This window comes from Thalassophryne amazonica, chromosome 5 (assembly GCF_902500255.1).
Source record: "Thalassophryne amazonica chromosome 5, fThaAma1.1, whole genome shotgun sequence".
NCBI lineage: Eukaryota > Metazoa > Chordata > Actinopteri > Batrachoidiformes > Batrachoididae > Thalassophryne > Thalassophryne amazonica.
In genome coordinates, this window is record NC_047107.1 from 107217499 (window position 1) to 107339394 (window position 121896).

The 121896-nt window shown below is 41.8% G+C and overlaps 3 protein-coding genes across 4 annotated transcripts; all 3 read left to right on the plus strand.

The window, feature by feature from the left end:
- The first annotated feature begins 41085 nt into the window (after positions 1–41085).
- On the plus strand, positions 41086–73808 carry ncaph (non-SMC condensin I complex, subunit H). 2 transcript variants are annotated; one of them, XM_034171055.1, is made up of 18 exons: positions 41086–41229; positions 42435–42654; positions 43846–43936; positions 44390–44482; positions 47618–47735; positions 47953–48104; positions 49332–49521; positions 50248–50330; positions 50772–50965; positions 54104–54249; positions 56810–56916; positions 59101–59220; positions 59640–59747; positions 61196–61339; positions 66493–66603; positions 66796–66872; positions 68197–68272; positions 73716–73808. In XM_034171055.1, exons 2-18 carry the CDS (start codon positions 42440–42442, stop codon positions 73773–73775), a joined length of 2085 nt encoding a protein of 694 aa, XP_034026946.1. In that variant the 5' UTR covers positions 41086–41229; positions 42435–42439; the 3' UTR covers positions 73776–73808. The 2 variants fall into 2 exon arrangements, with proteins under 2 accessions (XP_034026946.1, XP_034026947.1); XM_034171056.1 differs by having other exon boundaries at positions 47968–48104.
- Positions 73809–77204: 3396 nt separating this feature from the next.
- Positions 77205–99380, plus strand: vamp8 (vesicle-associated membrane protein 8 (endobrevin)). Its single transcript, XM_034171057.1, has 3 exons — positions 77205–77413; positions 92480–92644; positions 95942–99380. Exons 1-3 carry the CDS (start codon positions 77399–77401, stop codon positions 96125–96127), a joined length of 366 nt encoding a protein of 121 aa, XP_034026948.1. The 5' UTR covers positions 77205–77398; the 3' UTR covers positions 96128–99380.
- A 16536-nt stretch (positions 99381–115916) lies between these two features.
- LOC117509994 (vesicle-associated membrane protein 8-like) lies at positions 115917–121623 on the plus strand. Its single transcript, XM_034169602.1, has 3 exons — positions 115917–115946; positions 116296–116451; positions 121441–121623. The coding sequence occupies exons 1-3, from the start codon at positions 115917–115919 to the stop codon at positions 121621–121623; spliced, it is 369 nt and encodes a 122-aa protein (XP_034025493.1).
- Positions 121624–121896: the final 273 nt, after the last annotated feature.

Sequence of the window (121896 nt, forward strand, 5' to 3'; positions counted from 1 at the left end):
TGGCCGGTACTATTTGTTCACACTGTATGCCTGCTGCTGGCAGGGTGTGACAGACGGTAATGTTCCATGCTGTTTTGGCCGGTTTGTATTCTTGCTGCTTTTGCATACACTGTATGTGGTGTTTTGGCTGGGTCGTCCCTACCTGCCAATCGGTTATGAATTGTGCTACTAAGCCTTTAGCTATACAGAATGGGTGTATCATCCCTTTCTCTATTTTAATCATAGGTGGAACGGTTCCTTCTGTACTTAGGGGCACTGGACAAAGTTTACTGTCGGCAGCATATTTTTCATCACCTACTGCCATTTTCATAACACATTGTGTATAGCATTCTGCTTGGTCTGAGTTATGTTGGGGGCTCCTATAACAGTTGTTGATATCAGGTAGGGGTTTAGCCTGAGGTATCACACCTTTCCGGTGACAGGCTATGCAAGGCTTTTCACTGACCTGCCTAGCCGAAAATTTCAACCATTGGTAAAATAAATTGGTCTTCAACCCTTGTGTGCGGGCTAGGTCTGTACTGGGATCCCATCTCCCTAAGTGACTGCTTGTTTCTAGGCTTCTAATTGTCCTCTTTTTCCTTGGTTTGATTTTTACCCATTTTGTGGCTTCATGTACTGTAACAGTTACGTCTTGCTTGGTTTCCCTGCATCCTCTTTTATCACAAATTACCTCTATGTTGAGTGTTCCCTCCTCTTCACATTTGATGCTAATGGCTTCGCCTAATATGTAATCCCCCAGCTTTCCCTGTATTCCTATGTTCTTGTAGGCTTTTGATTTAATGTATACCAAATTATATGTTTTTCCTGTGTTTAGAATGCCTTGTTTAGCTGCTATTGCGGCCATGGCCACGGCACAGTCCGTTGTATGTTTTGGATGTCTATTTTCTCCCATACTGACCACCAGTAGTATTGTCAATCCCTTGAATAATTCCTTAATCATTGCTCTGATGACTGTTGAGATGTGCTACTAGATGTGCTACTAAGTGAGCCGTCACTAGATGAGCTGTCACTAGGGATGTGTGGTATATCTGTGCTTTGTCTGGGTTGTACTTCCTGCGGTTCTTCTGTCGGTAAATCTACTGAGTTGCTGTCCGAGTCTGATGTCTCCTGTGGCCTGTCTATCTGTCGGTCTGTATTTCTGTCTGTCTGTTGGCCTGCATCTCCAGTTGTCTCTGAGTCTGCATCTGAGTCTGTCGCTGCTCTATCTGGCAGGGATCCACTACTCTCTGAAGCTGTGCGTCGTCTTTGTCCAATCAGTCTCTGTGAGCGCCTTGGCCAGTGTTCGCCTGGCTGCAGGGAGGCGTGGCCTTCCCTCTGTGCTTCTTCTGGCTGCAGGGAGGCGTGGCCGTCCCTCGGTGCTGCTGTAGGGTCTCTGGCTTCTCCTGCTTCCCCCCTTGGCCCGGCGGCCCTGCCAAGACGAGCTTGCCGAGGCCGCAGGGGCGCTGGGCCACCAACCCTACAGCAGTGGTTTAAATGAAACCAAGTGTCCTTACCGTCTACTTTGACTGCTGTACGTGAGGCAAGAATAACTTTAAAAGGACCTTCTCGGCGGGGCCTGTCCCACTTCTTTTTGAACACCTTGACGTAAACCAGATCACCAGGCTGGATGCTCTGATTTTCAAGTGGAATCTCTGCTTCTCTGTCTTCTGTAGCACCTTTGACCTGCAAAAAGATAGTTTTGTGTATTTGGGTTAACTGTCTCAGATAAGTATGCCATTCGTCTTGTAGCTGCTCCAGCGATGGTCCTTCGTAGGGTCCTCTCAGGTATGGAATAGGCATCGGCCGACCTGTAAGAGCTTCAAATGGTGTCAAATGGGTTAGTCGGTTAGTTTGTGAGCGCATTGACAATAAAGCAAGCGGCAACGCATCCAGCCAGGTTAGTTTGCCATTGCTGTCTGCTATGATTTTTGCTAGTTTGTTCTTTAAAATGCCATTAGCCCGTTCCACTGCCCCATTTGATTGAGGGTGATAAACACACCCAAACTTCTGTTTGATACCCAATTGTTTGAATGTTTCTTGTGTAACCTTGGCTACAAAAGCCCTACCGTTGTCAGATGAGATAGTATCTGGAATGCCAAATCTTGGAAAGACGTCTCGGCACAAGAATTTGGCTACCGTTTTATGGTCTTGATTTGCAGAGGCTACTGCCTCAATCCATCGGCTGAATCTGCATATCACTACCAAAACATATCTCATTCGTTTAACTCGGTTTTCAGCTCCCATGTCTATGAAATCCATCATAAGATGTCTGAATGGCCCATCAGGGACCGGAATGTGGGCTAAAGGGGCTGTGAATGATTTCCGGACATTGTACTGTGCACATACCTCACACTCATTCAACAAACGGTCCACTGTTGCTGCCATATATGGTGACCACCAGACAGCTTTTAGTTTGTTCATAATTTGGACTCGCGAACAATGATCGGGTCCGTGGGCCCAAATGATTGCATGTCGTAATAAATTGGTGGGTAACACAAAATGTCCATGACTACTGCGCCACAGCTTGTCCGCTGGCCCCTGACTGCGTGTCTCAATAGCGCCTCGTTTAACCCACATTCGTTTTTCTTCTCCACTGGCCCTACTTTGAGCCACTATCAGTGCGTCAAGTGAAACCAGTGGGGCACAATCTTGGATGGTTAGCAGGGGAAACATATTTTCTCCTTGTGCTCCTTTGCGAGCTGCGTCATCTGCTAGGTTGTTACCTTGAGCTATGATGTTATTATTCTTTTGATGACCTGCACATTTAATGATGGCTACCTCAGACGGTAATTGGAGAGCTTGTAACAGTTGGGAAATCGCTTCTCCATGAGTGACAGGGGTGCCATCTGCTCTCAGGAATCCCCTTTGTTTCCAAATGTTTGCATGTACATGACATACGCCATAAGCGTAGGCTGAGTCTGTGTAGATATTAACACGTTGATCTTTAGCTATCTGGCAAGCCATAGTTAAGGCTTTGATTTCTGCCAGTTGGGCTGAACAAGGCTGATCAATTCCTTGGGACTCCAGTAATTCAAAGGTCTCGCCATCCGTGTTTAGTTTAACAATCCCCATACCCGCATGCAATCCCGCGGCATCCCGAAAGCATGAGCCGTCCACGAACAGGGTTAGATCTGCATCTATGGCGTGATTATACAAATGTTCTCTGGCTCTCAAAAATTTCTCTGTCTCTGCCACACAGTTATGTGGAGTACCATCTAACGGTGTGGTCAATTTGGTGGCGGGATTCACCGTGTGACAACGTTGTATTGTTATTTCTGGGGCGGACAACACAACTTCATATCCAGTGCGTCTAGCTTGTGTTAAGACAAAACGTTGACTGGTTAGCAGGGCATGTAACTGATGCGACGTGTACAACGTTACTGCATGTCCCATGATTATGGATGATGCTTTTTGAAATGCAAAGGCAGCTGCTGCTAGACCCTGATAGCATGGTGGCAATCCTGTTTCAATGTTGTCAAGCTTTGTACTATAATAGGCCAATGGTTGTTTTCCTTCATTTATTTCCTGCATTAGTACAGCACAAGCATAACCAGCTTTTTCAGTAACATACAAATGGAAAGGTTTCCCATAATCTGGGTTACCTAACACGGGAGCAGATTGCATGTCTGTTTTTAGGGCCTCAAAAGCTCCCGTTGCCTGATCTGTCCAGACGAGGAGAGCTGCATTGCTTGTTTGCCCCACTGCTCTAATCATGGCACGCAAAGGTGCAGTTTTTATAGCATAATCACAAATCCACGGCCGACTGTACCCTGCCATCCCAAGGAATGAAAGCATCTGTCCCACTGTTTGGGGTTTGGGAGCCTTGATTATAGCCTCCACTTGGCTTGGGGCTATACATCGCGTGGTCCCACACAACTGTCTTCCCAAGTATTCTACTTGTTGTTTGCAGAACTGCAATTTGTCCTTACTTACTTTATGACCTCCATCTGCCAATGCATGCAATACAATTAATGAATCTTTTTCACACTGTTCTTGAGTCTCTGATGCAATAAGGAGATCATCCATATATTGCACCAATGTACTGGGTATGTCAAGGTGTTGTAAATCTTCAGCCAGGACTTTGTTAAAGATGGCTGGGGACAGGTTCAGTCCCTGAGGTAGCCGTGTATACGTTAGCTGTTGTCCCAGAAATGTGAATGCAAACAAATGTTGTGAGTCTGGGTGCACAGGCACACTGAAATAGGCTGAACACAGATCTATTACTGTGTACCATTTTGCTCCAGCAGGGATGCTTGATAGTATAGTATGCGGATCAGGTACTATAGGTGCATCCATTTCTATTATTGCATTGATAGGACGCAGATCATGTACCAGCCGATACTCTTTGGTATTGTTTTTAGGGATAGGATAGATAGGAGTATTGCATGGGCTTGCAGTTTTTATTAAAACTCCAGCTGCCATTAGTCCCTTAATTACTGGTTTTATGCCTTCAATAGCCTGAGGTTTTAATGGATACTGCCTTTGGTGAGGCAGTTTTGCTCCCGGTTTTACTTTTATTTTTACTGGTAAGGCTGTTTTTACTAGTCCTACATCTGTTTTGCTTTTGGACCACACCACTGGTGGTATTTGCTCTAACAATTTCTCTTGTTGGGTCGATAACATCATCTGTCCCTCTGATCTAGGATTGAGCTCCACTTTTGAGCTATAGCCTCATCATTTACTTTTAAATTAATTCGTACAAACTGCTGGTCTTTTGACAGATGTACTTGTGGACTTTCCATGTTTTGCCATTCTTCAACTTCTGAGGCTGTCTTTACCATTGGACCTAGGTCATGGGATTCGTACTTTTCTGAGACTAAAAGGGTCACATGAGGCATGGCATTCGGCACTTGATACCATTGTTGTTCAGCTGAAGTTAGCTTGACAGAAGCTGCGGCCCCTTGGGGGCCTAAATAAATTTCTGTGGTGGTTATGTGAAACAGCCGTTGATTCATCAATGCATCCCAGCAGCATGCATAGTCAGTTTGTTCTTGTTTGGCGTCGAACATCAGGGTGACATGTAAAGGTAAACTAGGTGTACATACTGCTTCATAGTGTTGTTCTGCCCAGGGCTTCCATTTTTCCCATTCCAGTTGGAGATTTGAATTTTCTGGTTGTAACTTCAGCCAGTATACCATGGGTTGCACAGGTCGGCCCTTGTTTTCCATATCCATAAGCACCATAATGTTGGCGAGTGCTTCGTCAGGAAAGTGTATTTGCAGTCCTTGATGGGTACACACTATCTGGGTTTGTAGCTTACATAAAATGTCTCTTCCCAGCAAATTCACAGGTGTATTTTGTGAGTATAACAGGGGTGCTTCAATTGTTTTTTCCTGCAATCGTTACAGGAAGTGGGCGTGTAAACGGTATTATTTGAGTTTTCCCAGAGAAGCCGATGGTCTTAATTACAGACCCAGAGAGGGGGAGATGAGCGCCCATTTTCCCTATGCAAGAGTATGTTGCCCCTGTATCCACCATGAAAGGGAAATCTCTGTTTTGTATATTAACAGTGACGGTTGGCTCTTCCTTAGGTATCATCGAAATAGCCAATGCCACTGTTTCCCCCTCTGTCTTCTCTAGGCCTCCCTATTGCCAATAGGCAGAGGGTCCAACCCAAGGTCGGGCCGGACAATTTCTCATTCGATGTCCAGGTTGTCCACAGCTCCAACACTCATTAGAGGGTTGATCCCCTATTGGGGGTGTTGGTCCCATAGGCGGTCCCGCTTGACTGTTCCTGGGAGCTGAGTTTTGGAATCTGCTTCCAAATGAAGGTTGGCGAGATCCTCTTCGCCACCCTCCTCTTTGACCTTGAAAGTTCCGTGACTCTCCTCTCCACCCATGACTGTAGGTGGGTCCATTTCCGGGTGTGCCAGTGCTATGGTAGTGATAGTGATGCTCCACTGGTGCTGAGACTTCTCCTGTAGGAGTGCTTCCTGCTGCTCCTCGGGGGCTCTGTGTGGCTGTTACCACAGGTGCCTGTATGGTGGCAGCAGTGTTTGCCGTAGGGCCTAGGCTTGCCGACTCAGAAGGAACAGGGGTCATCATTGGTGCCTGGGTCTTTGTTTTTTCTTTCTTGACTTTGGTTAGCTCTCCCAACTGCATCTGCACCAATTTTTTCGTCAGGGATTTTGCTGCATCTTCTTCTTTTTGTTTTTCTTTCTTGTAGATTTCAAGATGGTGACAAATATGCTCAGAGTATAAAGCCCAATTCATTTCGATAGTCCCACGACTCCATCTAGGGCTTTCTGAACCTCATCTGGTAGAGCCTTTTTTACAGTTATTTTAAACAGGATTTCAGTTGCTGGAGAATGGTTCCATGCATTTCCTGTTTCCTCCGCCCATCTCTTCTGGAATCGGTGCAGGAACTTCTTTGGGCACTCTTCAGGTGTCCACTCCTCATCATCCAATTTAGAGGGATCCAAGACCTCAGGGTACTTTCTTCTCAGTCCTTCCCACATGGAGTTTCTATAGCGATTAAAGGGGACTTCATCATGTTGATTTGTGCCCATCATCTGTGTTAGTCCAACCTTTCCTGCTAATTCTTCAGTGTCATGTTTTCCCATGACATGTATTAGCAAGGCTTTTATGTCACCTAAAGACAAGGTTACCCCTGCAGTGCCCTCTTCTAAGGCAGTTATCCATCTCCCAGCTCCTTGGGTGATGTCTGGCAGCCTGTTGGCCAGCCCCACCATGTCTGTCCAGCTCCATGGGGTATACACATGATGACCATTTGTAACCACCAATGGGCATATGAGGTCTTCGTCCTCCTCTTCTTCTGTGGGGGCTCCATACTGTCTTCCAGATCGAGTGCGACTGACTGGTTCCAGGCAGTCCATCCAGTCGGTTATATTCTGTTCTAAAGCCGCTATGTCTTTGGCTACACATTGTTGTCTTTGCCTGAGTCGGGCCTCTTTTGCAGTCTCAATGATGATCTCACCAGAAATTTTTCGGGTGGGTGGCTCTATAATGTGATTCCCTTGATTGGGCGTCGATTGTTGTAATATTCTTCTTTCCTCGGCGTCCCTATGTCTTTGTATTCTTTCCTTCGCTAGCCGAAGTTGCTCAGCTAGTTCTTCATTATCTCTTCTGGCCAGATCCAGTGTGTCACAGAAGCTCTTGTGCCACTCTTCGGAGCCTCTATAGCCTGTGAAGGTCCAGTCGGCTGACTTATGGTGGGAGGGGACGGTTTTCAGTGGACCTCGATGTGCAGGCGGAGCCTTCAGGTCTCTCTCTTTATCCTCGTCTGCCTCCGTGTCACTGTTATTTGTGGCCCCCCTGCTGGTCGTGGTGAGCGACCACTTACTTTCGGACTTGGAGACCTTGTATGATCCATTTGACAGACTGAGGACCTGTCTCCTTGTGGCTCTCGAGCTTTTAGTGTCAGTGTGAATTTGCCCTCCACATCCATGCCTTGGTCCTCTTCACGAGTTCCTAATACAAATTGTCCAGCTGTCTTTCCCATATCATGACGTTTATATGGGGGTGGCTCTGCTTCCCAGCTCGGTGCACTGGCTTTAGTCTCTTTGGATCTTTCCTCTGTCATTTTTTCTCTTTTCTGCTGTAGCCTCTGTGCTTCCTGCTTGAACAAGGCCAAAACTTCTTTTTCTTCAGTGCGTTTTTTGTTGTTTTTTACGTTCTTCTGCTGATCTTTAATTTCTTCTTTCTGTATTTCTACCACAACTGCTTCACACATCACCGGATCAAATGATCCCACCAAAGGCCATTGCCTGCCCCCATGTGACCTTTTGTGCCACTTTCTCATACATTGGTTGGCCTTAGTGCGTTTTCCTGGATATTTTCTTAGTACTAAGTCTAGCGGGGTACTTTCCCGACCTTGACCTTGAGAGTTACCCATGTAACCCTGACAAACGCTATGTGAGGTGTTTCTATGGTGTTCTGGTAGTCCCTCAGGGGCTGTCCTGATCCAGACCAATAACTTGCTGGCTGTAACACCTGTTTTGTATTTTAAACCCTTAAAAGGATTAAATTTCCAACTGTTATGCCCGTCTTCTTTTTCTTTAACTAAATACGAAAATTTACCTGTTTCCCACCGAACCTTCCTTGGGACCACAGTCAAAGTCAACCTAGGAAACAGTTCTTCACCTGGATCGGTTGGCAGTGTTATTAAATGATTTAATGGTATGCTAATTTCTTTATTAGGATCAGCACAAAGCAGCTCCAACCACGGGGTTAAACCCTGATGCCACAGACGTCTTATCAGCAGCTCCCAATTAATTAGAGGGAATTGTTCTTTCTTTTGCTTCAGATTGATTACCTTAGTAATCTGCCATAATTTCTGATTGATCTCTTGTTCGTCCTGCCAATGTTCTGCTCCTACCCTGTCAAAATAGGTCCTTTCCAGCCAAAAATGTGTCCTGATTCCCTGGGTTTCGATGTCTCCGTCAGTCAAGTAATGTTCTGGGAGTATTATTTCATCATCACTTAAGTCTCCCATCAATGACTGTCCCAAGCATTGATCAGTCTGTCAGCTTTTTCACTATAATCTAAGCTTTATCTCTTTTGATTTATAACCAATTTTATTTATTTAATCCTCTTACAACCCTAACACTTCCTAATGTCTTTGCTCCCGACTTTCTGTTTTCCTTCTAATTTTTTTTAACTTTCTGCTTCTAGTCTTTTTCTGCTATATTTGTTTATTAGTTTTCTCTCTTTGAAATAATATCTACCTTCTCTGTATTCACATAGCACTCTTCTCCTGTCTTTTTCTTCACTGTCTCTGTTTCACACTTTCCTCTCTGCCTGTCATGCACCTCCCAAGTCCTCCTGTTGGGTCTAAATACCTCCCCCTCGTACTCTTTCACATTAATCTTGTATGTCAGCCAGCTTGCAAGCCCTCACAGCTTTGCTTGCACCTCCCCGCTTACTCTCCACTCTCCCACACACAATTTTCAACAGCTTTATACACAAAAATTATTAAAAACAACTTTCTATATATCCCTAGACTTCTGCCACTTTTCACTCCGCGGCTTTAAACAACCTTTTTATTCACTTAACACCAATGTGTTCTGTTTAAGCATGTATCTCTTCTTCACGTTAGACAGCTTCTCCGGCGCTGTCAGCAACTTCATATATTACTTTTTTACAAGCCCTCTTTGAGCGTACAATATTTCATTTACTTCTACGCCTTACCGCGCCTCGCGTGCGTATCCTGTGCTTAATATATTATTTTCACCAGCTCCTTTCTGAGCATACAATATTTCATTTATTTCTACGCCTTACCGCGCCTCGCGTGCGTATCCTGTGCTTACTATATTATTTTCACAAGCTCCTTTCTGAGCATACAATATTTCATTTATTTCTACGCCTTACCGCGCCTCGCGTGCGTATCCTGTGCCTTTCTGCACTTTCTTCTACCTTTTTTTCTTCACTTACTGAGCTCCTCGTGAGCTTAATGTGCCTTTGCACTGAAAATATTCTCTTTTTCTTTTCTTATAAAAAACTCATATTACTGTGTACTTAATTACTTATTCTTCTCCCACGCCCCACAAGCGTGTATCTGGTGCCTTACTGCACTATTTTCTGCTTCATTAATTCTCATGTATTCTGCACTAACTCTTCATTCATTTTATCTTTTTTTATAGTTTTTCTCTTTTCTTAAAAAATGACGTCCTTTATTGAGCTCTTTTACTTACTGTCAACTGTGCCACTTTGCACTTTTAAATCTCTTTATCACGTACGGTATTTCTACTGCGCCCCCTCAGGCGCTTATCTTGTGCTTCCTCTGCACGTATTCTCTGTTAAACTCTTTTTTCTCACTTATTTCACTTCAGTCTCTGTTAAATTCTTTAAATAACCTTGTATTACCTTGTATCTATTTGTCAGTATACTCCCCTAAATTAACCCCTACAGCGCATGCTATCAGCCGGCACGTTAGTAACGAATTTCAACACCAATTATTCCCCAAACATCCAGGTTAGTTCTCCACGCACTCTTTCCGCACCAGAGTTCATGAACATTCCTGACCTTTCACTCACATAGACATTCTTTTTCCCGGGAACACACACACCTTCTGAGCATTTTATCTACAAGGCCTGATAATTTTCAATCTTATCTTTTTTAGTCTCTTATCAATTTTCTTAGTCCAGGTTCTTTTGGGTAAGAGGCAATTAAAAAATATCACCTGTCAACTTGGGCGGAAATCCCGACTCACTCCTCCAGATCGTGCAGAAGTTATAAAAGGTTTCTGCTTACCTTTTAGTCGTGATCACTGTTATTTACGGTCTGGAGGGATGAGCTGGACTGCCCCAGGCTGCCGGAATGCCCCTGGACCCTCCTGAAGCTGGCTCGCCAAGTTCTGTCGCGGCTCGTCTTTAGTCTTCTCAGGATGTCGTCTTTTAGATAACACAAACTAATTGCAAGTGATATGCTAGAAAATGACACAACACTTTAGAATAATTCAGCCTTAAGCAAGATAAAATGCACAGAGTTTTTAAGTTTATTTAAGCCTTCGACACAAAGCTTAGACAAACTGAGTCCTCTAGAGAGACTGAATATGACAACCCGCGCTCGTCTATTTATTGGAGACCCGCGGGCATCGCTCCTCCTTCGACTTTTTTATTTATTTCATTCCCAAGACATGGTTTTCTATTGGAAGCGTCCTCTAGTGAACCCTAAGCAGGTGTTAGGCCATTATTTCAATGTGACAAACGCTCCCATTAAAACGTGAAGGATTTACAACTGATTTTTTTAAAAGACCTTCAGCCACAGGTGCAGCTGGCCTGAGGCCCCCTCCGCACGTGGCCTCAGCCACACGTGCAGCTGGCCTGAGGCCCCTGCACGTGGCCTGCGGGAAAGCACCTAAAAGGCCTTGGAAAGCCCCTGACAGACTGAATGACTAATAAAGCCCTTTTTTTGGGTTGAACACCTGCTAGTTCAACCAGAGGACATACAGTTCGGATCAGGACACTTGATAGTTCATCATAGTTCAAATAAGGACCTAAAAATTCTTCTACACAAGCCTCACACACCTCTCACCATCAATGGCAGTGCTGTGGAATCAGTGAAAAACACCAAGTTCCTGGGGGTGCACATCACTGATGACCTGACATGGACAACCAACACCACCTCCCTTGTCAAGAAAGCTCAGCAACGCCTCCACTTCCTACACAGGATGATCACAAGATCAGCCCAACCATCCATACAGGAACTGTACCCACCCCGCTGCCACAGAAGAGCCATCAACATCATCAAAGACCCTAACCACCCCTCAAACAGTTTACCCTCCTACCATTTGGCAAGCGCTACAACAGTATGCGCTGCAGGACCACCAGACTCAGCAACAGCTATTTCCCACAGGCCATCAGACTGCTAAACTCACTCCCAAAAGCAAGAGCATAACCACCCCACCCCAACACACACACACGCACACACACACACACTACAGACCAAACTACTTTTATGCACATTCCTTGCACAAAAAACAAAAACTTTACAAACTTATTCACCTTCATGCTGCTACTCTGCACGTTGCACTTTTGCCACATTGCACCTATATTGTTGTAGTCAGTACTATTGCACTCCAGTAACATACCTCAACCGACTACAATTCTGAAACACTATGACAGCCCTGGAAATGTATGCTCACTGTTGTCTATATGTCGTGCTGATTGTTGTTCTGTTACTGATATTATTTGCTTTTTATGTCCTAGTGATGTCTCATGTCCAGTCTATATTTAGTTGTATGTCTAATTTAGCCTCTGTTACTGCACATTTGGAGTCTGGGGAAATGCAATTTCAGTCTTCTGTGTAATGTATTGTTGCATGGCTAGATTGACAATAAAGTTCACTTTGACTTTGACTTTGATGTTGTGCATTTGTGGCTGTTATGGGCCCCGATAAAATAATCACATTGGACACAGAACTTTTCAGTGCCCTTCTCGCCTTCACTGGTCAGACATGGATGACACAAAGGTAGAAGTTCTGTACTCATGCATTTTTCTTTGATTTGATTTTGTTTTTTTGTTTTTTTTGAAAAACATCAAAACAACCCAGACAAGTAGAGCGCACGGTATGAGTTATGTCCTTCATTTTGTGCAAGAAAGCCAAAAACAAAATGAAAAAAAAAATAACCTTTTCTGCTCGGCCTGTCCAGGGACATAGTGTGTCTCATATCTTCCTTAAAAGCATGAGATCACATTCACTTGGACCTTAAAAGCCAATGAGACAATCTAGCATTGACCTTCTTTGCACTGTTTTCTTTGAGTGTACTGAAATGTACTCATCCCGTTGACCCTGAACTAACCACAGTGTAGATTTAAAGTGCTGTGGCTTTAGCAGAGCAATGGAAGGGGAGAAAAAGGATAATAATCCATGAAATAAATGATTAGATATGGAGATTTAAAAAAAAAAAAAAAAAATTAGAAAAAAGTGGAGGTGTTTCATAATCATCATCATCTCCCATCTGGGATCAGGTAGAGAAAACCAATCACATCTTATTAATTGGATGAAAACATTCCAACTGTGTGTGGGCCGGTCTTTACATGAATGCATATTTTGTGCACGGAGAAAAATCACAATGAATGGCTCCATTATGTTTTAATGCCACAACCATCTATCAGACTTTCACTAAATGCATTGCAGAAATTTTACAACTCTCTTGTGAGTCGCACCAGTGATGTAGTCACGTCCAAAGACATGAACGCATCCAAGAACCAACACCAGGAAATGTGAAGCTGTAAAAAATCGACTACACACACATATAAATGTCTGGATTTCTTCATTTTATGTGAAGTCACACTCAGTCAACAATGCTGGGTGATAAATTCTAAAAAGGTTTTAGAGTATCCCATAATCCTTTGCACTCTGGGGAGGGAGGCTTGATAATGGCTCAGCTTAATGCTAACTTTAACATTGAAAATGTCACAGACATGCTAAAGCGTTAGCATCGGTCCCGTTTTTAAGTTATAAAATACATCTATCAACTGTTTCAGAAGACCATAACAGGTCGGTTTAACATAAAAAAGGTAAATATTATGTAATAGGTTGAAAATGCTACAGACAGAGTTTTTATTATGAAGCAAATCCCCCTCTTATTTTTTTGGAGATAATACTGTAAAGAACTACTCTAGCAGAGTGACTTGAACGCGTCACAGATTCGTGGATTCTACTCCACCAAATCAGTAGACGGCGCTTGTTTGCTCCTGTGGATCAGACAGAGCTATTTCTTCTCAGGCCTTACCTGGCACGAATCAGAAATAAATGGCGCTGGCTTGACAAGGACATTAATTTGCTGTCTCTCCTCATTGATCTACAGGTACTGTAAAAACACCCTCTAAACTCATTAGTTTATATTCACGCAAACGTGAATGTCTAAGAAACCACTTTCCTGTGTGTTAGGATGACTGTGACAGATATATAGCGTTTAGTTGTGTAGTTAATGAAGTGTATCTGCCGAGAGCTATTATTAGCCGACATGCTAGTTTGCATGTCTCATGCAGTAGAACAAGGTTATAAATGAAATCCTTTGATCTCATATTGATGATTTGAGACAGGTAGATGTATGTACAGGTTAGTAAAAATAAGTTATTGTTTCCAGTGTGCAGAGGTGAGTTCACCGTGGACTTTCTCTTGGAGAGTAGCATTGGCACTGTTTATATTGTTAAGCTGCTGTCACGATGTTGCACATATTGCCAGTGGAAAATACTGTGAATGTTTAAGCTGAATTAGAAGCATTAGCACAAGAGTTGTGATGCAGCTATGTCCAAAAAGTTTCTTTTTATTACAAATTTGTTATTTTGGTTATCACTAACCTGTTTCAGTAATTCAATTTAATTTATTTTTCTAATTCTCCATCTTTTATTTACGCAGCTTTTGCAGTTTATATTTTGTTTGCACAGGATTCACTTTTTTATGAACATTGATGCATCTTTCTCATGCATATAATACAGTTTATCGACCCGCATTGAAAATGAGATCCTGTTTTTCTGTTATGTGAGTTATGTTGAGAGTTTGGATAAAAGGAAATATTTTTGTTAAGAATCAGAAATAAATGGCGCTGGCTTGACAAGGACATTAATTTGCTGTCTCTCCTCATTGATCCACAGTGATCCATTGTGTGCGTAGAGCCAGGGCACCACAGATCCACAGTGCTCCTTAGCCTGTGTATCACATGTTGCCTGCCCAGATACCCCTAGGTCTGACGCTGGTTACAATTACTCACAGACATATGCTCTTTAGGGTTTTAGCAGGGAAAAATTAAGATAAAGCAAAATAAAACAAAGAACCAACGAAGCAGCCGATCGAAGCACTGCACACACAATAAGCACACTGCAGTGTTTGTTTTTGTGAGAGATGTACAATATTATAAGAGCTGGAGCTTTCTGACCTACACTGTCCTGTGAACCTGTAGATCGTCCAGCTGCTGCACTTGTGCTGGCCAGTACACCAGGAGCTCTTCCCACTGCAGCACTTGCCCCTTGGGCACTCAGCTGAACTGAACTGGATGATGCTGTCCCAGGCTTCTCTGGTGACTGAGCGAACAAAACTGGGTTTACATTAACAGTACATTTCCCTTAAGCCTTGTCTGCATCCAAATAATTATGTACTCACATGGTTAGACACTGACAAATCAAACCTTTTTCCAGTGTGTTTGCATCACAGATTAAATGTTTAAGCAATATATCATGGGTGAGAGTGTGGTTCGTAATGGATATAGCCTACCACCAATTGTTGTATATATCACCTACCTTATGATATCCGCACTTGCAAGGGATAATGTCAAAAATGTCAAATTTGCGGGGAATTTGACCGAACACAGGGGTCAGGGGACAAGCACTAATTCACTCTATTACTGCCCTCCATCTCTTCCCTCCCGGTCTCTGACCTGTTGAAAATTTATGTTTCCCCTGCGGGCATACAGGGTCATCATACCTTTCCAGTATGAGTCTGGTTTCCCAGTCTTCCTCATTCCTACAGAAAACGACAAAAATAAATAAATAAATAAATAAATAAATAAGCATTGGTTGCATTGGTTGCTGAGGCACAAGAAATGGATTTCCGCCATCTTGGATCGGTCATCGTAGTGATTCCATCACAGGGCACAGTGAAGGTTTTGTTGGGAAGGTGTCGTAGCACGGACCCACAACAGGGGCGCAAATGAACGGACAATGAGTAAGCCAAAAGGTAACAATTTACTGTTGTGACAATACACAACTAAACGTACAGAAATTACAAAGTCAATGAACACCAGGTGACGTGTGGGCAGGCTCGAAGATAGAAGACCCCGACGAGAGAGAGACCGCGTCCCACACGGCCTCCACCACCAACGGTCTGAAGAACACCGGAGCCGCCAAGTCCCGAATCCCCAGGTGACCTCTGTCTTCGGCTGTCGACCCTGGTACTGCTGGCAGAAAGCAGAGAAAAGATGAATGAGTGTAAATCCTTACACTCAGCGGTCTATAGTCTGTACACAGTTAGGAGGAGAACCTCCACCTCCGAATCACACACTCGTGCAGCTCCTAGTGTGACCACTTATCTGTAGCGCGGTTGTCGTCGTCACGCTCCACGCCACTTCCCAGATAAGGGTGAACACCACAGGATACCAGCTGCAACAGAAGTTCTGAATCCCACACAACGTGTTAATCAGCAGAGAGATTACCTCACGGTAGTCGATTTCTCGGCGAGGAGGTGGAGTCACGATCCGGCTTTTAAGATGGTGATGATGATGATGAACGAGTGACAGCTGGTGCAGGGGATGAATGACAGCTGTCACTTCTTCAGGGTCCGGCGCCCTCTCGTGCTTGGAGCCCGCACTCCAAGCAGGGCGCCCTCTGGTGGTGGTGGGCCAGCAGTACCTCCTCTTCAGCGGCCCACATAACAGGACCCCCCCCCTCAACGGGCGCCTCCTGGCGCCCGACCGGGCTTGTCCGGGTGTCGGCTGTAGAACTCGGCCAGGAGGGCCGGGTCCAGGATGAAGCTCCTCTTCACCCAGGAGCGTTCCTCAGGTCCATACCCCTCCCAGTCCACCAGATATTGGAACCCCCGGCCCTTACGACGGACGTCCAGGAGCCTGCGGACCGTCCAAGCAGGTTCCCCATCGATGAGCCGGGCAGGAGGCGGCGTAGGTCCAGGTGCACAGAGGGGCGAGGTGTGGTGAGGCTTTATACGGGACACGTGGAATACCAGGTGGATCCGCAGTGAAGCTGGGAGTTGGAGCTTCACTGCGGCCGGGTTGACAATCTTGAGGATTGGGAAGGGTCCGATGTATCTGTCTTTCAGTTTGGGGGAGTCCACACAGAGGGGAATGTCCTTGGTCGAGAGCCACACCTCCTGCCCGGGCTGGAACGTGGGGGCCGGGGACCGTCGGCGGTCTCCATGGGACTTGGCCCTCGTCCGGGCCCTTAACAGGGCAGAGCGGGCGGTCCGCCACACCCGGCGACATCTCCGAAGGTGGGCCTGGACCGAGGGCACACCGACCTCTCCCTCCACCAGCGGGAATAATGGGGGCTGGTACCCCAAACACACCTCAAAAGGGGAGAGGCCGGTAGCAGACGAAACTTGGCTGTTGTGGGCATACTCGATCCAGGCCAGATGGTGACTCCAGGCCGCCGGATGTGCGGAGGTGACACACCGAAGGGCCTGCTCCAACTCCTGGTTGGCCCGCTCTGCCTGGCCGTTGGTCTGGAGGTGGTACCCGGACGAGAGACTCACGGTGGCCCCCAGCTCCTTGCAGAAACTCTTCCACACCTGTGAAGAGAACTGGGGACCACGATCCGAGACGATGTCCGACGGTATCCCATGCAGCCGCATGACGTGGTGGACCAGGAGGTCTGCCGTCTCCTGGGCCGTCGGGAGCTTCGGGAGGGCCACGAAGTGAGCCGCCTTGGAGAACCGGTCCACTATCGTGAGGATTACGTTGTTGCCCTGGGACGGCGGGAGGCCCGTGATGAAATCCAGGCCGATGTGAGACCAGGGGCGATGAGGCACCGGCAGGGGTTGGAGGAGGCCCGTTGTCCTCCGATGGTCTGCCTTGCCCCTGGCGCAGATGGTACAGGCCTGGATGTAGTCCCAGACGTCGGTTTCCAGGGACGCCCACCAGAAGTGCTGCTGGACTACTGCCACGGTCCTACGCACCCCGGGATGACAGGAGAGCTTGGACCCGTGACAGAAGTCCAATACGGCAGCTCTTGCCTCTGGTGGGACGTACAGTCTGTCCTTGGGGCCAGTCCCCGGGTCCGGGCTCCTGGTCAGGGCCTCCCGGACGGTCTTCTCCACGTCCCAGGTAAGGGCGGCCACGACAGTGGACTCGGGGATGATGGTCTCGGTGGGGTTCGACAGCCCCGCTTTGGCTTCTTCTTCGTGCACCCGGGACAAGGCGTCTGATTTTTGGTTCTTGGTCCCGGGGCGGTATGTAATCCGGAAGTCAAAGCGCCCGAAGAACAGAGACCAGCGGGCTTGCCTGGGGTTCAGCCGCTTGGCGGTCCGGATGTACTCCAGGTTCCGATGGTCAGTGAAAACCGTGAAGGGCAACGAAGCCCCCTCCAGCAGGTGTCTCCACTCTTCAAGAGCCTCCTTCACCGCAAGAAGTTCCCGATTGCCAACGTCATAGTTCCGTTCAGCTGGGGTCAACCTGCGGGAATAAAAGGCACAAGGATGGAGAACTTTATCAGCCTCCACGCTCTGGGACAGCACGGCTCCTATCCCTGAGTCAGAGGCGTCCACTTCTACTACGTACTGGCGATCAGGATCAGGCTGCACCAGAACTGGCGCAGTCGAGAACCGGCGTTTCAACTCCTGGAACGCGGCTTCGCACCGATCCGACCAGGCAAAGGGGACCTTGGTGGAGGTCAGGGCAGTCAGGGGGCTAACGACCTGACTGTAACCTTTGATGAACCTCCTGTAAAAATTTGCAAAACCGAGGAACTGCTGTAGTTTCCTGCGGCTTGTTGGTTGGGGCCAATCTCTCACCGCCGCAACCTTAGCCGGATCAGGGGCGACGGAGTTGGAGGAGATGATGAACCCCAGGAAGGACAAAGAAGTGCGGTGGAACTCGCACTTCTCGCCCTTCACAAACAGCCGGTTCTCCAACAACCGCTGTAGGACCTGACGTACATGCTGGACATGGGTCTCAGGGTCCGGAGAAAAGATGAGTATGTCGTCCAGATATACGAAGACGAACCGATGCAGGAAGTCCCGCAAGACGTCGTTTACCAAAGCTTGGAACGTCGCGGGGGCGTTAGTGAGGCCGAACGGCATGACCAGGTACTCGAAGTGACCTAACGGGGTGTTGAATGCCGTCTTCCATTCGTCTCCCTTCCGGATCCGAACCAGGTGGTACGCATTTCTAAGATCCAATTTCGTAAAGATTTGGGCTCCATGCAGGGGCGTGAACACTGAATCCAACAGAGGTAACGGGTATCGGTTGCGAACCGTGATCTCGTTCAGCCCTCTGTAATCAATGCATGGACGGAGTCCGCCGTCTTTCTTGCCCACAAAAAAGAAACCAGCACCCATCGGGGAGGTGGAGTTCCGGATCAGCCCGGCAGCTAAGGAGTCCCGGATGTAGGTCTCCATTGATTCGCGTTCCGGACGTGAGAGGTTGTACAACCTACTGGACGGGTACTCAACGCCCGGGACTAAATCGATGGCACAATCGTACGGCTGGTGCGGAGGAAGAGTGAGCGCCAGATCTTTGCTGAAAACGTCAGCGAGATCATGGTACTCCTCTGGCACCGCCGATAGATTGGGGGGAACTTTGACCTCCTCATTAGCTGTAGTGCCGGGGGGAACCGAGGATCCTAAACACTCCCGGTGGCAGGCTTCGCTCCACTGCGTCACAACCCCGGACGGCCAATCAACCCGGGGATTGTGCTTCACCATCCATGGAAAGCCCAAAATCACTCGGGAGGTAGATGGTGTTACATGGAACACTATCTCCTCCCTGTGATTCCCAGACACAACCAATGTCACTGGTTGTGTCTGATGTGTGATTAATGGAAGCAGGGTGCCATCTAGTGCTCGCACCTGCAATGGTGCCGGCAGAGCCACCAGAGGGAGCCCTACTTCCCTTGCCCATCTGCTGTCCAGCAGATTCCCCTCTGACCCCGTGTCTATCAGTGCTGGGGCGTGAAGGGTTAACTCCTCACAAAGGATTGTTACTGGGATTCGTGCCGATCTGCGGGGTCTTTCCGCGTGTGTGTTATGGCCCACCCTTAGCCCAGATTCTAAGGACGGGCGTTGTAGTTTGACCGTTCAGGGCAGTCCCTCTGCATGTGCTCACAAGAGCCGCAGACAAAACACTCCCCGCGGGCCAGTCTCCTTTGTCTGTCACTTAATTTAACTTTGGCCCTGCTTGTGTCCATAGCCTCCTCAGCAGGGGGAGCTGTAGCCCCACGGGGCCCTCTGGCAGTGAAGCGTGGGGACAACGTCTTATCGGACCCGGAAGGGGGAGGGACGGCTCGTACCCGGTCACGCCCCCCGGCCTGCTCCCGACGATGCTCAGTCAAACGGTTGTCTAGGCGTATAACCAAATCGACAAGCCCGTCAAAATCCCGCGGTTCCTCCTTCGCCAGTAGGTGCTCCTTGAGGACCGGTGACAGTCCATTTACGAAGGCGGCGCGGAGCGCAACGTTATTCCAGCCGGACCTCGCTGCCGCGATGCGGAAGTCGACTGCATACTCGGCTGCGCTACGGCGCCCCTGTCTTATCGACAGCAGCACGTTCGAAGCAGTCTCGCCTCTGTTAGGATGATCAAACACTTGTTTGAACTCCCGTACAAACCCAGCATAAGACGTTAGGAGCCGTGAGTTCTGCTCCCAAAGCGCCGTAGCCCATGCGCGTGCCTCTCCTCGAAGCAGATTGATAACATAAGCTACCCGGCTAGCATCTGATGCGTACATGACAGGGCGCTGTGAAAAGACGAGCGAACACTGCATGAGGAAGTCCGCGCACGTCTCGACACAGCCCCCGTACGGCTCCGGAGGGCTTATGTAAGCTTCAGGGGATGGTGGGGGGGTTTGTTGAACGACCAGTGGTACGTCTGATTCAGGCCCAGGACCAGCCAGAGGAGGAGCTGCAGCAGCGCCCTGATCGTGCGCTTCCACCCTGGCGGCGAGAGCCTCCACTCTCCGATTAAGGAGGACATTCTGCTCGGTCACTAAATCCAACCGAGCCGTGAAGGCGGTTAAGATCTGCTGCAGCTCACCCAACACGCCTCCTGCTGACGCCTGCGCTCCTGGCTCTGCCATTGGCCGTTCACGCTCGAGCTGACGCCCCTCGGAATCCATGACGATTGGCCGAGAAATCCTGTTGGGAAGGTGTCGTAGCACGGACCCACAACAGGGGGCGCAAATGAACGGACAATGAGTAAGCCAAAAGGTAACAATTTACTGTTGTGACAATACACAACTAAACGTACAGAAATTACAAAGTCAATGAACACCAGGTGACGTGTGGGCAGGCTCGAAGATAGAAGACCCCGACGAGAGAGAGACCGCGTCCCACACGGCCTCCACCACCAACGGTCTGAAGAACACCGGAGCCGCCAAGTCCCGAATCCCCAGGTGACCTCTGTCTTCGGCTGTCGACCCTGGTACTGCTGGCAGAAAGCAGAGAAAAGATGAATGAGTGTAAATCCTTACACTCAGCGGTCTATAGTCTGTACACAGTTAGGAGGAGAACCTCCACCTCCGAATCACACACTCGTGCAGCTCCTAGTGTGACCACTTATCTGTAGCGCGGTTGTCGTCGTCACGCTCCACGCCACTTCCCAGATAAGGGTGAACACCACAGGATACCGGCTGCAACAGAAGTTCTGAATCCCACACAACGTGTTAATCAGCAGAGAGATTACCTCACGGTAGTCGATTTCTCGGCGAGGAGGTGGAGTCACGATCCGGCTTTTAAGATGGTGATGATGATGATGAACGAGTGACAGCTGGTGCAGGGGATGAATGACAGCTGTCACTTCTTCAGGGTCCGGCGCCCTCTCGTGCTTGGAGCCCGCACTCCAAGCAGGGCGCCCTCTGGTGGTGGTGGGCCAGCAGTACCTCCTCTTCAGCGGCCCACATAACAGGTTTGATTTTATATTCTTGTTTATTTTTATATTTTTCTATAATAAAGTTGCTTTGTTTTTTGCTATTTCCTGTGTTCAGTGAAGTGTCTTTTAGCACTGTGTAAAGTGCTATATAAATAACCTTTAGCCATATAAATGATTAGAAATAGTCGTTGTTATTATTAGTAGTATTATAATAATTGCTGAGAGCTGCAGAGAGCTCTGCGTACAGTCCTCTTTCAGGGCTTAGAGCTGCAAAATTTTCACAAGCAAGTTTGTACATGTGTAAATATGGCTTGGGGGGGGCGTCATGTTCTTGTGTTAATTTGACAGTTTTCATTTACATTACATTTTATTCTCTCTGCTTTGTACAGCCTTGGAACTCTGTCTTTCTCTCTGATCTGATATGAAGTATATTAATACTCTATGTGATTTATACATATTACATATTTTCTGATATATAACATTTTATATATATGTATGAATAATGTTGATAATCTATATATGATTTATATATCTATTATATATTATATTATTATAGATAGATAGATAGATAGATAGATATTTATACTCTGATTATAGATATTTTCATTTTATATAACATATCTATTGTTATGTTTTATATAGAAATGTAATGTATTCATTAGTCATTATGTATGTAAATATTTATATATAATCATATATTATCTCTTCAAATTACTAAAATAGTTGACTTTACTGCCACTATCTGATTCTCTATCATATATGTGTCTGTATATACAGTATGTATAATGTGTATTTACAGTGTTTGCAAAATACCTGTCTACAGTCTAGGCTATATCAGTTTACTGTTAATCCCACTATGAATGCTAAAATATGCCGAACCATTTGTCCTGTATCATAGCTACATGTATGATGTTTGCAGGGGAAAAAAAAAAACGCTTGAAAATCAATTTAGTATTCAGAGAGTTACCATGGATTAAATGCGCTGCGCCTGCCAAACAGCACTGAGTGGAGCAGGTCGGATGACCGGTCCAAGATGGCTGCCTCATCGTCAGCGCCAATGCGGCGTCTACTCTTTATGATGCCTATGGGTTTGACAACTTGGTGTCTGACCCAGCCCTCCCCCAGCTCCTCTCAGTGCGCCCCCTCCCCTGTGCACTCACTGCACACCCCAGTTATTACCACCAACGTCCCTCCACCACTCCCTCATCCTCCCCAACACCTCCCATCAGCATGACTGCAGAGGAGGTGAGAAGAGAATTTAGTCACCTGTGTCCAAGAAAGGCTGCAGGTCCTGACTACCTCAGCCCCAAAGTGCTGAAGGGGTGTGCTATCCAGCTATGTAGGATTTTCCAGCACATCTTCAACTTGAACCTGAGCCAAATGGTTGTTCCTAAGCGGTGGAAAACCTCATGTCTGGTTCCTGTGCCCAAGAAGAACCCCAACACACTTAATGACTACAGACCTGTGGCCCTAACAACACATGTAATGAAGTCACTTGAGAGGCTCATCTTGAGGCACCTCTGCATAGTCCTGGAACCATCGCTGGACCCCCTGCAGTTTGCATACCAGCCCAACAGGGGAGGGGGATGATGCCATCATCTTCATGCTGCACAGAGCTTGTGCTCACCTGGAGGCAGGCAGCACTGTGAGAGTCATGTTCTTCGACTTTTCCAGTGCATTCATCACCATCTGGCCTGACTTGCTCAGTGATGAGATACAGGTGGAGGCTCCACTAATGGCCTGCTTTACCAACTGGATTACCAACAGGAGGTACTTCCTACCAGTGGCAATCAGACTGAATAACTCCTCCCCCTTCTGCAGGATGAATACATAACGATCAAAGTCTTTCAGTTACTCAGAGCTATGTGCAGTACTGTCAACATCTTGTTCAAGTGTCTTCAGCCACTTTGCATGAATATGTTGTACTCATTGTTCTCACTGAAATAAAAAAAAAAGGAATGTTACTGTTTTGGCACTCTGGCAAAACAATTTCTTTCAGGATTAATAAAATTCTTATTATTCTTATTCTAAGTCACGTAAATCCAACAGAATTTGTTCAGTGTATAAATGAAGTCTAAGACATATTGAGTGACTTGAAAATATTCAAGTGTCCATCCCCTGACATATCTTAACAAAACTGTCTGTAAAAGTGATGATTTACTATAAGTTATCAAAGAATCCCAATCATTTTTATGTCTATATTTTTTTTTATTTCACGACTTCAAAGCATTTAGTTTTGTTGCGTCCAGTAAACTTTGATATTTTCTTAAATATTCTGCTTATACAAAACTGGATCATTTGCTCTCATATTTTAAATTTATTTTCTATACCTGCTTATTCAGTTAAGAGTAACTGGGACTGGAGCCTATCCCAGCAGTCATGTGATTAGAGCAGTTTGTTGCAGGGTCACATATAAACAGGGGTGGACGAAGTACTCAACTTCAGTACTTAAGTGAAAGTACAGATACTATTGGTCAAATGTTACTCCGATACAAGTGAAAGTTGTATGTTTAAATTTATACTTGAGTGAAAGTACTGAAGTACTTGCTTTCAAAAATACTTAAGTATTAAAGTACAATTTGCATTTCATATACTATTTCTAAGAACACGAATACCTCTGGCTTGTAAAGGCTGCAGAATAAGGACATGTTACAGAATGAAGCTACCCAACTTAAGGAAAATGTTTTGTTTTTTTTCCCCCATCAATACTGAAATCAATCATTATACAGAAAAACTCTTGCTCCCCCCGTTCCTCCTTAGTGTGAAAAGTTGTCAAATCTGACTCATGCAATATCACACTGAATTACTACAATTAGCATTAACTAACTCGACAAATCTGTGTGCGCCGCGACAGGAAAAACACCTCCGTGTTGAAAACCATTTGTAAAATCCAGGCGGCTTTTGATGGCTTTCAACAAGTGAGTAACTGAGAAATTGTTTAACAGCTTGGGCATGTTCCAACTTGCCCATTAAGGTTTCCAATGGAGGTGTTTTTCCTGTTGCGACCCCCCACGGTCGGGTCCAGCCCGACATGCGACTCTGCCTGCACGTTCTTTCATTACAAAATGTCCGTTAACAATGGAATGTCCGAATAAACTCCTCATGCCGACTTCTTTTGAAAGTTCTCTGTTCTCTGACGACTTCCTGGGTCAACAGAGCCTGAAATGTGGAAGTTTTCAACTTGAAACGGCGAGACGCTGCCGCCTCGAAGCGCAGATCGCCGTCAGGCACCGTCGGCCGTCCTTAAAGCAACACTACCAGACCAAAATCTCTCATCAGCCGTTAAAATTTTTACAGAAAACCAGCTGAATTTATCGAATGGTGTCCACTCAGTTGTGCCTTACAGTTTTGAAAAACATTTGATCAAACAAAGCAGCAGTCTCTGAGCCATTCCTAAACAATGAAAAAATTGACGAGAGGGTGGGCCACTCATCACTCAAAGACTGCCCACAGGCGAATGACGTAACTGACAGGTGTGAAAAAACTCTTGCATGCCCACGAGGGTTCAAGCATGTCTGATGTAATCACACGTGATTCAAATCCATATGGTTTTTGAAAAAAATAATAAGGTCGGATACTTTTCTAATAGACCTCGTATTAACCAAAACGAGTATGATGGGTTACATACCTGAATATGCTTCCGCAGATTGGACAGCAAATTTTTGTACAAAGTTATGAAATTTTCTTTAGGTAGACAAAGTATGCATTTAAAACGAAATGAATCATTAACACGTTGGGAAAACTGAAACATTTGTTTGAGGTATGGCCATGGGTGCGACAAGTGCTCGACGTGGGACCCTGACGTTGCTCCTTCCTCTCTGTCTTCGTCCATCTTTGCTGCTGATTTAAAAAAACAACAAATTATGTTAGTTTACTTGGTTTTCAGCCTCCAGCGCACAAATGTGACGCAACCCTGAATCTCATTAAGCTGCACCTGCAAACCGCGGTAACATCATGGGGAGGGGAGGGGAGAGGGGACAGACTTTCAATATTGGCATCGGATATTGAAAGTAACGAGTAAAGAGCGCCTTAACAGAAATGTAGTGAAGTGAAAAGTATACTTGCCATTCAGATGTAGTGAAGTACAAATGCGCCAGAATTGTACTTAAGTACACTACTCAAGTAAATGTACTTCATTTCTGTCCTCCCCTGCATATAGACAGACAAACACATTCACACTCTCACTCACGGTTAATTTAGAGTCACCAGTTCACCTAACCTGCATGTCTTTGGGAGTGGGAGGAATCTGGGAATCCATATGAACACGGAGGACCATGCAAACTGCATACAGAAAGATGAGAAACAATCCCGGGACCTTCTTGCTGTGAGGCAACAGTGCTAACCACTAAGGTGCCCATATTTCAAATTCTGTGCAATAATTCTGATGAGAAATACAGAAAAAGAAGTGATCAGACAGATGAGTGGATGACTGCTTTGTTTCCCAATATGTAGACCTGGGTTCAAATCCTGTTGGGCACTGTCTACCCAGTTGTAAGAAATGACTACTTTGGCCAAGGAAGAATGTTGCAACCTCACTGAAAATAGTTTTGGAGCATCTACCAGATGTAAACCCACTATAGGGATGCAGTTCTTTTTCTTGGAATTCAAGAGTTTTTGATGCTATCGGCCAAGCAATTTTAGCCACAAACATTGATTCATTTTCTGAACCCACTTCTTCCAGTTAAGGATCAAGGGGAGACTGGAGCCTATCCCAGCAGTCATTGGGCAAGAGACGATGTATACGACAGGCACAATTCTATCACAAAGACTGTGTGAAAACTGGAGTTCAGTGTACAAAATACATCCCAAACACAGGGTTTTCATCAGTAACATCAATACCTCATTGTTTTATCCCGTACATGCCCCCCCACCCCCAACTTAAAAAGGGAAAACTGATCTGGAGAGTCTGACTTTGAGACAGCTGGAGGTCCACAGTGGGTAATCGAGCGGCACCACTCCAATCTTAATGGAGGGCAGCCTGGGTGCACAGCTCTGTTGTCAGTGATCAGAGCTTGTTTCTGCAGGCTGTAATCATTAATCACGTTGTTAGCACGATGCTCAGTGTGATGACTTGGAGAGTACACGTCTAGAGGATTAAGAAACTAGCTTGCATTTTCCTTCTGAACCAACCCCAAGCACACTTTATAATGATGCTTTAAGTTCATACACACCTCTTGCTGCCACACAAGGTGCTCAGCTGCACATCAGTTGCAGCTTGGGGATTAAAGACCTTGCTCAAGGAACCTCCAGTGATTTTTTTTTTTTTTTTTTTTTTCCCTGTCTCCCAGGAGATCAAAGTGAGGATCCTCTGCTCACAGGCTTATCTCTCTAACCTCTAGATGATGACCTCCTTGAGATCTAAACCCAAGCAATTTTTTCAGTTACATCATAGGATTACCCAGCATTGATTATTGATTATCTTCTTTGAAGATAACGACCAAATTAAATGATGTACTTTTTGCTCAAGCAAAAGCTGTTTTACAACTTGGATCCTACTGACCGGTCCTTTCAAAAATGTAACAGTTTGTTTCGACATTCTTTTTTGTTTTCTGAGAGCACATGCAACAGAGATGTACTTAAAATCCTAAAGGGGGATCTTTTCCTGTTGCTCACCCATCGCTGCTTAGTTATATTTTACTGCCCTCTAGTGAGTGCATGTTTGTTTGGGTTTCTGTCAGTGTCTTCACATGTAATGATAATATCTTCATACTACTTGTCTGTGATGAGGTAAACTATTAACTTGTTTTGCATCCTTGACAATATATTGACTGTTAAAGTAAGCATCCACAAGAAAGACCCAAGGTCAAAGGGTGTTCAAGTAGGTCATAGATATTAGTTTACACATATAAAAACAGCAAACCATAAAAAAAACACAAATGACTTATAATGTGCCAGACAAACATTATCAAGTTCTTATATATGCCCAGCAACAAAAAGTACACAGTAATTACCACAACACACAAAGCCCTTGACCCTGAAGGATTTTTACTTTTTTTTTTTTTTTTTTTTTTTTTTTTTACATCCAGTTAAAGTAAATCAATCAATCAATCAATCAACTTTTTTCTTGTATAGCGCCAAATCACAACAAACAGTTGCCCCAAGCCGCTCCACATTGCAAGGCAAGGCCATACAATAATTATGAAACACAGTCTACGTCTAAAGCAACATAACCAAGGGATGGTCCAGGGTCACCCGATCCAGCCCTAACTATAAGCCTTAGCGAAAAGGAAAGTTTTAAGCCTAATCTTAAAAGTAGAGAGGGTATCTGTCTCCCTGATCTGAATTGGGAGCTGGTTCCACAGGAGAGGAGCCTGAAAGCTGAAGGCTCTGCCTCCCATTCTACTCTTACAAACCCTAGGAACTACAAGTAAGCCCGCAGTCTGAGAGCGAAGCGCTCTAATGGGGTAATATGGTACTATGAGGTCCCTAAGATAAGATGGGACCTGATTATTCAAAACCTTATAAGTAAGAAGAAGAATTTTAAATTCTATTCTAGCATTAACAGGAAGCCAATGAAGGGAGGCCAACACGGGTGAGATATGCTCTCTCCTGCTAGTCCCCGTCAGTACTCTAGCTGCAGCATTCTGAACCAACTGAAGGCTTTTTAGGGAACTTTTAGGACAACCTGATAATAATGAATTACAATAGTCCAGCCTAGAGGAAACAAATGCATGAATTAGTTTTTCAGCATCACTCTGAGACAAGACCTTTCTGATTTTAGAGATATTGCGTAAATGCAAAAAGGCAGTCCTACATATTTGTTTAATATGCGCTTTGAATGACATATCCTGATCAAAAATAACTCCAAGATTTCTCACAGTATTACTAGAGATCAGGGAAATGCCATCCAGAATAACGATCTGGTTAGACACCATGCTTCTAAGATTTGTGGGGCCAAGTACAATAACTTCAGTTTTATCTGAGTTTAAAAGCAGGAAATTAGAGGTCATCCATGTCTTTATGTCTGTAAGACAATCCTGCAGTTTAGCTAATTGGTGCGTATCCTCTGGCTTCATGGATAGATAAAGCTGGGTATCATCTGCGTAACAATGAAAATTTAAGCAATACCGTCTAATAATACTGCCCAAGGGAAGCATGTATAAAGTGAATAAAATTGGTCCTAGCACAGAACCTTGTGGAACTCCATAATTAACTTTAGTCTGTGAAGAAGATTCCCCATTTACATGAACAAACTGTAATCTATTAGACAAATATGATTCAAACCACCGCAGCGCAATGCCTTTAATACCTATGACATGCTCTAATCTCTGTAATAAAATTTTATGGTCAACAGTATCAAAAGCAGCACTGAGGTCCAACAGAACAAGCACAGAGATAAGTCCACTGTCCGAAGCCATAAGAAGATCATTTGTAACCTTCACTAATGCTGTTTCTGTACTATGATGAATTCTAAAACCTGACTGAAACTCTTCAAATAGACCATTCCTCTGCAGGTGATCAGTTAGCTGTTTTACAACTACCCTCTCAAGAATCTTTGAGAGAAAAGGAAGGTTGGAGATTGGCCTATAATTAGCTAAGATAGCTGGGTCAAGTGATGGCTTTTTAAGTAATGGTTTAATTACTGCCACCTTAAAGGCCTGTGGTACATAACCAACTAACAAAGATAGATTGATCATATTTAAGATTGAAGCATTAAATAATGGTAGGACTTCCTTGAGCAGCCTGGCAGGAATGGGGTCTAATAAGCATGTTGATGGTTTGGATGAAGTAACTAATGAAAATAACTCAGACAGAACAATCGGAGAGAAAGAGTCTAACCAAATACCGGCATCACTGAAAGCAGCCAAAGATAACGATACATCTTTGGGATGGTTATGAGTAATTTTTTCTCTAATAGTCAAAATTTTGTTAGCAAAGAAAGTCATGAAGTCATTACTAGTTAAAGTTAATGGAATACTCAGCTCAATAGAGCTCTGACTCTTTGTCAGCCTGGCTACAGTGCTGAAAAGAAACCTGGGGTTGTTCTTATTTTCTTCAATTAGTGATGAGTAGAAAGATGTCCTAGCTTCACGAAGGGCTTTCTTATAGAGCAACAAACTCTTTTTCCAGGCTAAGTGAAGATCTTCTAAATTAGTGAGACGCCATTTCCTCTCCAACTTACGGGTTATCTGCTTTAAGCTACGAGTTTGTGAGTTATACCACGGAGTCAGACACTTCTGATTTAAAGCTCTCTTTTTCAGAGGAGCTACAGCATCCAAAGTTGTCTTCAATGAGGATGTAAAACTATTGACAAGATACTCTAACTCCCTTACAGAGTTTAGGTAGCTACTCTGCTCTGTGTTGGTATATGACATTAGAGAACATAAAGAAGGAATCATATCCTTAAACCTAGTTACAGCGCTTTCTGAAAGACTTCTAGTGTAATGAAACTTATTCCCCACTGCAGGGTAGTCCATCAGGGTAAATGTAAATGTTATTAAAAAATGATCAGACAAAAGGGAGTTTTCAGGGAATACTGTTAAGTCTTCTATTTCCATACCATAAGTCAGAACAAGATCTAAAATATGATTAAAGTGGTGGGTGGACTCATTTACTTTTTGAGCAAAGCCGATAGAGTCTAATAATAGATTAAATGCAGTGTTGAGGCTGTCATTCTCAGCATCTGTGTGGATGTTAAAATCGCCCACTATAATTATCTTATCTGAGCTAAGCACTAAGTCAGACAAAAGGTCTGAAAATTCACAGAGAAACTCACAGTAACGACCAGGTGGACGATAGATAATAACAAATAAAACTGGTTTTTGGGACTTCCAATTTGGATGGACAAGACTAAGAGACAAGCTTTCAAATGAATTAAAGCTCTGTCTAGGTTTTTGATTAATTAATAAGCTGGAATGGAAGATTGCTGCTAATCCTCCGCCCCGGCCCGTGCTACGAGCATTCTGACAGTTAGTGTGACTCGGGGGTGTTGACTCATTTAAACTAACATATTCATCCTGCTGTAACCAAGTTTCTGTTAGGCAGAATAAATCAATACGTTGATCAATTATTATATCATTTACCAACAGGGACTTAGAAGAAAGAGACCTAATGTTTAATAGACCACATTTAACTGTTTTAGTCTGTGGTGCAATTGAAGGTGCTATATTATTTTTTCTTTTTGAATTTTTATGCTTAAATAGATTTTTGCTAGTTATTGGTGGTCTGGGAGCAGGCACCGTCTCTACGGGGATGGGGTAATAGGGGGATGGCAGGGGGAGAGAAGCTGCAGAGAGGTGTATAAGACCACAGCTCTGCCTCCTGGTCCCAACGCTAGACAGTCACAGTTTGGAGGATCCCAAAAAATTGGCCAGATTTCTAGAAATGAGAGCTGCTCCCTCTAAAGTGGGATGGATGCCGTCTCTCCTAACAAGACCAGGTTTTCCCCAGAAGCTTTGCCAATTATCAATGAAGCCCACCTCATTTTTTGGACACCACTCAGACAGCCAGCAATTCAAGGAGAACATGCGGCTAAACATGTCACTCCCGGTCTGATTGGGGAGGGGCCCAGAGAAAACAACAGAGTCCGACATTGTTTTTGCAAAGTTACACACCGATTCAATGTTAATTTTAGTGACCTCCGATTGGCGTAACCGAGTGTCATTACTGCCGACGTGAATTACAATCTTACCAAATTTACGCTTAGCCTTAGCCAGCAATTTCAAATGTCCTTCGATGTCGCCTGCTCTGGCCCCCGGAAGACAATTGACAATGGTTGCTGGTGTCGCTAACTTCACATTTCTCAAAACAGAGTCGCCAATAACCAGAGTTTGATCCTCGGCGAGTGTATCGTCGAGTGGGGAAAAACGGTTAGAGATGTGAACGGGTTGACGGTGTACACGGGGCTTCTGTTTAGGGCTACGCTTCCTCCTCACAGTCACCCAGTCAGCCTGCCTTCCCGACTGCACGGGGTCTGCCAGGGGGGAACTAACGGCGGCTAAGCTACCTTGGTCCGCACCGACTACAGGGGCCTGGCTAGCTGTAGAATTTTCCACGGTGCGGAGCCGAGCCTCCAATTCGCCCAGCCTGGCCTCCAAAGCTACGAATAAGCTGCACTTATTACATGTACCGTTACTGCTAAAAGAGGCCGAGGAATAACTAAACATTTCACACCCAGAGCAGAAAAGTACGGGAGAGACAGGAGAAGCCGCCATGCTAAAACGGCTAAGAGCTAGTAGCTACGCTAAGCTAGCGGATTCCCAAACAGGGAATCCGACACTAGACAGGCTGTGGAGCAGCACAGGTAACGCACGACAACAGTGCTAAAATAAAATAAAAATCCACTAGACAGGCTGTGGAGCAGCACAGGTAACGCACAACAACAGTGCTAAAAAATAAAATAAAATAAAAATAAAAATCCACTGGACAGGCTGTGGAGCAGCACAGGCAACGCACGACAACAGTGCTAAAACAAAATAAAAATCCACTAGACAGGCTGTGGAGCAGCACAGGTAACGCACAACAACAGTGCTAAAAATAAAATAAAAATAAAAATCCACTGGACAGGCTGTGGAGCAGCACAGGCAACGCACGACAACAGTGCTAAAACAAAATAAAAATCCACTAGACAGGCTGTGGAGCAGCACAGGTAACGCACGACAACAGTGCTAAAATAAAATAAAAATCCACTAGACAGGCTGTGGAGCAGCACAGGTAACGCACAACAACAGTGCTAAAAAATAAAATAAAATAAAAATAAAATCCACTGGACAGGCTGTGGAGCAGCACAGGCAACGCACGACAACAGTGCTAAAACAAAATAAAAATCCACTAGACAGGCTGTGGAGCAGCACAGGTAACGCACAACAACAGTGCTAAAACAAAATAGAAATCCACTAGACAGGCTGTGGAGCAGCACAGGTAACGCACAACAACAGTGCTAAAACAAAATAAAAATCCACTAGACAGGCTGTGGAGCAGCACAGGTAACGCACAACAACAGTGCTAAAACAAAATAAAAATCCACTAGACAGGCTGTGGAGCAGCACAGGTAACGCACAACAACAGTGCTAAAAAATAAAATAAAATAAAAATAAAAATCCACTGGACAGGCTGTGGAGCAGCACAGGCAACGCACGACAACAGTGCTAAAACAAAATAAAAATCCACTAGACAGGCTGTGGAGCAGCACAGGTAACGCACAACAACAGTGCTAAAACAAAATAGAAATCCACTAGACAGGCTGTGGAGCAGCACAGGTAACGCACGACAACAGTGCTAAAACAAAATAAAAATCCACTAGACAGGCTGTGGAGCAGCACAGGTAACGCACGACAACAGTGCTAAAACAAAATAAAAATCCACTAGACAGGCTGTGGAGCAGCACAGGTAACGCACGACAACAGTGCTAAAACAAAATAAAAATCCACTAGACAGGCTGTGGAGCAGCACAGGTAACGCACGACAACAGTGCTAAAACAAAATAAAAATCCACTAGACAGGCTGTGGAGCAGCACAGGTAACGCACGACAACAGTGCTAAAACAAAATAAAAATCCACTAGACAGGCTGTGGAGCAGCACAGGTAACGCACGACAACAGTGCTAAAACAAAATAGAAATCCACTAGACAGGCTGTGGAGCAGCACAGGTAACGCACGACAACAGTGCTAAAACAAAATAAAAATCCACTAGACAGGCTGTGGAGCAGCACAGGTAACGCACGACAACAGTGCTAAAAATAAAATAAAAATCCACTGAACAGGCTGTGGAGCAGCACAGGTAACACACGACAACAGTGGTAAAAAATAAAATAAAAATCCACTGGACAGGCTGTGGAGCAGCACAGGCAACGCACGACAACAGCGCCAAAAAATAAAATAAAAATCCACTGAACAGGCTGTGGAGCAGCACAGGTAACACACGACAACAGTGCTAAAAATAAAATAAAAATCCACTGGACAGGCTGTGGAGCAGCACAGGTAACACACGACAACAGTGCTAAAAAATAAAATAAAAATCCACTGGACAGGCTGTGGAGCAGCACAGGTAACGCACGACAACAGTGCTAAAACAAAATAAAAATCCACTAGACAGGCTGTGGAGCAGCACAGGTAACGCACGACAACGGTGCTAAAAAATAAAATAAAAACGAAAGCGTTAGCAAGCTAGTTAGCTTGCCAACGCTGATGAAGGTTAGCTGATAAAAGAGCTCCGTCGCGATGCTTTGACCGTTAGAGGTCTTCTTTAGGCGTTGGAGCACGGTGAAAAAGTAAAAAAAAGTAAAAAAGTCTTGAAAAAGACTGTTAATTCAAAGAACTCAAACAGCTCAGTTCAAACAGCTAACAGATACAGCAGAACACCGCTGTGCTCCGGAACCAGAAAAAAGTCCACCCTCCACCACAATCACAATCTAAATATAAATAGATTCAATAAAGTGACTTGTGGACCATATTTGGATTTGAAATAGTTGCACAAAAAGACATTTAAGAACTATATATACACATTGCCATGTAATGTGGAGTTTTATGTGGCAGAAACGTTTTGCCAAATCAAGATACAGTCAGATCTATATTGTTTATGCTGTGACATCCCAAATGGGGAAGTCAAAAGATCTTCTACTTGAATTTTATTCTCTTCTTCAGAATATTCCATCAGTGCTTTCAGCATTTAATTAATACTGGGTTCAAATTAAGGACTGTCTAAAACAAATGTTATTAGTGAGGTCTATACAATAGACTAGAAGCTATAGTGCCGCAGTCAAGGGGGAGATAAAAAAAAATACAGAAATGGGCAACATTACAACTGCTAGGTTAAAGTGTTTAATGATAGTACCTCGACATTATCTGATGAACTGTTGGGAAAGTGCAATGACACGGACCCACAACAGGGGGCGTAAATGAACGGACAATAGATGAGCCAAAATACAACACTTTACTGTTATGAAATGTGCACAACGAGAATACAGACAAACACAGAATTTGGGTTACAATCAAAATGTACAAAGTGACGTGTGGGCAGGCTCGAGGGTAGGAGACGTCCGTCCCGAGAAGAACCGGATCCCACATGATTTGCACTGCCACCAAACCCGAAGGATACTGGAGCCGCCAAGTACTGAGTCCCCAAGTCCTGAGTCCCCAGGTGGTCACCGTCTCCGACTGTCGGATCTGGTACTGCTGGCAGGAAGCAGAGAAACAGATATAACTAGGACTGCAAGCAGTCATATACGGGCCCTCGTTCCGCGCAACCGCCTACCCAGGCCAGTGGGTGCCCTTGTGACCACATGTGGGCATGTGCATGCAGGGGCAACCACTCTTCACACAGTTAAAATTTTAAACAAATCACACAATGCATCAAGGAGTTATGACATGTTGATTGTTCATCCACTAGGGGGCGCTCAGTGTACAAACAGAGGGGCTGGGTGTGTTCAGGGGCCAACCGTCATCATACATGTGAAGTTTCAAGTCAATCAGGCAAAGCATGAAGGAGTTATCATGACCTGATGTTCCATGGCAAAGGGTCAAAATGGCGGCACCATAGTGGCCACACCCTTCAACATAGAGAAAAGCTTTCGATAACTTTTGGTCAGTATCATCTTTGGATGCTGTCAAAGAAATTTGAAGTGCATTGGACAAAATCCCTAGGAGGAGTTCGTTCAAATACAACATGTTTAAATCATTTCAAAATGAGAAGAAAATGCAAAATGGCCAACTTCCTGTTTGGAGTAGACCCATGGTGCAAGAGACTTTTTTGTACGTCTATGCAAGTCACACGTGTACCAATTTTCATCTCCCTACTCCAAAAAAACCCCTATGGGGAGGGGTTTTGGAAAGTTTCAAGAGGGCACTATTGAGGCATTTTGCCCCGCCCACGGGCGATGCCCCTATGAATTGTAAGAGGTTGTCGTGCTTGACCTGTGTTTCAATTTTCATGATGATATGACAAAATTAAAGCCGTCAAAAGGAAGAACGTAATTTCATGGCGAATGGGCAATATTCGGCACGCCGCCACACGGATGCCGTTACTCGTAAATTCACAGCGATCATCGCCTACCTTCACCAAGTTGATCTGCATGTTTTAGAAGCGGAAGGAAGTTGATGGGGTTAAATATGTGACTTCAGTACCTGTTTAAGTATAATGTTCATATGGCGAAGGGTCAAAATGGTGGCACCATAGCGGCCACACCCTTCGACATACAGAAAAGCTTTCGATAACTTTTGGTCAGTATCATCTCTGGGTGATCTGGAAGAAATTTGAAGTGCATTGGACAAAATCCCTAGGAGGAGTTCGGTCAAATACAACATGTGGAAATCACGCCAAAATGAGAAGAAAATTCAAAATGGCCGACTTCCTGTTTGGAGTAGACCCATGGTGCAAGAGACTTTTTTGTACGTCTATGCAAGTCACACGTGTACCAATTTTCATCTCCCTACTCCAAAAAACCCCCTATGGGGAGGGGTTTTGGAAAGTTTCAAGGGGGCGCTATTGAGGCATTTTGCCCCGCCCATGGGTGACGCCCCTATGAATTGTAAGAGGTTGTCGTGCTCGACCTGTGTATCAATTTTCATGATGATGTGCCAAAATTAAAGCCGTCAAAAGGAAGAACATAATTTCATGGCGAATGGGCAATATTCGGTACGCCGCCACACGGACGTCGTTACTCGTAACTTCACAGCGTTTATCACCTATGTTCACCAATTTGTTCTGCATGTTTTAAAAGTGGAATGAAGTTGATTGGGTTAAGTATGTGACATCAGGACCTCTTAAAGTAAAAATAGGACATTTCCCACCACTACCGGGGGGCGCTATGGCGCAGGTGGGAACTTAAGACATGTAGACGTTCAGAGCGGAGCCCTCATCATGTCCAGCAAGTTTGAAGGATCTACAATGAAGTATGTGGGCGTGACAGCCGTTCGAAGTGAAATGGCGCGCTCCGAAAAGCTCGCCAAAGTTTGACGAACCCTAGCAGCCACGCCTTTTGACTTAATTAGAATCTTTTGATAACTTTTGATCATCATTGTGTTGTGATGATTTTGACCAAATTTGAAGTCGATCGGATGAAATCCCTAGGACGAGTTCGTTCAAATGTAAGTAGTGGAAATGGCCAAAAATGGCAAAAATTTGCTCAAAATCAAAACTTAAAATCAAATGGCCGACTTCCTGTCGATATTTCACCATGACAGTAAGAGACTTTTTCGTGCGTCCTGGCATGGTAAATATGTGTACCGAATTTTGTGAGGCTACGACGAAAAAAGCCCAATGCGGAGGGGTTTTTGAAAATTTCTAGGGGGCGCTATTTTGCGATTTTTCTGCGACCATGTGCGAGGCCCCCAAAATATCGAATTTCGGATCAGGCCGGACGACTTTGGAAAGTTTGGTGAGTTTTTGAGCATGGGAAGAGGCCGAAATTTCCATTTCAAGAGTGAGAATAATAATAATAATAATAAACAGCGCAATTACAATAGGGTCCTCGTAGGACGTTGCCTACTCAGGCCCTAATAATAATAAACAGCGCAATTACAATAGGGTCCTCGTAGGACGTTGCCTACTCGGGCCCTAATAATAATAAACAGCGCAATTACAATAGGGTCCTCGTAGGACGTTGCCTACTCGGGCCCTAATAATAATAATAATAATAATCATAATAATAAACAGCGCAATTACAATAGGGTCCTCGTAGGACGTTGCCTACTCGGGCCCTAATAATAATAATAATAATAATCATAATAATAAACAGCGCAATTACAATAGGGTCCTCGTAGGACGTTGCCTACTCGGGCCCTAATAATAAAAATAATAATAATAATAATAATAAACAGCGCAATTACAATAGGGTCCTCGTAGGACGTTGCCTACTCGGGCCCTAATAATAATAATAATAATAATAAACAGCGCAATTACAATAGGGTCCTCGTAGGACGTTGCCTACTCGGGCCCTAATGAGTGTGTGGAAACACACCCAGTAAACAGTCAGCTGGAACAATAGTTTCTGTTACGGTGGGAAAGACACCTCCACCTCAAGTACACAGTTTATGCAGAGTCTGTATTCCTACTTATTGAAGTTCGGAGTGAGGAGTGAAGTGCGTCACTCCTCCACCATCCGCGAACCCAGCCTCCAGCTGAAAGTAGCGAGCAAGACACCTGCATTCAGTTCAACAAACACGAAAACAAGTAACGTGCGTCAGCACAACAACGTCTGAGAATTTACCTTGTAGGTAGTGATGTTAAGCTCGAGTCAGTCTGCTTGACACTGCATCGAGCTTTTTGAACCAGAAGTGTCAGTGAGCAGCGTTTCGAGCACGCCCCCATCACGTGACCACTGCGAGCGAGGCCTCGTTACGTCACACCACGTGTTGAGCTTCGCGGAAAATTCGAATAATCTGGGAGTGTCAATACGACCCACCAAGTATTTAAATGAGATCTGAATCGCAGCTCAAACCGTGGGTTTTTGAGAGGAGGAGATTGCTAGCGACACTGTTATTGCCAATTACCACGTGAATCGGAGCCAAGGAAAGCATTAGTTTATATTTAGGTCTAGTTTAGAGTTCATTTACTATAGTTAGCTACATACACATAGGATCTAACATAGACAGACACACACCACACACAACAGGCATCCATTCATATACAACATTTATTCACACAGTACATCAACATAGGTTATAGGTTAGACTATATATTATAGGTAGATCAGAGACTGAGCTGAACGACTGAAGAGCTGTAATTTTGTTGAAGTGAAAGGTGTGTGTGTGTGTGTGTGTGTGTGTGTGTGTGTGTGTGTGTGTGAGAGAGAGAGAGAGAGAGAGAGAGAGAGAGAGAGAGAGTGAGTAGTGGTGAGGAAGGGACATACACTAGTTAGTTACATACAGTAACAATACGTCTTCAATGTGGTGACACCTGAGGTCCAAACATCCCGAGACATCAGTGGCTGCTGCTCCTGCTGCTCCTGGAGCAGGAATCAGGCCATGTAAGCTGTATTTTATTCTTTATCTAAGATTAAAACATACTCATAAACAAAAATAGCTCAGCATGTCAGACTGTATTTCCATTAAAGGTAGACAAGCTGATTTGGATGAGGCATTGGTGAACTATGTTGTGGAAGATGCACAACCGTTCAAAATAATGGAGAGCAAAGCCTTCAGGGCTTTACTACAAAGGTTTGACCCAACATATGCCTACCTCCAGAGGAGAAGACCGGCTCAAATACTGGGCAACACAAGTCGCAGTCTATCCCAATTTACAGAGAATGGCAAAAAACTATGTGAGCAGGTCTTCTCCAAAGCTGGAGAGGTGGTGAGGCAGAAGAGGAGCTGATTAAAGTCCAGCACCATTGAAATGATTCTTTTTTTGAATCAAAATTGTTGAAAGTTGCACAATCACCATCTCCTGTCCCCTCTATTCTACTAATTACAGTAACATGAGCACCAGTTGCAGAAGCACATCTTTCTCACTTTTCCCGTCACATTTTATCCAAATATAGTTTGAGGAATGATAACACAAATCTACGAGGTCTGTGATAAAAGTATCCGACCTTATTATTTTTTTCAAAAACCATATGGATTTGAATCACGTGTGATTACATCAGACATGCTTGAACCCTCGTGGGCATGCAAGAGTTTTTTCACGCCTGTCGGTTACGTCATTCGTCTGTGGGCAGTCTTTGAGTGAGGAGTCGCCCACACTCTCGTCGTTTTTTCATTGTTTAGGAATGGCTCAGAGACTGCTGCTTTGTTTGATGAAAATTTTTTCAAAACTGTAAGGCACAACTGAGTGGACACCATTCGATAAATTCAGCTGGTTTTCGGTAAAAATTTTAACGGCTGATGAGAGATTTTGGTCTGGTAGTGTCGCTGTAAGGACGGCCCACGGTGCCTGACGGCGATCTGCGCTTCAAGGTGGCAGCATCTCGCCGTTTCAAGTTGAAAACTTCCACATTTCAGGCTCTGTTGACCCAGGAAGTCGTCAGAGAACAGAGAACTTTCAGAAGAAGTCGGCATGAGGAGTTTATTCGGACATTCCATTGTTAACGGACAATTTGTAATGAAAGAACGTGCAGGCAGAGTCGCATGTCGGGCCGGACCCGACCGCGGGGGGTCGCGACAGGAAAACCACCTCCGTTGGAAACCTTAACGGGCAAGTTGGAACATGCCCAAGCTGTTAAACAATTTCTCAGTTACTCACTTGTTGAAAGCCATCAAAAGCCGCCTGAATTTTACAAATGGTTTTCAACACGGAGGTGTTTTTCCTGTCGCGGCGCACACAGATTTGTCGAGTCGTCACGGAAACGACTCGGCGAATTTGCGCGCACGTCTTTCATTAAAAAATGTCCTTAAACAGTGGAATGTCCGAATAAAGTCCTCATGCTGGCCTCTTCTGAATCTTCTCTGTTCTCTCACGACATCCTGGGTGAATTAAGCCTTAAATTAGGATGTTTTCAGGTCGAAACAGGCCGACGACGGCGCCTGGAAACACTGCGCGACGTCCCGCTCCATGGGAAGTCCTTACAGTGACAGAAACACCCAATAATCTCTCATCAGCCGTTAAACTTTTCACCGAAAACCAGCTGAATTTCTCGAATAGTGTCCACTCGGATATTCCTCACAGGTCCAGAAAAAATGTTGATAACGCAACGAGCGCCGTCCGCAGCGGCTATTCAGACAAAGAGATTCCGACGGGCGGGGTGGAGCACTCCTCACTCAAGGCCTGCCCACAGGCGAATGACGTCACCGACACGCGTGAAAAAACTCACGCATGTGCATGAGGGTTCAAGCATGTCTGACGTAAAAACATATGAATCAAATCCATTTATTTTTTGAAAAAAATAAAAAGGACCGCTTTTTTCATCACAGACCTCATACATATTCTACAATAAAGGCTTTCATATCCATTATGTGTGCATCTGTAGGGACTATTTATTAAATTAAAAAGACACAATAATACATATGACATTTTATTATTATTATTTTTCAAGAACAAACCACATCAGTCATGAATTAATGCAAACATTTTTCAGGGCACTCGCTCAAGGTAATTCTCAAAGCAATCCAGCAGATGTCACCCTTCAAACTGTATCAAATGCGTCAAAGCAGTGTGTCGATTTTCAGCCAGTTGTGTTGCAGTGGCTCATTGGTTCACGAGGCTTCGAAATTGCCATCACTACTCGTAGGTAGACGATATCTCGGCGATGAGGTGGAGATGTCGTCCGGCATTTGTAGGGTGGTTGATGACCTGGTGATTGGTGACAGCTGTCATAGTTGATGAGTGACAACTGTCACCCGGCTGTTCTTGTGAGGCGGCAGCGCCCTCTCGTGCCTGAAGCCTGCACTTCAGGCAAGGCGCCCTCTGGTGGTGGGCCAGCAGTACCTCCTCTTCAGCGGCCCACACAACATGAACAGATTATTGGTCACATTCAAGTTTAACTCAGCTACACTCTAACTAGAAAAGTCAGAATGGAGAGCTATTGTAGAAACTGGGCCATGGTAATTAGTCTAATCTATTTGCCAAAGGTGTTTGTTCAGTCAGACTAAGAAATACATACCTTTTTGTCTATTTATGCATATAATATAAATCATTGGAGGAGGACAATCGGGGAGTGGATAGCACCCTTTCCTGGCAACAAGAAGGTCTAGGGTCAAATCAGTGTATACCTGGAGTTGCATCAGGAAAGGCGTCAGTCACATGACTTTTGATAAATTAGTGTGTGGATATATCAGCTGTGGCAACCTGGTGCAAAATGGGGAGAACCTGGATTCTTTAGGAGAGTCTCCTTCTGAATAGGACTCCAGTCCAACACAGGTTGCTTCCTCACTATTGGAAAGCTGCAGTTGAAGCATTTTTACCAAGGACTCAAATGAGTAACAGTTCAGAATCCATTGTAAGTGTACATATTGATTGTTCAGCTCTAACAACTGGGCTCCCAATAATTAAAAGTTTAATTTCCAGTCATGATGTGATGTACTGTGAACAATACCAGACCCTTGGTATTAAACATAGACTGTCTATAGGTATTAAAATATCTGCACCGTTTCCAGCCACTGATGTAATTAATTTCAGCTGTGGGTTTCCTTCTGTACATGAATGGAAGTTAGGCCCTTGTAACTCCTGTGACGTCCCTGTTTGATGCCCGTGAACCACAGATTGGAGGCTGTGTTATTTGCTGGTGGGCGTGATCACGTCGTGACGTCAAACATCGTTACGTAAACCGTTCGGCGCAAAAATTCGAAAGCTCAACAGGAAGACGTCTGGCTGGTGTTGTTGTACTTAGAAAACAGGACAAACTAAATACGTAAAACTGGGTTTGGCTTGAAGACATTTTGAGGTACGTTTTGTCGAAGGAATAAGTTAATAATAGTTGTCGCCTTGTACTGAAACTACAATGTTATTGAGACTTTCATGTTCTCCGATGCTAGCTGTGGTTAGCATTGATATGCTAAGTGCAGTGCGCAGCTAACAGTGTGTCTTTTTCTTCAAGAGTTTTCGTGTATTAGTCACATTTAACATTTTACCTGCTAATACTGTCACATATTTGCTGAACACGTTTTCTGATTTAATTAAACGGCTATTGTTCTTTATATAAGAAGCTGTAATTTGTTTCGTCCTAAATCCTTTTAGTGAGAATAAACATCATGCATTGTTTACACCCTAATTAAATTGGCTAAGTAGGCCTACAGTAAAATTAATGCCATCTACAAGCATAAGTGTGTGTGTGTGTGTGTGTGTGTATGTATGTATGTGTGTGTGTATATATATATATATATATATATATATATATATATATACACACACACAAGAACACATCCCATCATTTTTATATAGTCCTTCTGTTTGCAGGTGACATAAGTAGCCCGACAAACTAAATATGTGTTATTCTTGATAGAGTGGCTTCGCATTTTGAAATATCCTGAACTCTCGTGTACAGTTTTGTCCAAGATCCACAAGGGACAATGTCCGGTTTTCTGGGAGAAAGTGGAAGTAGACTGACTTATCACTTTACCTACTTTTTAAACCTGTTTTTCTGTGCTGCTTTTGTGTCCATGTGTCCTGAGAGGTGCCTTTTTTTCCCCAAAGCTATAATCTTTATGGTTCATTGTGTGGGAGTCTGTCATATGATCTCTTGATCCCAAGCATTTATCCTTCTCAGATGAGTTGCTGCACAATGGAGCATCACAAAAACTACCTGTATGAATCACTCAAAAAAACTAGCACCTTCTGTGCCCACCATTGCTCTCATGTTTACTGGAAATTGTCACTTGCCAATTTTTGCAGCAAAAATCATTGTGCATTGTGGGAAAATTGTGGTGTAATTATGGAAAAGCAAAGCCACAGATATACAAGTCATCTCTTTTGCAGCCAAGTGTCTTTAGACATGTGGATAATGCACTATTTTTGTGAAACATCTTAAATTAAAACTGAAAGTCTGCAATACAAGCACATCTCAGCTGTTCTAATTCAACTCCACTCTGGTGGTGTACAGAGCCAAACTTAAAAAATTAGACCCTACTATCACATTCACACTGTCTCCAGGTAAGATGAGTGCAGCTTCCACACCAGTCTCCCAGGTACGATCAGCATGGACAACGTCGTCCTTGAAGAACAAAGGCATGTCCCCTGCTGCCTGCAGCACTCCTTTGCTTGCTGCCTTCCCGGGCAATGATGATGAGCAGGAGAGGCGTCAGCGACGTAGATCCAGGGTCATTGACCTCCAAGCTGCTGCTGACTCTTTCAGTGAGTCGGCATCTCACAGGTATGCTGTTATTCAGAATTTCTATAAACAAGATTTGTGTAAATTAATTCATAAATAGTACATTTGAATGTAGTTTTATGAATCAAAACAAACTAATGTCCAAGTCTTTAGGGCCCTGATGATGACTGTCTTGCTGTATGGTTGTGAAACTTGGATGCTAACCAGTGACCCAAGGTGATGACTGTATGTCTTTGGTACTAGGTGTCTCTGAAGCATCCTTGGGTATCACTGGAATTACTTTGTATCAAATGAATGGTTACCAAGTGAGACTAGGATCAGGAGTATCACTTGCATTGTGAGGGAGTGTCAGCTATGATGTTTTGGTGATGTGGCCCATTTCTCTGTGCATGATCCAGTGCCCAGGTTGAGGAATGTTGAGGACCCCAGTAGCTGGAGAAGACCAAGGGGTCAGCCACATTTCACCTGGCTACGGCAGAGAGATGGTTATTTTAGAGATGTAAGAATGGACTTATTGTCTGCCAGGAACCAAGGCAGTTCTGTGGTGTTGTGAACGTGGCAAAGGGCAGCACCAGCTCATGCTCCCAGACTTGACTTGAGTTATGTATTTTCACTGTGAACTGATACAGTTGGCATATTAAAGTTGACATGGCACTTTGGCAGGGCAGCGTTTCCGTTAATTAGAAGATGCAGACAGCATTTTTGTTGACGTTAATCTGAAAACTGCGAAGCTGTGTGTTTTATACATCTTGTTTGTTTAAAGAAAGAACCTTTTTGTGAGTTTACATTATTGTTTCTCTGTGACATCACAAAAGTCATTCATGATTTTCTGGTACAAAACTGGTGCCTCAACAAGAGGAATGTGTCTCTTGTTGACCACTCTGGATAATGTTTCAAACATTGCAGTGCAACCTTGCAGATGGAACACTTATTTTTAAAATGTACATACCTTTCCTATCACTTTGCACTTTTATCTCCTACTGCTAAAGGTGACATAGTTTTACCTCACTGTCATCAAATAGAGTAAAACATCCATGTTTCTGTTTGATAACATGACAAGTTTTGTGTTTTTAGACACATGTAAACATCATGCCAAACACGTTTTACAAATGTGTTCACAACGGGTTGATCTTGGGCATTGAACCTGACATTCTATTGCTGCATGTGTGTTTAAATAAACAAGTTTTTGTATTGTGTATCATTCGATATTAACAACAATCTCTTTGTATGCAGTGCCTCAGGGACGCCTGCTGCTGTGCCCAAGTTGTCAAATGCTCAGATCTCAGAGCATTACTCCACCTGCATCAAACTCTCCACTGAGAACGTAAGTTTGCTGTGTAAGTAGTTTGGGCAGTGCTAATTGTTCTTTATTACTCTATTTGTTGTCTTTGTGATTAATTAATATTTGTGAAGATTAGACATTAGAAAATGGAATATGTTCTTCACAACTTTCCAGAGCTCAAACAAAATAACATGAAAGCCACCCAAATGGCACATACAACACACAAACCTGTTGAGAATTTTCATCCATGGGATTTTAATTTATGGTTCCGTTTTTGCTTGACAAATTACTTTGTAATGAGAATCATTGTTTTCATTGAAATTTGAGCGTGTGTGCATGCACAATTCTGTTTAGTAAAGGTTAGTCTTGAATGACGAATCTGCCAATTACTCTCTGCTGCAAGGGCTTTTTTTTTTTAAATCTAAGATCATCATTAAAGTGCCACTGTACAGCAATGCTCCAAGATAAATGCATTTCATTTTCTTTTAATAACAGAAAATAACCACCAAAAACGCCTTTGGTCTGCATCTGATTGACTATATGGCTGACATTCTGAAACAGAAGGATTCTGAGCTCACAAACTTCAAGGTATGACTATTTTTTTTACTTCTGCTGACGAAGTTGTAGGAGGTTATGCTTTTGCCCCTGTTTGTTTCTATGTTTGTTTGCTTGTGAACAGCTTGTAACCCACAATTTCTTTTTTCAGACATTGTTATGATTTTTTTTTTTAACTGAAGATTCATATCCAGATGAGCAAAAAATGATTCAATTTCAAGACCAAAGTCAGGACAAATCTTGGAAAATTGGAAAAATCCTTATCTTTTACATTCGACGAATATTCAAAATTTTATACCTCTGCCAGATCAAATTTATCTCATATTTGATAGCATTATGTAGGATGGTATCCTTTATTGACTGACAAAGTTTAATCCAGATCTGATCTAGATGACACATTTTCTGGCCATTTAAATTTAACATTGAAAACCCCACTTTATGTATATTTTACATTATATCTTAAACAAACGTGCCCCAGTCACTCTCATATTTGAAAGTGAGGTGCAGACTGGCACTCACTATCTCCTGACAAAGTTTGATCCAGATCTGATCCGCATCGTCTATCTTCCAGTCATCAGTCAGAGACCAAGTGCCAAAAAGCCATGACAAATTCTGCATAGCAAAGATAACCAATGTTCTGTTTAAACTATCTGAAAAAGAATTCAGAAACTAAGAAAGTTGGGGGGGGGGCTGACATCACAAAAAACTTTGATTCAAGTGCATGAAGTAAATACATACTCCTGACATTTAATCGCATCTATTTTAGCTTATGAAAAGCCACTTGTAACAGGACTTTGACCTTGAAAGTTTTTTTTCCATGGTAAAATTTAGTGGAATTTTAAACTAGTGTTGGCTAACTTTTGTGGTCTACGAGCGTGGTGCTCTCGTTCATTCTCTGTTTGAATGTTTGCTGATTCATTCATGTCATATATTTAAACTAGTGTTGGCTAACTTTTGTGGTCTACGAGCGTGGTGCTCTAGTTCATTCTCTGTTTGAATGTTTGCTGATTCATTCATGTCATATATTTAAACTAGTGTTGGCTAACGTTTGTGGTCTACGAGCGTGGTGCTCTAGTTCATTCTCTGTTTGAATGTTTGCCGATTCATTCATGTCATATATTTAATCAACCATTTCTTTGTTCTATGTTAGTCTTGGGAAGCTGATACATGTATAGGGATAATTTATCAAATGAAAAGAAATGTTTATGTATACACTCATTCATTTTTCCGTGGTCTTATAAATGCTGATTATCATGTTAAGACAATAAGTTCTTTTGGTTTCTCCCTTTTTCACTTGGGGTCGCGGTCTGCATGTTGATTTGGCACACATCTTATGCTATGGATTATGACACATATCAGCGTGCTTCAACGTGCTTTTAACTTATACAGCACTTACCCATAACTTATTAGACGTATGCCAGCGTATTTTTAATATGTCTGCATATGCAGGCTAATAATAATTATTATTGTTATTATTATTTGACAACTAAAATGTTTAAATCTGTATTACTCTGGGCCTACGTTTTACTATAGTTCTGGACTATGTTTAATTGATGAGCCATGTACAAATAAGTTAATTTAACTTTTTTGCATAACTAAAGTGGGACATGAACCTGGGCATTACTGGGTCTGTTTGGAGTTCTAGCTTTAGCACTGGGTTAGTTAGGATGAGAGAAGCCAAAAATATGAAAATGACTATGGCCCTTGAGGTTAGTAATCTTATCAAACAAATGTGCAGGCTGTGATATCAGTTTTGATTAAAGGCAAAGAAAAGGTGAAAATGTACAAAAGAAAATGCAAATGCAACGCACATTAAGCAGACACGCAACTAAATCAGGGAGATCAGAGTGAGAAAATAATCATCAAAAAACCCTCCAGAATGCATCACTGGGCATCAAAAAACCCTGATGACAAAGGTCCACTTTCACCAAAAAAACAAACCCTCCCATTTCACATCCTGGCTAAGATGTTAATTGGTATTGAATGAAGTAAAAACTCTAAAACTGTCCCCTTAAATTCTGTTTATCCTGAAGTATTTGAATAATGTGTAGGTTATAATATGCTGCTGCATTAGAAAAGAGCAGCAATGGTTAGTAAGCGAAACAATGTTGTTCAGCAGGAGAACAATTTGCTGTTTTCTTCACATTCTACGTTGTTTTACCTTAAACTCTAGAATGCGATTGCGAAAGGGTTTCTATAAAGAGGTAGACGGTGAACGGCTTATGATTTGGCTGTGAAAAAAATTTTCAGTCAAAAGATTTGATTTAATCCCTACAGTGAAAACAAGGAACTTTTGCCCATGGTGGTCCTGAATGAAAACATTGTGTCCAGTATTGAAATAATATTTTTAAATGCCATACTTTTGTTATATTAAATTGTCATACATACATTGAGCAAATAAAAAAAATAGCCTTGAAGGTCATTAAAAAGTATTTAAAAGAAATGCAACAAAATAGGCCTGACTTTGTAACTTCATATTCTTTTTCAAAAAGATGAAGTCTACATTGTGTGGTGGGAGGGTCGTAAAATAATAACTTTATTTAGTACTTTCAGATGCTCCCGTTCAGACACCACTCCACCTCACCATCCACTCCTGGAGCTCCACTGATGCTCAAGAGACAGCAAGCAAAGATCTAGTACTTTTGACAGCAAGGAGAAAACAGCCAAATGCCGGGCAGATACTCACATGGCTTATTATTTTCATGCTTAAAACCTGGCATGTCTCAATCTGAGCATAAAACTGCAGCATGTACATACTGTCTGTGGGCAGCAGAGCCTGTTTGTGTTTAATAGGCTCCGTTCACATTCATGCACAGCTGATTTCCTCCACTCACACCTTTCAGCAGAACTACGCAGTTATTAGTTTAAAAACAATTAACAGTGACAATCAGTCTGTATTTCACATTGTTACATAAACTTTATAATTAATCCATGGTCCATATGCATGTCTTCCAGTGGGGGGGGTCATCTATGAACTGTCACACCACTAAAACTCACATCTTGTGAAGTAGCCATGGTGATGGCCGACTGTAGCGGTTGAAAACCCTGCTTACCTTTATTGTGCCAGTTTTAGTTAGTTCATTATCCAGCAGTTTATTGAATATTTTTCTCCACATCATACAGCCCTGCAGTTGTAAACTTTCCTTTCTGCCTTGTATGTTTTTGAAGGTAGCAGCTGGCACTTTGGATGCCAGCACAAAGATTTATGCAGTCAGGGTGGATGCTGTTCATGCTGATGCCTACAGGGTGCTCGGTGGTCTGGGAACTGAAACCAAACCTGGAGAAGGTGAAACAAAATGGCATTTTTTTTAATTTGCTGTTTTGTGACTGATTCCTTGATTTTAATGTGCAGTAATGTGCTGAGAAACAGTGGAGTTAGGGAATGCTTTACAAAATGTAAGATTTTTGTCATCCAGATTTCTTTTTGCAGTTTAGAGATGAATCTTATAAAGGACTTATCCAATAAATTATTTTCATTTTATTTTTTGTATGTAAATGTATAGAACATGGGTCAAAAGACCAAAAAGAGGGAGATGAGGTGGGTGCAGGAGGAGAAGCAACTTCTAAGCAACCAAAGAAGAAGAGGCCGCCTAAGAGGACGGTGGAGCAGAATCTGAGCAACATCAACAGCTCTGAGTCTGAAAGAAAGTGTGAGGTACAGTTTGAAATTCACTGCTGATTCTGGGAGCTGACGGCAGTGGTGATGTGCACATTCGGGCTCCTGGGCCATTTCATCAAGCTAGATGATGCAGTCTGAAGATATACATCTTTCGTTCCCAGTTCCGACTGACTGCACGTGAACTCTCGTCTCTTGGCAATTTTTGTCAAAACGTATTGTGATAAAGGTCCACATCAAGGCTTGGTTCACATGCATGTGTACATCATCTACTCTACAAAATGATCTGCAGCTACTGCATGAGCTGGACTGCTACAAGAGGACAAATTAAGCTATTGCTAAAGCGGCAGTAAAGTCATTCTCTGGACAGTGCATTGTAACATTTTTAGTCTTTTTTTTGTGTGTGTGTGTTAATCTGTTTTTGTTCAAAAACCACTTATTAAATTCTGAATTAACTGCTAGCAGCTGCTGGTCTTTATTTTTAAATATTTCTACAATATTCTTATGTTTGTTAAAACAACTGTGATTTATCATATCCAAATTTTTCCAAAAATTACAAAACTTTGATGCTGTTGAGCTACCTGTAAATATTATTATAATACATGCAAATTTTGTCAGGGTTTTTTTTTTTTCCGTTTCACGTTATGAACAAATCTGGGGGTGGGCCAATAAAAATTAGAAACTTTATTTTTGAGTGGCACCCTGCCCTGGATGTAGATTTTCTCTGCATCCATCATCCTATCCAGGAATACAATCTGCCACAATGAGACTTTTTTTTTTTTTTTTTTCCACTATTTGTTGACTGGCCCCATAGTTGATGTCTAACTTGTCAGAGTTTTTTTGCGTTCCTTAAAGTGTTTTCTGGAGCCTTATGTACACAGCAGAGGTCCGTTGTCTAATCTGTCACCTGACAGAGCTCGACACCTGACACAGCATTCTTGCATCTTATATTAATTATACATAATCGCTTTAACTGATGACTGATAAGAGAATATTTGTTGATTGAGATCAGTTTTAGATATGGGTCACTAAACTCATAAATTGGAGATATTCCTGATATCTCTAATTTTGAGTTTGCCGTAATATGAAAAAAAATCTGAACTTGGGCTAATTTGTTGTCATCTTATCAGACCCAAATTTGCCCTTTTCAGTTAATGGAACAACAACATAAACGACATTTTCCTCTAACCCTGCTTCTGTATCTTGTGCAAAGTTATTGACCAGAGATCTTCTCATTGAACCTGATGACCTTTCTGTCCTACACAGGTGGACCCCATGTTTCAGCGGCTGGCCTCGTCCTTTGATGAGAGCAGCACTGCTGGTGTCTTCCTGTCCGTTCTGTTCAGTGAAAACAGTCGATGCGAGTTGCTTTTTCCCTCCTATTTGACCCTGCTGCAGTCCAGACCGTCCTATTCCCCACCACCTCCGCAGAGGGTCCCCACGTCTCCATTCATTGGTAAGAGAAGCTCCCATTTAACAAGTTAACTTGCTGTTTGTCTTTGGTGTTTTGCTTAGTAGGATTGGGCAGTGAGTTACTGCACTTTTGATTAGCATGTGATTATCAGTGAAAATGAATAATAGGGATGTGCTGACTGATGTTTTTTTTTTTATTGATTGATCTCATAAATTAAACCAGTCAACAAATTGATAACACTTTAACATTACATTTAACATTTTATTCACACAGATCATTAACAGTGCATGTCATTCTTGCTCTGTTAATATAATGTGGTGCCAGTGCAGCGATAACAGCCTGAGCAATCGCGGTGCATGCTTTAAAAACATATCCATTTTCCTTTGCTTCCACTCTGTTTCTGATCGATGTCATATGTGATATAACCTTCGTATCAAGCAATCAGATAGTGCTTTCCACATGACAAGAGTTGTCTTTCTTGTCACGTTTGTTTTTCCCCAACTCGTAGAGACTGTACAGGTGCCTAGCCAGAGGGCTGAGATTTTGGACACACACACACTTAGAGTAAAGGTCTGTTTTTGAAGACATTTTTTGCACATGACGCTAAAGAATTTATTTTTAACAACTAAAATGTTGTTCATTCAGTTTTACTACAGCAATTCTGCTCGAATTGGAATTGATGAGCCATATGCGTGTCTGTATTTCTCTGTACCTTTAGTGTTGTGATGTTTCTCAGTAAAAATTGACTTTTTCTTGTGTTTCTGCCAGCTGGTCTGCAGCGTTCTCAGGAAAAATGCTCTATCTGTCCTTCACTGCAGGACTTCTCCTTCACTAGCTGGAACCCTGATCAGGTTAGAAAGTCCACATATCTCTGTGTTGAGAGAGACACACACACACTTTGCTTTGTAGTAGAAAACATCTAGCGTGACCTGCATCTCTCTTCTGTAACACTGTATCTATTTAGGAGTTTCCATTGTACGCTGCACCACACTGAAATATTAATCACTGCTTCTTGTTTTCCATTGTTTTCTTGGACAGAGAGAAAGCCACAGTTCAGGATTGTGACACAGCTTGTATACTGTTGCATCTGATGGAATAAGTTTCTGTTTTGCAAGAACAAAATTAATCTTTTTAGAAATTAGGCTTAATTGCACTGTTGGTGAGACTTATGCATACATATATTTATATTAAATATTTAATATATATTATGCTATATTAAAAAGGAGCTCATACCCAGTGTTTGTATTTGCCAAATATTGGGCTATAACCAGCATGTTGGTATTTTCCTGCAGACCATAAACCAACTGCTGGAGAAGATGAAGCAGGGCAATCATGTGTTTGATGTGAACGCTGAACCTGAAGACGATGACTGCCAAGACTTTGGTCAGGACTTTGATGGGGACTGTGAGGAAGAGCAGGATAACTGTGGGGACAAAGTCATGGAATACAAGGAAGGCTGTGAGGCATCTGACTCAGCCAAAGGAAGGTGATATCGCAGAAAATAAGTTTGAGTTGTTTATGCATGATTATTTTCTTTTACTGTCAGATATCAGAGATGTTCATTTGGGGCAGTGTAGTTGGTGTTGCAATGTTACAAGATGTAGTGTTAAGTGATTATTTTTATTTATTTATTTATTTATTTTTAACGGGAGGGGTAGACTCAGTTTTCTATTTATTCATTGCATTTTGCTGGGTTGATGCCTAGGAATTCTAATATTTAGTCAAATTTGTCTGTCGATGAAGGATCTCAGTCCTCCAGGCAGGAGATAAGTTTATGCTACAACAATTGGACTTCTTGTTTGTTTTCAAAGAGATCTTGGTCTTGAAGACCAGTTCCAAGACCAGTTGGTTTGGAGTAAACCACTAGATGTTTCTGTGTAGGCTCTCAGTTGTCCAGGTGGTTTCCATAGTAGAGAAGCTTGAATCTTCCACTGGACTGGGTTGCTTGACGCAAGGACGTTTCGCTTCAAATCGCAGAAGCTTCCTCAGCTAAAATTCTTGCTCTGGTGGTCTGACTTCTGTCTTGACTCTTGTAGAGAAGACAGACCCTCTTCTGATGGCTCCCTTGACGACTCTGCTGATGACGTGAATGAGACTACTGTGCAGAGTCGTCAAGGGAGCCATCAGAAGAGGGTCCGTCCCATCATTAGGAGGGACAGCTGCCCGGTCATTAGGAGGGTGCTAACTAGAGCACAGTAGGTGCTAATTAGACCTATTGTTTAGTCACTAGCCTATAGCAGTCTGCCTCTCGGTAGGAGGGGTCTGGTTAGGTTAAAACTCCAGCTTTTGTGACTTCTTGATTATTCTTCTCTACAAGAGTCAAGACAGAAGTCAGACCACCAGAGCAAGAATTTTAGCTGAGGAAGCTTCTGCGATTTGAAGCGAAACGTCCTCGCGTCAAGCAACCCAGTCCAGTCGAAGATTCAAGTTTCTCTACTATAAACCACTAGATATTGATCCCAACACTGTCCCCTGGAACCCCAAATTGGCAGTCCATGTCTCTCTCGTCTATACATTCCTGGTCAGGTAATAATTAGAAGGTTGCACTCACATGTTCACTTCTCCCAGTATTTGATCAACTGAACATGTGTTGGTCAGTCTGGTGTAGGGATGGGTATCGAATACTGGGTCCTTGTAAGGATCATTAAGAAATTATTCAATCCACTGAGATCAGTAGCCTTTTTGCTTAATGATTCTCATATCAGTCCTTCAGTTCACATTACACCAGAGTGGCCTATGTTTTTGAGGGTGTTTATCGTGAAAATGATCATTTCTCCATGTTGATTGCAGACACACTGTTTCTGCAGCGGCTCTGCTTGAAGCAACAAAGCAGCGCTGTGACCCACTGCTTTGCTGGTTCTCTGCTTCACTGCTTTTCAGATGCGGCAGGTCCGCAATTTTTTCATTAAGCCCTCTAAAAGCCATTTAAATATCAGTTGTAAGTCGCCTTTGTGCGGATTAAAGTCACTAACTGGGACTCTTGTCTTGTTGCGGGCAAGAAACGAGAATTGTCCTCCGTTTTACGCGATGCTTCTCTAGTATGAGCTGGACCCGCTTCACTGGTGGGTAAACTGAAGTTGTCCATCAGGTAAAAGAAATATTTTTTTTTTTTTTTTTTTGTGGGACTAAGTGCACAGCTCCAAAGGCTGCAGAATCGGTAATGGCATCGATATCGAAAAAATCTTGGCGGTACCCATCCCTAGTCTGATGTGGGTTGAGAGAGAGAGAGAGATGGGAAACCGTCATTTAAAAAGTTGCAATCATACTCTCATGTACCAATGTGATTTATGGGCTTGGAAACATTTGTCCATCACTACAGTTCCTGTCAGTTTTTAGTATTTGAAATAAAAACAAAATGTGCCCCTCTCCTGAAAAAATCCTACATACACAACACATTAAGGGCCACAGTCTGGTAACAGTGTGATTGTGTTGGCCTGGAGCACAAACGGCTACCTAATTTATTCCCACCTGCATTCAGTTTAATGCAACCATTAACTGTCTTTGTTAGCTGCAGCAAGACTGCATTAAAATTTGGTTCATTAAATGGACTGCATTTATATAGCGCTTCAGTTTGCATTAGACGCTCAAAGCGCTTTACATATCAATGCTTCACATTTTTTATTTTACCAGGTAAGCCAATTAAGAACCAATTCTCATTTGCAATGGCGACCTGGCCAAGAGGCAGCGTAAGCAAACAGCACAAAAACATAACACAAACATTCATATAAAAAAAACACAATGCAAAATAAACAGAATCACTAGTTTACATCAAATCAAACGGGTTAAAAACAGGTACACTGATCATGGACCAGAGAATGCAATGAATTTTTAAAGGTACTGATTGAAACAAACGAGCTGAGTTTAAGTGATAACTGTAACTGAATCCAGTCATTTGCGACGGAAAACTGGAACGAGAAGCGACCAAAGGAAGTACGGGCTTTAGGGACAGCTAAATTAATTAAACTGCTAGAGCACAATGTACGGGCAGAATTATGGATCAGAAGAAGAGAACGAAGATATAGTGGAGTTTTACCAATTAAAGTTTTGTGGATGAGAAGGTACCAGTGGACCAGTCTGCGGGAGTGAAGGGAGGGCCAGTTGACTAATGAATACAGGTTACAATGATGAGTGTGAAATGGAGAACCAGTAACAAAACTGATAGCAGAATGGTAAATAACATCTAATTTGTGAAGAAGGAACGAACATTGACCCCGGTGTCAGGCTGGTTCCATGCAAGGTGCCCACTACACACCAGGAGCAACTAGGGGATTAAGGATCTTGTCCAAGGGCCCTTAGTGATTTTCTGGTCAGGCTGGGATTTGAACCGAGGATCCTCTATTCTCAAGCCCAATGTTTAACCACTAGAGCATCACCTCCCCATCGTTAATAGTCTTCCTTCACTTTCTTTCTTGTTTCAGTGATTAATTTCCAGGGCTTCAACCTGTCTTTACATTAGACAGAAGTCTCTGGTGTCTTGCCGCTGTTTCTGTTATTGCATCTCTTCTCTGTTTGTACTGCTTTAATGCTATTGGAAATGTGTTCTACTTAAACTGTTCATTATGATTCTGGTGCCCCCCCCCCCCGGCAAATTTGATAATTTTCTTGTTATGTGTTGTTTCTTTAGAGACGTGATTCCCATTGGAGCGGGAGACATTGCCACAATGTGTCTGCAGCTGTCCTCTCAGCCCAGGGAGTACTCATATTTCAGTCCCAGAACAATGGCCACATGGGCTGGACCTGGCTACTGGCAGTTTAAGCCAAAGCACAAGTGTGAGTAGAAGTAGTTTAGCCTTTAAAATGAGTCAAGAATGCAAATCAGTTGTGCAGCACACATGCCCTCCTGTTCAGGTTTGGAAATGGTCTCGTTCGGACTGCACACACTTCTCCCAGTGGGTCTGCCATTGTTGGAAGTATTTCTGGAAGGCCTCTTTTGAAATGGTGTCCTGCTGTGCCGTCGCATTCTGCATGATGTCTTCTCGTGACTCAAGCCGAGTCCCTTTTAGTGTTGTTTTTGGTCTTTGGGAACAACCAAAAATCAGAGGGAGCCATGTCAGGAGAGTAGGGAGCCTGATGAATCACAGGAGTGTTGTGTTTGGTCAGAAAAGCCTGAATCAGCTGAGCACAATGTGTGGGCGTATTGTCATGATGAAGCTGCCAACAGGTGCGGTCATTTACGGTGCACAGCATCACAAAGACGACATATGACCTTCCATTAATATTTTGGCCTTCTGGTACTCATTATGTATGACCCCATGGGAGTCAAGGAAAATGATCAAAATTGCTGTGCACGTGTTGTGCTTTCTTTGGCCTCAATGATATTGGATACTTCCATTGTGATCAGGGTTCTGGCTAGAACCATTTCAGTGCTGGGTAAATTGTGCGATCACGGCTCATGGCCGGGGGTGCAGTGGCACCCAGCGGGTGTCATGGGGGCAGAGCCCCCTAAAGCTGTAGGGTTTATACCTCTAAATTGTTATTAGCAAGCCCTATTTTAACCAATTTTGATTGGTTTTAGATGCATTGAAAGCAAGAATATTCAACAAAAAATGACATTTGTAAAACCAAAATTCCTTTTATTTTTCTCAGAATTTTTAATCTGTGTGTGCCTTTTGTGAAGCACCTTGTGACTCCCCTTGTCTGTGAAAGGTGCAGTATAAATAAACTTTACTTACTTGCTTACTTTTAAATTTTTTCTGTCAGTTTAAGTTAATAAAATAAATGTTGAAAAGGTTAAAATCACATTATTTGATGGGCATATAGCATTTGCTCAGTGAAGCAGGCAGAGTTTTTCTGTCATGACAGTTCCCCCCCCCCCAACATGTTTTAGTGGGATTGCATTACTTAAAAAAAAAAAAAAAATACAAAAACAATATAACCACTAATTGTCTTGTTTGAGCAAGAGCTGAACCTAGACTGATTTGATTGTCAGTTTCTCACTTTCCTGTTTCACTGAGGCTCCTCTCTTACCACCCCACCCCCCCACTTGCTCTCACTGTTGATGTGGATTTCAGCGTTATGTGGCAGAATGCTGAAAGCAACTGACTGCTGATCTCTCTGCTGTTTGCGGCTTAGATATGAAGAAAATGAGAAATATATTTTTTATTCCTTTAATTATTTGGTTGAAATTGCAAGATAAAACAAAAGTACAACACTATAAGGTTGAAATGTGATCAAATTGGTACATTTTTCACCAACATTTCAGTTCTTTTTTTCTTTTGGAAAAGCCGTGCTGGGCGGGACAGTCGATTTGAACCTGACAGCCAGGAGGAAACTTGCAGTACTGGGCGGTACTGCCCACCATAGCTAGAACCCTGATTGTGATGACTGAAATTTGGTTTCCGGGTCCTACTCATAAACCCATGTCTCATCACCAGTGATGTCGGGGGTCAGGAAGTCGGGGTTGCTGTTTCCAGCACGTCCTGTGAGACGTCCAGATGCCGTGCTTCTCCTCTACCCTTAGCAGCTTTGGCATGAATTTCACTGACATTCAAAATGGAATGCACTGAACCTATGCTTATCTCCACCTTGTCTGCAAGTTCTTGTATGATGACATAAGTCATCCATGATCAAAGTCTGTATTCTGTCAATCACTTGGTCATTTCAGCTTGTGGATGGCCTACTGGAATGTGCTTTCCGGCCCACTGATGTGCACCCATTTTGGAATCAGCATTACATCCATGGCATCATTACCAAAAGCCTGCTGAATCTTGCAAAGTTTCCGCTTGGGTATCACCAAGCTTTTGGCAAAATTTCTTCCAATACCTTTGCTCAAGTTGTTCTGTCATGTTATAGCAAATGAGAATTCGACGGGTGCTTTGTGCATGTGTTTACTCTAAGGCTGACTGCTAGCGATTGATGTGCTCTGCAGGCGGGAAAAAAATTCATGCTTGCGCAAGAAGTTTCTCACCAACTCCTTACCAAACAGCAACTGGCACACTTGATTTGTTTCCATGGGATAAAATAAGGTCTGGTACTTTCTGAATACTTCATAAAAATGCAGTCGTGATACGAGGAGGCTAAATCCATTACGCCATAAACCGGTTAGCAGATTTACATAGTGTTTATGGGGATACTTAATGGCCGTAGATGAAGAATTGGACAAGTTCCTATTGCAGTTTGTCAGTGGACTGAGGAAAGCAGTTGTGTGCTTCCACATACTCTGCATCAGTCCCCAGTGGCTCTCTCTCTGCTCAGTGGTGTGTCAGCGGCTCGCTTGCCAGGTGGAGTCATCTGTGTGGACACAGAGCTGTCTCTGCCTTGCTACTTTTGGCTTCCTTGTTCTGAGTTGCCATAATGTGTCAGATTATTTTTGTCTTTTATCTCCATTTAGTGGATCATTTGCCTGACAAGGAGACACGTAAACGAAAGCCCAAGAAGGCCTTTGAAATAGACTTCAATGAAGATGTAAACTTTGAAAAGCATTTCCGTACCACAAGGGTAAGTACCAACACTTCATTATATGGCTTAAATATATGCAATTACATGCATGTCCATCCAGTCATTTAGTTTTGCAACATTTAGAATTAGCTGGAATTTGCTGTGTTTGTTAATGTTGTTAGTCTTGAGTGAGTTTAAAAAAAGTTTTAGCAGTGTTTCCGTTTCTGTGTACCTTATAGAGCAACTGACAGCTCTGCCCGCTAATGCACTTAACTCATATTGTCCTGAATGTAAACTAAGCTTTTTCGGGTTTTCCTTTTTTCTTTTGGGGTCACCACAGCAGATCTGATTTAGACAATGGATGACATGGAGAATGGGCACGGGTGGCCTTGAACCGGGAACCTTGTGCTTTGGAAGCAAGCGCACAAACCGCTTCACCACCATGCCGCTCTTCATATTCTTCTGAACGTCCTTCACAATAAAAACATTTTACCTGCAGGCCAGTGGCAGCTCAGAACACAGTGATAAGCTTTATTTGGAAATGTTGTGTTTAACGGCAGACAAATAGGAGTAAGCTAGCATTTAAGTTGACAACTGGACTAAGATAAAGTGATTAAAAACACAAAAAATGTCAATTGGGAAATGCTGTAATTCCTTCAGAACAGACAAAGCAGGATGCAGAGGTGATGCTGCACAAGGGTTTTGTATGAACACAAACACTTTATTTATTCTAACCGTGTATTTGAAATCAGCTGTGATGATTGTTCAGAGAAGCAGCCCAGCAGGCGGTGTGCAGAACAGCGCAGCTTCACACAGCTTTTCATTTTGACTTCTAAACTCCATTTCACAAATTAAAGTGACTTCAGAGAATTCACAAGCACAAATATAGATTTTACATTTAGGAATGCTGTCTGATACTGTAATCATGGAGCTAATGGATTAACAAGGTCCAATTAAAAGTAAAGCTAAATGTAGAAATCCCAAAGCACTACAAAACTTATTTCATCGCTACAGTCACACGGGCTGAACATCATATTGGTTGGAATTTAACAGCATGCATTACATAATGATCGCAACACCAAGCAGAAGTACTCAAACCCATCAGCTACGGATTTGTGTTGGTGTATTGATGTTGTTTTGTGGAATTTGTGAATAAAAGCTTTAATGGGCACTTTTTCTGTCAAATAATGAAGAGTGTGTTATCTGATAGAAGACTGTTCTTATGTTAATTTATGTACGCACTTGATTATTCTGTTGCAGCACCAAACCCGTGAAATATTAATTGTGATAGGACCAAACTGGATTGACAGCCAAAAATAAACTGAACTCCTTTTGCGCTGTCATTAATGCCCAGACCTCTGATTATAGCACATTAATAAGTGCGTGAGCAGGAGTCCTACTGTGGGGGGAAAAGTGTCTGTGTTAAATTTGCCATCAATTAATTTGCATTATTCATTCCACTTTACCAGCTTTATCTTTTGCAGTCCAGTACTGATTACCAGATTATAGTTGTTTGATATCATACAATGGAGCCACGGGTGGCTCTTTTGCAACATTTGTCATTTATTTAAAATTTAATAAGCGTTAAAGCCTCGGGGTGGTCATTTTTAGTGTGGTAGCCATAGCAACACATCATTGAGCGCAGCAAGATTTTTTTTTTTTTTTTTTTTTTTTTTTTTTTTTTTATCCTCTGTAAGACACAGGCACCAGCTCCATGTCTTTAAGCTACAGAATGTCACACAGGAAGTCTGGTTTTAATCGGTAAGACCATCCATTTAGTTTTTTAGTAACCAAAAAATAAATAGACATTCACAGAGGTGGACAACAGCATTCCAAAATTTATATGTGCATGGTTGTGCTTTTAAAAATTTTGTGTGTGCATTGGGTGCCCATAGTACACCATGAATATAATGGCATATGCGCCATAGTAACCAGCTTAAAAAAAAAAAAAGGTGAAAGTTACATGACTTTCCTCGAGCAATGCAGCTTTTCTGTCACACTCAGTACTGCCACTGTACACTGGTGAAACAACCACAGGAATGTTTAGTGTAGACGGCTATGGCTGATTTTTTTTTTTTTTTTTTCTGCATCTTATGAGAAATGTTCAGACAGATTCTGTTACCTCACCACTGTAAATGTATTACTATCAACAACTAGTGTACTGACAAAATCTCTCTGCCCAGTAGATAAGTCAGTCTTGTATTCTTCTCCTCCTTATCTGGCATCGTATTTTTGTCTTCATAGGCAGCCACCACGACAAGCAAGTCTGCCCTGAGTGCCAGCAATAAGAAAACTACACTAGCAGCAGACTTTCAGTTCCCCCCAGAGACGCTGTCACAACTCAACTTGAAGCCCTCGAGTTCGGTGAGGCTTGACTTGTCAACAAACACAGCAGGTGGAGCCATTTAAAAGTAGATAGGCTAAGTTTACAGGCAACCCTGCTTGATCTGTCAAACTGGATACAAAGTCAGTGTACAACAGTGTCTCAACTATTTAGAATTTGCAGCTTGGAATTATTGCGAGTAAATAAAGCTCTAAACAGTTACCCTTCATTAAGTCAGTTATTGGATGACAGTGTTGACAGTGTTCCTTCTTCGGAAATCAGTCAAGAAAGGCACCACAATTGTACTCGCATGGCAGTCTAGTTATTATCATCATATGTTGTGCTAAAATAGTATTTGAGGTCTTGTGTTCAATGTATGATCAACCTACATGAGCTTTTGTCAAACAGAAGTCCAGACTTTACTCTTCATGAGTGCATATTTATTTTTGTTCTGTTTTAGTTGAGTCAAGAATGCCAGAAGAGATTATCTGGAGAACGTGGAGAAGGCATCGGAGACTATGACTACAATAATGCCAACGACACAACCAATTTCTGTCCCGGTCTTCAGGTCAGGAATATTTAAATTTTTGTTTGTTTTGTTTTTTATTATTATTACTTTTGACCTGAATTTTGAACCACCGCAGGCACTGCGCTGCGATGGTTTGAATCATATTTTCTAATAGATTACAATTTGTTCATGTAAATGGGGAATCTTCTTCACAGACTAAGGTTGATTATGGAGTTCCACAAGGTTCTGTGCTAGGACCAATTTTATTCACTTTATACATGCTTCCCTTAGGCAGTATTATTAGACAGCATTGCTTAAGCATTGCTTTTCATTGTTACGCAGATGATACCCAGCTTTATCTATCCATGAAGCCAGAGGACACACACCAATTAGCTAAACTGCAGGATTGTCTTACAGACAAAAAGACATGGATGACCTCTAATTTCCTGCTTTTAAACTCAGATAAAACTGTACTGTTATTGTACTTGGCCCCACAAATCTTAGAAACATGGTGTCTAACCAGATCCTTACTCTGGATGGCATTACCCTGACCTCTAGTAATACTGTGAGAAATCTTGGAGTCATTTTTGATCAGGATATGTCATTCAATGCGCATATTAAACAAATATGTAGGACTGCTTTTTTGCATTTGTGCAATATCTCTAAAATTAGAAAGGTCTTGTCTCAGAGTGATGCTGAAAAACTAATTCATGCATTTATTTCCTCTAGGCTGGACTATTGTAATTTATTATTACCAGGTTGTCCTAAAAGTTCCCTGAAAAGCCTTCAGTTAATTCAAAATGCTGCAGCTAGAGTACTGACAGGGACTAGGAGAGAGCATATCTCACCCTGAACCACCCTGAACCTTAGTTATGCTGCTATAGACTTAGACTGCTGGGGGGTTCCCATGATGCACTGAGTGTTTCTTTCTCTTTTTGCTCTGTATGCACCACTCTGCATTTAATCATTAGTGATTGATCTCTGCTCCCCTCCACAGCATGTCTTTTTCCTGGTTCTCTCCCTCAGCCCCAACCAGTCCCAGCAGAAGACTGCCCCTCCCTGAGCCTGGTTCTGGTGGAGGTTTCTTCCTGTTAAAAGGGAGTTTTTCCTTCCCACTGTCGCCAAGTGCTTGCTCACAGGTGGTCGTTTTGACCGTTGGGGTTTTTCCGTAATTATTGTATGGCTTTGCCTTACAATATAAAGCGCCTTGGGGCAACTGTTTGTTGTGATTTGGGCGCTATATAAATAAAATTGATTTGATTTGAATGTACTCATAAGACAGACCCATGACCACAATCAGTGATACTGACTGCAGTGACCTGACCAATGATCTTCCAGCTCATGTTCCTCACACCATAAACATATGCCCTAACTATACTGTATGCATTTGAAATATCATGATTACTACAAATGTGAGTATCATCTAGGCCTGAAAAGCTTTTAACTTCTGTTGTGAACATTACAACCTTGATGAAATTTTGCTTGTCTTTGGCAATGTTCCTTTTCAGGGTGGTGATAGTGATGACGATGTTGAAGGGTTTGCTGGTTCTGATGACACACAGCCTTCAGGTGAAGGCATCCCCGTGACTTCACACAATCCAGAGGGCATCTCCACCTATGGGGAGGATGATTTGGTACCAGAACCACACAGGGTCAGTGACAGATCACACAATATATGGTTAGATTTTCAGATGTAGCATGTTTTTCAGCAGCAGTTTTAACTTTTCTTCTTCTTTGTCTTTCGGCTGTTCCCGTTAGGGGTCGCCACAGCAGATCAATCGTTTCCATCTCACCCTGTCCTCTGTATCTTCCTCTGTCACACCAACCACCTGCATGTCCTCTCTCAGCACATCCATGAACCTCCTCTTTGGTCTCCCTCTTCTCCTGCCTGGTGGCTCCATCCTCAGCATCCTTCTCCCTATATACCCTGGGTCCCTCCTCTGCACATGTCCAAACCATCTCAATCTCGCCTCTCTGACTTTGTCTCCAAACTGTCCCACCTGAGCTGTCCCTCTGATATGTTCATTCCTAATCTTGTCCATTCTTGTCACTCCCAAAGAGAATCTCAACATCTTCAGCTCTGCCACCTGTCTTTTTGTTAGTGCCACTGTCTCTAAACCATACAACATAGCTGGTCTCACTACTGTTTTGTAAACTTTCCCCTTCACTCTTGCTGATATTCTTCGGTCACAAATCACTCCTGCCACCTTTCTCCACCCACTCCACCCTGCCTGCACTCTCTTCTTCACCTCTCTACCACACTGTCCATTACTTTGACATTTGACCCCAAATATTTAAACTCATCTACTTTCACGACTTCTACTCCTTGTAACTGCACTATTTTCTCTTGCTCATTTTCTTTATTCATCAACTCTTCAAAAATATTCCCTCCACCTTCTCAGCACACACTCCTCACTTGTCAGCACATTACCATGTGCATCTTTTACCACCCTAACCTGCTGCACATCCTTTCCAGCTCTGTCCCTTTGTCTGGCCAATCGGTACAAGTCCTTTCCACCTTCCTTACTATTCAACTTCTTGTACAGCTCGCAATATGCCTTTTCCTTTGTTTTTGCCACTTCTCTTCTCGCCTTATGCCGCATCTCCTTGTACTCCTGTCTACTTTCTTCATCTCTCCGACTATCCCAAAACTTTTTCGTCAACCTCTTTCTCCTTATGCTTTCCTGGACCTCTTCATTCCACCACCAAGTCTCCTTGTCTTCCTTCCACTGTCCAGATGTCATACCCAGTAATGCCCTAGCTGTCTCCCTCACTACATCTGCAGTACTTTTCCAGTTGTCCAAAATTGCTTCCCCTCCAACTAGTGCTTCTCTCACCTGCTCGCTAAATTTCACACAACAGTCTTCCTCCTTCAGCTTCCACCATCTGATCCTTTGTTGAGCTCTCACTCTCTTCTTCTTCTTTACCTCTAAAGTCATCCTACAAACAACCATCCTATGCTGTCTAGTGACACTCTCTCCTGCTACCACCTTACAGTCTTTGATTTCTTTTAGCTTGCATCTCCTATAAAGAATGTAGTCCACCTGTGTGCACCTTCCTCCACTCTTATATGTTACCCTGTGCTCCTCCCTTTTCTCAAAGTAGGTATTCACCACAGCCATTTCCATCCTTTTTGCAAAATCAACTACCATCTGTCCTTCTCCATTCCTATCCTTGATACCATATCTACCCATTACTTCCTCATCACCTCTGTTCCCTTCACCAACATGCCCATTGAAGTCTGCTCCTATCACCACTCTTTCATGCTTGGGCACACTCTCCACCACCTCATCTAACACACTCCAGAAATCTTCTTTCTCCTTCGTCTCACAACCTACCTGTGGGGCATATGCACTGATGATATTCATCATCACCCCTTCAATTTCCAACTTCACACTCATCACCCTGTCAGACACTCGCTTAACCTCCAACACACTTTTAACATACTCTTCCTTTAAAATGACCCTAACACCATTTCTCTTCCTGTTCTCACCATGGTACAACAACTTGTACCCACAGCCGATGCTCCTGCTCTTACTTCCCTTCCACTTGGTCTCTTGCACACACAATATGTCTACCTTTCTCCTCTCCATCATATCAGCCAGCTCTCTCCCTTTACCAGTCATACTACCAACATTCAAAGTCCCCACTCTCATTTCCACCCTTCTAGTTTTCTTCTTCTCCCGCTGTTCGTGGCAACGTTTTCCTCCTCTTCTTCGTCGTCTTCACCCAGCAGTAGCCCAATTTCCAACGGTAGCGGACGTTGTTAACCCGGGCCGCGACTGATCCGGTATGGGAATTCGATTCTGAGTCTGCATAGTTGGGTTGGCTTGTTTTACGCCGGATGCCCTTCCTGACGCAACCCTCATTTATCCGGGTTTGGGACCGGCATTCAGAATGTACTGGCTGCACACCCCATGTGGCTGAGTTAGCAGTTTTAACTTTTACAAGGCAAAAAAAACAAACAAGAATTTGTACACATTACTGGGTTTTTTTTTTTTTTGCCTTGTAAAAGTTAAAACTGCTTTTTTTTTAAAAAAAAGTTAAAAAAAAAAATAGTACAATCCCAGTTAAGTCACTTCAGCTTTTGTATGTTTGAACACCAGATTAACTGGAACCTTTTGAAGCATTTGTTTCAAATCAGTTGATGGTTTGAGGCCCCATTGAACACAGCTCCTTCCTTTCGATACAGACTCGAGAACAGTTTTCAAAATAAATTATAAAATATTCCAGAGCAGTCTTTCAAGTTAGCCGTCACAGCGTCGGATGTTTTGACACCATCCTTAGTCACATGTTCTGTTGTTTTATACTGGCTTTACTTGCTGTTGTATATTTCCTCTACTGTTTACCCACCTCCTGGAAATCACATTTCTCTCTGTGGTTGATAACTTGTTACCTGGGTGTACTTGAGCAACAAACAAACATGTTCAGGACGCAGACAAACTACAACTTCAGCCACACCTGTTCTTATTTTTGATCATTCCTCCATCACCCATAAGTTGTTAACTGATGCTCATGTGAAGGTGGGTTCTTCCACTAATCACTGAGCACATGGCAAACATGTTTATGGGTGTTACATAGACAAAAGGAAGTTGCTCTTTCCGTCAGTCTGTTCCATCAAAGTTCACCTTGTTGCAGAAGGATTTGTCCTCATATCTTCTTTTAGTCTGGTGAGTTACAAGATGATATCATTTGTTGTTGTTTTTTTAGTTGTCTACACACACTGGTTGTGATTGAACAATTATTTACTCACCCACTCATCTACATTTTTTTGCAATTAGTAGTACAGGAAATTACACAGTTTCAGACAGAACTTGAAAGACAGAATTGTTATTAGGGGTCGAATGATCTTGATTTTTAAGGACCGATACCAAAGACTGAGAAAGTTTGGAGGCTGATATCAATATTTGAGGCTGATATTTGCCTGCAGTAAAAAATATCAAAAACATGTCAAAATTTTGTATAAAACACACTCATTACAAAACTTTTGTTATTATGTTTAATTCACAGAAACTAGGGCTGGGTGATATGGCCTAAAAATAATATCTAAGATTTTTTCAGAAGAAAAAAAAATTGACTTTTATTAATTAGTACAAATGACAGAGATAACTGAAAACAAGTTATGCTTTTATTTGATCAAAAACTTAACAAAAGTAATCCCTACTTACCTCCTGCAATTGAAGTTCCAGCTGTCCTTTAAAAAAGAAAGGAACAAGACTTGGTAAGTGATTCCACCACAGTAAGTTGCTTTTGGTGGGAGTTTATTTGTTGTACCGCTCTTGTTCCCCTCATAAAGAGTGGCATTTCCCCCACACCCGGCTGCATGCCTCTGTTTTAGATGCTGGAATACGTTTCTTCAGCTGCAGGCTTTTATTGCAATGGGCTTTAGACAAACTTTGCAGCATACAGTCACTTGTTCCAAGTCTGTCGCAGCAATTCCAAATCACTGACCAAACTCGCACTTCGTTAGCAGTAGCCATGTTGTTGTTGTGTGAAGGAAACACGATGGGGTGAAGCTATGGACGCTCCTGGGGACAAAAGGTGCCCCCTAGCAAGAGGAGGGGGGGAAATTAAACTTTTTGGGTTTTTTTTTTAAATCATCCGCAACAAAAAAAACAAATTAATCGATTAAAATCAATATATTACCCAGGCCTAACAGAACCTTTCAACATGAGCTTCACATAAAAAGTGCAATGAGCTACAAATAACATTGTGAAGTAGAACAAATGAACAATTCAATAAATTCAGTTGACACAGCTCCAGTCTGTATACTGTTGTCTTCTATACCAGTCTGTGGGACAGCAGGCTTCAGCACTGATAGGCTGAACTTGTGGACAGGAATTTGGTGTGATATGATGGTCTAGTGGCTAAGCTTTGGGCTTCAGACAGAGGATCCTCCATTCAAAACCCAGCCAGACCGGAAAAAAGCCTTTGGGCAATCTCCACCTGTCTGCACCCTGATATCGGTGTGAAAACAAGGCATAATCGTAAAGGGCTTTGAGCGTCTCACGCAGATGGAAAAGCACTATATAAATGCAGTCCATTTACCATTTGTTACAAACCAGAAACCAGCGATTCATATTTTAAAAGAGTGGTATGGCTTAACAGCCAATCAGTGCTTGAAGTCAGGGGCCATTGGCTCCATATAATAGGCCCTTCACACACAATTAAATTAATTTATTCTGCCCACTCTTACAGTAGATTACAAAACATGACAATTTAAAAAAATCATACATTGTGATTTCTGGATTTTTTTTTTTTTTTTTTTAGATTATGTCTCTCACAGTGGACATGCACCTAAGATGAAAATTTCAGACCCCTCCATGATTTCTAAGTGGGAGAACTTGCAAAATCGCAGGGTCTTCAAATACTTATTTTCCTCACTGTATGTATATATCAGCAGTGTTTGCTCGACAGGAGACTGTGTATAAAAGGTTTTTGACAGTGAGCTTCTGCATTGAATCATTTTTAAGTTTAATTTCTATACTGTATGAAATTGTAAACAGCTTATTTTTGGCATTATTATTTGTTAGAGTGGTGTAGATCCAGAAACAGAAGTAGCCAGCAGTATATTCCTTTTTAGTTTTTACTGTCCACAGCCAAGTGCAACACTGACTCCACGTCTCTTTGTGGCTGGAGGACACTGCACTTTGATTTGTTTTATTTCTTTTGAGTTGGCTAGAAGGCTGCTCAAAGGCACCTGTACTCATAAAATCATAAACGGAACATAAGAAAGCTGAAGGCTCCAGGAATGGAGTTTGTACTTATTTTGTAATTAATTTTTCAGTTGTGTTCCTTGTTATAGGTCAACAAGATTGAGATCAACTACGCTAAAACGGCCAAAAAAATGGACATGAAACGACTCAAGAACAGCATGTGGACTCTTCTGACTAAAAGCTTAGAAAAATCTACAAAGGTACTTTTCACAAGATCCATGACTTTAATTGAGTTCACCATTCAGATTTGCTAGTTTTCTGCTGACAATGAATGGAGTTCAGTGTCCACAGCTGGATGGACAAATGAGCCAATCAGAGGATTAGCTTTGTGTATGTGTGTCTCAGTGCAGAACTGTTTTATCAGTCTTCTTTGTCCTGTATGCTCCCTGCAGGACGCTGAGCCTGCAGAGACACCAGAGGTGTGTGGGGAGAAAGTCTTCAGTCACACCACAAAGGCACTGCTTCAGAGGTACCACCTGGCCTCCCATCGTGCATGTTGTGGCATTTCTCTCATTGTAAACCAATAGGGGAGAAATGATAATGACTCAAACAGCATCATGTAGAGATACAGGCGGACCAATGGATAAAACATATGGAAACTGTTTCCATACAGTCACACATGCTCCCTTTAAAGAACCTAAACTTTAAGAGGAATTTGGGGATTTTTCAACCTTAGCCCTGTTTTTAGTAGCGCTGCAACACTTAATGGGTTATGAAATTAGTCACCGACTATTTTGACAATTGCTCTGAGTTGAAATTCTCTGATTTCAGCTTTTAAATATGAGTATTTACTGGGTTCATTTACTAGTTTATTTACTCCTTTCTGACTGTAAAATGACTAAAATGTGGGTTGTGACCACAATAAGACATTTGAAGATGTCCTCTTGAGCTTTCGGAAACACAGACTTTTCACCATTTTGTCACAGTTTATGGACCAAATGAGTAATTCAGTATTAATAAATATGAAAATATCATTAGTTGCAGCCCTATAAATTATCACAATTTTATTTTCTGTCTTTTTGTATCTCAGAAAGACAAAGCTGTGTAAGAATTTTTCTTCATCAATTAGTGGGTCAGTAGAGAAAGTCATGTTAAGTTCTGGTAACTGAAACTTTTATATTTAGTCTCTTAATTTTCAGGACATGGGAAGTGCATCTTGACTTTTATTTTAACTCCTCTGTGGTGGTGTGCAAAGGCAAAATTACAAAAATCGTGTTTCTGTATAAATACCTATGAACCTAACGATAACATACGACTGTGCATTTATTACATCCCAATTGCAGTATTGCTTGCAATAACAGTAATATGATATATTTCATAAAGTCATGCTCTTTAATTTATTAGGTGATTATCTCTTTAGGTTCTGCTTTTATGGGTACTTTACCTCCTTGAAGGTAAAGATATAATGAAGAGTCATGATTTCCTTCAGCATTGCATAAAATTAAGAATGGTATTATTAGACTTTTTTTTTTTTAGTTTTACATTTAGAGGTTTCAGAGACTTATTTTCTCTTTATGCTCTTGTGAAGCATAAACTCCACTTGAATTGTTATTTACTTGGTTTTATCACCAGCAACAAGTGGATTAGCTACTGATTTATATTGCTGCAGAAAAACTGAGTTTTAGTGGGGAAGATCTTGTTTTCAGATGTGTAGTAAACCTGTGGTTTATGATCAGTGAAACTTTTATTCGAAGTTTGCTAATGGAAACAAATGGTTTCCTTCCAGGCTGAAGGATGATGGGACACTCTGAAGACTGGTGTCTCATACATTTTTGTTTCTGTTTTCTCTTCAGTCTGCCAAGTACGATGGCTCAGAACCTTTCTGTGCCTCTTGCATTTGTCGCTCTTCTTCATCTTGCCAATGAAAAGGTGAGTGACGTTAATATAACAATGCAGACCTGCCAACTTGTACACATTTCAAACAATTTATCACTCAAAAGTAACACCCCCCCACCCCAAAAAAGGGGGAAAAAAAGCTCAATTAAATTATTGACCAGTTGTGCTGCACTCAAGTCTATGCCTGCTGAAGAGGAAGGGTTTGACCGGTCACATTATTCTGTGCCCACTGCTAGTATGCGGGTGAGCCGTGTCTACCAGAGACTGCTAGCAGTGGCTGTTGTGGACTGACCGTTTCTGTACTTTCTGACCCCTGGAGGTGTCAGGGTCAGCCTCTGTAGAGTTTTTTTTTGGGGGGGGGGGCTCTGCATCAGTATGTAATGACTGTCTTGGCATCGCCCAGCCTTGAAGAATATGGTGAGGTCTGTTTGTGACTGCTTGTTCTTACCTATTTTCGCACTGTTTACTTCCCAGTACTGCTATTTTGTTACGTCACGTTAACTTTAGGCATTCAATGGTCTGTGCATACTGCTTGCATTCTTTTCTAGTCGCCACACTACTACACGCTAACATATACACGTGCTATGCTGTGCTACATCTACAGATACTAATGTGTAAAAATCTTCCAAAACAGCCTTGTCACTACTCATGCATTATTATTCTCCTTTGCCCAGGTAACATATTAATATCTGTGATCCCAACACATTAAAGTATGCTAAGGTTTATATACGGCTGTGTCAGACTCACTTGGCTCTGGCTTGAAATTATGCACAAGTCTATAAGAATGGGCCGCAGCACCTATGACAGACTTTGTATAATACTCTGCCTTGGCCTCAGTGACCCAGGACTCTGACTCAGCCTTGGCCTTGGGGAGGTGTACTCGACTATAACACTACTTTCTGAACATTTTATTACAAATATTTGAGATAATATTGCATGATCTGTGGTTAATTGTCCTAAAAGACTCTGTAAAAAGTCTGTGCTCCAGTGTTTCCCTTGAGTGAATTTTCCTTATACAGTAAAACTCGCACATAATGTATTCAGGTAGGACCAGCAAATTTTGCAATCCGTTATATGGATGTAACAGACAAAATCCGTTATATGGATGTAACTGATTAGTTACAGTCAGAAGGCGCCGAAGGATCTACATGGAATCCTGAATCGGGACCTGCCTCATTTAATGACCAGATCAAAACTTGGTCTGAAAAAAATTTACGTCTGACTTAAATAAGCGCCAGACATTATGTGCATTAAAAAGTCAGTTGTGTCTAAGTCAGTTGTGGAGTGGTACCTTTAAAATCCTAAAGCCTGATTTATGCCTCTGTAGCTCTGTAACCCCATGGCCATACAATATGTCAACATATGCATTAATCTGTTAAAGTTCTCTGTCATGCCTTTATGCAATTTGCAGAAGGAACCTTAGCTTTTTCTGGATTAATTTGTCCCTCAATGAGCTTCTTTGTACAATCATTAACCTCCAAACCAAAGGTAGGGTGTACAATTTCCTTCATGAATTATGGGTCATTTGAGTGTCTTTTTATGACTGTGTTGTGAAGTTGGTCATATTTGCAGACTTTTCTGCCAAATGTATTTGCTGTATGATTGAAATGAAATCAGTGTGCACACTGCAAAAACTTCTAAAATATGACGGGAGAAGGAGTGAAACCAGAAAAGTGACAAATCACAGTCTTTTGCAGTGTCGATTTACCAGGTGCGTCGGGCTCCAGAGAGCCAAACAGAGGGCTCTGGCCTAAAGCCCTTTGGTTCGTCACACCCAGGGATATGTGTGAAACTTAACACCATATTACAGTGCAGGCAACAAGCAGGGTTTGGAAAAAAATTAATGACCGGTCTTTTAATCACGGAAATATGGTACCCACTATCCTCGACTCGGTGAGTGGCCGTGTGTAACTTCATTTTGTATCTCTGTTACTGGACATGTCCAGACTGCTCTGTCCGGTACATACAAGGGGTTTTTAATGGAAATGCATTGCGATCAGACGTGACGTTTTCTCCAATGTGAGCAAAAATCCATTCCACAAAATCCAGTATACTCGTATATATGTTTATTATATGGAAAACCATACAAAAGCACTGGGACTCTTGCATTTGTCCAGTGAGTGTGAATATCCGGTTTATATGATGATGGTTTAGACAAATTTTACTGTATATGATCAGGAATCTGTAGCTTGGTAACAATGGAGCTACAATGTTAATCTACAGTTGCTGAGGCAATAAGCATGTCATTTTTAACACTGGCACCTGCCATGAAAAGCACCTCCCAGTCAGCAAAAAATATTGCGTTGATAAAACACCTGAACCAAGGGGAGCCTATTAGCAGCTTGTTTTGAACAGGTGTGCCAATTTCCTGTAGATATTTGTCTCAGCACGAAACATTTTTTGAGATCAGTGTAAAATACTTGGGGGGGGGGGGTTGATCTCAAGGCAGCTCCACACCATGAGTAGAGCAGAGTGCAGAGTTTTACAAACATATTTTTAAACTTTTCTTTCAAAGTCTGCTCTGAGTGTCCTTGATGTAGTTAAATTAAAAACAGCTGCAGAACCTGCAATGCATTAACAGCAAACACTTTTTTTCTTTTCTCTTTCTGAGGATGACATAATGCCTGATTCGCACGGCAAGATAATTATGCCAATTTCTGACCCGATCTTCCCTTTCCAGCAATCTTAAGGAAGCCCCGACTTTTGTGAAGAGAGTTGGGTATCGAGAACCGGTTCTTTTCGAGAATCATTAAGAATTGATTCGATCCACTGACATCATTAGCCTTTTTGCTTAACTATTCCCTTATCGGCCGTTCAGAGCAGTCATTTTGAGGGTGTTTGTCAGGAAAATTATCATTTCTCTATGTCAGGGATGGCCAAGTTCGGTCCTCGAGAGCCACATTCCTGACACTCTTAGTTGTCTCTCTGCTCCAACACACCTGAATCCAATGAAAGACTCGTTAGCAGACTTTTAATGAGCCTTTCATTGGATTCAGGTGGTAAAGTGCAGCATGATCAGACCGTCTCAATGCAATTCTCAATGTTACTGAGATCTCGCAACGCGGCGACCTCTCCGAGGTTTTGCGGGATTTGAAACGTCAATAGGGTGAATGTGTCAAGACAATATTGAGTGCACATTTTACAATATAATAAAACGTGTGCACAATATAATAAAATGTGTGCATAATAAATAATAATAAAATGAGCGCACATTCTCTCCACGTGCAAAACATTTTACGATGTCACTTTCAGGGCTCCGTAAAAATGCCTGTTTTTACAAATAAAAAAAATGGAATATTTTACAATACCACATTTAAATCTGTAAACACCAACAGACAACACACATCACATTAACGTGTTGGTTTACATAATGAATGACTGAACCAATCTGTGTTTAGCAGAGGCACATTTTACCCAGAATCCTTTGCGATCTGTCTGTGTTTGTTACAAAACCTCAGAGTTAGTGCATTATTCAACATTAAAAGATATGTTATATTTTAACTTTGTACAAATGACAGAATTGACATTAATGGAGTTATTCTATCAGTATTGTTATTTATAAATCAAAACCATAAGTCAGCACTGCTTTATTTTCCCAGACCTCCGCCTGACCGGAGCGTGGTGCTTGGGTAGAGAGTTGTGCTTTGTGGCTGCTCTCAGCGTGCTTCTGTGCTGGAAGCCATGTAGTAAACAAGAGCTTCCAGCAGGGGGCAAGATGTTCAAAGACAGACATGTAGGCTCATTGTTTGGGTCTGTTGTTGTTTTTGATGCTTCCAAAAGCAATCGTGGTGTTAAAACTCAAATTCAGTTTATTAGTAGTTGATAATACCAGAGACAATACTGGAATTTATCGGTTATGAATTACATTGATGCTTACTTGCAGCGCAGCCGGCTGAGGCAGGCTTAGAGTCTATGGAGTTACATTTGTGCCATTAATGTCTGAAAGGAAATGCTTTTGACAAAAACTACAGATGTTGTTTATTTCTATTTCTGTCCAGAGATCAAGGATCCACCATGTAGAGTTTATCTATGTGCAGAAATCAAGGTTCCAGTGACCAATTTCACATGTATTTAGTTTAAGACTCAATAAGCCTACTTTTAGTACACAGAAAATTTACAAGAGGTATTGATAAGGGAATCGATAAGGAATCGGCTCGATAAGCTGAATCTACAGTGGTATTGATAGATAAAATCTTATCGATGCCCATCCCTAATCGTGATGGCTCTAAAGACATTATCAGATATTACTGCTGTGTGTGTGGTGTGTTAAGAGTCTGTCCCACAAGGATGTTGGGAGTCGGGCCGCTGAGACCTCATATCATGAATATTCAACATGTTGGATTGTCTTGGCCCGATATTCCAGCATGTGGGGTGTACCATGAGCACAAACGAGCACGCAGCCTGTTGATGTGTAGCCGGCCAACAAGCGCTTACTCCGAAGTTACATTTGATCTCGAGAGGTTTTGCTTGGAAATGTTCTTGTGTGGTGTGTTGTCTTTACCATGTGGCTGCACACCACACACTGTACGACCAAATCTGTTATATCTATGATTTTTTGTGTGTGTGGGGGGGGGGGGGGGGTGTGTCTGTCAGGTATTGAAAACCTACGAGCAATTTTAAAATTTTACCATGTGAACCAAGCATAACGTTCCTGCTCAGAGACTGAAATCTAGGGGAGAATCCAGACTGAAGGGGGATGTTGTGGGGGGGGGTGCCCTCCACAACACCCTTGATTAAAGGTCCACTTTTGAAGACATTTTTCATACTACTACTTCTTATATTCTATGTATTAAAAGCCAATTGTGTAACTTTGATCATGGAGAAACTGGGGAGGTCTGGCATTTGTCATTTGGTATGTTTACGTATTTTGGGTCAAGGATGAACACTGTGAAAATGGGAAGTTGATACGACTAATATTTTTTGAGAAATTAGGGATATTGGGTAAAAAAAAAAAAAAACAGTGAACAATGGACATTGATATCACCATTAATCAGTCCTTGGTAACTAGACAAACTCTGAACAAAGGAAGTATCTCAACCTTGCCAGTTGTAAAATATGACATCAACTAAATGTGCCAGATAATAAATATAATTACTGACAGAACATTCTCATTTTAATTTCCTGTACTTTCAATTAAAATCGTAGCTTTACATAATGTATTACCACACTTGAAAAATGTCAGTTACCTATTGTACGTATAAACACTACCCAAACTACAGCCCATGGATCGTGTTTGGAGATTAAATCTAACATCCCCAAAACATTCTCTTTACGTATGGTCAGACATTTTACTGATTTACAGAACACAACTAAACTGATCAAAAAAAAAAACCAAACTCTGCATCAAAAATTCAAATGAAAAGGGGACGATGGACTCCTTTAAACAGAAAATGTATAGGTCCTACACATTTTAACAGTTGTAATTTACATTAAAAAATGAAAATATGATCTTTTATGACTTTTCTCTTGGTAACAGAATTTGGAGCTGGTGAAAGTTGATGACATGTCCGATATCATCATACGACAAGGCCGCTGAGGACAGAAGCCTAATGAGCTCTCTTACAATTTTTTTATATACTTATTCAGCTCTTTATATTTCATCAAGTGTTTTGACCTGTAAGTGCTACGTTTCTTTTCCATTAAAATTTAATTTGTGAGTTTTCAACATATTTGTACTGCTGATGTTTCATCTTTGTGTAGATAATTTAACTGTTCAACCACTGCAGAGAAAATGTATATTGTCAAAAGAAATAAATTGTTTTCCACAGTTAGTAAAATGTGTGCTTATTGTATGAATGTAGAGTTGTTTTGGTTCACTCAATAACTGACTGATCTGGGTCATGGCAGATAACAGAAGAGTAAGAGTTCATTTAAAAAAATACTTCAAATTAAAATAGCAGAATGACTGAAGATTATTTAATAAATAAAAGTAAAATATAATAACAGGATATTTAAAACCATTAAGGAATACCACGTGATTTTTTTAAGTATTTTAAATTGATTTTAAGCTATATGTAGCCTTGGTATGTGCTCTTTAAGTGCCTTCTCATTATTGTGTTCTGTACAGAGAAGTGTAGGCAGATAGATATTAAGAAAATTATTTATAATATATATTTTAAAAAAAACTGTTGGCTCCAAGAACCCACAATATCTACATCCTGAAGCACTTCAAATTAACAAAAGGACTGCTGGCATGTATAATGGAAAACAGCTGATGCGATGAAGGGTCAGCAGTCTCTTTTCATTCTTTTGGCAAATGCAGTAGATTGTTTTTAACACATGAGCAAATGTCTGAGGCAAAGCATTTTCCAATATGCAGATAGGTGTGTGGGTTACCTGAAGCTCCACCAGTCTGCAGCAATTACCTGATTTCTCAGAGCAGCAGGCTTTGAAAAACATAAGGTCCGTCGCCACCCTCCTGGATCATCTGTGGAACCTGTTGTTCAGAGCTGGTGTGCTGACTGGCTCCTCCTTGCTGTGATGTCAGCTGACTGTAGGAGCTATAGAACAGGAAGCAGACACACCTGAAAGGCACTCTGATTTCAAAGGTGCTACATGCTGCTGTAGTCATGAGTGGGATCCTGACTCTACTAGTTAATAACGTTTTGATAACAGGTGTTCAACTAATTTAAACTAATTTTTCTAATTTAATTCCAGTTTTGTCTGGATGCTGGTGCCACATGTTAACACTTTGCTACAATTTGTGGATCTCAACTGCAGTTTTGCGCTGAGAATGTCTCAATATTGCGTAACTGAGCAAAGTGATGAATGTGTGTGTTCGGTGAGCCACCAATGCTGAATCAGCCTTCACAAACAGAATTTTCAGTTTTGCAAATAAACATTTATTTGTAAAAACTCAAACAGAAGTTACAAATCAGAAGCTTGTGAATCACAAAGCGTGTACAAATCAAAGGATATTTGTAAATCACCCTCTGTGCATTTGCAAGTATTAATGAGACAAATTTAACTCTATACTCCAAAAATTTAGGTTTCCTACATATTTATTACGGCCACTCTTAAAACTTCACTTATTTTGTATTTGTACCTATGAGCAAGTTTACTGAACTTTCAATCATTCTAAGTGATGTGTGTGTGCATTGATACCACATTTTAGAGGAGCACAAGTGAAATAAAACACACACCTTGGTATTTATAAAGCAATTTACTATATATTGTTCATGTCGAGAACATTTTGTGGAGCCCCTCCAACAAAAATTTCCTGGCTCTGCCACTGCTTTTCAGGTTGCTGAGGTCCTCAGTACTGATGATCAAGCTGACGTTTTCCTGCCATGTGAGCAGTACACTTCATCGTAGTCTCCTTAAATTAATTTGGTACCCAAGGATTCTCAAGAGACAAAATACTAATGACATCCACTTGCTACGTTAGATGACCGATTACACTCAAAGTCTCAGAACCATCTCCATTTAGATGGGTTCAGGGTTTACATATTTAGGCATCTGCATTACCCCCCTTTTACTTGGTCTGTATAAGGCCAATTTTCCTCTTATTTGCCATATTAAACACGATCTTCCTCCTTGGTCTAGTCTTGTCATTTCTGGGCAGGGTATACTTATGTGAAATGAATATTCTACTACATTTACTATACCCCTTCCAAAACGTCCCTATATTACTGACACATCAGAGTTAAAATGACACACTCACATCCTTTCTGTGGTGCAATAGGGGATCAACACTAAAACTCCCAGTGGAGGGGGGTGGTCTAGCTGTTCCTGACATTAAATTGTACAGATATGCCTTACCTGTGACCTGACCCACTTGCTTAATGCGTGTTCCTGGGGTGTCCACTCTATCATCTGTAAGATGTCTTGTAAATCACTTCAGTGATGTTATCTGATTTCCAAAGCAGCATTTCTTTTAGATTTAGAAAGTGTTTATTTCGCCTTAACTTTTACAAAATATATGAGAAACGTCGATACAGAAATAAGCTGTTTTAGAGCATTTTATTTGTTTTGATTTTTGTTCGAGTGAGCAGCCAACTGATGTCACGCTACCTTTCTTTACTCTGATTGGCAGGCGCCTTGCCCTTCCCAGCATCCCTCTTACAGACTGGGCGAAGGCACAATGTTATCTATGATGTCGCTACCAAATGTAGGTCATGGCATTTGATCGATTAAATTTCTCCCTTTCAGGGGTCAAAATTTTCAATAGTTTCCAGCTAGCGTGAATTTTGATTATATTGGCAATATAATTTTATGAATTCCTTATTTAAATGCAAAGGAATAAAATTATGGTAGTACCAAAGAAAATTCTTTTTATGACTTTTTTTTTAAAGCCAAATGCCATGCAGCTTTAATTTTAGTTCTTGGTCCATGACAGATCATTACAGATGATCACGTAAATAAAATTAATTGCAAGATAATTTTCTTATCATTTTTCATCCGGATGAATGCTGTTTTATAACCTCAACCAAACATTTTTATGAAGGTGATTTTATTTATTTACATATAAATGTAAGGTATTTACTAAATTTGTCTATATAAAGTTTTTAAACCAATTGTACAGTACTGTAACTAATAACTATCAAGCAAACATCCTATTTGTTTGTTAAAAGATGACACCTGGCTCAGGCGTCAGTTTAGAAGAGTACAGTAAGGTGACATTTCTGATTAAGTACCTCACGCTTTGCATCAACAGGTACACACAGTACATCCAACAGGTGGAAACACCTTGGAATGACGTCATCCCGAGATTGACAAAGGGGAAGGACACGAAAAAGTAATGACGTTCCCTTCGAAATAAAAGTAATGGTTGCGGTGCAACGCGAATGTAGTCCAACACCACTAATAAAACGTGGTCATTCCCCGTAGACGCTTCTATTAATGGTTGTTATACCTGCACTTTTGTGTTAGCTAAACACTTAACAATGCTGTAAAGTTTTTAAGCCCTTTACTTTGAAGATCCAGCCGGAAAGCCATTGTTGCACTGTAGTGCAATTGATGCTCGCAGCGAAGGAATTCACTTGGAGGGGAAAAAAGAAAAAGAAAAGCAACCAGGAAGTTGAGGAGCAGTCATTCGGTTCAGAAAAAAAAGCATCAAATCCTCGTTATCGAGGTGTTTAGAAAGTTTTAAATAACGGTGTCCACTTAAAGGAAAACTGACTGATTTGTGTGGTCTCGAGGTGAATCGTTTCCAGAAAGATGGACACTGATCCGGTAGGTGGAAAAACTTGATCATTTGTGTTTTCGTCACAGTGTTCAGACGAGCAAGCGCAAGCGAATAAAAGTTAAATTACACTTAAAATGGTCCGCTAGGTCAGAGCATTATTGTATTTATGCGTTATATAAAAGTTAGTCATATATTTAAATTTTGTCGGGAAGACTAGAACCAAGAAAATGGCCTGTTTATGACCATTGTTTTCAGGCGTGTTTAGGTTAAAAATAAGTATACAAAAAACTCAGTGTTCGAACAATCAGTTGATAATGGGGAAACTATGATGATAACATATTAACTGTTCAACATGTTTAGCAAGGAAAAATCCCAAACTTTGGTTATTCCAGTTTGTCTAATATGACAGGACATTCCTGTAAACTTTGTAACTTCAATATTTTTAGTTTCTGATTGCTGATTGGACAAAACATAAGTCTCAAAATTAAAACAAGTTTTTTTTTTATGATGTTTTAGAGAACTACTGAGTTTAGTCATTGGCAGTGGCTACAGGAGAGACAAAATGCCTCTGATTGGCTGATCGTTGTCACGTGACAACTCCCGTGCTGTCCGATTGGTTAACATTAAACCCGATTCACTGGACTTGATCCCTGACTTCACCCCCACCCCCAATATATAAACGTTTGTTGTCGTTCTATACTTCTGGTACTGTACATGTAGAATTTAGGTTTTGGGATATGTCCCCTGTATCCGTAGCCACTTTCTAATCAGAAATGATAATAATCACTGTGGTCCTGGACCATATCTGGATTGTGCTAAGATGTAAGACTCCTGGGAGTGTGTACATTCATGGTCCAGAACAGAAATATTATTCAAATTTCCACTCTCACCCACCTACCTTCAACTGCTTACAATTAAGGGTGAAGGCGGGGGTGGAGCCTATCCCAGCAGTCATCGTGCATGAGGCAGGGTGCAGCCTGGACAGGATGCCAGTCTGTTACAGTGTTAGAAGAATTATCACCGTCAATTAGCTCCTTCAATTCGTCGTCCGTCAGCAAAACAAACTCACCATGTTTAGCTAAATGCCTCCCCCACTAGTGTGTGCGTGCGTGGCTGACGCAGCGTGCAGTGATACAAAATGTATGCAACCAAATTTGCACGGTAAATGCAACACATCACAAATGGGACGAATAATCCATGTCACGTGACATACAAAACACCCATCAAATGCCACGGATCCACTCAGCCATTATGCAAAGAAGAATATGACTTACCCTTCCAAGAATACCGTCCTGAAATATGAGTGATGTCATTATCCAACCAGATATATAAGTTACAAGGACTTTGCAATTTTGTAATGGATTTGGGTGGCCCTGAAAAGGGCTGTTTGGGGGGGTTGGAATCGGCTTCAACACAACAATTGGATCAACATTACATTGAACATTGTCACATTGATTTTTGGCCCTTCCCCATGAACCTTGGAATTTGTAGGTCCAAAATGCCACTCCTCCAGTTTATATCTCCAAGTTCCAAAAGCTCCAGTTCATCGTCTTCCAGGTCATCTGGTTTGAAACCCGGGAAATCATCATCGGAATCTTCTGTCATAATGAATTCCCTGAATACTTTCCTATTCTCCGTTTCTACATTCTCAGACATGCTGTCTTTATTGACAGCAGTATTTGCAGTCGCCGCCATGATTGAATCGCTTTCTCTGTTGTCATGCAGGCAGTTGGACAACCCCCTATATTGGCGGGATAGACTTGTCTAACCAATGCAAAACAAGCTTTAGACCTGGAAGTATGTCTGACATACACATGAGGATTGGATTTGAGATAATCCTTGCCATTATAATGCCGGCTCTGAGGGTACCCTCCCAACACTAAATGTAGCTGACCGGCAGCCAATGCAAGTTTCTTCGGGAAGCGATATTTAGAGGACTGGCAGAGAGCCTAATGCATAGCAGTCCGCTATATATCGACTACCGGCAGCACGAGAGTTGAGGTTCTGACACACGAGGAAGACTCACATCAACGAGCAGAGACTCAGAGCAGCCCTGATTTTTGTGGCCATTCAACTCCACTTCCTGAAAAATTTGCATTGGAAAGACCACAGCAGGCAGCTACCTGGCTTCTAGCCTGTACGGTCTGTGTACATATACTCTCCGTGCCATTAGGTGGCAATCGTCTGTGTAAGTCATTCAGAAAGTGAAACTGGAAGCTGTGGCGATATAAATTGTAAACAAAGGAACATCTGCTCACTATGTCTTCCACAATTTCACTCCTCACGGATGGCATTGGCAAATCTGTCACCAATTTCTTAGTGCACTAAGTACACTACTTTACCTACTTTACACCCTCCGTAAATCTTGCGTGATGTTGCAAGATAGGGTGGCTGTCTTAGAGAGCCGTGTCCGTAAGTTAGAGCAGCTTCTTAGCTCAGTGGAGTTAGATGTTATGGGCACTCCATATGAGGTTAGTGTTGGGCCAGCTAGCGAGCCCATTAGCATCAGCCTAGAAACGGCAGCTATGGAGGACGGCTTTTGGACTGTGGCTAGGCGTAGGAAGCCCCATAGGGGTGGGTGCCCGGTTGTGGTACCCTGTTCACACTCGCCACTGGTAACTGTGAATCGGTTCTCCCCTTGGATTGAGCCCACAAGTGACTTTCACTCCTGTCTCCAGGCCAAAATGCCGGACTTTAGTGATAGGGGATTCTATCACCCGCAAAGTCAGGTTACAGACGCCGGCTGACGTTAAATGTATTCCTGGGGCCAGAGCTCCTGACATTGCATCCCATCTTAGGGTGCTGACGCTGCTGAAGGGGAGACAGACTAAGGAACATGACATGAGATATAGTCACATAGTTATTCACGTCGGCACCAATGATGTCAGGATGAAGCACTCAGAGGTCACAAAAATGGACATGGAGAGGACTTGTGACCTTGCCAGAAAGTGAATGTGTCGGCATAGATTAATAGTCTCTGGTCCCCTCCCCTCCCTGGGTACTGATGAGGCATTTAGCAGGCTGACATCGTTAAATAGGTGGCTGGCGCAATTTTGTAGACAGCAAGGCTTTAGCTTTATTGATAACAGTCCTTCGTTCTGGGGCCACTGTGGCTTGCTGATGCCGGACAGCCTCCACCCTACTGGGGAAGGCGCCGCCATCTTGTCTGTGAACATAAATAGAGCTCTACAGGGAGGGTAAGATTAGGAATTTACAGCAGGCCACGGAGCAGGTGATTAGAGACCCTGCAAGGCTTATTACAAATGTGGATGTGGAATCCATTAGCTTAGCAGGGAAATTAGTGCAGAAAATCCACGATGGTGATAGTGCAATTTATCTGCCAGGGAGGGAAATTCAACAAGGTGAGATTGTGGCCTGCTTCCGTGTAGACATATCCATAAAAATCATAGAGGGACATGCTTTGCAAACTTAATACTCATTACTACATTGGATGATGTTGAAATTGAGGATGGCCCAGTGGTTGGTCCAGCAATAGCAAAGATTTTGTGTCTGCTATTTACAACGCGCATGGAATGTCTCAAATCTAAACCTACTTCGGGGCATCTTATATATGCTACTCTGGGACCACCCCAAAAATCCAAACACTTCAACTGTCAACCCCACTGAGATCCATAGTCTGGGTCTCATTAACATATGATCACGATCCTCAAATTCATTGTTGATTAATGATCTAATTATTGATCATCACTTAGATATGATTGGGTTATGTGAAACTTGGCTTAAAGCTACAGCTGTCCTCCCATTAAATGAGTCCTGCCCACCACATATACATTTAGTCACGTCCCTCGTGATACGAAGCAAGCAGGGGGTGTTGCTCTTATTTATAAATCTAGGTTTAGCTTATTAGTTGTTGGGGTCACAAATATAACTCCTTTGAGCATCTGATTCTCTGCTCTGCTCAGGATATTACGCATTGCCAAGGTCAGCAGAATAAAAATCAGCTGTATTACTTTGTCATTGTATATAGGCCTCCTGGCCCATATTCTGAATTCTTAGATTAATTTGGTGCATTCATCTCTAACTTGTCAACCTGTGCAGATAATATTCTGATTATTGGTGACTTTAACATTTATATAAATAAGCCTTCTGATCCACTCTGCAAATCATTTATGGAAATTGTGGATGCATTAGGATTTCAGCAATGCATTTGGGACTCGACACACATTAGTGGAAATACCCTGGATTTGGTTTTGGCACGTGGTATCTACGAATATTGACATCATGTCTCTTACATCAGTGGTCTCTGATCACTCACTTATTAAGTTTACAGTTTCACTGCCGTGTTTAGTGAACAACAACCTTATATATCACTACGGCAATGCATCAACTCCTCAACTAAGACTGAATTTGAAGCTAGACTGCCTGATGTCTTAGCTTCACATTTGGCAAATACCCAGTCAGTAGACAGACTTGTGGATAGCTTAAACTCAGTGCTCAAAACTACGCTCAACATGATTATGCCACCTGTGTTAAAATTGTGCTCCCCAAAACATAGTCACCTTGGTTCAGTGATTACCTGCGTGACCTCAAGCATAAGGCTAGAGGTCTAGAACGGAAATGGCATTGTTCAAAATTAGAAATATTCCACATTGCGTGGCGTGATGCTGTCTTATACTATAAGCATGCATTACTGGCTACAAAGCAGACCTATTACTCTGATTTGATCAACAAAAACACGCATAACTCATCGTTCTTCTTTGACACGGTAGCAACACTTATTCATGGACAACCACCTGTAGTTCGCTATCCTTTTACAGCACAAGATTTCCTGGATTACTTTGAGAAGAAAATTCAAGACACTAGGTTAAACATATCCCAGCATGCCTTAACCCAGCCACTACACCCTGCTATTGAGGTGGGCGCCATTACTGAGGTATTACCTAGATTTACAGAATTTGATAGTATCTCACTAAGCATGCTGACGAAACTCGTAACGTCAACAAAAAGCACAACTTGTTTATTTGATCCTGTGCCAACAAAATTGTTTAAGGACCTGTGGCCCACTCTTGGGCTGTAAATTATTAATCTTTCTTTAACTTCTGGATCTGTTCCTAAATGTTTCATATCTGCAATGATTAAACTATTACTTAAGAAACCTAATCTTGATCCTAGGGTATTGAAAAACTATCTGTCAGATCTATTATTTTGCTCTAAAATTCTGGAAAAAGTGGTGTCACGGCAGCTCGTGGACTATCTTACTGAGAATAATCTCTTTGAGCCACTGCAGTCTGCTTTTAGAAAATATCATTCCACAGAGATGGCTCTCACTAAAGTGGTGAATGATCTTCTGCTTACAATGGATTCGGACACCACTACGGTTCTGGTGCTGTTCGATCTCAGTGCTGCATTTGATACCGTGGATACTCATATTCTACTTGATAGGCTGGAAAATATTTTGGGATTACTGGGAGTGCCCTTGCATGGCTGACGTCATACTTGACCAATCGTTCTTACTTTTTTGTACAGTAACACTACCTCTAACCTTAGTGACATGAAATTTGGGGTTCCACAGGGGTCTGTCTTAGGCCCCCTGCTTTTCTCCCTTTATATAGCACCCCTTGGGCACATATTGTGGCCTTTTGGGATTACCTTTCACTGCTATGCTGATGATACTTAGTTATACATGCCTTATACATGCCGATAACTGCTGGTAATCTCGTTCACATAAAATCCTTGAAAGATTGCCTTGCATCAGTGAGAAGTTGGATGGGGGGGGGTAGAGAAATAAACTGTGGTATTAGTGCATTTCAGTCAGCGCTCCAAAAGTATCAAAATTGCCCAGCAAAATGCCCAGCCCTAATTCCTACTTTTTTTTTTTTTTGGAAAACCTATGAACTTACGTTCTGTTGACTGATCCGCATTAAGGGGAGGAATTAAACCGGCAACAGTGTTCTGTTAATGTTATTAGTGTGCTTTGCTTATTGGAAAACTAATTTTAAAAAAGGAAAATCTTGACGTGTGTGTGTCACATTCAGAGTTCAAACTGTGCATTAGAGTAGTAGTTGAGCAGTGAGGGTTTTTAGGTCGCATATCAAAAGAAATGAAATCTATCCCGCATGTTTACAGTCAAACATCTCGTAAGAGGGCACGTTTTCTGTATCAGTAAAAACGTGTGCAGGGTGTGTTTTATGGGAATGCATTGTCATGTTTTGCTGGAAGACTTAACTTCCTACAGTCATTTTTCCTGATCCACTGAGTAACACATCATCAGCTGCATTCCATGATATTTACAACACTTCAAATATTTGAAGGGCCTAGTTAAAGTAGTCATAAATTCATAAAGTTTTTATACTGGAAGAGACTGTTTATCCAAGAGTCAAACCTCCTATAAATTAAAAACTCAGGGAATTATTGATTATTATTGTTATTTTTATTATTATTGTTCTACCGGCTGCCATGTGCTCTGCACTGGACGCTATGTATATAAAATAATTATTTTGTGGCGGATTAATCATTGTTTTTCTGCAAATTGGCCGTTTCTCAGAGTAATGGGATGGAAGAATCACCTTAAATAGCCGGGGGTTCAGGGATGCTTAGGTGCCCCCCCCCCGGAGGGTTTTGCATTATGGGCTTATAAAGGGCCTTCTTTGTTAGTCCAAATAAATATACCAAAATTTGAAGTCCAGATGGAGGAAGAGAACATCTCTGCATTTCAAAATGTGAGGAAATTGTTCCCAAAAATGCCACGAATTTGAGGTTGAAGCTGCGGGAGAGACCTTCATCTGATTAAATGTGCTGAGATTCCAGCTCACCTGTCGTCTCTGCAAATTCACACCTGCTGCTATGCTTATAAATAAAACAAAGGCTCTTTAAACAGCAACTATGTATTTTATTATTTGAAAAAAAATTTTTTTCCTGATTTTAGCATTAAATGAATGAATAATTAAACATGTCCATGAAGTCAAATTTCAGTCAAAAAGACATTTGCAGAAGAGGCCCCACCCCTATTGTGCATAATTTTAAAACATTCACAACAACTAGAACTGTGAAATTCATATTTTAGTAATTACTCTGTGGTGTTTACAAGATTAAAAGCAATCACATAGTCAGTGAGGGTGTGATTTCATGTTGCAAAAAATATTTAGTCATGAGAAACCCTAACGAACAAACACACTGCAGTCATTGTTTCATCATCTCCTGTTGTGTTTATAATGAATATTTATATTTATTTACCGTGTTTGGGTTTTTTTGTTGTTGTTGTTGTTTTCCTGGTTGAAATGCAGATATGAATTAATGAATCTACCAGACTTAAAAATGTACACATTATTTTTTTATGCTATTTTGTCTAAAAATAAATGTCCAAGGGTCATTATCATGTTAATCAAGAAATCATCTCATCAGAAACGACAACAACAGATGAGTTAATGGTTTTTATTTATTTATTTATTTTTACTTAAAAATATTTTAATTACAAGTTATTTAGTGGAGCTGTTGCCCCCGCGACCTGAATCCGGCTAAGTGGTTGAAGATGAGTGATGAGTTATTTAATGTAAGAAAAAACAAACAAGGATTTTCTTGAATAAACTGCTGGGTATAAATTAGCAGTTCTGATGTTCCTGACACACATCTACACTGTTCTGTGTTTGGCCTGATGCCCTGTTTCTTTTGGCATTAAAATAAGGCTGTAACAAAGATTAATAAAATTTGGTGCTCAGAATGCAGGCAGTAGTGTTTCAGAGGGTTATAAATTTAAAAATTTTCTGGGGGAAGCTGGCCTCGCTCTCCCCTGTCCCCCAGTGCTTGGCACGCCGTTTGCTGCAAGGAGAACTTTAGCGGCTGTAGAACTTTTCCCCCAGTGCTCGGTGCGCGACACACTGCAGGAAAACTTTAGTAGCTGTACAGAGAACTTTTCCCATACGTGCTACGATCCACCCCAGAGAACCTTTGTGCGCTAGGCCCTTGGAAAAGGAATGTCATGAAACAGAAAAAAAACTCTGATGTGAAACGGCAGATGATTGATTCTCTTTTCTTGCTCGCAATAACAGACGATAGTCTGGTAGCGACTTGAATCTGCAGAACAGTGAGTCACAACTGACATCTTTAAATGGGTTTGACTGAGGTTGATAATTAAAAAAAAAAAAAAAAGTTAATTTCTGAAATGATCAGAAATGATTATTTTCCCACTACACACTCACGGAAATAGCGTAACGGCCCTACTGCAGTGTAATTTTTTTTTCATGCAGCATAATGGGCCGTTTCACTGTTATAATGCTGGCGAGAACCCTGATATTAGCTAACAACACTGAACAGTGGATGTTGATAATTACATTCTGGACTCTCGTGCCATTTCAGCAGGTGGTGGTAAATCATCTATGGATTAAAATCATGCACGCATGCATGATTTTATTTAGTAAATTCATTGTAAGTACATAATATAATTGTAAATAAGTTAAAAATACATGGACAACACAAGAAAGTGAAACCACTTATTTCCATTGTGGTCCATTCGAAACTCTGACAAAATAGAAGTAATAATAAAATAATAATAATACTGCTAGTAATAATAATAATAATGTGTATATGATAACAATAACCTAAACAATTTATAAATACATTAAGACAGTAAATTAACATTAAAAATTACATAAAAAACAGGAAATAAAATGGTTGAGTTCTTCTAAAAACTGTTGAGGTCTAAACTTCTAAAAACATTGTGGACTCACAACTCATTATAGAAACTTTTCATAATTTATTACCACCCATGAAAAAGGCCAGCTAACTATTTTATAAACACTACCCAATCTCGAGCCCGTGGATCCCCACAGGCAGCGCGGTAGTATGTATACTAAGTCCCTTTGGCTGTTCCCTTGTTTTAGCACTATTGGTCGCCACAACAAATCTGACCTGCATGTTGAATTGACACGGGTTTTACACCGGATGCCCTTCCTGATGCCACTCTATATGACATGGAGAATGTGGCAGGGGTGGGGTTTGAACCGGGAACCTTCTGCACTAAAACCATGTGCACTAACTTATTTTAATTATTATTTTGTCGGGGCCTATGGTTTTGGATGTTTTTGTTTTTTTGTTTGTTTGTTTTGTTTTTTGAAAAAAGGATTTTTTTTTTTGAAAAAGAAAATAAATAATAAATGTTTTTTGAAAAAAGTGCATCTTCATCTTATATCTGCTGCAGCGACCATTTTTATTTGCATTTTTCCATACCATTTCAACTTTGTTTGATTTTGGGGTTGTATAAGAACAGGAGATAGGAAAGGAAAAAAGAAAAGACAAGTGGTAGGAAATGATAGATGGAAGAGGGTAGGCAGAAGGTGACAAAGCAAAAGGTGTCCGTTTCCCGGAGACGTCTTGTTTACAGTCTGGTTCTTGCTCCTGGGACTTCCCTCCATCACACAGATTAAGCTGCAGAGAAATGACACGAGTGAACATCTTTCACATCACAACTAGGCTTCAGTCTTTCATTTGCCAAAGTCACTCTGACACCTCGACATACTTAATCTTCTGACACAGATGAGCAACCGTGTGCCGCAAAGCCCATCAGTCTGCACATTTTTTGCTCCATCTTCTCATTACATTTCATGAAACTTCATTGTATCTGTGCATGTGTGCATGCATCATCTTTCTCCATCATAAAATCCTGAATCTCTTTGTATAGTCTTGTCGCTTTAGCTAATCTAGCTTGAATCTTTGAGGTGACATTTGATATGCCATGACACATTCAAACATTCTCTGGTGGTTCACACTGCTGTAAGATTCAAATCTTTGAACAAACGACTTTTAGCAATCCAGTTGGGTAACAATCCACAGCAACACCTGAGTGATAAAATGAAAGTTCAGCAGTGGCCAAGTCGAGGTTCAGACCTAGATCTTGTTGGAATCTGAAACACTTGGAAAGTTCTTCTGCATAATGAACACTCAGTCATCCTGAAGGACCTGATCATGGTGTACAAGGCTGATCAGTATGAGTTTTGCAACATTTAAAGCTGCTGCAAAATTATTTGCAAACTCGTAGCTTAAAGCAGATAACCCGTAAGTTGGAGAGGAAATGGCGTCTCACTAATTTAGAAGATCTTCACTTAGCCTGGAAAAAGAGTCTGTTGCTCTATAAAAAAGCCCTCCGTAAAGCTAGGACATCTTTCTACTCATCACTAATTGAAGAAAATAAGAACAACCCCAGGTTTCTTTTCAGCACTGTAGCCAGGCTGACAAAGAGTCAGAGCTCTATTGAGCTGAGTATTCCATTAACTTTAACTAGTAATGACTTCATGACTTTCTTTGCTAACAAAATTTTAACTATTAGAGAAAAAATTACTCATAACCATCCCAAAGACGTATCGTTATCTTTGGCTGCTTTCAGTGATGCCGGTATTTGGTTAGACTCTTTCTCTCCGATTGTTCTGTCTGAGTTATTTTCATTAGTTACTTCATCCAAACCATCAACATGTTTATTAGACCCCATTCCTACCAGGCTGCTCAAGGAAGCCCTACCATTATTTAATGCTTCGATCTTAAATATGATCAATCTATCTTTGTTAGTTGGCTATGTACCACAGGCTTTTAAGGTGGCAGTAATTAAACCATTACTTAAAAAGCCATCACTTGACCCAGCTATCTTAGCTAATTATAGGCCAATCTCCAACCTTCCTTTTCTCTCAAAAATTCTTGAAAGGGTAGTTGTAAAACAGCTAACTGATCATCTGCAGAGGAATGGTCTATTTGAAGAGTTTCAGTCAGGTTTTAGAATTCATCATAGTACAGAAACAGCATTAGTGAAGGTTACAAATGATCTTCTTATGGCCTCGGACAGTGGACTCATCTCTGTGCTTGTTCTGTTAGACCTCAGTGCTGCTTTTGATACTGTTGACCATAAAATTTTATTACAGAGATTAGAGCATGCCATAGGTATTAAAGGCACTGCGCTGCGGTGGTTTGAATCATATTTGTCTAATAGATTACAATTTGTTCATGTAAATGGGGAATCTTCTTCACAGACTAAAGTTAATTATGGAGTTCCACAAGGTTCTGTGCTAGGACCAATTTTATTCACTTTATATATGCTTCCCTTAGGCAGTATTATTAGACGGTATTGCTTAAATTTTCATTGTTACGCAGATGATACCCAGCTTTATCTATCCATGAAGCCAGAGGACACACACCAATTAGCTAAACTGCAGGATTGTCTTACAGACATAAAGACATGGATGACCTCTAATTTCCTGCTTTTAAACTCAGATAAAACTGAAGTTATTGTACTTGGCCCCACAAATCTTAGAAACATGGTGTCTAACCAGATCCTTACTCTGGATGGCATTACCCTGACCTCTAGTAATACTGTGAGAAATCTTGGAGTCATTTTTGATCAGGATATGTCATTCAAGCGCATATTAAACAAATATGTAGGACTGCTTTTTTGCATTTACGCAATATCTCTAAAATTAGAAAGGTCTTGTCTCAGAGTGATGCTGAAAAACTAATTCATGCATTTATTTCCTCTAGGCTGGACTATTGTAATTCATTATTATCAGGTTGTCCTAAAAGTTCCCTAAAAAGCCTTCAGTTAATTCAAAATGCTGCAGCTAGAGTACTGACGGGGACTGGAAGGAGAGAGCATATCTCACCCATATTGGCCTCTCTTCATTGGCTTCCTGTTAATTCTAGAATAGAATTTAAAATTCTTCTTCTTACTTATAAGGTTTTGAATAATCAGGTCCCATCTTATCTTAGGGACCTCGTAGTACCATATCACCCCAATAGAGCGCTTCGCTCTCAGACTGCAGGCTTACTTGTAGTTCCTAGGGTTTGTAAGAGTAGAATGGGAGGCAGAGCCTTCAGCTTTCAGGCTCCTCTCCTGTGGAACCAGCTCCCAATTCAGATCAAGGAGACAGACACCCTCTCTACTTTTAAGATTAGGCTTAAAACTTTCCTTTTTGCTAAAGCTTATAGTTAGGGCTGGATCAGGTGACCCTGAACCATCCCTTAGTTATGCTGCTATAGACGTAGACTGCTGGGGGGTTCCCATGATGCACTGTTTCTTTCTCTTTTTGCTCTGTATGCACCACTCTGCATTTAATCATTAGTGATCGATCTCTGCTCCCCTCCACAGCATGTCTTTTTCCTGGTTCTCTCCCTCAGCCCCAACCAGTCCCAGCAGAAGACTGCCCCTCCCTGAGCCTGGTTCTGCTGGAGGTTTCTTCCTGTTAAAAGGGAGTTTTTCCTTCCCACTGTAGCCAAGTGCTTGCTCACAGGGGGTCGTTTTGACCGTTGGGGTTTTACATAATTATTGTATGGCCTTGCCTTACAATATAAAGCGCCTTGGGGCAACTGTTTGTTGTGATTTGGCGCTATATAAAAAAAATTGATTGATTGATTGATTGATTTCTGCCAAATGATGATTTTTACATTTTCTCTCTCTCACTCGAATTTATTTTTTTATTTGAAATTGTACTGTAAGGGCTCGGACACACAAAGTGACAGGAAGTTGCAGTGGTTTGAAAAGTTCAGCAATTAAGATTTTTTGTCTTGTTGTAGGCTGTCTGTACTCATCGTGTCTGTTTAAGCATATTCTAATAATTAAGCATATTCTAAAGTTATTTTCAGTCATGATTATGCAGATCAACAGAAACAAAAAATGGCAGATATGTGGATGGAAGACTTGCTTGTAAACAAGTGGGAGTAACTGCCCTGCTTGAACTATGGTCAGATAGTTCAACCAGGGCAGCTGCATGAAGGCATATTGTCATAGTGGGTCTGTCCACAAAGCAAATCTGTAATATACAGTGGCTTGCAAAAGTATTCAGCCCCTTGGTATTTCAAACATTTGAATTTGTTTATGGCATTTCAAATACAAAAAGTAAATCAAGCTTCTCAATATAAAACATTTCTAAAACTATCTTTCTTAAACTCAAAGTGAAAGTAAATCTCTGCAACCTGATATAAATTAAAAATATAAAAGTCAAGGTGATGGGTTGCATAAGCAATGGGCCCCTTTGGTGTAATAGCTGTAAATAAGTTTTATTGCCAGTTTTCTTCAGACAAGTCAGGGGATGGATACATGAACATTTCCAAGTCACTGAATATGTCTTGGACTTTATTTACATCAGTTATGAAGAAATGCAAACAGTATGGCACTCTATGGTAAATCTGTGTGGAGTAGACAGTTCTCAAAAACTGAGTGACTGTGCAAGAAGGAGAAGAGTGAGGAAAGCCACCAAGACACCCAGACAACCCAGAAGAAGTTACAGGCTTTTGTGGCTGTGATTGAAGAAATTGTGCATAGTGCATGTTTTGGATTTTATATCCCCAGTTATACAGCTTCATGATGAGGTGGAGCAGAGGAGGATTTTCTTAAAAAGAAGACCTGAAAGTTCACCTACAATTTGCCAGAAGGTACATCTGAAATGCAAGCGTAGATTTGTTGTTTTAGTGAAAGAAGACCCTCCTATATCACTTCATCATGAAGCTGTATAACTGGAGATACAAAACACAGAATTTGCACTATGCACAATTTCTTCAATCACAGCCACAGAAGCCTAAAACTTTTTCTGGGTTGTCTGGGTGTGTTGGTGGCTTTCCTCACTCTTCTCCTTCTTGCACATTCACTCAGTTTTTGAGAACTGTCTACTCCATGCAGATTTACCATAGAGTGCCATATTGTTTGTATTTCTTTGTAACTGATGTAAATAAAGTTCAAGACATATTCAGTGACTTGGAAATGTTCATGTATCCATCTCCTGACTTGTCTGAAGAAAACTGCCAATTAAACTGATTATTTACAGGTATTATACCAAAGGGGCTGAGTTCAATTCATCTGTATTCCGTTTTGCTTTTTGTCTTGACGGTTCCTCGTCATTTGCACAGTTCCCGTACCGTCAGTGTTCTGTTTGATTGTCGTCCAATTTCATCCAACCTCCCATGTCCGACGTCTTGCACAAACATTGATGATATCTGAATGGATCAGTGTGTGGGACGAAAAGCAACGAACTCCTATAACTATTTACACACATTCCAGCAGTTTGTGGCTGGGTCATGCGTGTGCGCGCACGTTGTTGTGAAGACAAACCTGTTGTCAAGACAACCAGACCCCACACCTGCAGGTGCTGTGGACAGCACAGACTGGCTGCAGAAATGATCACAGGTTGGCGCTCGGTCTGATACCCACTGTCAGATTCATGTCATTATGAATGTTTCTTTTTGATTTTGTTTAAAGCGTCAAGATTGCCATTCACTTTGTTTTTCTTTTGTTAGTTTTGGGTTTTTCGTTCTTTTATGTCTCTGGATTCACAGGCTTTTCAGTGATTGGAGAAGTGCAGGCTCATTTGTCCACTTTTTCTCGAAGATTTCTGACTTTTTTTTCCTTTGTTCAGTTATTGCAGTGAACACAAAATGGGGGTATATCATTGGTGGGGCTGAGAAATGGTGGATGAAAAGCAGGGTGATACAAAGCCTGGTATTTTCAGTGTCTTTTTTTTTTTTCTTTCTTTTTTTTAATCGCCCTGCTTTAAGATTTGTATCGCCCTGATCTTATTGCCACAGTTTCCAGGGCAGTAAAATTGATAGGAAAACTGTATGATTTAACAGGCCTATTTTTTCTTGTATCTCATGACGGCTGGTTTATGAGTACAGGGCAGATTTTTGTTGTAATATGTGATAAAAAAAATTCTTCTGGTCTAAAAGTTGTAGTTTTTCTGAAAAATGCTTCCAATTACATCAGGCTTGGAGTGCTAGATTTCCAAAAGTCAAACTGGTATCACTGTGTTTCTATAGTGCCTTTCTATCTGAAGGAAACACTCAAAGTGCTTTACAGTGATGCATCACATTCATCCATGCACACACTTGCACACCGATGTCAGCAGGCTGCCGTGCAAGGCGCTCAGCTGCACACCAGGAGCAACTTGGCGATGAGGACCTGTTGACGTCGTATGTAAATGTCTTTGTAGCAAGATGCGGCCCACGCTTTAAGATGAAAAGTAAAGCAAAAAAAAACAAAAATTGTGGCAAGAAAAATGAATTAAAAAAAATCTGTAACAAATATATTAAGTGCTTTTGTTTTGTATGTTTTCTTTCCGTCTTTCAGCCACATCTGTCTAATTAATAGCGGTTTTCCTCTCTGTCCGTTTGATTTCATCCCTGTCCAGGAGAAAGGGGGAGCACTGTCGGGGGAGCCACAGGACAAAGTGCAGGCTTTAAAAGCCCAGGTAGATGGAGTCAAAGATGTCATGACACAGAATGTAGACAGAATCCTGGCCCGAGGAGAGAGGCTGGATGACCTCATGGGCAAATCTGAAGACCTGCAAGCAGGGGTCAGTCTCACTGAGTTTGATCATTAATTCTTCAACATATATATATATATATATATATATATATATATATATATATATATATATATATATATAAACACAGTGCATCCACAAAACAATTCACAGCGCTTCACTTTTTCAACATTATGTTACAGCCTTATTCCAAAATGGAGTAAGTTCATTTTATCCCTCAAAATTCTACTCGCAACACCCCATAATGACATGTTTTGTTTTGTTTTTTGCAAATTTGTTAATTAAAAAAAACCTAAGAAATCACATGTACATAAGTATTCACACCTTTGGCAGCAATTACAGCTTCAAGGCTTCTTGAATATGATGCCACAAGCTTGGTGCACTTATCTTTGGGTAGTTTTGCTCATTCCTCTTTGCAGCATCTCTCAAGGTCCATCAGGTTGGATGAGGAGCGTCGGTGCACAGACATTTTCAGATCTCAGATCTGAGAAGTTCAATCGGATTCAGGTCTGGGCTCTGGCTGGTCCACTCAAGGACATTCACAGAGTTGTCCTGAAGCCACTCCTTTGATATCTTGACTGTGTGCTTAGGGTCATTGTCCTGATGAAAGATGAGGTCAAGAGTGCTCTGGAGCAGGTTTTCATTTAGGATGTCTCTGTACATTGCTGCATTCTTCTTTCCATCAATCCTGACTAGTCTCCTAGTTCCTGCTGCTGAAAAACATCCCCACAGCATGATGCTGCCACCACCATGCTTCACTGTAGCAATGGTGCCTGGTTTCCTCCAAACATGACGCCTGGCATTCACACCAAAGAGTTATAGTAGAGAAGCTTGAATCTTCGACTGGACTGGGTTGCTTGATGCGAGGACGTTTTGCTTCAAGTCGCAGAAGCTTCCTCGGGTAAAATTCTTGCTCTGGTAGTCTGACTTCTGTCTGACCTTTGTAGAGAAGAACAAACAGGAGCCACAAAAGCTGGAGTTTTAAACCTAACCAGACCCCTCCTACCGAGAGGCACACTGCTATTGGCTAGTGACTAAACAGAGTAGTTACAAACAGAGCAATGTAGTGTATTCTATCAGATGTCAGGAAAACTGTAACAAACACTACATAGGTGAGACTAAGCAGCCGTTACACAAAAGGCTATACCAGCACCGCAGAGAGGGCACCAGTGGACCTCAGTCTGCAGTTCATCTCCACCTTAAAGACACTAATCACATGTTTGAGGACAAGGAAGTTAAAATCTTAGCCAGAGAGAAGAAATGGTTTGAGAGAGGGGTGAAGGAGGCATTGTATGTGAAACAGTTGAAACCCAGCCTTAACCGGGGAGGGGGTCTGAGACGCGCTTTGTCCCCTGTTTACAATGGGGTACTCAGGTCAAAGCAGTTTCAGTCTTTTGTTCATGGTAACGAGTCATTCGCGTCATCAGGAGAGCCGTCAGGAGAGGCATCAGTCACATCGTTAGGAGGGACAGCTACCCTGTCATTAGGAGGGTGCTAACTAGAGCACAGTAGGTGCTAATTAAAGCAATTGTTTAGTCACTAGCCAATAGCAGTCTGCCTCTCGGTAGGAGGGGTCTGGTTAGGTTTAAAACTCCAGCTTTTGTGGCTCCTGCTTATTCTTCTCTACAAGGGTCAAGACAGAAGTCAGACTACCAGAGTAAGAAATTTAGCTGAAGAAGCTTCTGCGATTTGAAGCGAAACGTTCTCGCGTCAAGCAACCTGGTCCAGTCAAAGAGTCAAGCTTCTCTATTATGGAAATCACCTGGACAACTGAGAGCCTTCACAGAAACACCAAAGAGTTCAATATTTGTCTCATCAGACTAGAGAATTTTGTTTCTCATGGTCTAAGAGTCCTTCAGGTGCCTTTTGGCAAACTCCAGGTGGGCTGCTATGTGCCTTTCACTAAGAAGACTTCCATCTGGCCACTCTACCATATAGGCCTGATTGGTGGATTGCTGCAGAGATGGTTATCCTTCTGAAAGGTTCTCCTCTCTCCAAAAAGGAATGTTGAAGCTCTGACAGAGTGACCATTGGGTTAAATGGTAAATGGACTGCATTTTATATAGCGCTTTTCCATCTGCATCAGACGCTCAAAGCACTTTACATTTATGCCTCACATTCACCCCGATGTCAGGGTGCTGCCATATAAGGCGCTCACTACACACCGGGAGCAAGAGGGGATTAAGGGCTTTGCCCAGGGGCCCTTAGTGATTTTCCAGTCAGGCGGGGATTTGAACCCATGATCTTCTGGACTCAAGCCCAACACCTTAACCACTAGACAATCACCTCCCTTCTTGGTCACCTCCCTGTCTAAGGCACTAAGGCCCTTCTCCACCGATTATTCAATTTAGACAGGCGGCCAGCTCTAGAAAGAGTCCTGGTGGATCTGAATTTCTTCCCTTTATGGATGATGGAGGCCACTGTGCTCACTGGGACCTTCAAAGCAGCAGAAATGTTTCTGTCGTCTTCCCCAGATTTGTTCCTCAAGACAATCCTGTCTCGGTTGTTTACAAACAATTCCTTCATGCTTGGTTTGTGTTCTCACATGCACCGTCAACTGTGGGACTTTATATGTAGACAGGTGTGTGTCTTCCCAAAACATGTCCAATCAACTGAATTTATCCCAGGTGGACTACAGTTAAGCTGTAGAAACATCTCAAGGATGATCAGTGGAAACACGATGTACCTGAGCTCAGTTTTGAGCTTCATGGCAAATGCTGTGAATACTTGATTTCTTGGGGGGAGGGGGGGTATTTTTAATAAATTTGCACAAATCTCAAAACTTTTTTTGCATTGTCATTATGGGGTGTTGTGTGTAGAATCTTGAGGAAAAAAATTAATTTTGTCCCTTTTGGAATAAGGCTGTCAAGGTCCTCACCAGCATAGGGGTGAACTTAGTGGGACATAGCCCCATGAGGAGCATTGCATATAACCCTTTCAAACATTTCCTGCATTTTGAGGGTCACTTTGTGTTGCTAACTTGAACATTAAATAACAAGTGACATGACCTTTAAAAAAAAAAAAAAGTGGGGGGGGGGGCAGAAAAATCCCCTATGCTGGTTAAATCACAGCATAGGGGCCCCCAATGCTCAGCTGTGCTGGTGAGAACCTTGGCTGTAACATAACAAAATGTGGAAAAAGTGAAGCACTGTGAATACTTTCCGGATGCACTGTAGCATTACAAAAATTGTTGCTTTCCAGATACTTATTGTTCTGACTGTATGTAACCTAATTAGTTGTCACGAAGAAGGAAAAATTAGGAGTTGGACTTCAGGGATACATGAGAATTAAGTGACTGAGATGTCTTTTATGTTTGCTCTCACTCAGGCTCAGAACTTCAAGCAGACATCCCACAAAGTGGCTCGCTCCTATTGGTGGAAGAACGTCAAGCTGATTGTGGTCATTGTTGTGATCGTCCTCATCATCATCCTGATCATCATTTTGCTGGCCACCGGCGTCATCCCTGTCAATGGGTCCATGCCACCTATGCAACCTGCCACCATCAAACCCTAAACACACACTTTCCAGTTGCACAATACACCAAGTATAGAATCTTTTCAACTACGGCTGCCTGGTGAAGCCTTTATTACTTCTACGTTAATTTATTCTACTGACTTACTTTCTTATGTTGGAATTCATGGATTTTGTAACTTGTTTTAAAGAAATTTGCTAGTTTATGTGACCCTTATGGGTCTAGCTGCCATCTGTACAACTCAGTCCTTCCATAACTAAACTTAATCTTTGAACCAAACATCTGAAGGTTTGAGGTCTTCACCCAACAGCAGCAAGAACTCACATTGTTTTCAGTCGTCCCGTGACCTTTTACAGACCTGACAACTGCAACACATTTTGCTCATCTGTATGCATTTGATGTTTCGACTACACTATTAAACAGAAGCTCCAAAAATGTTTTGGGTTGGAGCGTGGCGGTAGTGGTAAGGGCTACGCTGTTTCCAGGTGAGCAGCATGTGTAAAGCTGCTACAGATTTGCTTTTTCTCAGATGTTCTTCACAAAAAATACCATTTAAACATCATTGTAGTAGCAGAGAGAGCTCAGTGAACTTCATTGTGACGGGGTGATCCAGCACATGGGTACCTGAGTGTTGGATCTCAGTGTGCTGGAGAAGGGCACGCCCACGCTTCACATGGCTGATGGGTAGCTATTTTCAAGAGGTGGGGGTGGATGTGTTATTTTCTTGGGTCGTTGCCATCCAGGACTCAAGCCTGTTCCATTCTGTCTTGGATGCAGCAAAGCATGAAACCAGAGTGCATGCTGCTAGACTTGACGTGTGAAGTGGGGGGGGGGGGGGGCTCTGTCTAGTGTTCTTGGGTTTAACTGGTTTCTTTCCTGAAGGCAGGTGATAATGTAGGAGTGTTTTGGGTTCAACCCACATTTGGTGCAGCGTGTTGAAGCGTGGCGACTAGATTGTGGAGCAGGTCTGCTGAAGTGGAGATGTATGAGGGTGGAATCTACGAGTAAATGGACGTCTTGATGTTTTCTAGTCAGTTAGTGGTGAACCTTGTGTAGTTTTAGGTGTACTAAAATGAAAGGAACAGAATTTTGCAATAGAAGAGAGTGCAAAAATTACATTGAATGTAACATCATTATATGAGGGTGTTTCTTCCCTCAGGGTGGGAGGACACTCCCTCCCACACCTGCTATCGTTTGTCATGCTGTGTAAATGTTCATTTCTAGATAAAAAAAAAATTTCTGTCATTGGCAGGTCTGCGGCAAGCCTTCCTTTAAAACTGTTTTCTTGCCAGCAGTAAGCTTTTATTTGAAAAGGGTAAATGGGGGAACCACATGTCCATATAGTGTTTTAGTTTTCTGGTGGGAAAAGTGCTGAGAAAGCTCCCACAAATTCATCATCTCAGAGGTTTCAGAGTTTTCAGTGGGGGGATGCCTGTGTGTGGGATTTGTTTATATGACAACAATAAATGGTGAACTACCTTTATAATGTATGGTGATTAAAAAGTACTCACCCTCAGCAAAAACCAGGCATTTGCCCAATCTGCTACCACAGATGAGTTTTTTGTTGTTGTTGTTGTTGTTGTCTGGTAGACGTTTGCGTGATAAGTCAATAAAAATAAACATCTCATTCCCTAAAAAGACATTGCACCCACATCATAGCATTTTTCTAAGAAGTTCTACGATTTTTTTTTTTTCTTTTTTCCACTTTAAAACTGGTGGTTTTCAGCTCTGGGGAACAAAATAAAACCACTGGGAGCAGCATTTTTCCTGGAGGCAACTGCATGCAGCCACACAGACTCTTTTCTCATTTAGAGCAAATCGAAAATGATGCACGCATCCAGAGGGGTGGGGGGGTAAAACTATATGGGCATGTGTCCTTACTGTATACAGGTGTGTATTAGACGCCTTTATGAGCAATAGTGATCGTCATCTCTTTCCACTTCTTTAAAAAGTAATTCAAAATGTAGTGTATAAATGCGACAGTTGGCTACTTTTCTGACATTACACAAACAAAAACTGACATTGTTACCACATTAATGCTTTTGTGTCTTTAACGAAAAGCTAAACTCTTAACCAGTTGAAACATTCTTGTGTTAATGAAGAAATCTGTATAGCATATAACTGGGGTGTTTATGCTATAATTGCTGTACTTATCATTCATTCATTCTTTCATTTTCCTCCACTTGTCTGGGCAACAGGTTAAACAGCTCATCCCTCGCTTCCCTATTCTCAGCCAAGCTGAACTGCTGGCATTCATTTGGTGTTTAAAGTCTTTGTTGCGCAATTGGGCACAATAACAAAATGTCAACCAGCTGATAATTGCACCAACTTTGTAGCTGTTCTAGAAATGGAGAAGACTTCGCCGAATTATATATTTGTACATTTGTGCTGCGAGCTGTGCTTTTTAATGGATCTTTTTCATTGTTTTCATCAGCATGTGTTTGTTTTATCGGGGTTAGTTTGTAGAATAAGTGCAGTACTTTGAGTTCCAGCGTTATGAGGGCGCAGTCAGGAAATGAGCTGCAGACTTTGAACCTTTGGTACTTTAATTATATAAACAGACCACCTGGGTCAAGTGTTAAAGGTCAGGTCTCAAGAATACGCTGCTCCCACGCTCCAAGGTCAGACCTCACCATCCAACCAGCTGAGAGAGGTCATCTACAGCCTGTCAATAGCGCCTCCTACTGGCTACATGTCATACAAAGTAAATGCCAATCTGAAAAATTGAATTGTGAACTAATTCTGAACACACACACATCATCAGCCTCCCTCTGTTGTTACACAACCTGTTCTGTTCTCCAGAGGTCAAAGTAGTTTTCATTATAAAATGTACATAGTTAAATTCTTATCACTTGTTTATATGCACAGCAGAACTTTACCACATCAAACTGTCTTTAATGTAGAGGTGGTTTATTGTAAAGCTTTTAATGTTTTTCTATTTGATGCAGCAACGACAGTCAGTGATTTTTGTGTAAACTGATGATTCCCACTGAGTCATGAGAAAACTTCTTTAAGGTGCCTTCATTCTTTTTGCTTTATATTTTCCTGAAGGTCAAAAGAGAAAGCAGTGCCTTAAAAACCAAACTGCTCGTTATTAGTGTACGTCTTCAAACTCATTCTGTTTATGCAAATCTGTCTATTTTAGACTTTTATCATTTGAGATTCTGCAGCTCTGATCAACTGAGATACATGTATGTCTAACTTTTTGATTGGAAGAATTAATAAGGGTGTTGTTTTAATGACTTGATTTAACAATTTTAAAGGTCTGATATCTAATAAATAATATTTACTTGCTCAGTGATGTTTTTTGTTTGGGAGGGGAGGCGGGCTGTCAGCAGGTGGAGACAGAGAGCAGTTTGAAGGTTTTCACTGCTAGTGCTCTGATAAAACTATCACAGGGGAATTGTGGGAAATGTCTGTCTCCTATAAAGCTAAGGCATACATATATATAAATAAAACTACAGTACATTTTGCATTTCAAAATGAGTTTTAAATATCAAACTGATTTGACCCTCTTAAAGGTGTTTAATATTATTCAACCTTTGCTCCATTTTTAGATGTTTTGGGGTCATTGTTTAATTCTGGACAATTCCCCACATTGGCACATTATTTATTTTGAATGCAAAAACCATTGCTGCAAGCAGACGCTAACAGGCTCATTAATGTTATTAATCGGGGCAATAATTACTCAGAGTAAGGTGTTTCTTGTTGCCAAAGAACGGGTGAAATTTGTCATTAGATGTGTTCAATTGCATGGACCATTTCCACGTGGAATGCCCTAAACGTAAATACTAAATGTTTTATACAGTTAGCTGCTTACCTTAGCCTCCAGGTGTCACTGCTGTCCACTGAGGAGCTGCAAGCCAACTGCTGAAAAGTGGTTCATTTATCGAGGTTTTGATTAGCGACCTCTACTGGTCAATAAGAATATGATATAGCAAAAAAATACAAGAGTGAGCCGAACACAAACCCAACACAAAATGCACTGTGTTGTCTGTGTAATGACACAAATACATGCGTTTGAGAATACTTATGATGGTCATTGATTGATACGTTCTTGCCTTTGTCATAATGAAAACATGAAATTCATAATAGAAATTTATGACACTGTCTTAGTTAATAAATATGTGTGTGTGTCTGCACAGAGCAGTGAAAATGCTTTGTAACTAGTGTTTTGGTTAACAGGGCAGTGAAATTGCCCTTTGAATCTATGTTTAGGTAGTCGAAGTAATGCTATGGCAGACAACTGAACAATTAAAAGCATCAGAGAGCATTTAAAAGATTGGAATGATTGGAACTTTGGTCCAGAGAGTGTGTAGCAATTACAGGGGCATCACACTACTCGGCCTCCCTGGTAAAGTCTACTCCAGGATGCTGGAAAGGAGGGTGTGGCTAATAGTCGAACCTCTGATACAAGAGGAACAATGCAGGTTCTGTCCTGGTTGTGGAACAACCAACCAGCTCTTCACTCTCACAAAGATCCTGGAGGTTGCCTGGGAGTGTGCCCATCCATGTGTTTTGTGGACTTGGAGAAGGCGTATGATCAGGTACCCCAGGAGATACTGTGGGAGGTGCTGTGGAATTATGGATTGAGGGGGTCCCTTCTCAGGGCCATCTAATCTCTGTACACACAAAGCGCGAGCTGTGTTTGGGTACTTGGCAGTAAGTCGGACTTGTTTCTGGTGGGGGTTGGCCTCTGCCAGGGCTGCGCCTTGTCACCAATCCTGTTTGTGATTTTCATGGACAGGATATCGAGGCATAGTCGGGGGAGGAGGTTTTCCACTTTGGTGAGCTCAGTGTCTCATCACTGTTTTTTGCAGATGATGTGGTCCTGTTGGCTTCATCTGCCTGTGACCTCCAACACTCACTGGATTGGTTCACAGCTGAATGTGAAGCGGCTGGGATGATGATCAGCACCTCTAAATCTGAGGCCATGGTTTTCAGCAGGAAACTGATGGATTGCCTACTCTGGGAAGGGAATGAGGTCTTGCACCAAGTGAAGGAGTTCAAGTACCTCAGGGTCTTGTTCACAAGTGGGGACAGTGGAGGGTGAGATTAGCCGGAGAATCAGCGCAGCAGGGGTGGTGTTGCATTCACTCTACTGTACTGTTGTGACAAAAAGGGAGCTGAGCCAAAAGGCAAAGCTCTCGATCTACTGGTCAATCTTCGTTCGTACTCTCACTGATGGTCATGAGGGTTGGGTCATAACCGAAAGAACTAGGTCACGGGTACAAGCGGCCAAAATGGGCTTCCTTGGTAGGGTGGCTGGTGTCTCTCTTAGAGATATGGTGACGAGCTCGGTCATTCGTGGGGAGCTCGGAGTAGACCCACTGCTCCTTCACGTTGAAAAATGCCAGCTGGGTGCCTCCCTAGGGAGGTGTTCCAGGCATGTCCATCTGGGAGGAGACCCCGGGGAAGACCCAGGACTAGGTGGAGAGATTATATCTCCACACTGGCCTGAGAATGTCTTGGGATCCTCCAGTCAGAGGTGGTCAGTGTGGCCTGGGAAAGGGAAGTCTGGGGTCCCCTGCTAGAACTGTTGCTCAAATTTCAAATGTATTAATTTATATAGCACCAATTCACGATGCAATCGTCTCAAGGTGCTTCACACAACATAAAAAAAAACTGAATTAAAGATTTAAAACAATAAAAAGACGACCATTAAACAATACAAGAATAAAAACACATAACACTAATGATAAAACAGGGAAACCAAATGAGTCTTTAAACGTGACTTGAAAGTCTCCACAGTATCCGACTGCCGAATGTGTGCCGGGAGATCGTTCCACGGAGCTGGGACACGGTAGGAGAAAGCTCTGTGACCGGCAGACTTTTTATTCACCCTGGGAACACATAGACGTCCTGCACCCTGAGAACGCAGGGCCCAAGCTGGTACATAGGGGCTTACCAGGTCAGCCAGACAGGGAGGTGCAAGTCCATGAACAGTTTTATAAACTAATAACAGTACTTTAAAATCCAATCTTGCAGCAACTGGAAGCCAGTGCAGGGACGCCAAAACGGGCATAATGTGGTCAAACTTTCTGCTTTGTGTCAAAAGTCTGGCAGCAGCATTTTGAACCAGTTTAAGACCCCTAATCCTGGACTGCGGTAAGCCAGAAAATAGAGCATTACAATAGTCCAATCTAGAAGAGACAAATGCATGAATCAAAGTCTCAGCATCAGCTATAGACAGGATGGGATGAATCTTCGCTATATTTCGTAAATGGAAGAAAGCAGTCCTCGTAATGTCTCTAATGTGGAAATCAAAGGACAACGTAGGATCAAAAATTACTCCAAGGTTCCTCACTTTATCCGTATAATGTATAACACATGAACCTAAGCTAAGTGCTAGCTGATCAAATTGATGCTGATACCTCGCTGGACCAAGAACCATAACTTCAGTCTTATCAGAATTTAAAAGTAGGAAGTTACTAGACATCCAACTTCTTACTGATGCAAGGCAATCTTCCAATGATTTTATGTGAATGAGATTACCAGCAGTTATTGGTATGTACAATTGAGTGCCATCAGCATAGCAATGAAAGGGAATCCCAAAGTGCCGCAGTATATTCCCAAGGGGTGCTACATAAAGGGAAAAAAGCAGGGAGCCTAAAACGGATCCCTGTGGAACCCCAAACTTCATGTCCCTACGATCAGAGGAGGTGCCATTACACAATACACAGTAAGAACGACTGGACAGGTATGACGTCAACCATGCAATAGTAGTTCCAGTAATCCCAAAGTGATTCTCCAGCCTATTGAGTAAAATATGATGATCCACAGTATCAAACGCAGCACTAAGATCCAGCAGCACCAAGACTGTAGTTGTATCTGAGTCCAATGCTCGCAAAAGGTCATTCACTACTTTAGTAAGTGCTGTCTCTGTGGAGTGATATTTTCTAAAAGCAGACTGCAGTGGCTCAAAAAGATTATTCTCAGTGAGGTAGTCCACGAGCTGTTGCAAAACCACTTTTTCCAGGATTTTAGAACAAAATGATAGATTTGATATCGATCTATAATTTTTCAATACACTAGGGTCGAGATTGGATTTCTTAAGTAATGATTTAATCACTGCAGACTTGAAACATTTAGGAACAGATCCAGAAGTTAATGAGAGATTTATAATTTCCAGCACAGTTGACCCAAGAATGGGCTACAGGTCCTTAAACAGTTTTGTTGGTATAGGATCAAATAAACAGGTTGTGCTTTTAGTAGACGTCACGAGCTTCGTCAGTGCGCCTAGCGAGATACCATCAAAATCTGTAAATCTGGGTAACACCTTAGTGGGCGCATCCGCCTGCATAGCAGTATGCAGTGGTTGGACCAAAACCTGCTGAGATATGCGCAACCTAATATCCTCAATTTTCTTCTCGAAATAGTCCAAGAAGTCCTGTGCTGAAAAGGGAGAGTGAATAACAGGTGGCTGTCAATGAATGAGAAATGCTACAGTTTCAAACAAAAACTTTGAGTTATGCTTGTTTTGATTGATCAAATCAGAATAATAGGCACGCTTTGTAGTCAGTAGTGCATGCTTATAATCTAAGACAGCATCATGCCATGCAAGGTGGAACACCTCTAATTTAGAACTACGCCATTTCCGTTCCAAACCTCAAGCCTTCTGCCTTAGGTCACGCAAGTAACCACTGAACCAAGGCGACTGTGCCTTGAGAAGGCGTGGCCTTAAAAGAGGAGGTGCAACCTTATCCAGTGTAGCCTTGAGCGCTAAACTGAACATTCTCCAAACCTGAAGCCAAAATTTCAGGCAGTCTGGCTTCGAGTTCAGTCATAGTTGAGGGATTAATGCGTCACCACAGAGATAGACAAGGCTTTCGGTCCACTAAACACGGCAACATAAATGCACACCTAATAAATGAGTGGTCAGAGACCACCGAGGCAAGAGGCAAAATGTCAGTGTCAATGTGGTGCACCTCATCTCGACAGAACACAGGCACAGACGACCCAGTACGATAGAATACAAACTTTCTCCGAGGTCGGCGGAGCAAACCAAGCTCTCTGATAGCGAGAATGTCCTGAGGGACATTGTTGTTGTTCAGGCTCCGTAGCTCAGCTGCAGAGTAGCTTAGCATTGCGCTGGCCAAGGGAGTGAAGTGCGGCATCATGCAGTGCAAAAAAGGCACTAAACAATCAAAATGGTTAAAAATGCACACTGAAGGACCAAGAACCATGTCAAGTGCATACCCAAAGATAAAAAATTACACTCAAGCCACTAAAAACCAAGTTACAAACGAGAAAACTGGAGAAAAACCAGAGGAGCAGCGAACACACAACGCCAGTCTCACACCAACGCCAGTCCCACACCTCCCATGATCCGATCCCAGATAAGTGAGTGAGTGGAATGTTTCGACCACAGGTTACAAAAAGCAGGAGCTGTTAGATTTGGCAGAGACAGTGGGCGAGATTGACCTGCCAGCGAGAGAACATGGCGATCAGTAACAGGAATACCAACAGCGTAAAACTGTTGTCCACAATGGCGAGTTGTTCGTACTACCTGCATCATCGGCTATTCCAGATGCCCAACAGTTATACCCAGGAATGTCTACAATCTAATTCTTTTGAAAGATTTATCAAATTTAAGCGTAATATGTAATTTTTGTATCAGAAATGCCCCATAGTAACGACTCAAACTTCCAAGTTCTGGATAGCCAAAAACTGCACAGGTTTCAATTTTACATCTTGGTATCACAAAAGCTGTGCATGCACACAAGCAACCTACCGCAGCTCTCCATGGATCTTCCAATGAGAGTATTGTTTTCCATTTTATTAAAGTTAATATCTGATTTCGAACTGTTGAATTTGCTTTTTCTTCCTGGCTTGTACGGCAGAGAGGCTTCAGAATGATATCCATGACGTCACTAGTCTGAAATGATACGAGCCTACTCTGCCTTTCATTTTGCAGTACTGCTTGAAGACTGCAGAAAGGGAAGAGGATTCAGTGGTTGCTCCTCTGTACACAGTCCTTAGGTTGCTGGTGCAATTTGACAAAGCCCCATTTTTGTTAAATGGTGTATCGTATGTATTGTTTATCACAAGAGAAGGTAAGGGAGCATGAAGCCCCGTCACCTAAGAAGCAAAAACATGAAAGGAAACAAAATTGTGACTGGTGATGACATAATGAAATTTGTAACATCACCACTAGATGGAAATAAAACACACAGACGCTTTGGCGCGTCTCGCCATTATCTATAAGTGTATGTTTTAAGTGTATGATATCAAAATGTCCCAAAATGCCCTTCGAGGTTTAAGCATCACATGGATGATTGAAATTAGGTGAACTACTGCTTTAAACTACGCTGTGCACACACACAGACACACACACAGATTGCAAACAGCTTGAGATACATGAAGACTGGTACTGTTTCATAATTGTTCTCTATAATTTATGGCCATGTAAGTACGGTTACTTATTTTCTAAAACAGGGGTGGCCAAGTTCGGTCTTCGAGAGCCACATTCCTGACACTCTTAGTTGTCTCCCTGCTCCAACACACCTGAATCCAATGAAAGGCTCATTAAAAGTCTGCTAACGAGTCTTTCATTGGATTCAGGTGTGTTGGAGAAGGGAGACAACTGTCAGGAATGTGGCTCTCCAGGACCGAACTTGGCCACCCCTGTTCTAAAAGGTTTTTATATATATATATATATATATATATATATATATATATATATATATATATATATATATATATATATATATATATATACTTGTTTTTTCTTGGTTTTCACAAATTACAACCCCTGGCAAAAATTATGGAATCACCGGCCTCGGATGATGTTCATTCAGTTGTTTAATTTTGTAGAAAAAAAGCAGATCACAGACATGACACAAAACTAAAGTCATTTCAAATGGCAACTTTCTGGCTTTAAGAAACACTATAAGAAATCAAGAAAAAAAGATTGTGACAGTCAGTAACGGTTACTTTTTTAGACCAAGCATAGGAAAAAAATATGGAATCACTCAATTCTGAGGAATAAATTATGGAATCACCTTGTAAATTTTCATCCCCCAAACTAACACCTGCATCAAATCAGATCTGCTCGTTGACATTGACCCTATGTGTCTTTTTGCAAGGAATGTTTTCACAGTTTTTGCTCTATGGCAAGATGCATTATCATCTTTAAAAATGATTTAATCATCCCCAAACATCCTTTCAATTGTCCAAAATATCAAAGTAAACTTGTGCATTTATTGATGATGTAATGACAGCCATCTCCCCAGTGCCTTTACCTGACATGCAGCCCCATATCATCAATGACTGTGGAAATTTACATGTTCTCTTCAGGCAGTCATCTTTATAAATCTCATTGGAACGGCACCAAGCAAAAGTTCCAGCATCATCACCTTGCCCAATGCAGATTCGAGATTCATCACTGAATATGACTTTCATCCAGTCATCCACAGTCCACAATTGCTTTTCCTTAGCCCATTGTAACCTTGTTTTTTTTCTGTTTAGGTGTTAATGATGGCTTTTGTTTAGCTTTTCTGTATGTAAATCCCATTTCCTTTAGGCGGTTTCTTACAGTTCGGTCACAGATGTTGACTCCAGTTTCCTACCATTCATTCCTCATTTGTTTTGTTGTGCATTTTTCAATTTGTGAGACATATTGCTTTACGTTTTCTGTCTTGACGCTTTGATGTCTTCCTTGGTCTACCAGTATGTTTGCCTTTAACAACCTTCCCATGTTGTTTGTATTTGGTCCAGAGTTTAGACACAGCTGACTGTGAACAACCAACATCTTTTGCAACATTGCGTGATGATTTACCCTCTTTTAAGAGTTTGATAATCCTCTCCTTTGTTTCAATTGACATCTCTCGTGTTGGAGCCATGATTCATGTCAGTCCACTTGGTGCAGTCAATCAATCAATCAATCAATTTTTTTATATAGCACCAAATCACAACAAACAGTTGCCCCAAGGCGCTTTATATTGTAAGGCAAGGCCATACAATAATTATGTAAAACCCCAACGGTCAAAACGACCCCCTGTGAGCAAGCACTTGGCTACAGTGGGAAGGAAAAACTCCCTTTTAACAGGAAGAACCTCCAGCAGAACCAGGCTCAGGGAGGGGCAGTCTTCTGCTGGGACTGGTTGGGGCTGAGGGAGAGAACCAGGAAAAAGACATGCTGTGGAGGGGAGCAGAGATCGATCACTAATGATTAAATGCAGAGTGGTGCATACAGAGCAAAAAGAGAAAGAAACAGTGCATCATGGGAACCCCCCAGCAGTCTACGTCTATAGCAGCATAACTAAGGGATGGTTCAGGGTCACCTGATCCAGCCCTAACTATAAGCTTTAGCAAAAAGGAAAGTTTTAACCCTAATCTTAAAAGTAGAGAGGGTGTCTGTCTCCTTGATCTGAATTGGGAGCTGGTTCCACAGGAGAGGAGCCTGAAAGCTGAAGGCTCTGCCTCCCATTCTACTCTTACAAACCCTAGGAACTACAAGTAAGCCTGCAGTCTGAGAGCGAAGCGCTCTATTGGGGTGATATGGTACTACGAGGTCCCTAAGATAAGATGGGACCTGATTATTCAAAACCTTATAAGTAAGAAGAAGAATTTTAAATTCTATTCTAGAATTAACAGGAAGCCAATGAAGAGAGGCCAATATGGGTGAGATATGCTCTCTCCTTCTAGTCCCCGTCAGTACTCTAGCTGCAGCATTTTGAATTAACTGAAGGCTTTTTAGGGAACTTTTAGGACAACCTGATAATAATGAATTACAATAGTCCAGCCTAGGGGAAATAAATGCATGAATTAGTTTTTCAGCATCACTCTGAGACAAGACCTTTCTGATTTTAGAGATATTGCGTAAATGCAAAAAAAGCAGTCCTACATATTTGTTTAATATGCGCTTTGAATGACATATCCTGATCAAAAATGACTCCAAGATTTCTCACAGTATTACTAGAGGTCAGGGTAATGCCATCCAGAGTAAGGATCTGGTTAGACACCATGTTTCTAAGATTTGTGGGGCCAAGTACAATAACTTCAGTTTTATCTGAGTTTAAAAGCAGGAAATTAGAGGTCATCCATGTCTTTATGTCTGTAAGACAATCCTGCAGTTTAGCTAATTGGTGTGTGTCCTCTGGCTTCATGGATAGATAAAGCTGGGTATCATCTGCGTAACAATGAAAATTTAAGCAATACCGTCTAATAATACTGCCTAAGGGAAGCATGTATAAAGTGAATAAAATTGGTCCTAGCACAGAACCTTGTGGAACTCCATAATTAACTTTAGTCTGTGAAGAAGATTCCCCATTTACATGAACAAATTGTAATCTATTAGACAAATATGATTCAAACCACCGCAGCGCAGTGCCTTTAATACCTATGGCATGCTCTAATCTCTGTAATAAAATTTTATGGTCAACAGTATCAAAAGCAGCAATGAGGTCTAACAGAACAAGCACAGAGATGAGTCCACTGTCTGAGGCCATAAGAAGATCATTTGTAACCTTCACTAATGCTGTTTCTGTACTATGATGAATTCTAAAACCTGACTGAAACTCTTCAAATAGACCATTCCTCTGCAGATGATCAGTTAGCTGTTTTACAACTACCCTTTCAAGAATTTGTGAGAGAAAAGGAAGGTTGGAGATTGGCCTATAATTAGCTAAGATAGCTGGGTCAAGTGATGGCTTTTTAAGTAATGGTTTAATTACTGCCACCTTAAAAGCCTGTGGTACATAACCAACTAATAAAGATAGATTGATCATATTTAAGATCGAAGCATTAAATAATGGTAGGGCTTCCTTGAGCAGCCTGGTAGGAATGGGGTCTAATAAACATGTTGATGGTTTGGATGAAGTAACTAATGAAAATAACTCAGACAGAACAATCGGAGAGAAAGAGTCTAACCAAATACCGGCATCACTGAAAGCAGCCAAAGATAACGATACGTCTTTGGGATGGTTATGAGTAATTTTTTCTCTAATAGTTAAAATTTTGTTAGCAAAGAAAGTCATGAAGTCATTACTAGTTAAAGTTAATGGAATACTCAGCTCAATAGAGCTCTGACTCTTTGTCAGCCTGGCTACAGTGCTGAAAAGAAACCTGGGGTTGTTCTTATTTTCTTCAATTAGTGATGAGTAGAATGAATTTAGAATTCATACTGCCTGGTTACTAAAAGGTTAAACAAGCACCTGTATATAATTCAACACATAAAAATTCCTTCCTCTCTCCTGAAAGACAGATCCTTCACTCAAACAGCACACTGCAGATTGCAAAACTTCAGCTCATTTTTCAGGCCAGTTTTATCTCCTTTATGGCATCTGTTGTACTGTAGATCTTTAATATATGATTGTGTGAATAAAGTTTTTTTTTCTCAGCCACCTATCACAGTTTTTGCAGACATTTATGTATTTACCACCCAGACAGACAACTCATCCTATGTGTTCTGGGTCGTGCACAGAGAAACACGTCACACAGGCGGAATGTCGAAGCTGACAGTTCCTCACAACACAAGTGAACCTCCTCATCTTGGTCTCGCTGACTAACTGCATTTGACACTAAGTCATTCCAGCAGTACTATAGGATGCTCCAAAGAGACCTGGTACCAAAGACATCCAGTTGTCACCTTGGGTCACTGGTTAGCATCCATCTCTCACAACCATATAGCCAGACAAGCAGCACTAAGACCCTAAAGACTTGGACCTTTGTTCACCTGCAAAGATATCTCTGTCCAGCGACCTTATGACTCCACAAGCTCTCCCCAGGCGTCTCACAGTCTCAAAGGCAAAGGACCCAGAGACACGAATGTCACTGCTGAGATAAGCGAATGTCTCTACAAGTTCAACACTTTAACCAGACACAGGTACACTTCTGATGGTTGACTCCAGGGGTTCATTAAAAAGCCATATCTTCGTCTTAAACCAGGACAATTGCAAATCCAGACACTCTGATCTTCACTCAGCTTCTCAAGTGCTGTAATCAGGGTAGCCATTGGTTCTGCATAGATCACAGCGTTGTCCGCAAAGTCAAAGCCATTAAACCTTTCCTCGACAATAAAAGCACCACCCTGGTTTCCACGACTCTACCCAACACCCAGTCCATACAAACACTGAATAGAGAAGGAGCTAGAACACATCCCTGAGGTACACCAATCTCTCTTGCTGTTCTGCACCGCACTCATAGTGCCTGTATAGAGGCTGACTATGATGTTCAGCCACTTCTTGGGGATCCCACAAATTCTCGGGATGTCCCAGACAGATGCTCAGACTACCTGCTCTGCTTTTGGCACACCGCAGCACAGGACATGTGGAATGCTAACAACCAAAGTAAAATCCCTTTTTCTTTTTATTTATTCATTTATTTATTTATTTATGGTATCATATATACACTGATTTTGAACTTTCAGAGTTTTTTGCATTCACCAAGGATGTAAAATCATTGGCGTTTATTTATTTATTTATTTGTCTGTCTGTTAGCAGGATTACGTCAAAACTACTCCTCAGATTTTGACGAAATTGTCACCACAAACAGATATTAGGCCATGGAAGCCTCCATTAAATTTTGGAGGTGATCTGGATCCAAATCCGGATTCTGGATCAAGATTTCACTTTATATACGCTTTAAAGGATTACGTCAAAAGTCAGAGTTGTTCAGAGTTGGACCTGAAAAGATCAACTGTTTACACACAGAAATGATCACGTAAGAGACACTGAATTTCTTTGTCCTGTACAGGAGAGGACAAACAAGAAGCTCCTTCAGAAAGAACTGTTGTCCGTCCTAAAGGTCCCACCCATTTGCCTCTCCTTTTTATTGAATATCGTTACATACGGCATATAGGGGTGACAATATCTCAAAACAATGGAAAGACACAAAGTCTGGTCTTACACTGATATGAAAACTGTTATGGCTTTTGAGCCCTCAGTCTCCTAAGCTTTCCATAACAATGTCCAGCCCTTGAACCGTGTTCCAGTTACAATGCTCTTCTTCAAGGCTGAACCATTAATCAAAAGTACACATCTGCAATTAGCCAAACATGACCCTAGCCAACCAGTCTGACATTCTGGCAAAACAATCTGCACATTGAATGGTCAAAGATCATCTGCTCCCTTTTCTCGTTTGACAGTCTTAATGATCACTTGAACCATTCAGTGTATATGATTGCTTTTGACACTAAGTAATTATTTAAAGGAATAATGGTACATGAACTTTCACACATGCATATACGTATATATGAAAAATAGAGAACAGAATCAAAGACATGATTACAGAGAGTACATCAAAGTGAAGACATTAATATTTGATAATACATATATTGACAATATAGAGAAAAACCCTGTCATTCTTAAAGGAGAGGCAAATGGGTGGGACCTTTAGGACGGACAACAGTTCTTTCTGAAAGAGCTTCTCGTTTGTTCTCTCCTGTACAGGACAAAGAAATTCAGTGTCTCTTACGTGATCATTTCTGTGTGTAAACAGCTGATCTTTTCAGGTCCAACTCTGAAATCTCTGACAGATTCTTACCAAATTTTCACCACAGATAGATTTTGGGGCGTGGAAGTCTCCACTGAATTTTGAGAAGTGATCTGGATCCGGATTTTGGATCAAGATTTCACTTTATATACGCTTTAAAGGATTACGTCAAAACTACGTCACAGATTCTCACCAAATATTCACCACAGATAGATATCAGACCATGGAAGCCTCCATTAAATTTTGGAGGTGATCTGGATCCAAATCCGGATTCTGGATCAAGATTTCACTTTACGTATATAGGCTTTGAAGGATTATGTCAAAAGTACTTCACAGATTCTCACCAAATGTTCACCACAGATAGATATTAGACCATGGAAGACTCCACTGAATTTTGGGAAGTGATCCGGATCCGGATTCTGGATCAAGATTTCACTTTATATACGCTTTAAAGGATTACGTCAAAACTACTTCACAGATTCTCACCAAATTTTCACCACAGATAGATATTAGACCATGGAAGCCTCCATTAAATTTTGGAGGTGATCTGGATCCGAATCTGGATTGTGGATCAAGATTTCACTTTATATAGGCTTTGAAGGATTATGTCAAAACTACTTCACAGATTCTCACCAAATATTCACCACAGATAGATATTAGACCATGGAAGCCTCCACTGAATTTTGGGAATTGATCCGGATCCTGGATCAAGATTTCACTTTATATACGCTTTGAAGGATTACGTCAAAACTACTTCACGGGTTCTCACCAAATATTCACCACAGATAGATATTAGACCATGGAAGCCTCCATTAAATTTTGGAGGTGATCTGGATCCGAATCTGGATATTTGTAGATTAACTGACTATATAATACACGTGTGTGTGTGTGTGTGTGTGTGTGTGTGTGTGTGTGTGTGTGTGTGTGTGTGTGTGTGTGTGTGTGTGTGTGTGTGTGTGTGTGTGTGTGTGTGTGTGTGTGTGTGTGTGTGTGTGTGTGTGTGTGTGTGTGTGTGTGTGTGTGTGTGTGTGAGGTGTGCTCAAAAAGTATCTGACCTTATTTTATCCCACGGAAACAAATGAAGCCTGCAAGTTGTCCTTTGGTGGGGAGATGTAGGGAACCTAGAATGTGGAACAACATGTGGAGTGTCAGCGAAATTCTTGTCGAAGCTGCTAACAGGAGAGCAGAAGCAATTGCGTCTGGAAGACTTGCAGTGACCCCGACTTCATGAACAGTAGTGATGAGACACAGGGTTTACGGGCACAACCTGGAAACCAAATCTTAAACATTCCAATGGAAACGTCCAACACCACCGAGACCAAAGAAAGCATGGCAGGTGCTCAGCAATGTCAAAGTCATGTTGCCAATTTCTTTTTTCTTTGACTCACAGACAACAGTCATGCTAGTCTTTCCATGCTCCACCTCTTTCTCCAGTCATCTGGCACTGGCAAGATCGCATTTGAACTGCAAGCCCACTCTTCAGAAAACCTGTGACTGACGGAGGATTTACATATATAAACCTTTGTCCTGTGTTTTTAACCACCCCGAAGCCTTCACGAGTAAAGCAATCAAAGAAGCTGAGCCACTTCCTCTTCTGGCTAAGAGGGCACAGGTCAAAGATGAACAATTCACTCTGTGGTCATGCTGGTGTCAAAATATCCTGCACTGTGGTTCTTATCTTTCTGTAATTGCCAACACTTTGGGTGTTGTTGTTTTCTGTGCTGCTGTTTCTTGAAAGTAGATTTGAAGTTACTGGAAACAGCTGAACATACTCTTCAGGATCACAAAAAAACGGTTCTGCTTCATTTTTTGTCTTTTTTTTTTCCCTCTCCATGTCTCTAAAGTGTAAAACCTCTCACAGGGTTATTTGAAGGCTGTATTTCCTAACAGCTTTGTAAAACACTAACCCTCAGACCTAAACATATAAATTCTGCATGGGCTGTAAATTAAATGTGATCTGTATCTCACAGATGAACGTAGGACGTGCACCTGTGCGTCCCTGTATGTGTCTCTGTACTAGTAGTAATAACCATGTTACACCATGCAAACTGCTATGGTATAATTCTGGACATGGCACCTGTCGCATCACTGAAGTTCTGAACATCATCAAACTGCTGCATTAAGATCCCAACAAGATGCATGTTGGTGAGACAGGTCCTCCATACATGCTGCAGTAAGACCTGTCCATCCATAAGGGCCCCTTCACACATCGTTCAGATTTGGTCAATTTGCAAAGAAAGTGCGCATGAAGCAGGAATCATGTGCAAAACATGTAATTTCGTAGCTGCCTCCAACGCCTCGTACACCTGTGGGTGAAAGACAGAGTGTGCGCTGTGACAGCCCATTGAACCCTCTCGCGGCAGGTGTCGGCCAAATTCCAGCTGACACACACGAACATCTAACACCGCTCGCATGGCACTTTGAACATGTGTGGCCATTCGCACTGTTAATACAAAAACAGTCTGCAGACAATCACTGTCGAGGTGGATGTGAAATTTGTCTAAGTGTCCCATGACTGTGAAAATGCAAAGTACACATGTGGCGTGCCAGAGTGTCAGCTCCTCCCACAACACGTGTGCGTGTGTTCTGCGACCCTCCCCAACAACACATCTGTGTGTGCGGTGACAGGACAGGGAGTGTGGCTGCCTGCCCGCAGCTATTGGGACATCTCTGGCTCTAGACATCACACCTGCTAACAGACATGCGTGCTTGTGTGGAAATACATAAAAACATATATCGCTATTGCAATGGGAGGAGGAATGGACCATCAGTCTGTTTGGACATGCAGCAGGTGATCTGAATGTCACATCTGACAGGACACACGTGTTGGGCTGTGGGCGGCATGCCAGATGACCAGGACAAGCCAACAGTATGCCAAATACCCCACTTTCATTCACATATCAGCATAAATACGCTGTACCAAACAATGTTTGGTCAGTTATCACAGCGCTTTTTTTTTTTTTTTTTTTTTTTTTGATACGACTTGTCATCTCCTGGTTGTCTTTTAGCCATCCATCTTTGTCATAAGGTCTCTATGTGAATATGGTTGCTGAGCTGCAACATTTCTGTCTCTGTATGTCTGACAATGATGTGTTGTGCGTTTTAATTTTTATTAATGTTTGTATGTTTGTTTGTTTTATGGCCAGTGGGTTTGTTTTTTTGTTTAGTTTTTTTTTTAGTATGGCAGATGCTCACCCCTCTAAGTCTGATCTGCCTGAGGTTTCTTCCTATAATCAAAAAATTTGTTTGTTTTTTTTCTTCACCACTGTTGCCAGTGTACTTGCTCAAAGGGTGGGTAAGGTCTAAACCTTACTTGTGTATAGGGGTCATGGGGCATGTTGTGATTTGACACTGTATAAATAAATTGAATTGAACTGAATAGACCTGGAGAAAATGAATGACTAATATTCAAATTCATTTTTGCTTTGAAACTGGGCCACACCCCTCCCACAATACCCAATAATCGACAAAACATTGCATCATTGCAACCATTGAATCCATCGATTTCCCTGAGGGAGTCTTCCCAAGGGATCAATAAAGTTCTGTCTAATCTCATCAGAGAAAATCGTGGTGGTCTGAATAGGCCAACAACTAAGATTTTCCATTGGGTTATAGGCATTTGTTCCAGTTTATCATGTTCATGTTAGACAAAGCCATTATGGTACTTGTATCCATAATTCTATATCAGTTATGTGACTATATCTTGATTGTTCCCAGAAATGAAAAATGGCAGCTTTGTGTGAATGGAGAACAGAGAGGACATTCACTTTACACATACTGCTTACAGTCACATCGGACTTATGAGACTACTTGCAGCGGCGTCGTTGTCACTTCTTTCTTCTTTAGCAGTCATGTTGTCTAAGTCCTATATAAGACCCGAGGCCCGTTGATGCCGGTGCTTATCCCCAGATTCCATATTGTCAAATGGATTACAGTCTACAACTCCTCCTGGATGGGACAGCAGTCCGACACTGCTAAGGCTGGTACCCATTTGCAGGTAGTTGGACTGAGACAATGTAGACAATGTGTCTTGTCTAATGACACAGACAATTAGCATAAGCAGGATTCAAAATCAGGTCAACATATTAGTAGGACAGCTCCTTTTCCAGTCAGCCACCTACTAACCTTCCCCCCAAGATAAAAAATAAAACCAAAATTTATTGCCAAGAAGAATGCAAGTATACAAATCATAATTCAGAAATATCTGATAATGCACCTACGACTACAAGCAACAGGTTTACCGTCATGTCCCACAGCAACCTGTACTCAAGGTTGTTGAAATGGAGCAATATCACCATCTGGTGGGCATTTACTATTGATGCAGGTACAACAGTAATTCACCAAGAGCTCTAGTATATTACTATGGTTTAGTTTTCATATGCATCCATCGTGTAGATGGGTAAGATCGCATGGTGGCCTGTGAAGGTACTGCAGGTGGGTCATGAGAGGTCATTAAAAATAAAATAATTAAAACATCTTGGATTTTCAATTTTTGTAATAAAGCTTAAAATTTGATTTTTGTTTTTTAATATAATCAGAAATAATAAAATAAAGCCAGGGGATTTAAATTATCTATTCATTTATATGATGGACTTTAAAATAATACATGGAAATACTTCATCTTAGTCCCATGTGCCAATCAAAAGTGTGATTAAATATTTGGGTGGGCTGAATAAGATTTTAAATTTTCAAAGTGGGCTTCTGAGCTAAGTGGGCTAAGATTGGGAATGACCGCTGTAGATGTTTTCCTCTGTCTGTATGCATCCTTGTCCAGGATCAGGATGGAGAGGAGCCACAGGGCAGCCTGCAGGGTATACATTTTCAGCTGGATGAAGTCACAGACCAGATGAAGAAGAACCTGAAAAAAATTCTACAGGTTGAAAATAATCTGCACGACCTCTTGGACACATCCGAAAAGATGGACATCGAGGTCAGTGTCACTGTCGTTGAGTTTGAGCCTCAATTCTACAACCAAAGTATTCACAAACACAAAACAAATCTATATCACGCTTCTCCATCTGAAAATCCCCAGTTGCTCTCAGTGTGAATAAATGGGTTAATTTATTGTGGGGCCACTTCATTTTAATTAACATTTTGCTTGTGAACCTTTCTTCCACAGCTTTCCACCTGTAATTTATGAATCTAGAATGGAAATTTTTCTGTTGTATGCTCCCATCTAGTGGAGGTATTGCTGTCTGAGTTAGTCAGCTAACAACAAATTGATACGATTGTCTTTTTTTTTTACTGTTATTGTTCTTATCTGTGCTGTGCTGAAAATGGAACATTACCTTTGTCCAAGGGATCAATAACGCTATATCTCTCTATCTAATTTCACTACTTTCCAAAGTAATTTTCAAAGGATTGGTGGATTTGTTTGGTTTTAATTTTTTTCCTCACTGTCCCTAATGAGGTGTTAAGCACAACACATTACAAAGTGCAGCACTTGGGAGCTGTAGAACAGGTCAGACAGCTGTTCATGTAACACGTGCACGAGCTTATTTGTTGCAATCTGAAACATGAAGTAATCACTTACTGTAAGACTGCAGAATCATTCATTCCAGGTAATGTTTCTTTCCTTTTCTTTGTGATGAATTTACGATCACAGATAATGAACTGCTGGATGCAGATCATCAAAATCAACATATTCTTTCTTATAAAATCTATATTTGCATAATTTTTTAACAAATGTAAGTTTTATGAATGTTAATAAAATCAAGCTGAAAGTCTACATTGGAAGCACATCTTGATTGTTTCCTCTCCACGGTGTTGGTGTATAGTGGCAAAATTACAAAGCGCGTCACTGTCCAAAAACGTATGGACCTGGAAAATTAGGAGTTGGTGCTTGTAGAAAAGTGAACCAACATGAGGAGTGCATTGTGAGGGAGTGTCTTTGACCCCTTTTTTGTCAAGTGGTGCATTTCCCTTGACACACCCCCGAGTCACACTAACTGTCAGAATGCTCGTAGCACGGGCCGGGGCGGAGGATTAGCAGCAATCTTCCATTCCAGCTTATTAATTAATCAAAAACCCAGACAGAGCTTTAATTCATTTGAAAGCTTGACTCTTAGTCTTGTCCATCCAAATTGGAAGTCCCAAAAACCAGTTTTATTTGTTATTATCTATCGTCCACCTGGTCGTTACTGTGAGTTTCTCTGTGAATTTTCAGACCTTTTGTCTGACTTAGTGCTTAGCTCAGATAAGATAATTATAGTGGGCGATTTTAACATCCACACAGATGCTGAGAACGACAGCCTCAACACTGCATTTAATCTATTATTAGACTCTATTGGCTTTGCTCAAAAAGTAAATGAGTCCACCCACCACTTTAATCATATCTTAGATCTTGTTCTGACTTATGGTATGGAAATAGAAGACTTAACAGTATTCCCTGAAAACTCCCTTCTGTCTGATCATTTCTTAATAACATTTACATTTACTCTGATGGACTACCCTGCAGTGGGGAATAAGTTTCATTACACTAGAAGTCTTTCAGAAAGCGCTGTAACTAGGTTTAAGGATATGATTCCTTCTTTATGTTCTCTAATGCCATATACCAACACAGAGCAGAGTAGCTACCTAAACTCTGTAAGTGAGATAGAGTATCTCATCAATAGTTTTACATCCTCATTGAAGACAACTTTGGATGCTGTAGCTCCTCTAAAAAAGAGAGCTTTAAATCAGAAGTGTCTGACTCCGTGGTATAACTCACAAACTCGTAGCTTAAAGCAGATAACCCGTAAGTTGGAGAGGAAATGGCGTCTCACTAATTTAGAAGATCTTCACTTAGCCTGGAAAAAGAGTCTGTTGCTCTATAAAAAAGCCCTCCGTAAAGCTAGGACATCTTTCTACTCATCACTAATTGAAGAAAATAAGAACAACCCCAGGTTTCTTTTCAGCACTGTAGCCAGGCTGACAAAGAGTCAGAGCTCTATTGAGCTGAGTATTCCATTAACTTTAACTAGTAATGACTTCATGACTTTCTTTGCTAACAAAATTTTAACTATTAGAGAAAAAATTACTCATAACCATCCCAAAGACGTATCGTTATCTTTGGCTGCTTTCAGTGATGCCAGTATTTGGTTAGACTCTTTCTCTCCGATTGTTCTGTCTGAGTTATTTTCATTAGTTACTTCATCCAAACCATCAACATGTTTATTAGACCCCATTCCTACCAGGCTGCTCAAGGAAGCCCTACCATTATTTAATGCTTTGATCTTAAATATGATCAATCTATCTTTGTTAGTTGGCTATGTACCACAGGCTTTTAAGGTGGCAGTAATTAAACCATTACTTAAAAAGCCATCGCTTGACCCAGCTATCTTAGCTAATTATAGGCCAATCTCCAACCTTCCTTTTCTCTCAAAAATTCTTGAAAGGGTAGTTGTAAAACAGCTAACTGATCATCTGCAGAGGAATGGTCTATTTGAAGAGTTTCAGTCAGGTTTTAGAATTCATCATAGTACAGAAACAGCATTAGTGAAGGTTACAAATGATCTTCTTATGGCCTCGGACAGTGGACTCATCTCTGTGCTTGTTCTGTTAGACCTCAGTGCTGCTTTTGATACTGTTGACCATAACATTTTATTACAGAGATTAGAGCATGCCATAGGTATTAAAGGCACTGCGCTGCGGTGGTTTGAATCATATTTGTCTAATAGATTACAATTTGTTCATGTAAATGGGGAATCTTCTTCACAGACTAAAGTTAATTATGGAGTTCCTCAAGGTTCTGTGCTAGGACCAATTTTATTCACTTTATACATGCTTCCCTTAGGCAGTATTATTAGATGGTATTGCTTAAATTTTCATTGTTACGCAGATGATACCCAGCTTTATCTATCCATGAAGCCAGAGGACACACACCAATTAGCTAAACTGCAGGATTGTCTTACAGACATAAAGACATGGATGACCTCTAATTTCCTGCTTTTAAACTCAGATAAAACTGAAGTTATTGTACTTGGCCCCACAAATCTTAGAAACATGGTGTCTAACCAGATCCTTACTCTGGATGGCATTACCCTGACCTCTAGTAATACTGTGAGAAATCTTGGAGTCATTTTTGATCAGGATATGTCATTCAAAGCGCATATTAAACAAATATGTAGGACTGCTTTTTTGCATTTACGCAATATCTCTAAAATCAGAAAGGTCTTGTCTCAGAGTGATGCTGAAAAACTAATTCATGCATTTATTTCCTCTAGGCTGGACTATTGTAATTCATTATTATCAGGTTGTCCTAAAAGTTCCCTAAAAAGCCTTCAGTTAATTCAAAATGCTGCAGCTAGAGTACTGACGGGGACTAGAAGGAGAGAGCATATCTCACCCATATTGGCCTCTCTTCATTGGCTTCCTGTTAATTCTAGAATAGAATTTAAAATTCTTCTTCTTACTTATAAGGTTTTGAATAATCAGGTCCCATCTTATCTTAGGGACCTCGTAGTACCATATCACCCCAATAGAGCGCTTCGCTCTCAGACTGCAGGCTTACTTGTAGTTCCTAGGGTTTGTAAGAGTAGAATGGGAGGCAGAGCCTTCAGCTTTCAGGCTCCTCTCCTGTGGAACCAGCTCCCAATTCAGATCAGGGAGACAGATACCCTCTCTACTTTTAAGATTAAGCTTAAAACTTTCCTTTTTGCTAAAGCTTATAGTTAGGGCTGGATCAGGTGACCCTGAACCATCCCTTAGTTATGCTGCTATAGACGTAGACTGCTGGGGGGTTCCCATGATGCACTGTTTCTTTCTCTTTTTGCTCTGTATGCACCACTCTGCATTTAATCATTAGTGATCGATCTCTGCTCCCCTCCACAGCATGTCTTTTTCCTGGTTCTCTCCCTCAGCCCCAACCAGTCCCAGCAGAAGACTGCCCCTCCCTGAGCCTGGTTCTGCTGGAGGTTTCTTCCTGTTAAAAGGGAGTTTTTCCTTCCCACTGTAGCCAAGTGCTTGCTCACAGGGGGTCGTTTTGACCGTTGGGGTTTTACATAATTATTGTATGGCCTTGTCTTACAATATAAAGCGCCTTGGGGCAACTGTTTGTTGTGATTTGGCGCTATATAAAAAAATTGATTGATTGATTGATTGATTGATTGATTGATTGATGATCCAGCACACAGGTGCCCTAGTGTTGAGGACCCCATTGGTTGGAGAAGTCCAAGGGGAGCCCATGTTTGACCTGACTGCGGCAGATAGATCATTCCTTTCAAAAGGTGGGGATGGACCACTGGTTTGCCTAGGTGGTTGACACATGCACTTTGTCTTGACTTGGACCAGTACATCCAGTAAGGATGGAGACATGACCACCTAATACCGTTGGGGTTTTTCTGTAATTATTGTATGGCTTTTGCCTTACAATATGGAGCGCCTTGGGGCAACTGTTTGTTGTGATTTGGCGCTATATAAATTAAATTGATTTGATTTGATTTAAAATTAACTTTTATTCAAGACCAAGGCATTGGGACTTTGGAGTGGTCGAAATCACCTGAAGACCAAGGTGACACTGAGACCTGAAAAACAAGTTTGAACTTACAGATCTTACGTTCTGATGCTTCTTTTTAAAGTTCATGTTGCAAATTAACTTTATGTGATTGACGAAAAGAAATTTATTGAAAACAGATTGTTCACTCCTTCTTGGTGCTCAGTGGATTCAAGGCAGCGTTGCACTCTGGGATTTATTATCAAATATACTGCCAGTCAACACACTGAGAATTAATTTTGTGATTGTAATTTTTAATTAATGTGTATCCTCATTCTATTCTGAGACTGAGTCAAGATCAAATAGAATTGCTTTTATTTCCAAGACAAGACCAAGTAAGTGAAAAATTGGTCTCGAATCCAGGACTGGACTGCAGTACTCCACCACTAACATCAGGAATACGTGACTTTTATTTTACCGAGATGTCTTTTGTTTGTCCTCACTCAGGCTAAGAAGCTCAGGCAGAAGTCCAACGAAGTGGCTCGCTCCTGTTGGTGGAAGAACATCAAGCTGGTTGAGGCCATTGTGGTGGTCGCCCTCATCATCGTCCTCATAATCATTCTGCTGGCCACCGGCGTCATCCCTGTCAATGCATCTGTGCTGCCCATAACAGCCACCACCACACCCTAAACACACACATGTTCCTGTTGCACAGCGTACCAAGTACCTGATCAAGGATTTTGTGTGTGTGTTTGTGTTAACAGTCGTGTTAACAGAATGAGTTAAATTTCTGGATGTAGGTGCAAGGCACCTCTTTATCCACATCTTCATCCATCTTATCCATCAGCGCCTTGGGGCAACTGTTTGTTGTGATTTGGCGCTATATAAGAAAAAAGTTGATTGATTGATTGATCTTATATCCATGGGTGACAACTCAGTGCTCAAAAACCAATACATTCTTTC

Excerpts from the sequence above, each read along its gene's own strand:
- LOC117509994 (XM_034169602.1), top strand. The coding sequence starts at position 115,917 with ATGGGTAAGATCGCATGGTGGCCTGTGAAG. Across the intron at positions 115,947-116,295 it reads TCGCATGGTGGCCTGTGAAG|GATCAGGATGGAGAGGAGCC; the intron begins GTACTGCAGGTG and ends ATCCTTGTCCAG. Across the intron at positions 116,452-121,440 it reads CCGAAAAGATGGACATCGAG|GCTAAGAAGCTCAGGCAGAA; the intron begins GTCAGTGTCACT and ends GTCCTCACTCAG.
- ncaph (XM_034171055.1), top strand. The coding sequence starts at position 42,440 with ATGAGTGCAGCTTCCACACCAGTCTCCCAGGTACGATCAGCATGGACA. Across the intron at positions 66,604-66,795 it reads GCTTAGAAAAATCTACAAAG|GACGCTGAGCCTGCAGAGAC; the intron begins GTACTTTTCACA and ends TGCTCCCTGCAG. Across the intron at positions 66,873-68,196 it reads ACAAAGGCACTGCTTCAGAG|TCTGCCAAGTACGATGGCTC; the intron begins GTACCACCTGGC and ends TTTTCTCTTCAG.
- vamp8 (XM_034171057.1), top strand. Across the intron at positions 92,645-95,941 it reads CTGAAGACCTGCAAGCAGGG|GCTCAGAACTTCAAGCAGAC; the intron begins GTCAGTCTCACT and ends GCTCTCACTCAG.